At 39.3% G+C, this 143,119-nt stretch overlaps 4 protein-coding genes and 4 non-coding genes across 12 annotated transcripts; 6 read left to right on the top strand and 2 right to left on the bottom strand.

Annotated features, from left to right (window-relative positions):
* Window positions 1-55,847: 55,847 nt before the first annotated feature.
* TRNAD-GUC (transfer RNA aspartic acid (anticodon GUC)) lies at window positions 55,848-55,919 on the top strand. The gene has a single exon. It is a non-coding gene; the product is annotated as a tRNA-Asp (tRNA).
* Window positions 55,920-56,070: 151 nt separating this feature from the next.
* Window positions 56,071-56,142, bottom strand: TRNAD-GUC (transfer RNA aspartic acid (anticodon GUC)). Its single transcript has one exon. It is a non-coding gene; the product is annotated as a tRNA-Asp (tRNA).
* Window positions 56,143-56,425: 283 nt separating this feature from the next.
* Window positions 56,426-56,497, top strand: TRNAW-CCA (transfer RNA tryptophan (anticodon CCA)). Its single transcript has one exon. It is a non-coding gene; the product is annotated as a tRNA-Trp (tRNA).
* Window positions 56,498-64,841: 8,344 nt separating this feature from the next.
* On the top strand, window positions 64,842-84,946 carry TMPO (thymopoietin). 3 transcript variants are annotated; one of them, XM_088532930.1, is made up of 9 exons: window positions 64,845-65,142; window positions 73,527-73,653; window positions 75,062-75,220; window positions 76,330-76,430; window positions 79,722-79,841; window positions 79,944-80,039; window positions 80,519-80,629; window positions 81,881-81,975; window positions 83,152-84,946. In XM_088532930.1, the coding sequence occupies exons 1-9, from the start codon at window positions 64,897-64,899 to the stop codon at window positions 83,441-83,443; spliced, it is 1,347 nt and encodes a 448-aa protein (XP_088389056.1). In that variant the 5' UTR covers window positions 64,845-64,896; the 3' UTR covers window positions 83,444-84,946. The 3 variants fall into 3 exon arrangements, with proteins under 3 accessions (XP_088389058.1, XP_088389057.1, XP_088389056.1); XM_088532931.1 differs by lacking the exons at window positions 79,722-79,841; window positions 79,944-80,039 and having other exon boundaries at window positions 64,844-65,142; XM_088532932.1 differs by lacking the exons at window positions 79,722-79,841; window positions 79,944-80,039; window positions 80,519-80,629 and having other exon boundaries at window positions 64,842-65,142.
* Window positions 84,947-88,965: 4,019 nt separating this feature from the next.
* Window positions 88,966-98,009, top strand: SLC25A3 (solute carrier family 25 member 3). Of its 2 annotated transcripts, XM_088532933.1 has the most exons (8): window positions 88,966-89,062; window positions 89,171-89,324; window positions 93,119-93,240; window positions 95,493-95,672; window positions 95,765-95,946; window positions 96,706-96,878; window positions 97,444-97,554; window positions 97,685-98,009. In XM_088532933.1, exons 2-8 carry the CDS (start codon window positions 89,177-89,179, stop codon window positions 97,843-97,845), a joined length of 1,077 nt encoding a protein of 358 aa, XP_088389059.1. In that variant the 5' UTR covers window positions 88,966-89,062; window positions 89,171-89,176; the 3' UTR covers window positions 97,846-98,009. The 2 variants fall into 2 exon arrangements, with proteins under 2 accessions (XP_088389059.1, XP_088389060.1); XM_088532934.1 differs by lacking the exons at window positions 88,966-89,062; window positions 89,171-89,324 and adding an exon at window positions 92,833-92,961.
* LOC148593005 (small nucleolar RNA SNORA53) lies at window positions 96,136-96,376 on the top strand. The gene has a single exon (XR_015913841.1). It is a non-coding gene; the product is annotated as a small nucleolar RNA SNORA53 (small nucleolar RNA).
* A 5,359-nt stretch (window positions 98,010-103,368) lies between the features above and the next one.
* On the bottom strand, window positions 103,369-109,964 carry IKBIP (IKBKB interacting protein). 2 transcript variants are annotated; one of them, XM_088532881.1, is made up of 4 exons: window positions 109,676-109,964; window positions 107,918-108,035; window positions 105,809-106,497; window positions 103,884-104,142 (listed from the first exon to the last, which is right to left on the bottom strand). In XM_088532881.1, the coding sequence occupies exons 1-4, from the start codon at window positions 109,867-109,869 to the stop codon at window positions 104,121-104,123; spliced, it is 1,023 nt and encodes a 340-aa protein (XP_088389007.1). In that variant the 5' UTR covers window positions 109,870-109,964; the 3' UTR covers window positions 103,884-104,120. The 2 variants fall into 2 exon arrangements, with proteins under 2 accessions (XP_010219483.2, XP_088389007.1); XM_010221181.2 differs by lacking the exon at window positions 105,809-106,497 and having other exon boundaries at window positions 103,369-104,142.
* A 1,553-nt stretch (window positions 109,965-111,517) lies between these two features.
* Window positions 111,518-142,876, top strand: APAF1 (apoptotic peptidase activating factor 1). The gene is made up of 27 exons (XM_088532916.1): window positions 111,518-111,607; window positions 113,326-113,467; window positions 113,734-113,923; window positions 115,204-115,401; window positions 116,392-116,575; window positions 117,921-118,033; window positions 118,527-118,658; window positions 119,069-119,307; window positions 120,670-120,837; window positions 121,469-121,600; window positions 122,983-123,096; window positions 123,726-123,904; window positions 124,966-125,092; window positions 127,080-127,205; window positions 127,882-128,013; window positions 129,820-129,945; window positions 131,037-131,198; window positions 131,446-131,574; window positions 132,238-132,363; window positions 132,666-132,785; window positions 134,933-135,058; window positions 135,401-135,526; window positions 137,465-137,584; window positions 137,915-138,040; window positions 139,096-139,221; window positions 140,036-140,182; window positions 142,666-142,876. Exons 2-27 carry the CDS (start codon window positions 113,330-113,332, stop codon window positions 142,807-142,809), a joined length of 3,750 nt encoding a protein of 1,249 aa, XP_088389042.1. The 5' UTR covers window positions 111,518-111,607; window positions 113,326-113,329; the 3' UTR covers window positions 142,810-142,876.
* The last annotated feature ends 243 nt before the right edge of the window (window positions 142,877-143,119 follow it).

Raw genomic sequence — 143,119 nt, 5'->3', positions numbered from 1 at the left:
GGATTCCTTATGAGAATGCTAATTCCATGGATTAACCAACAGAGCCATTTCTACATCTGAGTAATGAAAGTGGTGAGTGAGAACACTTACAAATTAAACATATTTCCTGAATCAGACTACTTGTGATTACAGTATAGATTACAGCAGTTTCTGGCTTCACTCACTATACCAAGGTAGAAATCTAATGTGAGGGTATCTGATTTAGAGTTATTTGGACCTATAATTGATTCCCTTCTATATAATGGAGGATTAATATATCAGAAGAAAATGAAAAGACTTTACTGGTGATGTAGGTCATTTGAAATATAATGCCTTTTCATTGCTGCCAAAGGTCTTATTCTTTACAAAAGCATGTATATTGTGAATTAGAGAAAGAAGAGGAGGTTTGTATTCACATCCAGACTTCTAACTGTTACTGTTTAAAAGGGCCACGGAGGTACCTGTAGGTACAACTCATTTTTTTTCTACCAGTGCAGTTAGTGGTTTATTCATCTTGGGGAGAGTTTTATTTGTTATTTTGCAGGCTGTCATGCACTGGAACTTTACCGGTTGCTATTCTGAGTGGAGTTTGATTTCCTGCTGTCTCTCTTCATCACCTCTCTCCTTTTGTAGATTTTCTTGCCTTTCTCCTGCTTGTATCTCCGAACAGTGGGCATGCTTTTCATTTTAAAAATTACTCCTACTGGGAGCTCACTTAACAGGATTGAGCATTTGTGATTTTCTTCTTCAGCGGGTGATTTTCCTCTGCTGCTTTTGAAGAAAGAGTTTAGGGCTAGCCACTATGTGCTGGTCATTTGCTGCTTCCGTCCAAAATGAACTTCTTCTATGCTCTTTTCCCAGCTGCCTCCTTCCACATCAGTTTCGAGAAGCGCCAGTGATTCTGGCAGGCCAGATATGGATATCTGTTTTACCTTTGAATTCTGACTCTTTGCCCTAGAGACTCCCCATTCAGGGCAGGTATGTGCTGGCGTTAAGGGTGCTAGTTCTGTGAAATAAAGGCTCCTGTGGGCATCATGATGTGACTAATTTTGCATTTTCTCACCGCAGCACCTGGGTGCTTCCAGTGCAAGGGAGCCAGCCTTGCACTGGCCTCCGGACAACCCCCTTGCTGGCACTGCTTGCCAGATGTTGCATATCAGCCCTGCAGTACAACTGAGCTTTGGTAAACTGGCTAAACATGCACTGCTGATCTTAAGAACATGTCTTGTCTCAACATATCTATGTCTTGTTCTATCTATTGGGTTACCCCTCAGTGTCATATTGGAGGCAACCACAGCCTGTCAAGGATGCTAGTATCCATGAATAACTTTCGTTCTGCTCCTGTGGTCCTTCCTTCACTCAGTGTGAAATCCAGCACCACCCCTAGTCAACGCTGGGTTGTTCTTCTCAGCTTAGCATGCTTACACAGCCTGGAACATTCAATGGGAAGCCTATATTGAGAGAAATATCATATCCTTGGAGCAGAGATCCTGTCCTTTCCCACCTTTACTTATTCTGCAGCAATATTATTTCTCTTCTATTTTTCTGAGGGAGGGGGCCATGTCCTTCAAAATTCAGAAATGTAGGTTTTCTTTTGGACCATTCTGAGTCAGCAACATCCTCCTGGGAATGAAAAGAATTCACAGGGAGTCCACAGTACAGGGAATAATGTGACTAGGCAGGTTTAAATGCTGATTATCTAGAACTCTGAACACTTGTGCCCAAAGCATGAACAGGAAATCAGAATCTCAGCAGCACTGTTGCAAGTGGAACACTTTAATTATCTTAAATATACTGTTGTACCTCTGTATTTCCATTATTTATGAAAAAAATATTCTCAAGAAAACTTTTCTAAAAATTAAGAAGGGTAAAATTGTATAATATAATTTAATTAAGAGATTAATGAGAAATTTCAAAGAATATTTTGTCCCTTTTGATCCTCACAGAATAATGAACCTTGTAATACCTTCATGACAAAAAAATAAGGAATTTTTATTGCCCCCATTTACACAAGCATAGGTGGAACAGCAAGCAAGGGTAAAGAGCTCTTCCACAGCTACAGAAAGGGGTGAATTTGCAAATTCCTCTACTTCTTGGACAGCATCTTTCCTAAATAATTTTCTTTATGGGCAGACAATTGTCAGCTGCATTACTCAGTATAGCACAATACTGTGGAAAGAAACAAACCAGGAACTGTGAATAACATGCACCTTGTCACCTTGAGGCCACATATTAAGGCAGCTCTTTAGGTTACCATTTGGTTTCTGAAAAGTGAAAATTAAGCTGGATGTTTCCACCAATTTTGTAGTAATATTACAAACCTCAGTGTGTAATTTAAAGGGATCTAGACCTGCATTCTGCTGATTTAGGAAGCAAAAGTATAATATTTTGTCTCTTGTGTGTCAACTACAGTATGAGTAATACTGGTGTAAGGGCATGAATGTTGAACTATGAATACGAACCTTCCAGTTGAAGGTCCCAGGACTGCAAAGCCAGTTGGGGGGTATTCACATCATCCAGGAGAAAGTAACAAACACGGAAGTATGAGTAATATTAGGGAGCGGGACCAGAAGGAAAACTTCTCCTTTTCATTGCATTCTCAGATGATCTGAAGTAGCCTCCACACAAAGGGATTTCTCCCTCATGCTCCACGGCTTGTGGGAGCAAGAAGCACATGTGAGGACATGCTAAGAAGCAGGAAGGAGGGGCTTTGGGCATATTTTGCCTGACATTTATTATTGAAATATAATGAGCCGGGCTCATCTTTGTTCCACCAATACAACCTTCCTTGGATTTGAGAATGTTGCAGAACTTTAACGGGAAGCTAAGCGTTGTGTTTTGTGCTTATTAAGATTTGTTGTTCCAAAGAACAACCTGTTGGAAATGATGATGAGAAAAGCTATAAAGCTCATTTTGAAATAAGAGAATTTTTTGCAAGCTAGACTAGATGTTACTACAAATATGAGTGGTTTCAAGATAATTAAACAAGTGCAACAGTTATGGAAATATAAAGAAAAGCCCAGAATGTACTAAAAAAGATGCATGTGTAGTAAGTAGAAAGGTGTTAAGGATTAAGAACACTTTGCCACTGAATTAAAGTTACAAAGGACAAGAAAAAGAATAGCTTAGCATACTTCAAGGCAAACCTAAAGATGGTGCCCATGATCACAGATGATATCACTCCTCAATGGAAATGAGATTTAGTGATAAGACGATTTTAGATATTTTTAATGGATCTGCACCAGGTTATTCTGATAAAATAAACATAGAAAAATTAGGTTGTCCTAATTTTTTCAGATGTTCTTCTGTCTTTATACAGAATAGCACCCCTTGTCCTACCTCAGATTGTTATTGCCTGTCAATGGCCACTGGCACTCAAAAAGCAGTGTGTTTCTTTTAAGTACTTTTTGTTCCCAGAGCACCTTGAACCTTAAAGAAATTGAAGCCTTTGTAAAGCTAATGGAAGTTGCAAGTGCTCATATCTATGAAGGGTTTCTAGTTTCTCTTACCTTCACTTTAAGTAGTCTTTAATAAAATATAATGTTGACTTATTCACTCTAACATGCATTTCCTGTGCATATACAGAACCTCTGTTCTGTTAGGCCTCATTTTCATCTTTTGTTTCCAATGTTTGTGATATAGCCCTTTATTTCTCTTTCAAAAAGCCGAAAGGCAAGAGCAAGACTTTCTGCAACAACGCAGAAGGGATAAAAGTGTTAAAAGCTATAAAACAGATTAAAAATAGAGTCACCTGATGTCTCTTCCACTCCTGGATTTATGCTGAAATATGGGGGCGAGTGCCAATGCATTTGTTGAATGCACAAAATCTATGAGACTGTCTGTCAGGTGGGAATCGTTCAGGAAGCCTGGAGCAAGGATACCCATAATTATGCCGTCAAAAATGATTGCAATAAGCGGCAGAATATTTCATTTGCCGTCGATGCTATGAAAAGCCTTTTGTAACATCTGTGTCAGCAGATTCTACGTCTCAAGAGCTGCCATTTTTCTGAAAGCAGGAGAGAACTCAGTGAAGATTTGTGATGTGCTTGCCAGATATTTTCAATGGTAAACCTCTCTGGTTTAATGAAGTTATAGGTGGCAGAGGACATTTCAGTTTTCTCCTGGGTTTAAGGCATTAATTGTTCCTCAGGGCCAGTGGTACTTTCACCTTCTCAGTTAACTGTCATTGTTAGTGATGACTGCCATTTATTACTTGTATTTTGGTACAGTATTAAGCTAAATACTTTGATCATCACCATGCTCCCTTCCTCCCGCCACTACTGTGCAGTGTTCCAGAATTAGCCCAGAGTAAGTTTCTGCTGCTTTGAGTTTCCAAGAGAGTGATGCCTACTGAGTTGCTTTAGCACAGCAGAGCATTCTTACATAGTCACCAGAAATAGCCAGAAAGTCCAGTTTTCAATAACATAATATTGGTTTTGATGCCAAAGAGTTTGTTGCTCCTTCTCTGTCTGATATTGTAAGGTACACTCCTACTTGCTCCCTGACCCTGAGGCCCACTGGCACAGTATTGCTCTCATCCACCTGCTAGATTCTTTTCTTTTTCATAACAAGGGGCTACATCCAACCTCCAGGGAGAATGTCCTCTACTCATGCTAACCCTCAGGCCATGTCTGAAACCTGAGAGGATGCTGGCACGGGCCAAAACCAGGGGCTTTGCTAAGCAGTACAGTATGGATGATCCCAAGCCAACAAACAGACCTGTGTCCTGGCCTGGTCTTTAAGCAACTTGAAGTGACAGCAACTTGAAAATCTGAACTTTTCATTTCAGTGGTGCTAAATCAAAGCATCCTATCTGATCTTAAAGAAGTTGAGAAACAGAGCTTACTGTTTGTATTTGGAGCAGTCATATCTCCTTTTAGCTAATTTATTTTTCTGCCTAGACAAACTATTCTGAGGTCAATACTATCTAATTCAACTAAATTGCGTCATAAAAAGTCTCTTATGTCAATTTGTAGTTACGAGGCAATTATCTTAATTTTGTGTTTGATGTGCCTGTTCCATCGATCAAGGTTTTGATCAATTGTGTCTATGCCTAAAAAGAAAAAAAAAAAATGAAGTCATGTGTTGCTGAAGCTTTTCCTCCTGGCTGTTTCATATGGTGCCTGCTCACTGGAGCTCTGAAAGCGATATGCGAAGCAAAAGATTCTGCTTGTCAGCCTGCTTCACAGATCCACTGAAAATAAACACATCAGACGCTGAGCTGAGCTAATGGAGCACTTGCTTCTGGTTGCTCATTTTTGTTTCGGGTTAATGTCATAGCCCTGCATGTACCATCTGGAGAGGGGAAAGAAAGATTTAATCAAAAATAAAAATAGCTGGTTTAGGTTTAAGCTTTCCTTTTGTGCTATGAAGTGCAGGAAAGGAAAATGAAAGGGTGTCATTTGCTGTGAGCACTGAATAGAATAAGAGCTGTGAATGCCAGCAAGTCTGATTCTCACCCATGAATCCAGAGCTTCATTTGTCTGGGGGAAAAACCTCTGCACACCTTTCCACTGAACCTCAGCGATGCTTCTGGGTATAAACAATAGATCATATTGTTGAGGAGGCTTATTGAGAAAGTTATGTCAATAATGATGGGGATTTTCTGCTGGCATTCCCAAGGATTTGTGAAGCATTTGCTGCCCTTAAATGTGCTGATAAGTTGCTGGCTGATTAGAATATTCTATCTGCAGTGAAATCAGGCTACAGTTTCTCTGACATGTCTCCCCTGTGTCTTAAAAATACCACCAGCACATCAACAGCTTATCACAAGAAGCTATATGAATTCAGAACATGATTCTTTTGCAATATCGCTCAGGTTAGGTGTCAGCATAGACTGAAAAAACAAGGCTCTAGCAAGAGGTGAACATAACAAGCATATCTCATAATCTTTCAGCATTGTAGCCCTCATTCTCTCATTCTCTCATTCCTACACTTTTTGCGTTTCCTCAGCCTTTCCTATCACTGTGTCTGCTTCTGACTGCAATCTCCTCAGGGCAAGTGTATCTTTGTGTCAGATACCCTCTAATACCCACTAATGGTACTGCATGAGCAGTGATGAGGGGGACCATTACAAGCAGCTACCAATAAAAATAACAGCAATAGTCTGAATGCCTTGATCAGGGTCCAGATGCTTAAAGCAGGAAATGAATCACCTGACTGCTCATCTGAATAATCCTGCTGGGGACCTGTGTGTTGAACAAGTCTAGTGCATCCACCAAAGCGATGCAGGAATCTCTGTCCATTCTGCTGAAAGTGTCTGAAGACAGAAGAGCTGTGAGTGGCTGCAGGAACAGCTCCTGGGTGGAAAGCTGTCATGCCTAAAATAACCAGCACCCTCTGGATTCGCCTGCTGGACATTGTGCTGGATGGGGCTGGCATGCTTGAAAACTTCAGTACTTTTTCTCTTAATAGATATGGAAAAGACAATGGAGGAAGGATGTATAAGCACACCCAGCCTGCACTTCTTGATGTAGTTTTCAGCGGCAAAGATAAAATACTTCCACTGCTGTAGCTCTGGTATAAGGAGCTAATGAGCTGCTTGCTAGTAAGGCATATATTCCATTTTAAAACAGCAAAGCTGTGGTTCTGGTAGAACTTTGCATCAGAATATGTAGCTGGTTAAGTGATGGGTTAGCATCTAGCAACTGAGCTTTCTTCTGTTGTCTTAACAGCAAATGTCTTCTTGTGCCAACCTAGTTAAAATACATTGAAAACACTCTTTTTAAGCACATATGTGTTTAAAAAATTTAATTCGCCATGTGTGTGCACAGAAAAACAGATTGTCACAACCAGATACCTATAGTTCCATTTTATCGGCTGTATCTTGTTGGAGATATTTATGCTTTACCTATTTGATGCAGTTTTGATACATCCAAATTCTCTGAAGCACGCTAAATCAACATAGTCTGGGGCAAAGGGGGGACGTGGGGGAAGAAGTCAAGTAGAGCAGATCATTAGACTCCTTTGGGGGAATAAAACTAAGAGGCTTCAACAGCACAACCCATTTAACATACCCAGCAAGCAGCTACCTCTGTGTCACACCATCGGCCCTGCTCTGTGACCTTGAGTGGAATTCAGGCTGTGCTCTGCACACTTTTCTTACCTTGCCTGAGGCCTAGGAACTTCTATCAGCAAATGGAATGGCCTGGATATAGATCAGGCTCCTAATGATCAAACTCTTCTTTTTGTTTTTAATGGAAAAGTCAGAATCATCTTTCAATTAATAGATTACCCCTACACCTGGAAAAAAAATCTTTTCTTTCTGTTTTTTTTTTCACCAAAAAGCAGAGGGCTAGGTCCACAGAAACACTGAATAACTGTTTCCAAAACTCAGGTCTTTTTGTCCCATTTCCTCTACTCTAGAAGGACTGCAGTCCTTACTTATTTTCAGCATTAACATTTTCTAGTCTGATCTCTGCACTCACCTCTGCTCCCTTTCAGACATGAGGGCAGCTGGGACCCCCAGACTAGGGCTGTGCTTTTCTGTTCCCAGCACTGGCAGCAGCTGCTGTTTGCAGAGGTACTTTTCTTACCACCACCAGTGTCTCCTTCCAAAGATTCAGCTGGAATATTGCCATCATTCACCAGTGCCAGAAGGGATTACTAATTGTGTTTCCAAACACCCGGAGGCCGCCCTCACCACCGGCTACATTTTGGACTAAGTTGGGTCTAGTTGGTTTTGGACTAACTCTTCTGCAGAAGGTCCACTTTGCACAGAATAGACACATACTTTTTGGGAATGAGAGAGGAAAGATGACACTTGACTTTCTGTCCTTGCGCTTTGCCTCTCCTTTGAAAGCAGAAAGATATGGTTTGAGGTCCCAGTTAATGCTGAAATGTTTCATAGTCAGAATTCAAGACCAACTTGGGAGCAAGCTACCAAGGACATCCTGCTGCTCAGTCACTTTAATGTGACTTACATAAAAGAGGAAGACTCTTGTCCCCTTGAGTAGCAAGGAGCCTGAATCTGATCACCCATATCCGACTTAGACATTTCCAACAACCATGTGTCTTAACAGTATTACTTTAGCTTTTTTTTTTTCCTTTTCTTTTTTTTTTTGAGGGGTGGGAAGGGAGGAGGAAGGGAGGGAGAAACAGAAAAAGACTAACTTGTCTTAAATTTCTGAAACAAAGGACTCGAGAACCCCATAAAAGGAATGCATTCCTGAAATGTCTGATAATCAAGTCCAAGAGAGGAACAGGTTTAAGACATATGTACTGTTTCTGTTAGTATCTTCTGTTGCCTCCCTCAGCCTTCAGCTCTCAGCAGAGCAGCTCCTCAGACTGAGGCAAGCAAATCTACGTGTGCTGTACAGGTAGTTTGGGTGCTGTAAGGTGACTAAAAGTGACCATCCCCAAGCCTCTACTTTCCGTAGTACTTCTAGAAACAGTGTTTTGAAAGCTTATCAATATTACACACATCTTCACAGTTTTCCACAACTTCAGTTGATAGTTTTATGTTCCCTGATTAGATGATATTCCTACACTGGCTGTTTTCCAGTGCGAAGACTAATGCTTTTTAATTCCAAAATTACTTTCCATGAGAATTCCTTTGTAATCTTTCAAAATGTCACTTGTTTCACCCACCAGTGTTGCTAGCTAAAACATGTCATCGGACATTTAAAGGAAAATCAAAAAGGAGGAAACCAAAACAAATTCATGCTGATGCATTTGCTGATTTTTTCGCCTCTATCGAAAGAAAAACTTTCTCACATTGGTGTACACAATTTTCATAATTCTGGATTTAATAAATCTCTATATGAAGAACAATATCTATTTTAACTCTATAAGAAAGGAATATTTATTTGGGGATTTATTCATAAACATAAAGAGATCAATATAAACTAGATCTAGGAGGTTTAAGAGGTCACACAGTCAGCTTTGAACAACCATTATATCTTAAATGCCAGATCAAATCCTAAACCAGGAGAGGGAGAATATCAGTTCTGGTCTAAATAAAGCTGAAATTCCAATAAAATATTTGTGAAGTTTTAGTGGCAAGAATCCCCTGAGATAAGCTTGTGCATGAGATCCTGTTTTAGTGAAAGATCTTGCAAAATAGCACAGAAAAAAAAAAGGGGGGGGGGGTAAGAAAGAAAGAAAGAAAGAACCCTGCTCCCTAAATCTCACACAGATCTCACCTGAGCCTCTTTCCTACAAGTGTCTCCCGTGTCAGTGTGAAAACCAGGTATGTGCCAGATTCTTTGGTTAGGATAGGGAGGGGAGTCGGTTTTTATGGGGATGAGGGTTGTCACATAACAGTGTCAGGATGTTTTCGTTGTGTCTGTGTGTGTGTGGTGGGGGGCAGTGCTTCATTTTACTTTTTCCAAAGGCATTACAAATGCGCTGTTTAATACCTGTTCCTTTAGGCCATCATTCCCGGCTCCTTGGGAAGGGCTGTGAGCCCTAGATTGAGTGTGCACTGCCCTCTAGTGACTGAGAAAAGTTCCCTAAAACCACGTTTGGAAGGACTGTGTTGGAACAACTTTCCCAATTGGAAATCATAGAGCATCCGTATAGATCTGGGTCTCCTGAACCTTGTTCGGTGTTTTGCCTACAAATGCCTCTTCTTTGCAAACACATGAGCAGGACTGAGCTCTAGCAAATTCAGCTGAGGTTTCTCAGCTCTTCTGCTCTTCTTGTAGTGAGACATGCTACACAAAATAGATTATTTCTGCTTCTTTAGGCTTTGGAGCTTCACTTGCAAGCCTGATTTCAGCCTGTGGTAGTGAGATTTCTGACTGCCAGTTATGCACAGTCTCACATAGATCATTTCTGAATGATCTCACATAGATCATTTCTCCTATGGCCATCACAAACTTGAACAGAAATAGAAAGTGACTTCGTAACTAGCCTGATTGCCACGCTTACAAGACTGGAAAGGTAGTTTTAAATAAATGTAGCCTTTACAGACAGATTGGGTGGTGACATTTGTGGGAAACTGAGGTCCTATTTCATGCAACCTAGGAACCTAGTCAAATTGAGCACTGAACTGCTCTTCCTGTCTCTAGAGCTAGGATGGAACCAGTCAACTCAAGGTGGAAGCTGGCAGTGAAGCTGCAGAAAGCAGCAACAGGTCTGAGGTCACTGTAATGAGTGTCCTCGCTTTTTACCCTCAATGCAGATTACTGAAACTCCTATTGCTACAGTGAGTAGACGCTGTGTGGGACAAGACCATGTAATCACAGCACAGCTTCCACAATGGTGATCATCTTAAAAAGCGTGGTGCGATAAATGCACAAATGCAGTATAAGAGCCCTGTCAGAGAGGGCCAGCTACCATTTTTCCTAGGGGCTAGAGATAAATCTTCTCAAGCCCAGACACTGGACTTTATCAGCTAATAATGCTAGCCTGTGAGTGGGGCGGAAAGTGTAGGAGGAAAATGGTGTGTGCATGGTCAGTCAGACAGCCAACAAGGACACAAAAGACTACTGTAGGTTCATGTGTGGGCAGAGGTTTCTCTTGCTGTTTACACACCCAAGCCATTGATTTGCTGTTGTCGGTCACTTTTTTCACCCCCTAAATTGTTATCTATTTCTTCTTGCAATTAAAATTATTTTTCTTTCAAACACAGAGTCACCACTTGCAATGGAAGAAGAGTTCTTTCTCTGGAGGCACCAAAGAAGATATTTGCTTTTCCCAGTGTCAGAATTAGGGGTCAAGCTGGGGGCAAATACTAACTTTTTGAGGCTGTTTGAGGTCAGCCCTAAATTGCTGTTCAAGGGGCTACCCTTGTCATTCAGCCAGGGTCATCCTTCTAGGGGACGCATTTCTACACTGGAGCACTCCAAAAGGCCTAATGGGCTGTAGAAAGATTGCCAATATCCAAGGACATCCGTGTACTGTGTTAGAAGCCATATGCTGTGTTTTTCTCCAGGCAACAGTTCACTGCCCCTTCACAGTCACTTGTGCTTAAGAAGTCTGCTCTCATGGGCTTCCTCTCTTGTCCACCCTTAACTTTCTGCCAAAGTTGTCCTCACTCTTGACTCCAAGCCATGACTTTTGCCCACCTGGTAAACCTGTGAAACTACTCCAGTTTTCAGGTGTATTTTCTGCCTGGTATCCACCTTCCAGTCAGATTCTCTTAATATTCCTTACCGACGAGAAATTCTATTCTGTGAAGCTCCAAATACACACCTTACTAGTTAGGATTGTCCTTTGTTTGTTCATAACAAATGTAACCACACCATATAAGTCTTAGGCAATCAACAACTTGTAGTTCTGGAATTAATCTGTCATTATCCATCAGAATGAGGCTCCGTATATGTAGCTGTCAAGTGCAATAATGCCTTTTGTATGGAGAGAAAAAAAAAGGCAATAAAAAATTTAATTCTCTGAAACTGCTAATGTTTTAACCACCAATTGCATGAGCTCTTCCAAACTTAAGTTCTCTATAACAATGCAATTTTCACTGCACAATACAAACAGACGCTTTGGGAGCAATTTATCCTGCTTTCTGGTTCGATGCAGTGTTCTGTAGCAGTCATCATCTCTTTAGTTCCCGTCACTCCCCCAGCATCCTTTCTGGGTTTTATTGCTAGCACACATTCACTCTCCTCAAGGTACTGATCCCTTCAAAGAGAGCAGGCTAGGGCGAGGTGCCATCCCACCCCCTCAGCCCTTCCTACAAGAATTTCACTCTGAGATTATAAGATTTCATTCACTTGCATTACCCTGTTATTCTCCTGTAATGCCAGTTGCATCTCATCAAAAAGTATTGCAAATTCCTCTTGCACAATAGCTAGCCAGTTAGTATTAATGCATGAACTATTGAATTTCTTCTCTTTCCACTCAGCTCCAGCACTGTTTGATACAAACTGAACTGTATTTCCCTTCCTAGCAATCCCCCCACCTCATGTTTCACAGCCTCCCCAGTCAGACTTTCGCCCTTTGCTCCTTCTTGCTGTATTCTCCCTCCTAAGGACTATTGCAGCCCAGGGACTACGATGGCTCCAGCGGGAGAGTGGTCACATGTGCTGCCTTGTAGCTGGCATGGAAGAGCTCCTGGTGCCTCCGGATGCAGCCTTCGGGAGGTCTGAGGACAGCCAAGCTACTGAATATTCTGTTCCTCAGTGCAGGGCAATGCTTAAAGCCGTGTGTTCTTTCTGAGGCTGAATATTCTGCATGATGCCTATGGGCTATTCCACCGAGGACAAAGCCATGCGAGTGCAGCAAGGCTGTCTGCATCCCCAGGAGGTCAGTCTCCAGTCCCAGGGGTCAGGCCCTCCCTTCCCTTAGACAGCAAATGGGTAGAAAGAGACCATCTTTCAGGCTGCAACAACCTTTTTCCATAGTGCCCCCACCCGCCAGAGCCCACATTCGGCAACATGGGGCTGTCACAGCTTCCCCCGGAGGCTGCAGCCACCAGCCTTCCACTCTGCTTCCAGCCTTTGTAGTTTCTGCTCAGGAGTCCATGGGAGAATTAGTGTCATTCCTAATACAGCACAGCCCAGGGCTATGCAGCTTCTTGCAATGTGATGCAAAATTATCAAAATACATTCAGCTCTAAGCCGCTTGTGGTTAGGAGGATCCCTTGAGCAACCAAGGAAAGAATGTTATACCTTACATGCCCCATAAGCAGCCAGCAGGGGAGCTAGTAGAGCGCCCCAGGGCAGCTGTGCAAAGGGGTATCAGGGACTAATCGTGAGAAGTGACGGGTGTTAGGAAATAGCCAGATGGTTGGACTGGCCCGAGAGCAAGTCTATGGGATTCGGAGAGCTCTCCCCTCCTCGCCTCCTCTCCAGGTCTGCTGCTGCCCATGCAAAAGCAAGTGGAGAGGCTGCCTTCCGTGCAGATGCACATCAAACCTGTGACAACTCAAATGTTGCAGTCTGCAGAGCCCAGAAGTCGTGGTGACATTTAGCCTGGACAGCACAAATGCAGCAAGAAAAGACATGAGAGATGACAACGTACTGTTTCCACACACAGCTTGGTTGCTGCTGAGGCAGAAAAAGGAGGAGGGTCTATTTGGCTTCCTAGGAGTCTGAGTCCTTCTAAGATCCCCAGGAAATAGGGGTTTGGAGTTTAAGGGTTTATTTTAGATTCCCATTCAAAATATTTCAGCATACAGGGAAAAAAAAAAATCGGAATTCAGTCATTTCCTTTGTCCTGGCTGTAAATTAGCTTTTCCTCAGTGGGAAGTCCTGGGCCTTATTATCTTGCTCTCCCTTCTTCTCTGTGGTCACTCCCAACTTCACAGTTTGCCTTTAGTTAACTTCACAGATATATTGAAGTCTTCTGTGAATGAACAACCAATGACAGGTAGTGACTACAGGGAAATCCTCCAAGGAGAAGAGCAAAGAGGTCACATTGGATTATCTAGATTATGGATTTGAGGCCATGGTGGATGAGCTATAGCAAGCAGTATGGTACCCCAGCCCGCTGTCAAATTGTTTTGTATTCTACAGCAGTTTTGCTTTTTGACGTTCTGGGTGAAGAGAAGCTCGTTAGTAAGGAAAGAAAACATCTTCATTTGGCACATGTGTTTGTAGTTCTTTCTAACTTCCCATGTCCCTGGCACTCTCTCCAGGTAGTTTTACTTTTGCAGTTGTTTTCTGTGGTTTCTGACTTGGAAGTACAGGAGAATTCCAAGAGTAAGGCCCCTAAGCCTTCTCAATGGAAAAATAGTATTGCTTTGTATCAATAAACACTGAGCACTGGGTTTCCTGAGCTCCACTGCTTCTTGACAGAAATGAGGCATAAGGTTTGAACTGGGAATTCATTTTTGCTGTTGGTCAATAATCTGGAACTGCTGCTTTGGGTGACTTCGTGTCTAGTCACTATCCTTTTCTGGGCATCAGATAATGGCAATATTAAAGCCACTTCAGAGGACACATGAATTGGAGTCATCTTCCAGCAAAGCAACCTGTTATGATTTCTGCTTTTGATTAAGTTTGTCCCATCTCCTCCCGAGGCACAGCAGCTGTCAGGATAGTCCAGGTAAGCATGTGTATTTCAGAACACTTTCAAAATTTGGCTGTTAACAGGCTAATCTCAAACTTAACTATCGATCTGTATGCTACTGCCCATCACAGGACTGAAGCTTTAAATAATGAACGTGCAACAAAACGCACGCTTCTCCTTGGGTATATGCAAAATAAATAGAGAAAATATCTGATATTTTCATGGCAATAGGACATATAAGAATACCACTCTGCAATAAGAAGACTACTGTTGGTTAAAAACATGCACTTTTTCTATAATGTTATCCTTGAGTCTGATAATTCCTTTTAAGAGAAAAATATGTCAAGTGAATTTGGATATGTTGGAAATTTGCATTTGAGCACCATTCTACATAAAAGTCCTTCCAAAGCCCTTGAATATAAATGAACCTAAGTTATTTCCATAACATGTTGAATCATTATGCCAATGAATGAAAAGCTCCTTGCTAATGCTGTCAATTTATGTTTCAGATTGTATAACAGAAGAGTAGTCATATTGCAGAAGTTTCCGAAACAGCAATACTCACGTACAGTGCTGTATATTAGTTGAGTTTAAAATGGATATTACTTATTCTTGTGCATTCTCTACAGCACATCACTGTAAATATTTCTGCACTGAAGAACTTCGGTTAACTGCTTTATGGTCATTCATGTAAGAGCCATAACAGAGATGATTCCTGATTTTTTCCTATCTAGAAGAACACTCCTATCATGAGGCTCATCAGAAAATATTCTGATTGTTTTTTTCAGAAACTACTTGTGACACATGCAGTATATTCCCTGATAAAAGAAGCCATAACATTGACATTAAAAATGATTTATCAATAGTGTTCCATATAATGCAGAGTTACATATGTTACCATTGCTAATGGTAGCATGCTCCTCTGCATTATTCTAAAACTAAAATTAGAAAAAAAATATATTTAAAATACACCCCTAGATGAAATCATCTACTTTCTGAATTACTAAACACAACGTTCTGTCCAATAGTGGCAAATCCAAATTTATTTTAGAGTCTCTAGGGCTATTCTGAAGCCAGAACTTCAGCTCTGGTAAATCAGCTTACTTGTAGGTCTGAGGGATGAAGAAAATGCAGGGAATTTTGTTTAAGCCTGCCAACACCAGACCAGATACACTATCTTGTCCTGCAACCTCAGCTCTGCTATACAGCTTAGGAAGGTGGGATTAGGACTTTGTGAGTGTTAGGACACTTGGGGAAATAGAAACTTCTAAATGTTTATTGATTACTTCACCTTAACCTTCCTTCCTGCAGATTCCATTTAAGTTCTTGATAAATTTCGTTCTCCATTAAATCTGGTTCTCTGCTGAGAAATCATTTCACTGCTGAGATTTATTTGACTGCCATTTACTTTGTTGTCCATTCACTTTATTTCATTGTTTTCCACTTTCTTTTTCCTATTAAATTTTCCAGATCATGCAGGTCAAATCATTTCAAAGACTCATTCCTGAGGCAAATAAGAAATCCTATGATCTGGGAAATCATCTAATCAGGACACTGAGAGCCATTCCAACTTATCATTTGGAATAAATGTCCTGCCAAACGATTAAGATAAACAGTACCTCCGCTTCTGGGATCCAGTAGCACAGTTCAAGTTGAGCACCTGTCCTATAGCATTTACCCATTTCTTATAATTGCCATAACAGGTTAGGTTACTCACTTTTTAAATAATCACTTCTGGGGTCCCAAGAAGACTTCTTGGGAAAGTGAGGAGGGAGAGGGGCTGAAGGTCAATGAATGCAGCAAGGACTCTGTAAGAACAGAGTTTTCCCGTACCTGCTTTGGAGACACCTGTCCATCAGCTAAAAGGAAAACTATTGACTTTTACTTCCGTATCTAGGGTCACCTATCTCAGTAACACTTCCTGCAGTGTTTGTCCACGATTCCCCTCTTTGCTGTAAAAGTAGAGCCCAATTGGAGGTCCCTCTTCACTTGCCCCCATTGCTATTCTCCAACTGTTGCATGACCTCCTGCAACAGGAGAAGCCCATCTCCAAATCTCTCTTCTCTCTTCAAGACAATGTGGAGGAACGAAGACTCCATCTAGCCTGTCATTTCAAAGGGGATATGAGGAAACCAGTCTGCTTTCATGAAGAGGAGTCCAGTAGCCAGTATATTGCAAAGAACAGTCTTCTTTAGTCTCAACACTCCTCTTTCTCAGCTTTGTATACCTGAACTTTTGACATAAGTTTACATTTATGGAAACAATCCTCTGTGGATCAGACAGGTTTTATGTGCATTTTAGCACTAGCATCAGCAATGTCGGGGACTGGCCTGGAACACAACTACTTCTGACAACTACTGTCACTGTGTTTTAATGACGTAAGGCTTTTAATACATATAGCATCTGCTTGAGCAAGGTTGAATGGACTTTTCTCTAGAAAAAAATTAGCATAGCTAAAAAGAGGAGGAACATCTGTGACATCAAATCTATGCATCACCTACTATTGCCTCTGGCAGGCTTTGAGAAAGGAAATGGAGTCATGGGCTTATTTTGATTTTCGAGCCAGCATCATGTTTTAGTCCCCAGGCTAGATCATGAGCAGAAAACCTGAATATCAAGTGTTATAAATCTTTTAAACCAGAATGAAATCATCCTGAGAAATAATTGGCTTTCCTGAATAAGGCTGAAAGGATTCAGTAGCAATTCTGATAGGGGAAAGAAAATGGTGAATTTGGGGAACCAAACTATGTTAAACTCCTGATTCCTTGAAAAACATAATTCTACAGCACCCTGGGGTCTGATTTTTTAAAACCATTTCAGTCCAATACTAAATTATCTAGATTAAGAAAAAGGGAATACAAACAAGATATGATCAAGAATAATAAGAAGAATATATCATATTCAGGATATTAATCTAGACAGGTTCTACAACTCAGCAATTTGTAAGTAACAAAATGGGTCCCATTCGCACTGAGCCTCTGACCTACAAAGAAGCTATAAAGACACCTTTGAGATTTGTCTGTTATCTTGGAGCTAATCCGCTAGCTTTATTCTTGAAGGTTGTTGAGGAACATGATACATATTGCATGATAAACACCACATAGTGGGTTTGCTAAGAAAGCTCTGTCTTAAAAATAAAATAGTGACATTTTAAACACCAAGGATTATCAACAGGTATAAAATAAGTTAGGATATCACTCTGTTGGGATTACTATAATGCCTCTAATCCAGCAATGAAAATTCAGGCGGATGAGTATGGTTGGGTAAAAAAAAGAGAGAGACGATTGACTCTAACAAAAAATCAAACTACCTCCCTTTCACATGCCATTCTACTTGAAGAATATTTAGTAGTCTAAAAATCCTAAAGTAGCCTCCCTCCCCGCAAAAAATCTTATAATATTTCTGACCTGGTCAGAGTTGGAATTACTAGAAATCTTATGAGAAAGCATTACATCTTATAAGAGACCTCAAGAGGTCTCTAGACTGATGTCTTGACTGAAGAGGTTCACAGAAATTTATGTGACTAGCCTTCTAAACACTTAATCAAATCAACCACCAAACCTTTGGAGATGTGCGTATTCTTATTTAAACAGGGCAAGACTTCTAATGGGCATACATATACCAAGGTAAAAAATGTCACAATTGATAATAATTGCCACTACTTTCAGTTATTGGGGAAAATTCCCCAGAATCAGATAATCAAATAACGGCAAATAATTTAAGCATCACACCAAACATTTTCAGTCTGTTCAAATGTAGTGTTGACACTTATCACAAGGCTACCATGGAGAAGACCACAGACACGTGTAGTGTCCCTGTTCTCAGTCTGGACTAAAGGACTTCAGACTGCTCTCATTGAGACCAGTGGCGAAGTTGTTACAGACTTGTGCAGATGCAGAATTTCAGACTGGGGGCTCTGTCTCTCACCCTTTACACACAACATACTGCTGTTTACGCACATACTCAATCTGCCCTGACTTTGTGCAATGAAGTCACACCAGGCATTAGACTGCTACTGGGCAGAATGCAAAATCCTCAGGTTTCTAAGGCAACAACATTCCCAAAGTCCAGCAAAAATATATATATATATATAGAGAGAGAGAGAGAGAGAGAGCGACAGAGAGACAGAGACAGAGAGAGAGAGAGAAAGAGAGAGTGTCTCCCTAAAACTGTTGTATTTGATTGGCGTTTCATTCAGAGCTGTTTCCTACCTTGTTTCCTGATTAATTTTTTTTTTTCCAATGGGAAGCTTGATAGGCCTAGGAACCCGGGGCAGGGCTCATCACAGTGACGATGGGAGTCCTTATGCTCTGCAGTGATTTCCCGCAGAAGCCAGAGCTCTGATTTCAGCCCGATTAGCATGCATTCCACCTGCCCCCGTTTTATTTGTAGAAGCAGTGTAGAAACAGAAAATGCACGGTGTCTCTGCTTGGGGAGAGAAGAGGGTGAGCTGTCCTGTGCATTCAAATTAGACAGCCTTCATAGACAGGAGCCCTGCTTGGGTGATAAAAAGCAGGGCATTTATCAATGTTCCTCTTTTCCATTGCCATTCAATTCCTTATGAAACCGGGCCTCAAAATGTCTGCTGGAAATTTCTTCCACTTATAGTTTACCTATGTTAAATAAAAGGAACTTTGGAATGAGCTAAACCATTTTCTTCTCTCATTGTTAATACTAACTTTGCTTTCCAATTGCTGAAACTGTCTGCAGCTTGCTGCTTCCCTTTCTGAATATGCAGTTCCAAGACCTCCTTCTTAACCAAAGATTCACCTGGGGACTGTCTCCTAGGAGATTTAGATGAAGATTTAAGCAGAACATCACATTTTAATCAGATTTATGCACTTCGCATACAAATAAATTGCCATGTAACAATGAAAGTCTTTAATAAGAAAATGTATTAATGTTAAAATGGAAAATACTAGCACAAGAGGCTGGCAGACATTTAGATCTTATTAAAAATTAAAGCAATCAACAAGTTCACAGTTATTCCAGAGTGGGAATCTGATTTAAATAGAGTTTTGATCTAATTCCACTGCACGCATTATCTGTAAAATAAGTCAGTGAGTAGCATATAGGTTATAGTGATGTAAGATAACCCTGTATGTAACACTTCAGCCATTTCAGTACAAAACAAACTAATTGGACCTAACCTACATTCACACATATATATGTGTATATATTTGCTATTATTTTTATTTCATTTTCTGGGCTTTATTTCACTTCCATTTTCTGTCTCATTTTACAAAAGTTTCTGTCAGTTAAATGCAAAAGTCCTACTGTTTGAAAAATTCATAAAATAGCATATTTCTATGAAAAAGGCTTTTAAAGAACTAGAGTTATTGTTAGCTTGAGAGTAATGAATTTACCATTACAGCTTTTTTTTTTTTACCTGCCTTTTTTGTTTGTTTGTTTGCTAGTTACTACAGCCAGATTAAAATGAGATTTGCTTGGAATTGTCTGCATTTCCCTCTGCAAAGCTGGCTCCCTAAACTGCCTGCTGCAATTGGAAACAAAACCCTTTCTGAACATGAATTCCAAATCTCCCAAATCACATTAGGAAGAAAGAATTTGGTATCAAAAGGCCAGGCTGCCACTATTTCTTCCTGATGACTCTCATTTAATAGCCATTAAAATGCAAATAGAACTATGATTTTCAGATCACAAAATTAACATTAACAGCTGGAATGATTGATTAAAGGTCGTGGCAACTGTATAACTTAATTTCTTATATAATTGTGTTCAGTTTTCTGCAGATTGTTTGGATTTGTGAATTAATTTTAGCTGTTGCTGAACAGTGACAGGTGCATTTATTGGTCTCTCGTTTTTGTTAATATCTTCCTGTGTGAACGATTCTCTTCTTTCCAGGAACCAGAAGAGTACCCAGAGGGGACACTCCAGAATTACTATCTTCATCTAGCAGATTTTGCAGCACATTAGCAGATCTCTCAGAAGTTTATTATTGACCCAGACAAGACCGAAATGACAATCCACATGTGGCTAACAAGTTGGTCCTCCAGGAGCTTTCTCGAGCACGTGTTTACAGAATAGAATAGAAATGGCACATAAGTTCCCAGGAGGGTTTGAGCTCACTTTGGTCTGATCTGAGCAGCTCCTCTTGGATCTGACTTGCTTTAATGGATGAAATACTCGCAGGTAGATCAACTTTCATATTCCTTTTGAGCCCAGTCATCAATAGGACAAGAAGGGCAGAAGGGAGAGATATCAGGTAGCAGCTGCCTGTAAAGTTCTTTAGATGCAGGAAAATGAAATCCATCTGTAATTCTTATTCTACAGTTAAGAGTTGGAGGCATTTTTCAAAAGCACTCAGAGCAGTATCAGCAAATACTCATCACCCACAACTGCAGCCAGAATTTCAGGATTCAGCCCAAGAGTCTGAGATCTTTTCAAATCTATCTACTTAATTCAGTGCTTAATTGGAAGCATGTCTAGAAATTGGATCCGAATGACAGGTGCTAAGCATTTCTCAAAACACGACTCCAGTAAGTACGACTTGAGGCCAGAGGGAGTCTAAGTAGCATAATAGCCATTCCCACATTTGCCTGCTAAGTCTTGCAATTTTGCTTCTATTGGGAGCTACAGTGAGACTACTGAAATATTTCAATGCTTGAAAAGAGTAGCAGTGCAAAACCAGAGAAAGACAAAGTGGTGCAAACAGAAAACAAGAGAGATATTTATTTTTTACTTCCCTTAACAGGGGGGAAATAGATCGCCTAGCAGGAAATAGATCTCATTTCAGAGAGATCTGTTTCTAAGTGAGAAATTCCCACCCGAAAAATTCCTTGCTTTTGGAAGAATCTAAGGTAACGGTAATGCCCTTGACATCTTAATGGTTCTTCTCTTGGAATCCTCCATTCCCTTCCTGGGGCAAACAATAGATTCAGAGGCTTTTGTTCTTCCCATTAAAGTTTGCTGCAGAGTATGGGAGAAAGGTTTATGGTGTAGAGTAGGAAAGAGATGGACCCTGGTGCCTACAGTTTTATGAAATAGGTGGCACCTTCCAATCTTGTGCTGGGGTTCTGGGTGTTATATTTTCGTAACAAGCTCACTCTTGCAGTCTGTCCTTTCAGGAGAAAAAAAAAAAAAAACAGATCTAGAAAGTGTGCACTATAGAAGTAAATGTTGCATTGTCTATTTCTAAACCCAGAAACTTAAGGAAGCTTTTCTACATGGAAGAAGACACACAGTAGTTTCTATTTTTTTATATTCCTGCAATCCTTCAAATATGATTGCCGAACTGTTAAAATCCAAGCTACTTCAGCACTGTCCAGAGGCTTAACAGCTTTAATTGCTGTTAAAATCAGGAAACACTGAGGTTTAAATTATCCAGTTCAGGCAAACCAGAACAAATAGGAGTTAGAATGGTTAGTTTTCTACAGGCAGGCAAAAAGACTGCCCAAAATGAAATTAGCCTTGAAGTTTTGTCATAGATAGCAGTATAATGAGTCTTTTTCTGTTTAAATGAACTGAATGTACTCACGGCAAAAGTCTCATCACAGAGCCACATAACAGTTCTCATATCCATTACCTACCTCCTGAGATGTCTCATGCATGAGGGAGGGCAGAGTATCCTTGACAGATTTTAGCTTTAGGTTTACAACAAGTACTCCTAAAAACCTGATCCGATGCCCTTGAAGTCCTCTGCCACTCAAATAGAGATGGCATGAAGCACATGACAAGAGCAGCCTCATACCCATCACCCACGCAGCATCACACCACTATGGAGGGCCTTGTCTGCAGTGAGGAGAAGGTGATGATTTTCAGGCTTGCTAAGTCTTGACTTCTACAGTAAACTTGCAAAAAGGAGCATCAATAAAGGTTGTAATGGACTTGACTACTCTGATGCCCCATCTTTCACATGTGCTATTCAACAGCTGTGAGATGCAATTCTTCTGCACTATTACAAAGTTGTGAGGGATAAACCAGCCCTCCTTCATGTAAAATTCAGATAATCAGTCACAGCTTTCAGAATTTCATTAACATAGGGAGAGTTTTGGCCTTTAAAAAATTAAATGATACTGTCCAACATGTTTTTCCTTGTGTAGCCGTCAGAAAATGTTTGTAAAGTAGCACTGGCTCTAAGCAAGATCAGTATAACATTACACTTTGTTTCTAAAATACTTTGTCAAAATCTCAGTGATTGTTATACAGGGAGCTATACAGCAACAGCTTTTAATTTTCACAATACTCAGAGAGTAAGAGTCAAGAGAGCACATTTATTCTTACGTGCGTAGAAATACTTGGTTAAAAGTACCTTTGTGAAAAATGCACTTGCCAGCTCAATATTTTGCAAAGACATAGAACAAAAGTAAACAAAAGACACTGAGATTACCTAAAAACATACCTGAAAGGGAATGATTCAGAACCACAGAAAAAAAAAAAAAAGCTAGAAAATCATTTTGTCCAGATATGAGATCAGTATTGGTTAATAGATAATTTTCTCAATGTGCAGAGCAACATTTGGCCTAGTACACACGTCAAATACAGTTTTAAGCATCATCCTCATTTGAAGAAAATGTCCCTTTGGCTTAATTAATTAAGCAAATGACTCCTCATTTGAATTAATTTTGAATTCTTCATTGTGAATAAAAATGGTTCCAAAATTACCATTTATATATGTAACTGAAAAACCTGAAGGACTGAAGCTGTTAGTAGAGCAGTCTTATGGGGCCAGAAATGTGGATGATTCAGACTCAAAAAGGGAAGCTTTTAATACTTTGATAGGAAATCCAGTAAGTTGTTGATATGGCCTGCTAACAACAGTGCTTTAGCTTCAGTCAAAATCTTGCTAGGACACACTAGTGCTGAGCCCTTGGCAAACCAGTTCCCTTCATTATGTAGGTGCTAAGTACTCGTCTTACTATTCATTGAGTCCTCCGAATGGCTTTATTTTTGCCAGCACCTGCTTGCTCTGAAATACATTTTTGCTTTTGTTTTGGCATCATATTCAGGACCTGTGGGTTTTTGTGTATGTGGAGGGAGGTTTTCATATGGCAGGCATTATGATCTTGATTCTTTCTTTAAGACTGCAGCTTGTGTTTGCCTGTGTTACGAGATTCTACAACTACTTGGCTAAATCAATAAATAAATACATTGATCCTTCCATGGATGGAAGCAACCCTGGCTTAAATGGAGCCATGCCATGTAATATAGGAGCATGCATTCTGCTAGCCAGTGCTCACTGGGACGGCTGGTGCTTTCCTTCAAACTGCTGGTAATCCTGAGTCTGCAGCTGGTTACAGAACTACTCTTACAAGTAGAGGAGCTACCTACAGGATTCTCTTCTGTCACTATTTGGCAGCTATATATATTTGGCTAATCTGTTACTATACTGAGCAATTCCTCCTAAAGAATTCCCGGTCTGCAGTTTTTTCCTCAAGTAATCCGATTCACTGTTTGAAATTTTATGTTCTAAAGCTTTTAATTGGACATACAGTATTCCTGGCATATTTTTATGCCCCGATCACAGACCATAACTTTTAGATTAACATTTCTGGTTCATCTCTCAATAAATAATCTTGGCAGTAATTTCAATGGCTGAAATTTCAGTTTTGAATAATTGCAGTAGCTGGAAGATTTAAAACACAGTCCGAAGTATTGAATAGTAGAAGTGTTAATATTTGTAGAAAAGTTTTAGGGATGTTTACTCAACCATATTAGTTATACAAAGCACCGAGAACAAAAAGCAATTGCTGGAGATAAGAGATTTCTATGCTAGCTGTAAGATATTTTCTTTTTTTTTTGAGCAGATCCCTCTGCAGAATGAATTTTAGAAGCGCAGCTACAGTATGACTGAATGCTTTGACATCACAAAAATGTGACTGGCGTGATTTCTGTCTTCTGTCTAAAATAAAGCACTTGCAGAAGTTAGAGAAACAAAAAGCTTTATGCAGCCTTATCTTGCGGAATATGTACTGGCAAATCAATGTTTTCAGACTAGCTCTTCTTTATAATTGGGGAAAAAGTGCGTGTGAGAGAGAGAAAGAGAGAGAATGAGAAATAGACAGGAAGAAGGAAATTCTGTAAATATTTATTCTAAAGCCAGGAGCCCCTCTGTTTCATTCTTATATTGTAACTTCTCTGAGGCCCAGGCTATCACTTCAGTTGTATGCTTTCATCGTATTTTGAACACCGACAGAATTTTAAATAATACTGTCACATAATCAGTTATTACTAAAATAATAACAAACAAAACTAAATTTGATTCATATGATTTGCCAGACTGACATTTTTGTTGAAGTAAATATTAATGCTGTCAGGCTTCACTTCCACTGATGTTCAAAACATTGATTTTCACCTTTGAATCCGGAGATATTCAGCAAACAAAAGAATAAAGAACATTTATGTTTGATTGTTATAATTTTCAGTGACATGGTTTATTTCCTAAGTCACTCAATCACAGAGCAGAAACATAATTAACGAATTAACGGCATGCTTGCAGCACCACTTTGTGAGCTATTCCAGTGTGGGGAAAAAGATAGATTTGGGGAAGAAATTTTTACCTATGGAAAAATGAAAAGGAGAGCCCACTTGCTCCCTTTTGTTCACTCATCTCTCCCCGGATTAACAAGAAGGCTGGTGGGACTAGCCATGCTGTAGTCAATCACCCTCCTAATTTGCTTCCAATTTTTAGAACAACAGGGCTTCTCCAGGTTGCTTAATAAAGACTGAGCTCCCCAAGGACCTCCTGTCTCACCCTGACGACTGGCAGGGGCCGGGAGCCACTGAAGCTCTTTGAAAAGAGGCAGCTGCCGGCATCACATAACCTGCCATGACCAGCTGGTCCCATTATGCAAACAAGAGTGTCCCTTGGCAAAGCAATCCGTTAGGCTACGCAGGGTATGGCTCTACTTCGGCTGCTAGCTTTGAAGGGAAAACAGAAATAAATTGCTCTGAAGAAAAACTTTGCAGCCTTATCTCTCTCCTGGGGGGGCTCTCGCACAAGCGCTGACAAGAAGCGTGCACGGGCGATGATCGCCCTTCGACCAGACCTGACAAACTCGGGACAGGGTGATACAAAGGCTACATTTTAGCAGGCCAATAAAACTGACCCCCCTTCTCAGTGCATACAATTTCCGCTGATTCTAAAACTAATGGAGACAAAAAAATGTAGCTTGAAAGGGGAACCTCAAAAATATATGAAAAGGAAAAGCAAGATGCAGTAGAGGTCAGGACTCACTGAACAAGCTTGTCCTTTCCTTGCCTACAATAATCTCATTTCTTAAAATGATATTTCCATTACAATCCCATAACACCACAACTGGGATTGCCAGAGCTGCGCTATATAGAGTTACCCATTCAGTTCTCAGCGGTTTCAGCAGATCTGTCTGCAAGTTCATCATCATGGTCATTTTACACAAAAAGACCAAGCTACCATCAAGAACCAAGACACAAATTCCTTAAAAGACTAGGATTAATAAATTGAAGTATTTGCCTCTCAATTTCTTGCCTCTGACAGCTTCTCAGACAGGCCAAAACTAGTAATGAAAAATAAAACTTGTTCTGGCATTTCAGTGTTATCAACATGCATTTTTACTTCTCATGGCCCTGATCAGGGAACGCGTTTTGTTTGTTTATATATTACAATGCATGTGTGACACCTCACAGAAAATAAAAATCAGAATTAAAAAGATCTACATCCCTGACTATGGGCTTTTGGGAGGCACTAGAGTATTACCCTATTGATTCTCCACAGGCAACAGTTCTCCTGTTGCCACTTAAATATCTAAAACAAGACTGCAATTCCGTATACTGAGTATGTCTAACACTGAGCTCTCCATAGACTGCATTCCCCTTGGTTAGTAAAATAAGCCCTTTTGCAGACTATTATGTTATGAAAATAACTAGCTTTATAACAAACACATTTCTCAGCTTACAGCAGTTGTACCCTTCTCTTTCATATGAGGAATAGTTCCTCATACACAAAGGAAAGGCTTCCCAAATACATGTACCTATTTGTTCTTTCTCCTCTTATCGTCATTCATAAGTCATAATATAACAGATGCTGTTTCCCACATCTCCAGACTGAGAGATGCTTTTCACTTTCACAACTATTTTTTAAATTCTAAAAATGCTGAAGCTAGTGATTTTAGACCTCCTACTTACTTCCAAAGTTGCTGAGGATGCTGAATCAATCTCTGCAATGGTCACCTTCTTCAAGTCTCTCCCATACATCAGTAAAACTAGTATACAGTCTTCTTATTCTGTTGCACCTGGAAATAAGGTGGAAATCAGACTGTCAGTAGAACATTTTCCAAAGTGCTGCTACGCAAGAATAAAAAATGATACAAAGCTGACTGGGTGTTTAAGAGAAGACGTGGTGGATTAAAAATTAAAGCATACTTTTAAAACTATTAACTGCTAATGGGTAGCACAGCTACGTATCGTGCCATTACTGAAGATGTTCTATGGTAAAATAAGATAGCACCCAGAGACCTTGTCTGCTCTGTAAAAGGAACGATAACCTAAAATTGTTGGTAAAAGCAGGGTAGCAACACTGAGTGAGGGGCCACCATCATTTTAGCTTTTGATTCTTTGGTGCTTTAGAGAAAACTGGTTGAGCCACCTTTTCTTTATAGTTCTGTCCAAAGGTTCTCTCCCATAAAAAAAACATACCTGAAGGCCAACTTTGCCAAATTTGGTGTGGAACAAAATAATGAAAGCAGGAGGAGGCAGAATAAAGCAGAGTTGAATGGAGAAGACTCTTGCAAAGCTGTTAAAAAATGGGGGAAAAGATTGTCTAGAAAACAGAGGTGCACAAAGCAACTTGTTTTCTAGTGAAATACAGAGTTTCTGCTGACAGAATAACCAACCCTGAAATATTCTGTCTTAGCCTATAAAATGTTTGGTCTTTGGTTTCCAAAAGATAAATATGTCCTCTCAGCTAAAAGTGTTCTAAGCAAGCCCTCTACTTTTTTGTTTCCCGTAGAGAAAATAAGCTTTTGATATGGCCCAAAATATTTGATATTTTCTCACGCTTAATTTCCAATGCAACTAAGCAAAAGAAAAGTTAACTTCCTTTTCCTTGAACCATTTCAATCTTTCTGCCCCTGATTTGTGGTGTATAAGGACTAGGATTTCCTGCAAAAAAAATGCCCCTGATCTTAGTGGGACCAGGGCTTTCACTGCTTTCTCCATAGGCTGTTTTGCCTTCCCCATCTCCTTGCAACACGGCCTTCTTGTCCCTCTCGCCGCTGTCACAAGGTGGGCAAGGGACATTTTCTGCTGTACTCTCATTGCCCAAAACCTCCCTCTTTGGAGGGCAGAATGTAGCAATCTCCGCAAACCAAGGTACATACACATGGAACAGGCACCAGGATACTCTGTCGTTCAACAGAAAATAATGAAGTCCCTCAAGTTACTTTGGTGTCATTAACAGTGGCCAAAATTTTATACAAAGACAGTCGTATGTGACAATTTCACTGCAATTTCAAATCAGATCACTTCTTCACAGCTGGCTGACTTTGCATTGTAACAAAAGTGGCCACCCCGAAGAACATTAATCTTGCTTTAAGTACTGTTTCACAACACGTGGACCACCTCTGTGTTTGGCCACAATATCTAGAGGTTGCCCCGAGAAAATAATATCTCTTAGAATATTTATCCTGAGACACTAATTGCTGATTTCCCGAAGTAGTTTGAATTTTTGAAACCAGCATTAGTAGTACTAGAAACATTTTTTAATTTCATAGGAAATTCAATGTCCATACTCCGGAGTTTTTCAGAACTAAGTAGGAATGCTCTCCAAATGTCATTCTGCTGTTATTTTAAATGGTGCTTCAGCCTGTCCTAAAGTCACTTCTAAGTTTCACTTGTTAAAGTATTGTTCTGCATTGTACTCTGTGTTTCCATCTTCTTGCTGAGAGTCAATTACATGCTCCTGCAAGAAGAGCATCTTAGAAATGCATTCTTTTGTAATGAGGTAAAATTACTGGGGCTTGCCTGCCTTATCAGAGGCAGTGGGGAAAATCCTACACTCTTTATTTCAGCCACATCCTGAAGACTTCATTTTGAGGTTTGCCAGAACATTAGACTGAATATAAAGTATTTCAGAATTACTCTTAACCTCAGACCACAACATGGTGAAAGTAGTTCAATGCCCACAAATAAGTTTGACGCTGAAAATGATCAACTCTTGAATGATTAGCTTCAAGCATACACCTAGTTCATTCAGCATAGAACTACTCATGGCTTGGAGAGAAATACAGAGAAATCTTGTACAATGGTTTGCATCCACATATGTGTGTGTGTGTGTGTGCGAATACGCAGTCCATCATGATTTAAAGAGCCAAAATAAAATGTTTTGATCCAAATATGCAGACCTTTGATGCTAAAAAAAAAAATGAGAGAGAGAGGAAAAAGTGTTACTTAAGTCTAGATAATCACTATTTGCGTGTTCCTCATACAAGTGTACAGAATGAATAATTCAAAGCTTCTGGGGGCAGATTTGCACACACAATTGAAGCTGCTTATTAGACCTATGGCTTGAACTCACTCATTTCAATAAAATCATACTCTCGGGAAAAAAAAATCAGGGCCCGTCTCTTTGACCAGGTCATGCACAGGGCTGTTGAGTGCTGTTGAGACTTACCCTTTCTGTATGCCTGACCTACTGCATCAGCAAAGAACCTGAGCTCTTGGTCATCAACAGATGCTTGCTAACAAGAACTCCTCTGTGACAAGACCCTGTAAAACCCATTTGGCTAGCGTGCTCAGGGTTTTAGAAACCTGTTTTAATTAAATGAATGCTTGTAATTATTTTTAATTATAATTAAATTCTTTCTTTAAATACTTGACTTAAATATATTCTCACAAATGCACATTTCTAAAGTTCCTTCTATAACAAATATTCACACTTGAATTGCTAACACCTGAGGGAATAGATTTTGTTAGAGAAATGGTCACCTTATACATGTATTTCCATGGTGCAAATGGTGTCACCATACTACTGCTAGGGCTGGATTTCATCATTTTCTCAGCAAGATATAGGCAATTCAAGACTAATTTATTTTCTGCACTGCTGCCTGGCTGTACCCTACTTTCATGTTGTAACAGTTTATATAGTTTTGTGGCATGCCATCATTCATGATCAAAAAGGATGGAAGTGCCAAGTTTGAAATGGCTTGATCAGACACATATTCACCTGCTGAATTTAGCTCCACACAGCAACAAAGCAAGTGGAGTCAGGTACTTCCCAGACACAAGCTTGTGTACAGCATGAACGTGTCTGTCAGTGTCAGCAAAGTAAAGCAGAAGAACACTGCAAGCTCTGATAGAGCTGTTCTCATGTTAGGGAACACATCATAAGATTAAACAGAGGATGCTTGAAAGTAGAAATGCTGCTTAGGTATAGTGCCACCCTTAACTTTCTTCCACAGTGATACCAGGCTTTCATTCTTCCTTTCTGTATGCTTGTATCTATTACACGAAATCTGCTAGAAGCATTTGCAATGATCCTGAACAGTAAAGCAGGGGATTCAAACGCTGTGCCACTATAGCAAAGCAGTTGAACTTTTCCCAACTAGAGGAATACTGAAGTTTATGCATGTAGATATCAAGACTTCTCAGGCTGGGTATTAAAAGCTTGTTGGTCAAAATCAGTGGTAGAGTAGAAAGTCTACCCATTCCTCAATGCCCTTAGCATCTATAAATATATTTCAAGAGACAACCTCTCTCTGATGCAGTTGTGTTTCCTCACGCCTGGAAAACAGTATATTAAACAGGCCAAGACAGGAAGGAATGTACAGGAAACATGATTCTCATAACTTATACGGAAAGCATAAACAAAGACTTGCAAATAATTTCTTGGAAATGGCAAGAAATAAATTTGCAAATAATTTCTTGGTTTTCTTGCCTAGCACATGGCATACCATACCTTAAGTATGTGCTGGTTAGGAATAGATAGCAAGAGCAAGTACAACAAGACGAGGCTTTTTGTATTACAGTGATATAACATATACTTGCATACAACAAAGTAAATAATATAGTTGGTGATTTCTAACGTTTTACTGTCTCACATTACCTGCTTCTTATGATCAGGTTTTGCATCTGAAATTGTTTTCTGAAGCTTTTTTTTTTTTTTTTTTTTTAAGAGTAAAAAAAAAAACCCAAAGCTTAGCAGATGAATGCCATGTTAGTTCCCTAAGCTTTCAGCATCTTCTTTTTGAGCCCTGCTGGGTCAGCTGTGATTTGCCAGGCAAGGCAGCCCGTGCGTGTTGTGCTTGTTTCCTAACTGAATCCAGGTGTGAGCACTTCCAGCACGAATACTGAGAGACGAGCGGAAAAAATTGCTTCCCGTGAATACCTGCACCTGTCACGGTGTTACTTGTCACTGCGTTTTCATTTTCTGAAAACGTTCAGGAAAACGTGTTTCGGTGAATATCCACTGCAGGCAAGTGTAAGGAAAGAGGCATGAATTCAGCTGCAGCAACTGCACTTCCAGTTTTATCCAGTGGGTCTGTAAGCCCTGGCACATGGCACCCTTGGGGTCCTGAATTTCAACACAAGTTTCACAGAGGAAACTCTGCAAAGTGCAGCAAAGGCTCTCAGATATTTTAACAGACAGGTGTCCAGAGACCTGAATTAAATGGATACTTCGCCCGAGTTATCTGAAATGTGAACAAAACATGGCTCTTTGCTACTCATTGTGGGCCTACCATAGAAAAGGATGGGCCTTTACTGGGAATTTCAGAGGTAAGACCAAAATTGAGTTTATAATGGAAAGCAAGTTTCGACCTTAGCTATGCAGAGCCAGTAGCCTCTCCATAATACAACTGTCAGTTCAATTTTTGTCAGAGTTATAAACACGGAATTGAAATAAGTGTTAGACCAGGATTTGGATGAAAGTTTTAATCAGACGAGCACCTGCACTCCAAGTCTTATTAAACCCTCGAGCTTGAAATTGCGTGTGAAACATTGCCACCCAGTGGCTGCTCATACAATTTCCAGCCTTACCACAAAAACATCTGTGCAAGAGAAAACTGTTGGGGATTATGGCATTCCTTTGCTCCCATTTTATGAAACCATAGCGGTCTCTACATTAGCACAGGAGTACTGGGCAGAAAGCTGAAATACTGAAGGTCTGCGGTTCTTTCAAGCTGCGTGTTCTTTAAATAAATGTTCATTTCTTATAGTAAGGTACGGCACCGGTATTTAGCTCTCAGACAAAAATTTCCACTCCTGGATCTGAGGTTGCCTCCCACAGGGAAGTTTGCAGAGGGGAATAAAAGCATCAAGAAGGGAAGGGTCAAGCCAAAGGCTGTGCTAACTTACATCCCTTCTCAGTGTTACACAGCTTGGGTCTTGAAATCAGAAATGAAACAGCAGCATCTTTCTAGCTGAATGTCACTGCTCACTCCCCTCATCCTATCCCACTAGTCCTCTGGTATTGTCTCCCTCTCAACTGTTCCACCACTGATGTTTCTCTCTCTTAGGGGATTGAAACTTTTAAAAACAGTACATGCTGCCTCTGGGGATTAAGCTTTTCTGTTTTGCCAAAGGGTATCTGCAGCACGGGCAGCAATATTGATCTTTCTTTTCCTGCCTTTTCACCCAGACTCGGCATTTGATCTCTGTCGCTGGTAGGTCCTCTGCCTCCCTCTCAAGCTATTCTGGGATTTTCAGGTGGCCACGGCGGTTAAAGTAGAGCTGCAGAAATTCAGCTTGGTGACTTAATTCCCACCAAGAACAATGACAGTTGTTAAAAAAAGCATCAGTAGCAATGCATCTTTGCAATCGTGGTGCTAATCCATAGGAAATTAGATCAGTAGTAGCTGTATTAACTGTTATTATGACTCAGTTCCTTTGAGTCATGGCCCATCTTAGACAAAAGTTCAGTCCAGTTGTGTTTATCTCCCAGGTCTATAAGTCACACGGTTCTACTTTTCTTCACATGACCACATTTGTCTCACCTCCACCAGGCTGCATAGATCCAATGTCAATACAAAATCCTGGTACAAAATCCAGGGTAAAAATTTGCTCTGTCCATGGGATAAGGATGAGCTGAATGTGACAACTGAGATAAAGGGCACACTTATTACGAAAGACAAAAGGATAGTACAAAAACGTAGCTTGTTTTGTTATAATAAAGGGAATTATAGGGTTGCAATACTCAGATAAGTAAAACAAAAGAAAGCTTTGCAGCAGTCCTGTACTCCCAAGCTCCTTCAAGTGTTTCTTTTTGGAGATTTGCCTCGTATAGCCAAGCTGAGGAGCAGTCTGGCTGTCATACTAAATGCATGGTATAATCAGTCAAAGGGACACTAAACAGCACGTAGTTCTGGGACTGATTCGTGCAGCACTACCCTGTCTTGGAAGTACACCTGACAGATCATTCAGCCACGCACCTGAGGAGTCACATTCACCAAGCAACTCCCCATTTCCTACTGCTGCCTTAAAGAAGAGGAATTTGGGAGTCTCACTGTAAATCTCCAGGACACCAGGGGATTACAGTATTTAAACAAACCATCAGAGCCTTCCTAGGCTCTGTGCTTTCTTTGCTTTGCTAATTGACTTTTACGTAACTCATTGTAGTAGCTGGCTGCAACAGGGAGCATGCACACTAATCCATCTGCAAGGTGACCCCGATGCTGTGCTATGCAGATTGGGATATCGATGTGCTGTTGTGGACTGCAAGACACGTCTGCTTCTGCCCCCCTGACTGTCATTTACAAAATACAAAGGGAAGACAGACGGAGAGTGTGAGAAGAGACCTTGATCCTACGGTATCTCTAGACTAATGCAGAGAACAATGAGGCAGGGATAACCATCATCACTTCGACATTATGGTGATTGGCTTCTTTGCAGAGTCCGTGATTGATCTGTGCTTTGAGGGACTTACTCAAATCAAAGCCCTAAACAGGCAAAGCTTTTGTGATTGCTAATTTTAAGGCAGGATTCAGTGCTTTTCAGCTACTGGACTTATCTCCCTGCTCTCCCTGCATAAGAATCTATATAATCAAAGTACCTTTGGGAACTGTGACTTATTTCACTGCAGTTACCAAGGCCCACAGAAAAGATCAACAGCTTTTTTTTTTTTTTAAAGTCCCCTAGACGTATTGTAAAGGCATCTGAAATGATGATCATTACAAATCCCTTTTCAGCAGGATTTACTTTGCTCTTAAAAAGGACAGGTGTGAAAGTTATTAGAAGTACATCAAAAATTTACCACTTAATACCTGTCTAGAAGTATGTTTGCCAATGATAACACCACAAAGTAAGAAAGAAAAAGTTTGGTGGGAATTAGGATTTGGAAGTTATTTCAGAAAGTTCAGGATCATTTTGGGAAAACCAATTTTTTGAGGAGAAGGCTGCATTAAAGCACTGTTTCAGCAACTGAACACTGTAAATCCAAAATGTAGGAAACCTTTCTTGCATGAAATAGTGTGTTTCAGTTTTAGAGATATCTTTTGAAGAGTCAGTCAAAGATTATAGGCTTTAGTTTCTCTGGGATCCCCAGGTAAGAGCCAAAGTGTGAACGAGTGCTTGTAAAGGATCAGCTTTCACCTGTGCAGAGCCCCTGCAGTATCAAGACTTTGGGGTCCCTGGCATCTTCAACACACCTTTGGAGTAGGTGTCCTTGCTTGTAGAGCATCCAGTGTGCTCTTATGCCTGCCAAAGACAAAGCAATAATAAAGGATTTGAGACTGTCACTCCATGTAAATCATTCCCACATATACTATGTCTCACCAAAACATTACTGCATATTCTCCTGTCCACAGATATAATAATAATAATATTAATCTGAATAGAGCTCTGTGTGCAGATTGTGGTGTTGAGTTTTCCTGATGGGATTGCTACAACAGTCATTTGAGCAGCCCAAACTTTGTAAACAACTTAGGGGGCTTTAAAAGCCAGAGAGATGTGAATTAATTGTCTGGAAAGTTCCTAAGTGGGTTTTTGAGTGCACATTTCCAAGCATGTGCACTTTTACAGAAAGCAGTGATTTTTGCTGAGAGCATTGAATGTTGCTGATTTACTGAAGTTGATACTGGCTAGCTGCCTGGTTGCAGTCCCAGACAGAATTATTTGCCTTCCAGGCTGCCCACATTAAGTCCTTCATCTCATCTCTATTTGCTTCAGACAGATTGCAAGAGGTGAGGAAGTAGAGGCAGGCTTTCTGAAAGGAGTCAAGCTACGGATGCTCTGGAGAACCGCTTGTTACACTCACCGGTCACCCCAGCTTTTACAGGCCCATTCCAGATCCCACATGAATGTATTCCAATTCTTGAAAAAAATGATGTAGAGGAGTAGGACTTTAAGTGGCATGCTCTGTGCCAGTCATACTACGTTCAGGTAGGAATGGCCCTGAGAGTTCAACAATATTTACAACTGCCAAAGATATTAAAGCTTCAGAACAAGAAGGTATTCCTGCACCCAGAACAGTGACCATATGAAGGTCCATGAGCACCTGATACCATCTTGCAGGGATGCAGCTTCATAGTCTGGAAAGGATTTTGTCCCACAGGTAACCTGGCAGCTCTTGCTAGCATTTATACCAGAGGCTTGGAAAGGGTCTGAAGGTCATTCAATACAGCTTCATGTTATAGAGAGACAGGTATTTATCCAGCCTGCCTTGAAAAACGTTGGTAGACAGTATAATGTCCCTAAATAGCTTGTTCCAGAACATTAACATCTTTATAGCTTCCATTTTTCCTGACATTTAACCAAAGTAGTGTTTGCTAAAACTTCAGCTGATATTTTCTTTGCTCTGTGCTGACAGACAGAGTGAGAGATCACAATAATATTTTAAATATCACAGGTTGAGAGGTTGTTATAACTTCCTCCCCTTGATAACATTTTACTCTTTTCTAAAGAAGACAAAGCCTCCTCTCCTTCTTTCATCACAAACAACATGTTTTTTTTTAAACATCTCCTACTATTCTCATAGATCTCTTTTTGGGATATGTCTTCTTTTGAAAGTATGATTCTCTGAACTGGATACAATCTTCCAAGTGATGTCACGCCAGCTCTGTAAAGAGTAAGTTCTCCTCGGTTTTACAATATTCCTGTTCATACATCCCAGAAGGAGGCTGTTTTTCTATGCAGCAGCATCTCACTGACTGACTTTTTCAGTTTGTGATCTGTTATAAGCCCCAGACACTGTTCCACAAGCTGCTCTCTTGTTGGGCCTTGGCCATTTTGTACTTGATTTCTCCCTGCTATTATCCTCTGCGTTTATTTCTACTAAATATCATCATTCTGATTTTAGATCTTTTAGTTTCTCCAACCAGGCTGGCTTCGGTCAGATACTAAGCCACCAGCTACAGCTGCAGACACTGTTTTCTCCCACAGAGACTTTGCTGGTAAGCAAGCATCCCAGCAAAGCAGTACCAAGATGCACTGGAGCTCTCCATTTTCCTGTCATGTTAACTTTAACAGCAAATAAAATCTTTTCTTTCTTCCACTGGTGATGTCCTCAGGTGCTTTGGTCTTTCAAATATTAGGATCTGTCTGCTGACAAAGGCTGGGTCCCCTGCATATTCACAGCTGAACTGATTCCTTATTACATAGTATCAGTTCATACACTAATGCAAGAGAACATCATAATCCAAGAAAGTCTTTTCAATCTAATGCTCTCCAACCACCTCTCTAAAGCACAATTTAGTGTACTCAAATGACAGAGCAGCGTGCTTTAAAAACACAGCTATAGTTAAGGATGGTAGATACCAAGTCAGAGTTAACTTAGGATGTCTTTAAAAAGAATATAAAACAATAGACGGATAAATTAAAAATAATGTCTAAGCCTGTGTTCAGCACATTTTTGGATCCTAGGAAAATGGAACTATCATTAATGAACAAAAAGAGAGAAAAGATACTCTAGAACTTTGTGGAAAGACAGAAACTAAACAACATAGTAACAGAAAGGAAGCAGACTAGATTAATGGCCCAGTGGCCAGGTGATGCTGCTTAACACAGATGCATAACCAGAAACCATATCATAGCAAATGACATGGACCTTTCTCTGTGCCCCAAAGGAATATTCTTTTCCTCCATTCCCTAGGAAGAGAGATACTCACTCATTTGGACACTCATTACAGATGAATCACGTTCCCTTGGAGCCAGAGATGTCTTTTTCCTCTTCTACTTCACCCCAATCTCCTTCTACTGTCTTAACAACTCAGGCATGTCCTGTAGCACTTCAGCCATATGGTTTGACCAAGTGGGTAAAGTATGAATTTTATTAAGACAACTTAAAAATGAAAAAACTTATATATGTTCCCATTCAGTTCTCATAAAACATATCACAAATTTTTTACAGTGTGTTACACTGACATGGCAGTGCCTGAAGATACTGCTCTGCTGCATACCAGCATTTAAGATCCTACAAATGATAAACTGTCTAGAACAGCTAAAAAGGTCCTTAGTATAAGCACTTTTTTCATTCTCAAAACTATCTCTGTTATTTGTAACTTCCTTCTATTCACTATCTGGGATAGACAGTAATGTATCCATATAGAATACTTTTCCTTCTGTTTTATACAGCATGGATTGGGGTTTGATTCTTTTTCACAAATTAAATTCATAAACTAAATAAACTAATAATAATAAACTATATCTTGTTCATAGACTAAAACAGGTGATGGCTATTGAAATCCCACTGCAGCCAAAGGAGAATATCTACTGGCATCAGCCAGACAAAAAAAGGACCCAGACACTTCTTGATAAGCATGCACTGCACACACACCATCACTTCTTTCTAGTTAGAACACATATTATGAATGGTATGAATTTTATTTTATGGATCAATCGTTATTAAAAATAATTACACCGCATTACACAGCAGCCACTTTCAAAAATGTCATTATCACAACTGCTGGATCCATCTAAAAAGGAATAACAGAGTGATTCATTTACATTACGAGAGAATAGGCTCCAAGTTTTGATTTCAAAAATCTATATTTTTGATTGAAAAATACAACAACTGCGTTAATGCACAGTGGCTTGTTACAAAACTGCCTCAGACAGTTTTAATGATATATCATTAGACCACCAAAGGATGACAAAAGCCTGGTCAGTGGTCAGCTCCAGCTGTCATTACCCACACAGGCAGTTCTCTGGGATCAGCAGCAGCAGGAAACATTTTCAAAAAAAAGTCTTGTGCAGACTCAGATACACGAGGGGCTCTGATTTGCAGTCAGAGAATGGAGAGTTTCATTATCTTTGCTCCACCACTTCGTTAGAGATCATTGCCCACGAAGAGGGGCAGTGGAACCAGATGTGCACCAGCTCTCAGCCTCTACAGCCTAGAGTCCGGTATAGCAGCTTAAACTATCCCTTTTATTCAAATAAAACGGTATAAGATGATATACAAGGCTATAAACCACGTCAGCTGGAAAGCCATAACATATTGCACCCTGAGTTACACTATGTCCACCTCTGCTGAGGGCACAACAGATCTTATTTGGAGCAGGCCAGGTAAACTGCTACTGGCAATGCTTCAAAAACATCTACAGCAGCTGCATCTGCCACAACATGAATACAGTTTTATACTTAAAACTCTTGTACAATCAGGTTCATAAACCATAGAAAGTCTAGAGCGTTGAAATAAGAGGAATCAGTTTAAAAGTGAAGTAAATCAGTGTAGCTTTTTCCTCATCCGTACAGGATTAGCAGCTAGTACAGTACAAAACACCATTTTTTTTCTGTGAAAACACACAGACTCAAAGCACGTGCAAGGGAACACTGCAGAAATTCAAAAGCTGTCTGGTTCTGATTTATAGGCCAAAATAAATTACAAAATACACAGAATTTGTGATACAGCGCTTGTGCCAGAGTTGTCAAATTTTATGCACTGCCTTCAGTGTAAATCAGCAAGATGTGAAGAAAGCCATTCTTGAACTTAGTGGGATATCAGATATACCTGAAGATGCAGCTAGGGCCAACAATGTGGCAAAGTAAGTGTGCTTTCTTTTGCAAATTTGATCAGATATTTCTTAAAAATGTGAATATTGACAGATATACTCTGCACAGCAATAATAGACTTCCAGAAACACCACAGTTCCCTTCATCTGAAAGAACATTGGTTTCATTGCAGTGGTTCTGTTCTCACATTTGCTTTTCTAATAACTGTGGTTTAGCCTTCTTGTCTTGAGAGAAGATTGCTCATAGATTACTCTTATTTTCTCTCAATATGAAATATTCAACACCTCACTGTGAAGAAGAAAGGTATACAGCCTGCTCTAGGAGCAACCTGTGCAGACAGAAACAAAATGGTTTACAAAATGTATGTCAGAAGAAGAAACCAAAACAATTCCAGAATTTAAATCAGTTTTGATTATGGGGGAAAATAGGTGTTTTTTGGGAGTCTGCTTAATGATAAATATCAAGGACTAGAAATGAAATAAGGCCAAAGGACTTGGTGGAACAGCCTTTGCACTTGCATAATGAGCAAAAAGATTCTGATTAATAGAAAAACCTTACTAATAAAGATCAAAGACAGAAAACATGAAAATGGTCATTTCCATGTAATACAAGGAATTGTAATAGAGAGAGATGGGTAAAGTAGAAAAAGAATTGAAATATGAAATAAAAGAAAATTCAATAAGGAAAAAAATATTCATGTTCCTGCATGCACACCAATATCAGAGAAAAATCTTGTCTTCTTTAAGGTAGTTTTATTTAGTAAAACCGAATCCTAGATGGAACTAGGCTGAGCAGAATTTTTTTTTCATGGTATTATTGTGCATATCCTTCCAGACAGATTAATAACTATTCCAATTTCTTCAGCAGCTGAGTTACAACTGTATAGAACTCTAAAGAAATTTTCCAGTTATTTTAAACTGAAAGGTGGAAGATTGGTGATCTCTTAGCAGAAGCAATCCGTATCAGAAACCTGGCTTCCAATTTCTGTCCACAATCCTCTGCTGCACAATCCAGCAGGAGCTCAGCATGCTGCTGAGGGTGCATCATGTCAGCAAAATTCATGGGCAACTATTCCATAATTATTTCTGCCCTACTGTGAAAATACCTATAGCCTCAGGATATTCGTTGTCTAAAGTATAAGCATATGGAGATGAGACGGTCAGACATTTGTAGCATAAGATGGCATAACGGAGTGCAAGGAAACAGTGAGATAGCAGTACTTGCAGAAATAAAAGTGGGCACTGCAAAGTTGATGTCCACTGTGGCTTGAGGCTTGCTGCAAAGGACTTCAAGCAGGATTGTGAAGTAGAAGCTAACCCAAATAAATACCTTTGGACAACAAATGACCTGATGTTGTATTGTCCCAGCAGATTTACCTCTATTATAAAGAGATGATGTATCAAAAGTAATACTTGTGTGCAGTGATGAAAACAGTCAAGAGTGTCTGGTAAGACACACACAATTACAATGAATTGAAACAAGATTCTATATTTTTTCTCCTGTTTGTTTTTGTCATATCCAGTGAAGACAGGATTTACTAAGTTCAGTTAACATGTTATCACATGGTTGTTCCCACCTTTGTGTCCTAGAGTTTGAAATTATGGCAGTTTATTATTCTTAATTTATATTAAGAAATATATAAAAATCATCCTAATTGTGCCAGACTTTCTACAAACATGAACACTTCTTGACCCAAGGGGGTAAATCAAAAATGGGAAAAAAATGCAGAAAGTTAAGTGTACATTAGCTAATACCTTCTACAAAAACCTAGGCTTTCTTGTCTACTCCCAGAAAAGCCCAGTATGCTTTTCATTATCTTCTGTCTATTTTGCTCTTTCTCCCTGTTTCCCAATTTGCCCTTTCATCCTTATGCATCCCTGATTAACACTGACATCTGACTTTCCCCAGATTCTCCTGGGGGTCCCCAGAGGAATACTGGGGATTCCCATCATTTGTGTATATTTTGTGTGCATCTGAGTGGAGACACTATTGCGCATGGTTCAAAACATATGCCCTGAATAGTAATCTTGCTCTTTCCCATAGTGTGTTTGCACTGGGCTTTCCTGTGTCATGTCACTGTAGTACATGGTCAGTATATCTGACGCAATGAGGAACAGTAGGTATGAATGTACTTTTTGTGTTTTTCCAGGCAGAAACACAACCCCAATTCCCACAACCACCCCGCCAGTCCAGGGCTTTGCCATGCAGCCCTTCTCGGCGTGCAGCAGCACTGCGCTCCAGTGTTAGGTCACTGAGTAGTGTTATTTTCCAGCACATGCAGGTGCCCCTGGTTTCTCCCTCGGCATCTGAATGGGCCTATTCATCCATGCAGCGCTGTCCTGGTCCGTGTTCAGCGTCTCAAAGCACCCATCCCCTCCACAGACCCCAGATAGGCCCAGGCCTCAAACAACGCCTGTATTTATCGCAGTTCCACACTGCCCACCCAGCTTTTGCTTCAGGATCATGAGCCCCCTAATTAGGTTTGATTAATGCATGTGAACAGCGCCCAACTTAAACGGCTCTGTCTTGGTCCATCTGGCTTCCTCTTCCAGCCTACCTCCTCTCACAAAACTCATCGGTTCGACACTTTATGGAAACCTCTCTGTAAAACCTGTCTGGAAACATCCACTGGGCTCAAAAGTTACCAGCCAAGACATGGCAAATTGCTTGAGGAAATTTAAGGCTAAAAGCCCCTGCTGCGAAACGGGGAATTTTTCAAGACGACCACAAGATGTCCTCCCTCTTCCAGCACAAGCCCTGCTACTACCGCACGGAAATGCTGCCCGTTTGAACACAGCAGCTGCGTAGGGACATGGAGCTCCCACCTTAGAGTCAGAGATGGGTTAATGTCGGCTTAATAGGTTTTGTATTCCCCACACACACATCGTGTGGTTACTCAGGAGATATGTGGGTAGATCTGCCCTCTGTGCAGGATCTGACACATTGCTCTTTATTTAAACTGTATGAACACTTGCTGGGACAAAAGAAGGATTTTATACTAAAAGTAACACAAGAATAAAAAACAAATAATGTACTTTTTGAACTAGCATTAATCATTAATTAGATTCAACAACTGTTTTGTTGTTTGTGGGCGATCTCTAGGTCACGCCACCACCACAACCTAACAGTGATAAATGACAAATAAATGAGAGATAAATGGGGTCCAGAACCTCCAACACCCTGCATACAAGCACCAAGACTTCACTGAGCCCAGCGGAAATCACTGCAGAGCCAGGAGGACAGGTTTCATGAAGCCATTGATCCATTCTATATTAATTGAAATTTCATTCTGTACTTAATAGGATCCCTAAAACCTGAAAGCCTCAAGGCCTAGCAAACACAACGCTGTATTCTAGCCAAGACTTACATCATTTTATTGTTTTAGAAAAAAGTATAAAGCTACAGGGGAGGGGAAAGACACTCATCCTGGTTGCCTTATACAAGTATTGCCCTTGCAGTATAATTATACCAGGGTAATCATGTTGGTAAATTTAGACATGTAGACGAGTGCTTCTGTAGCCTTTTTCAGTGTCTGTCCTCTTTTATATAACTGCTCGTTGTAAAACACTATTCAAACTGATGCTTTCTGCTTTCAGACTACAATGAATAGCAGGAGGTCAAGGTTCGGCTGCCAGGCAAATTAGAGATGACTGCGCTCCCTGGGCAAGAACTAAGAAAATCAGTTCAATAGCAAGCTTGCTTGGGGAACTGGGAGTCATTATTTCACAGCTTCTGACCCTAGATCTTTACAGCCACAGTTCAGGGAACCAAGGCGGATTCTCTGCACTTTGTCCAAAGGCAAATACAATGAGATGAAGTTGTAAGTCCTCAATGCAGCAACCAAGAGCTGGCAGGAATGGGATCGGAAATCTTACTCATATTTACCCCCAAATTCCTGAAAATGGCTTTTTCTGATGCAAGCATACTTAGACTCCTTTCACAAACCAATGTAATGGCAGCGTGAGATTTTTATCTGGCTAACATACTATGCTGCTGGCTTAACCTTTTCCCTTGGTGACTGCTGCTGGGTGTCACAGAGCCTATACGTTCATGTTTGAAACAGGTGGGGTTTAAGGATCCTCAAGCTTGTGAAGTTAGCTTATGAGATGTGAAGTTAATGCTGTATATATGCTTCTGCAGGCAGTGTTGTCTGAAGAAAAAATACTGAAAAATATATTTTTTCTCCCGAAGGAATGTATAAAAGCCCGTTCTCTATCTAGCAAATCACAGCAAAGAAATTATGAAATCATCATTTTCAGAAGTTCATACCCATCCCTGTGTTTTTACCTTTCTAAATGTCCACAGAGTTCCTTTACTCATATTGCCCAAGCCTTGCTAAACCAGCATTTGGGGTGGTGAGGAACTTAGGGCTAAAGATCAAGGATTTCCCCACTCCTGACTCCTGGCAGCCTTGAGATGAGCTACTTTAAAATGAGGAGCAGAGGAGCTAAGCCAGAAGGAGCCACACACCTGGCTGCAGGGCTGCACGATCTCAACTAGCCGCTGGTCCCTGGAGTTGTCAAACTGGCAGGTCCTCATGGATGCTTCCTCAGCTGTATTCAAGTTTTGCTAAAACATCTTCCTACAGAACATTTTGGTTGATGAGTCAGCACCTTCAGATGAAAAATTGTTCCACTGGAAAACAAACAACCAACTCCGTCTCTCAGAGACGTAGTTAATTGTAGCAGCAAGTGCTGACTTTGAAGCTTATATATAAACTCTATCTTAATAGCCAATCAAGCTCTGCTAAGAAGAAAGTATGATTTATAGAGCAACACAGACTGTGGCAGAGCTTGAGGCTGGAGATTAAGCCCAGTCTATTGTTGATATTACTGCATCCTGTGCCTTCCAGAGGGGATAACACCACAGAGCAGGGAGGGACCACTTTTCAGTTAAGTTGTTTTCTGTTCTTGTTAATTATCTCCCAAGTTGAGGTGTTTATACCCTGCACATGTATCTCCCTATAATAAAGGACATGTCACGCTGCATATGACACTACCAATGTGTCCACTGTAATAAGCTAAGGCAATGGGTTTTTTTTTTTCCAAAGAATGTCCCATTGTTTGCATTCACTTCACAAATGACATTATAAATGCTTTCCTCACACTGTTTTGCCCCCTAAAAGTGAACTCTAACATTCATAGCCATCTTCCTGTCCCATTTCCAATAAAATGGTTTCTTCCTACGCCTTCTCTGAGCAGCTTTCCTGCCCCATACTGTCATATGGGAACCACTGACTTAGAAACAGTTAAAATGACAGCTAGAAGGTTTAGCATGCTGGCTGGACATGGTGTGAATAATATTCTTACTGTCACGTGTATGAGATGGGAAAACTGCACAGTTCAAAAAGGACTTGGAATCAAATTATTTTAGGAAAAGTTTGTTCAAAAGACAAAGTGCAAGGTGAGTACAAATGTAATCTTGCTCTGCTCCTGTAATTCAAAAGGGACAGAAATATAAACAAAAGAGCATTACCCTTGTATACATGAATCCCCAGACATCAATAGTGGCTGTATAGTCTGGTCCTCATTTGCCTCCAGCTTTACACAACGCTGCTCAGAACAGCCGGCATAATCAGAACCCCTGCAGTCCTTGGCTCCAACAAACACCAGTTGTAACAGTGCATCAAACTGCACTGGCACCATATTGCCTCAGGAATTTTAGATTAGGCACATTTGCTCCTATGACTGGGAACACAAGGGCACTACTTCTGGGGCAGTGGTTGGAAGATGGATTTATAAACTCTGACCTATTTTATGGACTGTTCTGATCTTCCAGAGGAGAAGTTGACTGGCTACATATCCAAGTATGGATTTGGCATTTTCTGCTTCAATAATACGCTTTACCCCATTTCACTGCAAAATGCTACCCTACAAATTACATCCATTCAATCGTCCAACATATTTTTTATAAAATGTTGAAAGAAATGCAATTAAAACTTAGTTTGGCAATATTGTACTGGGTTTTCTTGATCAGATGCAACATCCATTGTCAATGTTATTCAATATGGTTAATATTTTGGAGCCTACAAACTACATACCTAAATCTCCATATTGCTGAGAGGAATTTCCAGATGGCTGAAGAGAAGGGATAGGCAACCAGGATAGAAGAATGGTGACAGTGGAGCCACAAGGTCCCAGAGCTCCTAGGTTCTCCTAACAGAGGCTAGGTTAGATGGTCAATGAAATCTTTCTGTAACCCAGTATTGCCCTACCCAGGACACTGAACCCGTGGCTGAGGGTCCAGCTCATCTGGCAGCACTGCCCCATAGCTGGGCACACGACCTAGCAGCAGAGCCTCTGCACTTGTATAGCTCAGCAGTGGCACACAGCTCAAAAATCACACGTGGACATCAGAATGCAGGATATTAATTGTGGGTTAGCAGCTTAAGTCAGTGTCAGTACTCCATAATAAGCAGCTTCTCAACTGAGGACTAGGTGAACTAACAGGAGGACTGGAGGACAGAAATTTCTGTCCCAATGCACAGTATTTCAGCCTACCACGGGAGCTGCACTGGTCTGAAGACTGGAGTAGTTACTTTGATGTCGTGCTTCCTTTAGTAAAAACACAAGCAAATTTGATAAGCATTAATTTATGCCCCCGTCATCCACAAATTGCTCACGAGACCAGCTTCTTCCAAACCCTGTAAGTTACGGTCATGCAGTCTGTGATGCTTAGGTGATATTTATACACAAAGCCCATTTGGCAATGTGCAGAATGGCCTATCTTATACTCATCTACATCAGTTCCTGCACCTGCTGCAATCACCAAGAAAAACTTTCCCTGAAAAACACTTCGAGCTCTCTGTTGCTATTTTTCCCTTTTTTTTTTCTTTTTTTTATTTTTATTATCCAGAACTTTTGTTTCTCTCTCATTCTCCCAGCTTGCAAATCTAACTACTGTATGCAAGTGTAACTACTGAAAATTCAACTATCCCTCTGCAACATTTTTGAAGCTATTAAAGCACGCAGAGATTTAAACAGAGGAAGAAAACCTGGTTCAGGAAATGGAAGGGCTGGTGGAAGTGCCATGTTTTTAAGGTCTCCCTAGAGAAAATATGTTGTGGATAACAACAAATGTTATGTGCTAGTTCTTTTAAAAATCCCCCTTATGTATCTTTGCCACTGCCAATCAATACACTCAAGTTTAATTAAATTCTTATTAAACCTTTCTACTTGCTCAAATCACATTAAAACCTAATTGGCAATGCTTCTTTTCTATATATTTTTATTTATCTTTTTTTCATTTTCCCCGGGCCATCTGGTTTACCTATAGAAACCCCATTCCCTTAATCTTACAAACAAGCAATCTTTTTTTTGTGCATCTCCAATTTTCCTGTTATTATGCACTTTTATCCTGTGGTGTTTTTATTTATCTCCAGCTACTTATATATCTTTTCCTTAGCACCAGCAATACACAGGCTTATTTCTTGACATATGTGTAATAACTCCAGAGAGTTTGCACATGCAGATGTGTATTCTGAAGCTTCAGTTATCTCTAACACCCTGCGAAAGGAATATATTCCTCCCTGGTTAAAGATCCATACAACCCTTCTGTTCCCCGCCAAACACACCAGCAAATTCTGAAATTCTGACTCACATGGGGATGGTGAAATTCTTAAAACATATCTGAATCCACTGGCCACTGATGAGTTAAAGACCTTTTCTCTTTCCTGACCAAATCCAAAAAGTAACTAAATATAAAACCTTAAGAATGTTTAAAATAGAAAGCAAGGACCTACAGTCCTGGAAATAGGTGGTGTTATTTTATGTCCTTTTTAAAAGGCTTCAGCATAGTTTGGTCAGTTAACATATCTTGATTACAAAGAGCTTTCCACCAAAGACCATTTGACAAACTGTAACTGATCATTCATTCATCTTCCAATAAACGTCAAGGCTAAATGAAGAGCTGTTTGTCTGTTCCACTAAGTAACAAAATCAAAATTGCCTAGTCTTGACTCTGAATGGAAATATTATTTAGTTGTCATGACATGAGAAAGATCCTGCAAGACCTCAGTCCCCCTCACACTTCAATCAGATGAATGTTTTGTTAAGGTGTTTTGGAATGTGATTGGAAACCCACTGTTACAATACAGGCAGATTCTCATATTTGACATTATAAACTGAACATGTGTTTGGATGTATAATGGCTGAACATGGATCAACTTCCCCATAATCTGACTTTCCATCATTTCCATCGTGTTTGCCAGTTATCCTGAAATCAGCCTTCATGCAAGCCAGATTAAGACAGAAGCAAAACTAAAAAGCCCCATTTCACAGTTATATTAGAATTGAGCACCTTTGGAAAGTGTTTGCTTTCTTTTCTTTTAAAAAGAAAATGTGTTTAGGAAAAAAAAGTATTCATTATTTATTCACAGTGTAATTTACAGTATTTTTATTTTACTAATAGTAATTAAATACTATCAGAAAATACAAAGAATTAATGTTAATAATTATACATAAATTTATTAAGCATTATGATTAGATGTGAGTCAATGTTTTGTGAAGTCTGTTAGAAAGTGAAAATTTTACCTACTTCAGCTCTTTCTTTTTCTCTGATTTTCCAATTCTATGATTCTAAGCAATCTAAACTTGTTTTCCTGCTCCAAAACATTCTCTCTGCTCTTCATCTCTTTTGCGGCTGCGTAAAGGCCTCGTTAGCATGTGCCTAATCTAGGAAGGTATTAACAGGCAGGTTCTCTCATCAGCACATATTGCTCTTGACAGCGCTTAGCTATAAATAGTCTAGCTCAGCTTTTAATCATATGATGGAGTTATGAATGACATTCCAGTCCTTATGCACAGCTTCAATCATTTTTGCCTTTCAAACAAGAGCCTTTGATTGAAATTTCTTACTCTTTCTTGACTCTGAAACAAACTTTACATAAGACTTTATAACTTATGGCTAACTGAATTGATTTTTGCTAGGTGAAAGCAATGCACTGCCCAAAAAGCATTAGGCATTGTCGAGAGTTAGAAAGTTTGGTAGGTGAAAAATACACACTTTAGAAATATGAATTTAAAAACTTGCTAAATAATGTGGCACTGTTGTATGAAAAATAAAATGCAGAAATACTGAAGTTCACAGTAAATGTTTTGGAATAACATGCTGACATGGGCATATATTACTTATTTGATGGTGTGTGTCTCAAAACTTACAGGAAAAAAATCACAGGTGTGCAGAATTATGTAAATAAGCCTTAAGAATTCCCAGCTGTTATGCTTAACTATACTAGTAAATGAATCATTCCATGACAGGCAAACATGTATTCTGTCCAGAGTTTTACAGATCATAATCAAAGTTAGTTCAGTTTTTTTTTTTTTTTTTTTTAAATACCCTGTCTTGAAGTACCTCTGAAAAAGCTGAAAGGTCAGAGTCGTTAGCCTAATAGGTTCATTAAAAAATATTTAATAACTCTGGATTGTTTGTAACATCAGGATTTTGAAGGATTAGTCAATTTGATGTTTTCAGCTGAAAAGTGACAGAATTACGAATTATTGTTGGTATATAGCACTGAAGTTGTGTTATTTTCAGATACAACAATTTCAAACCAGATTTTTCTGAAAACTTTTAAATATTTTACTCTGAGCATTTCCCTTTTCAATTTCCTAAATTATCTCAGAAAAGTTGTGCCACCCTGATTCATTTAAGTAGCAGGATCTACAATATTTCTTCCAATATGAGCAGTTATTCTACAGAAAAAATATGTCTTTTTCCTTGGTCTTATAACACGTTACTGTTAAAAGTACATCAATTTAAGAATGTTAGTATAGGCAATATGAAGCAGAGTTACTCTGACCAAAAAAAAAAAAAAAAAAGAAAGAAAAAGGCAGAACATTTCATTCATGGGGAAACCTATTCAGTAAATGAGGGCTTAGACAGCAGAGATAGGGGACTAGGATGCACTGATGATGTAACTTTAAATCTTTGGTTCCTCTCAATCAGTCTTACTGAGCAAAGAAATGGTAACTGCAGAGTTACCTAACTGTAGATGAATCCAAAAATCCAAAAATATGGGTCCTTCTGTGCACGTAAGCAGAGGAAATGATCTAACTTCCTCCTCATTTCCTGCTCCTCTTTATCTTTCCTTTTCTCTCTTCTCCACATTCTTTATTAGGAACATACGGACAAAAACTGGCATTTACTGCACATCTGTTTTAGCTCTGTCAAGAACTCATAGGATGCAAATGGCAACAACTGCCAATCACTCTAAGTTCAAAATAAATATTCTTCAACTAAAATACAGTAAACATTTTCCACTCAATATTTTTCTACTAAAACAGTTGTAACTCCTCTCCTTCCCAAACACAAAACAGCAAAATACTGCCCACAAATTGAGTCAGGAGAAGGCGGGAAAACAAGTGTTATTTTCATGAGCCCTTTTGACTCATACTGTTAGAATTACATTTTATAAGCTGCTTATATGTAAACTCAATTGGATTTAAGAGACTTATTTATGCCTTCTATTTTTAATACAACTATTAAAATAAAATACTAACCTCATTTCCTGGTTTCTAGCAATTTTTGAATTGCTTTTCTGGACTGTAGAGCATCTCTAAGTGCCACCAGAGGGAGCCAACGCAACTGCGATCTTGAAAGTCTCGTCTCTCCTAAGAAACTCAGGGAAAGATCATTAAAGGTTATCATGCTGCAGGATACTAATGAGAAACAGTGAAACAGTGACTGTAAAAAAAAAAAAAAAAAAAAAAAAAAAAACCACCAACAAAAAATGCTCTTTTCTTAGATGTTTCTTTCAGGAACAGATTATTTTGCATTGTACTGCAATTTAAGCGCCCATTATTTTAATTGTTTACTGTCATGATGATGCCTCCTTTCAGATATTGCCACTCTCGGATTCCTCAGAAGTGTCATCTCCAAGCCAGCTATTGCAGATCACCATCTCCCATCCTTGTCAGCTGTGTGAGAAACCTATAAAATGTCTAGTTTTCCCTGAACCTGACCCTAGTTAGCAATGCCTCTGATCTCTTTTTTTTTTTTCCCTCTTGTTGCTTTTACCTTGTATTTTAGTTGAACGAGTTGAACTTACTGATGGTCAGTCACTGTATTGCAGTGTATTGCAGATGCAGGATAGTGACACACTCTCATTTCAAGCAGCTGTGCTCTAAGCACATCGTTCTCAACAGTTCCTCTTTTGTGGTTTTGGCTGTTCAACTGATTTTAAATATTTATCTCTCATTTCAAAAATAAAGTGCTCTGTGATTCATTTCTGTGTCTTTTCTAAGTGTCAGGCTTTTACGGTTGAGGAGAATGGTTAACCATCCATCACATCTGAAGCAATCTCTGGTGAATGAACACGCTTGGCTTTCTCTCTCACAACTAACATTTGGAAATGCCAGTTGATTTTTGTAAAGGGAATTGTAGTGTTTTTTATTATAACATTTTCCTTCCAGCTGCTAAATCTAAAACCTACCACTCCCTTCTGTTGCTCATTCACCTCCCCAAAAAGGCCAGTCCCAGGACCCTCTCCTGACCCAGCTGAACAGGAGCAGCAATTTCCTCCAGCCTCCAGGTCACTCTTTTGCATCCTTGTAGCTCAAACAAGACCTGGAACATCTTTTTTTTTTTTTTTTTTTCCCCTTGTGTGAAAGAGCAAAGGCAAAAACAAAGAGAGAAAAAATAGCAAATATGGAGAAGAAAAGATTAAAGAAATGAAGGACCGCGAAGCGGAAAACTGTTTTTTTATAAGTCATGAGGTCTTCCAGGGTTTCTCCAGGTTTCCCTGGGCACATGGATTACTGGAAATCATTAGAGCACTTTATATGCCATGCGGCTCCTGTGTTCTAAGGACTGGAGAAAGGAGAAAACTAGCACCCTATTGATACATGATTTTGTCTAGGAAGGGTGCTATTCTCTTCCTCTTGCCAAACACACAAAGTAGCAGTAAATGAGGACAACTGAAGCAAGCGGAACCCACAGGGAAGCCAGTACTACAGTAAACTGCGAGTGCGCTGGCAGCTTTGATCTAGTGCTGGGTTGGTAAAACGAATGAGTTGTTAACTTTGTCCTTTGCAGAGGCTGCTCTTATTATTTTTAAGATTTCTTAACATTTATCATAATTTTGTTCAAAACATCAAGATGTGCAGTTCTTCTCTAACTGAACTCATAGAAATAAGATTGCTCGCATACTTTATATTCTTCATAAAAACCCTTATTAACTCAGATGCCATTAAGATGATTCCAAATTTTCATTTGTTATGCTTTCTGCTTAGGGCAAATGTCTTCCCAGACAAAATGTACCTTGGTGTTGAAGCCTGAGGTTTTTATATCAGGTTCACAGGGCTCCTTTCTTTCTAAATTACTGGGTTTTCTAAACTCTGGATTCTGTGAGTTGTCATTACATTTTTCAGTGGTACACAGCTGTCATTCTGAAACTTCTGGAAGCCTTCTCTAAATCAGCAAACCACATATACATTTCCCTTTATGCTTCCTGTGCAGATTCTGGTAGTGCTTTCAAGGCGAGGTCAGTTTACCTTATGTCTTCTACTGCATTCACTGACAAATATATAAACCTATTTTTTTACCAAGTGATTTTTCAGTATTTTAGTAGTGTAGCCTGTCAAATTTTCAGTGCTATTCAAAGTCTGTGGCATTAGTAAGTTCTGATATGGAAGCAAAGACTTTTTTGCAAGTCTCCTGACAGATCTTCTGCATATATTTCTAATTTCATATATTAAGCTGGCAAATATGTCATGAAGATGTTTTAATAATAATTCCTCTAGATGCTCATCTAAAACAAAGGTTTTAGACCTTCCAGTTTTCCTGTCTTAATTACCTGGCCTGCACTTCTGCATGGTGTCTATATGTACTGAGCAGCAAAATGCAGGAAAGAAGTTTCCAAAAATACGTTCCTAAGAGATATGTTCCCCATGTGTTCTCTCATCCACAGATATGTAAAACCGAGAAGTCCAAGTGTCTCTCCATCTTCTTCAAAGTGTCACTGAATTCTCCATGTGAAGCTTCTATTTCACGATATCATGTTTCAGGTATCTTGCTTTAGTCTATTACGCCTATTACTAGATATCTGTCTTTAGATATCTGTCTTTTTTTTCAGTCTTTGTATTGCATTGTTAGAGCCACAATTCCTTTATTATTACTTTTTGAGTAACGCGTGTTCACACCTAGAACAGATATGATGTGACAGTTGGACATGGTAGTAGCTATTATAGTCCTGTACGACAGTACTTAATTTTTTTTAAATATTATTTCTAGAATGTTCCTTATGAGACACTAAAATATTAGTCTATTTTTGAAGGAAATTACAAGTTTAAAGATCATAAGAAAAGCCCTATGTCGGACCAAGTCACACAAATAGTGTAATTCTTTGGATCCACCACAGACTTTCATCTTAATATCATAGGTAGAAAGTTAGGACTATTCCTGTAGTCATATGATAGGGAGAGTCTAGTATCCAGATCGGCATGACACAAGATACAGTAATATTAGTACCCCCTTATTCAGGTTTTACTTTTGCAGTGTCCTGATTTGTTCCTCAGAGCTTTGCTGCATAAAAGCTCTTTTGGTTAAACAGTTCAGTTTTCATACTGAAACTGTTTAACCTGTAAATCAAATTTGATGGATTCTGCACACATATTTGATCAACCTTATGCCCTTTCATTACTGAGTCCTACCCCTTGTTTTCTTAGCAGTCATCTCTCAATTTTTTGCTGTTTTAAAGTCAAAGCCAATTATGACAATCATCCAGCCTCCACTTTTTCATTGTTTAATTGAATTTTCCAGCTTTTCATGGCATGTCTTTAGCACATTTACTTAGCGATCCTTTTTGAGAGCCTAAGTGATCGGAATAGAGAATGTCTTTGGTAAGGTGTTTAGTGTTACTGGGAGTATCCATTAGCTATAAACCGTGTTATAAGAACATAAATGGCTAAATTCTTATTTCCACTCTTCCTTCAAAGTGTTGCTCACATAAATGAAAACACAGTTCCACATGGGCACTTTTTGTCTCTTTTATTTAATGATTCCTAGAAAATAAATTTTCAAGCACCAAGATTTGTCCAACAAGTTTTTAAAAGGCTCCATTTATTAGCGAGTTCACAGGACACAAAACAGAGAGGAAGCTGCCCAGCTGCTTGGCTGCATTTAGAACTGTACAAACTACTCTAGGCATGCTAATAGGGAAAATCCTTTAATTCCCTCCTCCCCATGGTATAACTGGCATTGGCATACAACATCCCTTCCCCTTTACTAGAATTTTTTCGTCACTTCACCTGATGATTTTGCGTCGGATGTCTGGTCACTCATTCCCTTTAGCAACATAAGTTAACTTTTCTAATAATTTCTAAATTATTCCAAAATCTCTCCTAAAAAAATGTAAATCTCATAATTGAATGTGCAATTGTCCAGCCAAAAAAATCTTACCAGAAAGCTCATTAAATCCTGTACTGTGATATTCACGGGGTGAGGGCACAGGCAGAAATGAAGTGGAAAACAAAGAGCTGACAACGTGGTGGATATGTGTGAATGGGCAGCAATAAGAGTGTAAAAAAGCAAATGAAGAGTAATCAGAATCTAATGCATTCAGTTCAAAGCAGCTCTTCTGGGTGAGAACTCCTAAAGACCATAAGTGAAGGGCTTGGTCTCTCATCTAGGGTTTATATTTTATAGTGATTTAGAAACACTGCCTTTTGTAACTATACAAGACCTTTTTTTCTTTTTTTCCATCGAACATAAAATTACAGTAAATGGGATGAAATTACTCATGTCATTATAAAAACTGGCAAGGAGATGAAGGCTTGTCTCACAAATTTTAGGCTGTCAGCAACTGCTGATCTGAGCAGTACTTTTATTTGCTGCAGGCTCCTTGGATCATTATGAGAACTACTGGTAAGAGAGAACTGCTGGTGCAAAGAGCTGCTCTAACTACATTTTGTCCTGCTCTACATAAGAAAAATAATCATGTTTGTGCAAAGCTTAATGCATTTCATAAAAGCATTGTTTTTGAGAGTGGTTGAATGAGCAGCTTGTACTAGACAATGTCCTGGTATAATGGGTCTGATTTAATTCAAAACACTATCACAAGGCCAAATTTTGAATGGCTATTTCAAATTATTGATAGTACAGAGTATCTTGATTTTGTACCAGTGTTAGCCAAGAATATGTTGCCTGGGATCCCACTGTGAGGATATTTTGGGCAGTCCAGCCTCCTGCCAGGGCTGTGCCCCCAGTTAGAAGGCAGCAGTGCTGCACTTGGCAATTTGTGCCTCAGACCTCTCAGACCTGCAAAAGGAGCCCAGTGTCACACTTGGGCCATGGGCCACGGCAGTGCTAGCTCTACGTGGCAGTATGGGCAGTTTGACAGTAAAGATCCTTGCTGGATCACCATGCTAGAGCTGGTGCCAGCAAGTCTGCTGGTGCTACAAAACTGTACCAGTGGCTGATGCACCAAAGGCCTGGGCTGCTGTTCAGAGGGACCTGGACAGGCTGGGGAGATGGGCAGCGAGGAACCTCATGAAGTTCAGCAAAGCCAAGGGCAGGGTCCTGCAGCTAGAGCAGAATAACCTCATGTACAGGTTGGGCTTAAGCTGCTGGAGAACAGCTCTGCAGAGGGACCTGAGTGTCTTAATGGACAACATATTGACCATGACATATTAACAACAAAGCAGTGTGCTCTCGTGGCCAATGGGATCCTGGCCTGCATCAGGAGGAGCGTTGCCAGCAGGTGGAGGGAGGGGATCCTGCCCCTCTGCTCAGCTCTGGTGAGGCCGCACCTAGAGTAGTGGGTGCAGTTCTGGGCTCCCCAGTACAAGAGGGATGTGGAGCTTCTAGAGAGGGTCCAGTGTAGAGCCACGAAGATGATTAAGGGACAGGAGCATCTCCCCTGTGAGGAGAAACAGAGAGATGGGCTTGTTTAGCCTGGAGAAGACTGAGAGGGGATCTTATCAGTGTGTACGAATCTCTTAAGGGCTGGTGTCAAGAGGATGGACTAGGTGATCTCCACGGGTCCCTTCCAACCTCAACCGTTCTGTGATTGTGTACGTGATTCTATGATATTTTCGAAAGTCTGGCTTCAGAAGTGCCTCCAAACTTAATAAGAAAATAAAGGTAGTCATCATCTTCCCATTTCAGCAGGACAGGCAGCTAACCCTTCTTTAGGGCTAATTAAGGATCATCATCACCAGTCGAGGTCGCAGTGGGTATTTTTAGTAGGTATTTAGTAGGTATTTTCTCTGCTACATAGGGAGTGGGACAAAGTTGTGCAAAGTGTGAGACCCAATACTGGCTGGCAGTCTTGGCTCAGAGTTGCCCTAGTTGGAAGGACTTGTGGCGGACGCGCTAGCTAAGGACATGCATGTAGTAATTATATGAGAGAAGAAACATGTGTGAGCCTAGTTCTGCTTCCCTCCACCATGTATTTTTTTTCAAGGATAGAATGTATTATGATTAACCATAGGTGTTCCTGTGATCAGCTTTTAATTTTAACTACCAGCACATATCTGCAGCAACTTAAGCTAATGGAACACAAGTGCTAGGCCATGGGCTGAACAAGACCATCAATACATGGCAAAAATCCTAGGACAGGCTGGAAGCACACAGGAGCAGAACAGCCTGGAATGGGCATGCAGGAGCAGTGGGTTGAGAGACGCCCAGGGACTGTTGATACCAACCTGCCATTCTGACAAAACACCATTAGCAATTAGTTAATACCTTTAAAACTGGTGGGGAGTGGGGGGAAGAAAATATAGGGAGAGACCATTTTGCTCTTGCAAACCTTGTGTCACTTGATTCTGGGGCTTTGCAGAGGACACACAGGGGACATCTGGGAAATGAACAGGTTCTGGTTGTCGACAGCTCTGCTTCTCTTCTTGCAAAATTCCTCCATTAGTACAGAGTAGCCACCACGCTTACATTCATCTTAGTGCTTCCCTCAAAAGGTGAAATGCAAACGAGATATTATAGAATTGATGTTTAGAATGATAAATATATTCACAACCTTGCTCAAGATCCCCATAGATTTGCTAAGAGTCCTGCTTGGGGCTAGATGACCTCTAGAGGTCCCTTCCAACCTTAAGCATTCTATGATTCTGTGACTACAATGGCCATCAGATCCCTTGTTCTTCTTCTACACTCTTCAGATCCTTGGCTTTGGCTGTGCAGAGTCCTCTTGTACTCAGGCCAAAGCACATGTTGCTTCAAGAATTTGTCCACACAGTGCCCTTTCCCCATATTTCCATTAGATCCACAACTCCGAGCTAGATCCACTTTTGCCCTCAGTGCTGAAAAACACACACACACAAAAGTGCTGTTACAAAAGGAGACAACCCCAGGAGAGAGGTCTGTGCAAAGCAAATTCTGAGGAAGGGCCAGCTGCGAAAAGCACCAACATCTGCAGAAGGCCAGACACACCTGGGCTGTGTGACCACAAGGATCAGGGAACAGAAAGAAGTAAGACATGACTGGCACAAAGGTCTAAACTAATTGATTTGAGTGCTACAAGATAGAGAATATTTGTTCCACCATGAAGCCTCCCAGCATTAAGCTAACCTCCAAGCATTTCTTGAATAAAATTTGAACCTGCACAGCAAGGTTAGACTGGCCAAGAAATGCTTCATCTACAGGTCACTGGTATTCAGACATTTATGTATGGATTGTTTCTTTTTCTTTAGCCATGCTCATCTGAAAAAGCTACTCCGGGGTCCCTTTGCCCAAAAAATGCCTGGCCGTGGCAGAGACCACCAAACAGGAACGCAGGCTGTTCTCATCACCCACTTATGTGTGGAGCCAAATCTTCATGTAACAAGCCGGTCGCTTAAATATAGATCCCCGTCTAATGTCACCGTGATGCAAACGCACAACCACGTTACCGCTGAGTGGGGCCGTCCGCTCAGTGCGTGTCCTTCAGCCTTTTGCTCTCAAATCCCCGAGTCACCGGTTTCCATTTCTCCCGTTCCCTTTTTGGGTAGGTAAGAAGCAGCTGCTCGGCTCCTGTCGCCCCCGGCACTGCTGACTCCAGCGCTTCTCAGGTTCCCGGGGGGAATTAAAAAAAGGGAAAAAGCCGCCGGGTCAACGCGCACCGCCGTGCGGCCCCGCCGCGCCCCTGCAGCGGCTCCTCGTTAGTATAGTGGTGAGTATCCCCGCCTGTCACGCGGGAGACCGGGGTTCGATTCCCCGACGGGGAGAGGCGCCCGCGCCTTTTTGCCGCGCACGCGGGCCGTTATTCCGCACACGCCAAAACCCCTAAGCGGCGTTGGCGCCATTTTCCTTCCCGCGCTTTTTATTCCGTGTGTGAGGGAGTAAAGTGATGGAAAAGAACAAAAGAATGCTTGCGGCCTCCCCGTCGGGGAATCGAACCCCGGTCTCCCGCGTGACAGGCGGGGATACTCACCACTATACTAACGAGGAACTGCCTGGCTAGGGGGTTTCCCGCCGGACAGTTATGCGCAGCCCGCACGCTCCGCCCTGGCGCGCACCGGCCGCAGAGGCGGGGGCAGGGTGAGCCCCGCGCAGCGGGAACGGGGCCGCGCGGGCGGGAGGCCCGCGCTGCCCGGGCGCGTTGACGAACTGCGGGGCGGGGGAGCGCGGCCGCGGGGCGAGGTGGCTGCGGCCGCGGGGCGAGGTGGCTACGGAGGCCCGCGGCGCCCCGGGAGGCGCGAGTTGTAGCGCTGAGGGCGCAGCTGCCCAGCAGGACCTCGTGGCGCAACGGTAGCGCGTCTGACTCCAGATCAGAAGGCTGCGTGTTCGAATCACGTCGGGGTCATCTACCTTTTTCTTGGTTTCCTCCCCTTTTTTTTTTTTTTTTAATTTCTTCCTTCCTCCTCCGCCTTAACCTCCATTAAGCCAGAGGAAACAGAAGGCGGGAACTGATTTTTTTTTTCTTTTCTTTTTAAAAAGAGGCCCGATTGCATTAAATAGGTAACATCTGGCTTTCAGGATTTATTCTCCCAGGATGCAGGGGCAACACTGGGTCTGCAGCAGCCAGAAAACACTTTCCTTGGCAGATGTCACTGCAACCACCCAACAACCTGCTCCGCACTGACCGGGTGAGGCCTGCGGGCAGGGCCACCGAGGCAGGACTGGGATCCTGGAACGCAAAAATCCCATTTTCCCATGTTCCCTCTTGCAAGGCTCAGCACATAGGCAACCATACTAAAAATGCTTGTTCCATTGTCTAAACATTCATTTTCATTATTGGATTTACTCCACCGAGAATAGTGAAGCACGTTTTAGAGACTGCACAGTTGGCTAACTTGGCTTGCCACAAGTGCTCAAAGTCAGATCTTCCAGCAGTTCACTGCAGAGCGCCTAGGTAGAAAGGGAAGAACGAAGGGAATAAACTTGTATGATTCATAGCTGATTTCTATTCAGGCTCCAAAGGCCTAAATTGCAAAAGTCTGTTCATGAATTTCTTAAAAATAACCCAAGAGAAGTTCAGGCTGCCCTAAGATGACTTCTGCACAATACATCTGGTGGAGTGGTGTGTATAAATGGTGTTATGTTGGCCATTTCAGTATCATAAAACTGATGTTCAGTGTTCAAAATACATGTATTTCATTATTTATTTCCATATACCATTCATCTGCTACTTACATAATAAACCCATCAGCAAGTCCTCAAGTCACAAGTGCTGCAGCTGAAAGTGAGTTGAAGGATGTAGCTAAACTGAGCTCACAGTGCACAATTATTAGCATGTCATCAACATAGTAACTGTGTATAACAGACTTTCTATATCATGTTTAAAAACTAAAAATGTGCCAGAGATCTTACATTTTTATTTTACAAACACCCCAAAACTACTATGCAAATATGTGGAAGTGATGAAAAAAAGCCAAAAGGAGTAGGAAGGTTTACATTCTAAAGAGGGACGAAGCAGAAAGTTTGGCTGGAAAACCCTATTTTCAGTACAGAAATTCACATGAAAAGCATGAAAGTAATGGCTGGGGAAGAAAGCAGTACAGGAAAAGAACAAGAGCTAAGAAAGGTTTTGTGTTAAAAATCCTGATGGCAAACAAAAACCTGATTTGGTGGGAATCGGGGAGCACCAGAAAAAATGTATTTCAGAGAACAATAGTTTCAAGCCATGTAATAGAAGAATGTTCTCAAAGTAGGCACAGACTTGAGAGCTGAAACCAAAAGGCCACAGAAAATACACTACATCGATCCACTTACAAGATAGCAAGCTCCAGAACCAGCACTTTAGTGACCCAGCTGGACTGGAAACTTTGAGCCTTAAAGTCATGAGGAGGGAAAGCGAAAAGTTTGCCTAGGGCCTTAATTTTACAGAAAGTGAGAAACAAGTCACAGAAAATACGTCTAAGTTTATAAGAATAATTTACTAGTGCTGTAAAACATGGCAGAGAATGAAGAGAACATAGAAGTCTTAGAGAACGCAGCCAGCACCATCATGAAAATGCATTTTTTCTGAAGATAAATGCCATTGTTTTTTACAGGCCGATACTTGTCCCACATATCTTTAGAACACCTCAAGTACATAAGCGCCTCCCGAGCTGCGCTATTCCACTGCTTTGCTATCCCGACTGCTCGGAAGGTAATACGTGTAGCTTGACCCTGATGTCTCCTTTGTTGCAACTTAAGGCCAGCACTCCTTGTGCTATTGCCAGTGGCTACGGAGAACAGTTTATTCCCTTCCTGTTTATAGCTACTTCTTACATATTTGGAATTCATTACGTCTATCCATTGCTTTCTCTCCTGGAGTAACACACCGTGTTTGCTAGGCCTCTGATCATTGGCATCACTTGCCTCTGGTGTCTTTCCAAATGCGTTGCATTTTGAAGTGCCCAGAGCTGGACCCGCTATTTCAGCGGCTCAGACTTTGCCAGTTCTGAATAGAACAGCAGAACCGCCTCACATGCCTTGTTGACTATAGTTAGTACATTTTTATTCTCGTAACAACATGATATTGTTACTGAGAGTCAACTTGTGATTCACCACGGCAGCCAGCACCTCTTGTGCAAGACTGATACCTGACCAGCTGCTCTCCATTTTATAGTTGTTCACTTCATTACTCCTCCTGTATTTTGCGCTTGACCCTACTTAATTTCATTCTACTTTTTCCAGATCACTTCCCAGTCTGTTAGAGTTATTTTAAATTCAAATTCTCTTCTCTAATATATTTGCAGCCCCACTAGCTTCATAAAAAATGCGCTCTATACCATCACCCAGGTTTTGCATGGAAATATTGCACAGAATAGAATGAGACCCCAAGTATCCCTATGGAGAATCCTGCTCTCCATATTTTTCCAGTTTGTTGCCAGTTTTTTAGTGAATTGTTGAAAGTTTCTGCAGAAACTATGTACCTACCACCTACTGGTTTAATCTATTCCCTGTTCTCCTGTCTTGCTTTTGAGAATATTCTGTGACATAATTTGAAAGACATTGGTACAGTCAGGGTATATTTATGACTCCTGTTCTTTCGTCACAGCCTACAGGGTCCTTAATCAAAGAAACAAATTGGCTTTTCATGATATTTTTATGAGCACACTGTTAATCATCTTACCTTCTAAGTGTTTACAAGTTCTTTGATTATTTCTAGCAACATTTTTTTCCCCAGGAATGAAGGATGAGCTCTGTTTTAAGGATGAGCATTTTAAATGTACCCTTTCTCCAGAATGTTCTCCATCCTTTCCAAGCTTCCTAAAACAATCACAAACAATGCTGCAGCTGCAGTGAATTTGCCAGTCTGAAAACATCTAATTTACCTGACTGCATTCTGACATGTTCTTGCCCTACAGTAGCCTGGGTTCTTTCCCTTTTAGGGCTAGCTGTGTGAAAGGCTATATTCCTATGAAATAATTTTTAAAATCCTGAATCTAAATCTGCATCAGTTAAGAAAGAATTAAAAAATTAAGCTATATAAATTAATCTAATTAAAACAGTCCATGTTTCTGGTGAAAATAACTATGCAGGTTCTTCATAAATGTTTCAAGAGAGAGAGAGATCTACTCCAGCAGAGTTCACCTAATGACACACAGAAGATCTGTTAAGAGTCGCTGTTTGCGCAGTGTGGTTTCACATTCTACCTAATCGAGTGTGACTGTAGGTTGTCACAAAACAGTTATCTCCTTGCTTTGCCCTGTCAATCCCTGCTTTTTCCATTCTCATTGGGTCTTGCAACTGTACAGCCGCAGCCATTGATCCGCATCCATCCCACGGATCTGGCTGCACAATTACAGGATCCAACAAAGGAAAGTGTCAAGAGTGCATGACTGGGCCGGGAGAGAAAGCAGGATCATCCCTTTCAACAACAACCCACAATTACCAGTAATTAGGCTTAAGTTTTTGTCAGTTACTCTCTGGAGGGAGATCCTACTCCCTCTAAATTGAAATAACCTAGTGATGTTTCAAAATTAAAGAACTAAATGAACCCTAGCTGTGTGCAAATCTTGAAATGTTTGAGCTCTTACAATAGTTGTTTCTCCCTCTTAATTTGCTATCTGTAAACCCTTTTTAATCTCAGGGGTATAGTGTTGAACTTAATCTATTGATATTTTTGAGGGACTCTTTTTTTTTTCTTTTTTTTGTTTTGTTTTTGGTAATGAGGTAGCTATCCACAAGAGGTTTAAAAATCTCACAGCTGAAATAATGGCTTATATATGGTAAATACAGTGTCTGCGCTATCGCTGCTAGTACATGATAAAAATACATATATGAGTATTTCTTGTTTGTAAATAACTGCATGGGAAACCATAAACTGTCAGTCTTTACTTCATTTCTCAGTATACTTAAAGCAGGAACTGATACCTGTTTTCAGTCTTCATTCATGTAAGTGTTTGTCTACCACAATATGAGAAGCACGAAACTTTAAGACTGTAATACCGTTCAGTTGTCTACATTTGTTCCCTGCATGGGAACATGTTCCCGGGCAGGACACCCACAGAGCTGCATTTCTCTGTCCTGAAAACAGGAGCAAACACCTCCCTGGTTCCCACCAAGCTTCACCACCCGGTGAGCACTAATGAGAGCGTGGCAGCCCGTCCTATCTGCCTGGCAAACACCATGTCCGACAGCAAATTCACCAACAAATGTAACTTTTTTCTTATTTTTTTTTCTTATTGCTTTGTCATTTAAACTTGAACTATGCTTAAAAAGACGCTTCTCATAAGGTAGAGTTATTAAACGGCCAGTGATACTGTCTCAGTCCTCCAAATTGATCTAGAATGTGGAAAAGCAATGAGTAATTCTGGAATTACTCTAGAGTTACTGTGCCTTCATGATCAGGAACTACTTCTTTTATTTATAGTAATTTGCTTTCCAATTTTTGTTGCCTTTCTGAAAGGGACTATTATTTTCATTGTCAAACTTGCTGTGTACCAAGACTGAATTAATATTTCATAAAGGGCTATTAAATTTCCTTTAGATGGGAACATTTCTGTATCAACTCCGTTTAAGACAAGAGCAGGTCTGGAGCACTTCATTGAATGTCTTTGTCATCAATGGATTTACCGTTTTCATAATTTTACCAGGTACTTTCAAGCAAAGATTAAACATGAATGTAAATTATAAAGGTATACTTCGTTACGATTACATGTTACCCCAAACCTATACTGAACTCAGGATACTCTTTAAACAGACCTACAAAATTAAAACTTACAGTGTAACATAAACAATGTCTCTCATTTTTATGTGTGTCACTAGACATTAAAAAATGTGAAGTTGGCAAAACTCTCAGCTGAAATCCTGTGATATTTTAGAAGGTATTCAGTCCTTTCATATCAAAAAAGTCTGCATGACTGAAAACCTCTTTCTCACACTCAGCAAAGCTAAAAAATTCCAGACATTTGGGAGGGTCCTACATAAGAAGTATTTTTGGCTTTTGCTTTCAGCATATTTCACATTTTTAGGCAAGCTTGAAGTAAATTTTCAGCCGCTGAAAATAGTCAAAGCCTTGCACTTCTAATTTTCCCTTTTCTCCTACACCTTTTTGTCATGTGCATTTATACTGACAGGTCATGCCTGACTACAGGTTTCTCAGGTAGAAGCAGGCGTTCCAGCCTTTGAAAATCAGATTTTGAGGTTAGGCATACACATTTAAGGCACCAAAATGTTTCACAAAGCAATAGTTTTGTATTTCAACCCTTTAGATGCAAGTCAGCTAAGCAGCATACAGGTTACTTAGAGTTTCTTTTCTTTTCTTTTTTTTTGAAAGAACATTAGAAAGATCTTTTGAGCTAGTTTATAATGAGAGAACATTTTTTCTCTCTGGCTGCTATCATATGCTAAAAAACATCAACAACAACAAACTGGCTTTCATTCAAAGGAAACAAGAAAAGGGGAGATACTCAAAGGTATTGAGATTTAATCGTGGAGATAGCTGCAGATATGCACTTTCCAGCGTTAATCCTAATGTAGGTACACATTTTGGCTACCTCTCCTACTACTTTTCCTGGCTTTACCTTCTCTGGAGAATACCTGTTGCTCTCAGAGCAAAAAAAAATAAAGTGTAGAGCTGGTTATAACAACTTTATACCATCCAGGGATAAAAGGCCATTTTTTTTTTTCTAAGAAATGTTATGGACCCTACTTCACAGAAATCTAATATTATTCCAATTCAGATCAGTAAAGTGTAATATAACGTAACTTTCCATGAGAAGGAAACAAGTGCTTATCACCCACTTAAGCTTAAGTCACTTTGGAAGCACCTAACAGTATGCCAGCAAGGGCCAGTGTCCATGCAAGCGAGGAACATCAATACACATTTAACAATATAACTAAGGAAATCATTCAAAAATAATACCTGTCTCTATGCTTGAGGAAATAACTTTCAAAACATAAAAGGAACATAAATATGAACTGTAAGTGATGTTAACCTGAGGCAGTGTTTCCATAATCAGTAATTATTTTGAACAATCAGCCAAAGCATATGATGCTGAGTTTCTGATGACTTTATTCTTCCAAAACAGCCTTGTCCTACTCTAAAAGGACAAAATACAGATCCAACATAAAACCAATTAAACCTTCTATTTATTTTGAACCAGTTTTACTGAGAGTGTAACTCTGTAGTCATTGCATCTTACTGCATTTTTTAATGTTAGGCTAAAAGCATTAAAAGCGGGCTCACCATCAAAATACTCAGATTGAAAGGTGTCAAGTAACCTGAAGATCAACATTTTCCATTCCTTCCTCTGCTGAGGGTCATTCATAATAAAAGTGAGCACCAACTGTATTGCATATTCTGAACTGTACAATGAATTGCCAACAGCAGCTGAACTCCACTAAGAAGCAGCAGCAGAAAAAAAAGGGCTTCTGGCCTGAAGTGCAGAATGATCTGTTGCCTGTGGGGTTGTTAAACCAACTGTTTGGATTGCACTTTCACTGCTAACTTTGGCAAAATTTCCCAGGTCCAGTTCCCCTTTACATTGCTTTAAAACATCTGTGACCCAAAATCAATGGAGATTTTTTGTTCTAGAATGGTGTGATAGTTGAAGAATCTCTACTGCCTCTCTGAAGCATGCTCTGTGTTAGTCTGCAACTGGATGCAAATACTCATAGCGGAGAAAAATCTGTTTTCTAAAAATAAACAAACATCTAACTTGTTCCATTTGGACTTAAAAAAAAGTCATAGTAGTCGAAATATATTGGCATAGTAGCATTTGTTCTGTGTACACTACTAATAGAATGAAAATGCTTCTACCCACAGTTCAGGCTCATTATCTAAGAAACTGAACAGATAAAGTACATAGAATAGTAAGAACTCAATTATTTCTTCGTTTTAGGTATATATTATTAAGAAGGTAAAAAATAACCATGGTGTACCATGACTTGTGCTACAAAGTAAATTAAATTCCCCAAGCTAATCACTTGTATCACTTGTACATCGCTTTCTTAAACTACACTAATTAACCATCAGCATCAGACTTTCTGTGGGTGGGTCCCTGCTTCTCTGCAAATTCCCTTCCACAAAAATGACCCCCAGCTTCATCTGTCCGAGACGCCAGCAACGGCTAGCGAAACCCGAACGACAACGATGGCTGCCGGTGAGTGAACGAACCAAAACCAGGGGAAGTTCTTTTTCCCTCAGTGGCAATTTAAGCCCGCTCTCCTTTGGGGACTTTAAGGAGTGGGCGCTACCACTACCCATGTGGTTTCACATCCCTATTTTATGGGCAAATTCAAACAAACTCACATTTCAGTTCTTCTGAGCCGCGATATTGCAAAACAGTTTGCACAAACGTAAGAGCTAAATTCTAACCCCCATAGCAAAGAATTTATCACAGGTTTGCAGCAGCATGCGCTCCCACGAGCGCTACGGAAAGGCAGCGAGTTTTGACTCGCCTGTCCTCGCCGTTTTGCAGCCTTACCGTTCCGTGCTACCGCCTCCTCAGCGGGCAGAGGCCCTGGTGACATTTCCTAGTCAGCTTCATGCAGCAGTTAGGCGCCTTTTGCGTTTTTCGGTGTGTTTGAAGGGATTCCAGCAGTTTTTTCAACATCATATCTCTCCCAAGCGCAGCGGTTTCACTGAGGGACTCGCTAGCGCTTTCCTGTCGTGTTTCCTCTCCCACATAGCGAAGCTAAGGGGTAACGGGGAACCCGTTAAAGTCGTTAGGGGTAAGAGGGAACCCGTCAGCACCGTTAGGGGCAAAGGGGAGCCCGCTAGCGTCGTCAGGGGTAACGGGGAGCCTGTTTGCCGAGGGAAAGCCGCTTGCGCGCCTCTCTGCAAGGCGGTCGCCGGGGCAAGCACGAGACCAGCGCCGTAAGCCGATCGCGCCGGGGCAGCCGCTGCCCGAGGCGCGGCCAGCGCCACCGGCGGCTCGCGGGCACCGCGCCATGTCGTCCTCGCCCTCCTCCCTGCCCCGTGCGGAGCCGGACCCCCTTTCCCCGGCCCCGCTGCTGCCCCGAGGAGGCGCTCGGGGGCGGGAGCGGAGATGGCAGCACCACCCCGCGCGGCTCCCGCCTGCGCCGAATTTAAACTGCGCTGCGCGTCCCCCCCGCGCAAAGCACTAACGCCGAGCGGGCCCGCGCGCGCGCCCCCTCTCTACGCGGCAGCCAATCGTGCGGCCGCTTCGTGCTCCTGCCCGCCAATCGGGGCGCGCCTTGTTGCCGGAGCGCTCGGCGCGGAGCGGGGCCGCTGCGCGGGCCAGGCGAGCGCTTCCCGCTCCTCCCGCCCGCGCTTTGTTGGCGCCGCTGCGGGCGGCCGCGACGATGCCCGAGTTCCTGGCGGACCCGTCGGTGCTGACCAAGGAGAGGCTGAAGAGCGAGCTCATCGCCAACAACGTGAGCCTGCCGGGCGGCGAGCAGCGCAAGGACGTCTACGTGCAGCTCTACCTGCAGCACCTCACGGCGCGCAACGCGCCCGCCGCCGCGCAGCCCGACTTCTCCAGCGACGAGGAGCGCGAGCCCACGCCCGTGGGCGGCCGCGGCCGCGCCGCCCCCGCCGCCGCCGCACGGGTGAGCGCGGCCGCCGCTTCCCTCCCTTTTCGCGCCGGGCCCGGCCCGCCCTCCCGCCGCTGCCGCCGCCTCTCGGGGGGGTCTGGGGGCGAAGCGGGGCCGCCCGTGGCACCGGGTTCCCTCCCTAGCGCGACCCGGCTGCAGCTTCTCCCCGGCGCCGCGTCCCCTCCCGCCCCGCGTGGCGGCTCCGGAGCCGGGCGGGAGGTCCCCGGGCGGGGGGCGCCCCCGGCTCCGTTGGGCCGAGGATCTCAGTGCTTAAAAGAGGGGCTGGAAGGACAAAAGTGCGAGGGGAGCCGGGCGGGAGGCTTCGCCTCCAGCGGTGGCAGAAGCCGCCCCCGAGCCTGCTCGGCTGCACTGGAGCAACCCCCGCGCCGTGTAGAAGCCTCCCCCGGACGGGAGCGGGAGGCCGTGGTGGAAGCGCTTGTTTTCTTGGGGTAGTGAAGCGGGTGCTCGGGTATAAAGAGTGTCTGCTTAATATAGTTGGCTCTCTCATGCCTCTGAGCACGTGTTTCATAGCAAATGCCTCTACTGCAAGGCTTCAGTTGGCTGGCTGTAACTTTCTCTGCTAGGCTTTCTACTAGCACATGTGCAAGGAAAAAAGGGGCAGCTCATGGCACTTACATTACTCGATTTAAAAAAGTTTGTGTATTTTTTAAAAATACACTGTAAACTTACACGTATTAAAAAGCAATCGCTTCATAATCCAGAGCTGTATACTGACTCATGCAAAACTTTGTACAGCTATGAGACTTATAATTCGTATTGAAAACTTTTCTTTGAAAGAAAAATCTTTGAAAGCTTATCTGTAAAGAGCATACAAAAGATCAGACTTTTTTTTAAAAAAAATCATGCCTCCGCTGTACTAATTTAGGAACTGTCCAGGTTTTAAGAAACTGAAAACTGTAACTAAAAGAGGAAGAGGTTTTAAGCCAAATTACTTGTGTCTTTTAAATATGTGCCTAATTCTAATGTTAGTGATATTCACTGGAGAAAACTTACTGTGGACTAGATACTGCTTTAACTCAGGGGTCAACCTGTTGCAATTTAAATGCTCTCAAGTAAAAGGGAAGGCTTGAATTTGAGCTTGTCTTGCCTTCTGAAGTCCCTGGACTTGGCTTTTCCCAAGTGCTTAATTATAGGTGACTTGTTATTGTTTATAGAATGGGTGGTACTCTTACACTTCTGTTGATAATGTCTGCAAGGCTCTGTGCTAGTTGTGCTAATGCTGGGTATCAGCCCTTGAGCAGTGCTCCTTTTTGCAAAACTGAGTATATTGTAGTAGCAGAGTTGGCTTTTGGTGGCTTTGGCTTCTCTTGTCTCCCTCTCTTGCCCGCCTCGAGCTCGACTGTAGGCAGCACAGGCCCTTCTGAACCTGCTTGTAGCGTGATTAGCTGTTGTACCTGTTAGTGCCTTCTGGCATAACAGCCCTTCTTGGACTTGCTAAAAGAGTAAAGCACAGGCCTCGGGAGTGGTGTGCCCCCAAAATGCTTGCAAGGTAGGGGTATGTGAAGGAGGCCTGGCATGCGCAGGAGTGTGGTTCTGGTATAGAGGCAAAATAAGGGAGTTGGGATGACTGGTTGCTCTCTCTTGTCTCTGTTTAAACCTTTGTAAGAGGTAAATAGGAATATATAGGGAAAGGAAAATGGGTTTTGCACTGCTCTGTGTGTGTGTTTTGTTGTTCTGTTTGTTTTTTGTACTTGTTTTATGGTGTTTTTTTTTTTTAAGATCAAAAAACAGTCTGCAGTGGGTACAAGTGAAAGTAAACTGCTTTGTAACTTGTATAGGCATAGTAGCATTGCTTTGTTTTTAGGCTAAGATGTGACTAACAAAAGTGCACTGCTTTATTAGCTTCATTTTTTTTCCGTATGCTACATTCATAACTGAAAAATGATAGTACTAGCTTGTGTATATTGAGAGGAAAATGCAACCAGCTGCCTCAATATTTTTAGGCGGTCAAATATTTAATCAAATATTTTTGGTGTTGACAACCCAAAATCTTCTGTGGGTTGCTTTTTTTTTTTTTTTTTTTTTTTTGTAAATTAATAGATCTGCTCTGTTCTGTAATTCCCATATCACTCTTAAATTTGAATGCTCTTTGAAAATTGCCAGAGTCTCTTGAAGATGACTCAATCAAGGCTAGTATTAACTTGTAAAAGCATTTGGAAGCGTGCTTGTGCGGTTTTCCATTTCAGATGGCTCTGGCCCACTGCTTTCTGCCACTCCTGGTGTCCCTTTGGACATAGCTTAATTCCGTGTGCTCGTTTAAAATCCCAGGAGAGAAGGATCAGCCCTCATTATTTGCGATGGGTGCCTGGTGCAGAGAAGGAGAGGTAGAAAAGGGTCACAACCGCTCTTGGGGCAGAGAGATGACTAAATTGTTTGCTCATCTGTGAGTAAAGAGCTGCACGAGACAGACTCCATCATTTCTTCGGGACTTCGTGCTCGTTCCTTAGCCGTGCCAGCCCAGGACCGTGGACACGGGGACAGGCGGGTGCTCCCGGGCCAGGCGAGGCCGGCGCCTCCCTCGGTCCCCGGCGGGAGCGGAGCGGAGCGAAGCGCCGCGTGCGGCGGCCGCTGCCGCCAGGGGGCGCCGCGGGGCCGGCCCCGCTCCCCGGGGGCAGCGGCGGCTCCAGCCGCGCCGGGGCCGGGGCCGGAGCGTCACGGGAGCCCTGGGCTGACCCGTGAGCGCCGAGGGAAGGAAGTGAGAGTTTGTCCCGTTCGCCTGTTTGCTCTTGCCTCTTCTTGAAGTGCTATATCCCTGTCAGCTTATTTCTCTTGTTTGAATGCGCTTGTGTTGCAGCACCTGAAAGGGAGCTAAGGCTCCCTTAACTGGGTCCCTTGATGCTAAAAGTTACTGTTTTGACATTGCTGCAATCATTGACATGACAAGTGTAGACAGTTTAAGGTGCACTCTGTTTCAATTCAGGGCATTTGATAATGCAATTACAGGCAGATTTTCCTCAAATGAAATTTGTGTAGCAGTGAGACAAAAGAAAAAAATCATTAACTTTTCTTCTTTTGCCATAAATGGGTGGGTCTTTTAAGTACTTCACTGTTCCAGCACAATTCTGTCAGTTCTGCATCCAGCCTATCATTCTCGAGACAAATGAAAACAATGTCCCAGTGATGAAAAGTTCTTGTATTGTGGTATGACTGCAAGTGTCATGCGTCCATAGTGGTGCTATTTGTGTTTAATTTCTATCTGTTTGGGCTAACAGTGACCTTCTAAGGTTATGTTCTGATGTAGTATGTACAGATGACTAATGTGCAGGTATGAGCAGATAAGACTTTAAAGGGGTTTTGATCCTGTTGAGATACTGGTTTCAGGTCCCCAAGTGTCATGCTTTGGAACCGCAGCCTCTTCAGTCAGTGTTTAGTATTTTTTAGTATTTTTGGCCACCCGAAATCCTTAAAAACAAACAAACAACAACAACAAAAAACTTCGAAATATTGGTATATCCTATCTATCCCCTCTGAAACTCAAACTTTGTTTTGCAGTATGATATAACATGCTAGTTGCTTTGTAGTATGAATTAACAAGAAATACAAAAGGTCTCCTCTTACATAAGAGGTACAGACTGATCAGCATGAGACAGTTGACAGCATTCTAAGTTATGTAACTTAAGGTAAAATTAAATGTTATTCCAAATATGTTTTTGAGAGTATTGAAGTATTTGAGATTGTCTTTTCAAATGTGGATGCTTTCCTATATGCTGACATGCTCAGATATGATATTAGTTGTCTCAATGACCAAAAAAAATTTCTAAGATTCTCACTGTTTCAACAGCATCTTCAAGGAGAGTAGTCTAATCCAGTCTTTTCAAATTCTGCTTGCTTAGTTGGCCCTTGTCCTGGTAATACTGCCTAGAGTGCCAGCTTCGTGAGTTCAGGATGAATAACTCAAAGGAAAATTATGGAAGGACACTTTTCCTCTTTAAAAGCATTGTTTTAAAGAATACACCAAAAAGAGCATCATTTTCATGCTGTTGCTCAAAATGCTTTCATATGATCCAGCTTATCAGTGCATTTCATATACTTTTTCAGGAAAGATTCTTCCAAAAGTAAGTGATATGTTGGACTTTTAGAGTCATGATTTGGAAGTGATCCATCAAGGTGGTCTCATTTCTCCTCTTGAAAGTGTCATTAAGACCCCTGGAATTGAAAGGGTTATTTGAAACTTTATAGAAGAGACATAACAACTAAAGATGACTTTTAAAATCAAACAGTAAAGTAAACAGGAAAAACTAGCCTCAGCTTTTTGTGGTCAGAGTAGTATAATAGTAGTGATATCTGTAGCTACTGTAACTGTATGATCTCAACCTCTTCACTGTTGGAGGAGGGAAGGTAATAGTAAAACTGGAGGCTTATGAAGATCGAGTGTGCAGAAGGTAAAACTGGATGCTAAGATAGGTGAGAGAATGTAAAACAAAGAATATAAAAAGTGTGTTACTCAATAAAGGAAGAGAATTGATTCAGTGTGAGCTGTGTGGTTGCCTCTTTTAATTATGGTCAGCTGTTTAAACAATGTGGAACGTAGTTTAACACCTTTGTGGAGTGAGGTGACTGAGTAATTCTTGTCTCAGGACAACTTTTGTGTGGCAGAACTTTTCGCTGCAATGTCAGACTTCCTGCAGTTCTAGATTCTTGAACTTGCAGTGCTCCTTATTAATGTGCTGGTATAATAGCAGTCATGTTCTAATAAAGCAGACCCAAATGTCCTGTTGTAGTAGTTTAGTCTAGCACTGCCTGTCAGCTGCTCAGCAAGGACACATGCACAAGCCAGATCTCCGTGTCAGCATTTGGTTGACTGAACCACAGCACCATCTGTTAGTTTGGTTCCTCGTTTTGCTTTTTGTTTTGAATTTTCACTGTTTCATCAAATTCTTTGGAAACAACTCTTCACCTCTCATAGATGCGCAGCATTCACAGAGCAGATACAGATACATTCACTTCACTGGATAAAATATAATTTGGGGTGGGTGGGAGAGGGACTGGAAATTATAAGTCAGGCACTCGGAGAACGTTAAAATGAATTTGGTAATTGAGGATGAAAAGTACTAGCATCTCTGAATTATGCTTTTTTTTAACGTTTATTTTGTCTGTTATGTAGCTTTTGTGATTAGCTTTTTTTCTAAGCATTTGAGGTCAGAAGGTTCAGCAGGCTTGATAAAGACAATTCCCCTGCTGAGAATTCTAGTGTTATGAGAGAGTAAAAAATGCAGGTGGAATACGGACCCTGTATTTCGAAGTATAAGTTTATTATTGATACTTAAGTCATGTAATTCCTTGTCCCTTTCCTTGCCATTATAGAAATACAGGTATTTGTTGACACTGTACAAACTAGAGATCTGAAGTGCTTTCTGTTGACACAATTTGTGCTTTCTTAGCCTGTCTTAGGCTCAGGGCTTCTTTACTCTTCCTCTGAATGAGGTTATTTGCTGCTAGTAATGCAGCTGCACCTGTTTAGGATTAAAGCCCTCAAATATCCTAACATAGGTGCTGTTCAACTGTTGGGTTTAGAATTTTTTTTTTTTTGTATGATGTTGCCTAGCTCTTCCATTTAATTCTTAATGGCTTCTTCAGTATGTTGCCTGAGTTCTGTTTGTGTTTAGAGTAGTGCTGAGCTAGTAAACATAGCAGAAAGTCTGTCCCAACTTGGTCTGTGGCTTTTAGATTCCCATTCAGCAGGCAGATCAAAGAGGAGAGGTGAAGAATGGCTTCTAGGTGTGGGTTCTCATGACTTGCATTTTCTCCTCCTCCTCAGTTAGTGAGAGGTGAAAGCTTTTTTTGCAGTGGAGCCATGTCAGCTCTCCATGTTTGTGGTGAGCTTCTTCTGTGGTTTTGGTTTCCTATTGCTTTAGAACTGAGAATGCTCCATGGGACGCCCGTGCTTATAATTCAGTTCAATATTGGCTTGAAAGATTGGGTTGTAGCTGTCCGAAACTAAACCTGACAGATGTTGCTGTGAAACTGCCACCTATGTGGTATGAACAGATCTTTCTGAAGTGTTAAGTATGCAGATTCTCTTTAATCTCCTGGTTTCCAGCAAATGTCAATGACTATGGGAATATGGAAAAAAAAATATGTTTATGCTGCTATTTCTGAGTGAGATTGCAAGATATTCAGATAGGGACTTACTGGTCTGGGGATAGTGTTGAGGAATATCTGTCAGCTTAGAGGATAAGTAATGAGCTATACCACTTTATTTGGCAAATGCCACCATTCACTACAATTTTAAATGCTCTGCACCACAATAAGCAATTGTGGTGCTCCTCTGCAGCACAGTAAGACAACTTTAGCTGCAGAAGTGATCCTTGTTCTGCATTGACTAGACCAAAAATGGTTGTTTTTGTCTTAATTTGCAAAGATTAATTTTAAACCAGGTCTCTAATGTGTTTCACAGTGTAGTCCTGTGGAGAAGCTGTGATGACACACTAAGTGAGGTAGTGCATTATAGTTTAAAGAGTCCCTACTATTATGCTAGTGTAGTTCCAGAGCTTCATGCTGTCATTACCACAACCAAGATATTAATTTCTTCTTTCTTTAAGCTACTAGACATTCAACCTGTGCTCCAGTGAGTGTTTAATTGCTTATTACTTGCACAGATGAAGTCATTTGCTTGAACTTCAAGGACGGCAGGTGTGCAAAAGTAGAAGGTCCCACAGGTAATCAATGGGTTAACGTGGGTTATCTTAAATCTGACCTATACATCCAAAAATAAGTACAGTGTAAAAGTCTTCTGTAGCTATGGGTTTATGGGTTGTTATGTATTAGATACCTGGTTTCAGTTTTTTCAAAAACTGATTAGCTTCCTGTGATAAAGCAATAGAATAGATGACTAGCAAATAAGACACTTTACTCATCATATCCTTTTCTTTCGACGACTTGGAGTCTGTTTCATTAACAAGTAGCATGAATTTCTACAGATTTTTTTGTTGCTTTTCAACAGCACATTTTAAAGTACATTGTACTGGGCTCTTCTCAGTCCAGAAGTTAAGGAAAATCTATTTTATTCGATCTATATAATAGCCACTTTTGAGAGCTTTGTATAATCCTTGTTTAACTTTAAAATATCAAGGATTCAAGATGAGACCAGCTTTACACTGTAATTAAATATTGACCTGTCACTGTAGCTAACTACTGTTGACTCATATTAGCCAGTCTTCTGGTGATCTTTTATTGCTTAAAAAAGAACCAGGTAAAAAATGTTAGAAGTGAGGGACTGTCACCTGTGTTTGAAACTGTAAGTATCTTCAGTAAGTAGCTTTTTTCCTACCAGCTTTTCTGGGCACCCAAGCTGAAGTGTAGTTAGATGTATGCCTTTGTATCCATTCATATCCTACGGCGGTGAGATACTGCTTTGAAATAAGTCATGTCTATATCAAAATTGTTCTTAGCTGTGAGCAAGCAGTTTGCTAAGCATATTCCTTCTGTCTTCTCATTCTCTTGCAGACCTTGGAGCTGTGAAATGTCTATTGAGTAGAAAAGGCTTCCGAAGTTGAGCAAATGTTATGATCATTCCGCTTGGATATAGCGGAAACTGCTAATTCAGGAATAGTATCTTGGCAGATCATGTTGATGACAATCTGTAGGTGATGGTGGTGCATTGCCAACTGTTCTGGTAGTGCTGCCAGTTGGGTTTAGGATCTGCAGAGCTACAGTAGCAGTGGCCTGAGCAGTCAGGCAGGATTGTGTGTAATTGAGGATGATTTTAGCTGTCTTTCCTGTATCCCATCTGTAGTTACGCAGAATCTTGCAAAGAGACAGTAGGGTAAGAGAGGGAACTGGGAACTCTGTGAGGATGTGGATACCATTAAATAGTATTAAATAGTGTAGGAGGAAGAAGTGTTGACCTACTAGGTTGTAGAAGAAGAAATGCAAATGGAACATATTTTATAATTTAGAGTAGTAATGGCAAGCCCTTCTGGTCTTTCAAAGAAGTGTTTACCTGGTGTCAAACTTGGCAGCTGTGGCAAGGGATTTGTCCTTACTGTCTTAGAGTACAGGCATGATTCTTTGTTTGGATTTCAGGTGTAGTCCAGAAAATTTCTAAAGAAATTTCCAAAGCCTTAGCTCTCCAACTGTAGGAAAGAAATCCTGTCATGTCACATTCTTAAAGTTTAAATTTAAACATAGGACAGGGTAAGACCTTTGGTACAAGGAGGCTTGTAATGGGTGTTTCATTTTAGAATTATGAAACGTGTGCACATTTGTTTATTAGAGCACAATATTGAAGTGCTTCACATGGGCTTTACCGCGGTATAGCAGGGGGAGAATGTAGTTTTCCTTCTGTTACGGTTAGGACTTTGATTCCTTGCTGTGATCTCGGAAGAGACGTATGTGTTCTGAATTAACTAGAATCAGGTTTTTTTCCTCCCATACAGAAAGCCACGAAGAAAACGGACAAACCCCGGCCAGAGGAGAGGGATAACCTCGATGTAACGGAGCTCAGCAATGAAGATCTTCAAGAGCAACTTATGAAATATGGGATAAATCCTGGCCCAATTGTAGGTAGGTCAACTGAACTAGCAATAGTGTATGTAGATATATTGTATGTGTATATTTTATGTTTTATATATCTCTAAACTTCAGCTCTGAGTACTCTGAGCTTCTCTGATAGGACTGCTTATTAAGCTTAGTACCAAAGCTGTGGCAATTTTGTTTTCCATTTATATATATATATATATTTTTCACTGGACTTCTTACATAGAAAAGACTTGAAGCAGTGCTGTGTAGGCAAGTTCAGTTTGTTCCTTTTGTGTTCTGTGCCAGCTGGACATGTCCCAACCTCTGTTCTGAAGTTGGGTAACTACTGAAGTTCAGTTCTGGAGTAATATGGCCTTCTGATACAGAGTTTGAGATCTGGGGCCTGAATACATTTCATCTAATAACATAATAGAATTGAGAAGATTGGGAAAATTCTTAGAGTGCTCCTTACTGCACTGTGCAGTAATGTTTTGCTTTCCTTAATCTTTACGACCCCTCAGTCTTGTGCCCCATCTTGTGTTGTAGCTAACGTCACCAGGTGAGCTAGGGAGAAGCCCTGTATCCAGCTTAGGCTCTCGTTTTAGGCACTCACCTTGTGATGTGGGATCAGAGCTCCTAATCTCTTAGATTTTATACTACATTTGTGCCTTGATTTCACAGTTCTTTGGCAGATGAAGGCTTCCTGTAGCATGCTGATCCTTTTGTGGAGTGTATTTCACATACTGAGCCAGGGGTGCAGTCTGGAGTATTATGATAGATTATCTAGAGTCAGACTTACAGGAACAGCTAACATGAAGTATTATTTGTAGGACTTCTCATTCTGCCAGCTTCTGCTGGATAGCATTTGAATAAGATGCCTGAAAATTTCAAACACCTATACCGTTTACTGGAAAGATCCCCAAATTTTGAGATCATTAGAAGTGAGTTCTTACAGGGTATAGTCTATCTTGTGAGATACTGCCACTTTCTTAAAAGGAGTTTCCTCTTGGAAGATTTCAAATACAGTTAAACTTCTTTGTAGCTAACAATTCAGATATCAGTGACTTCTGCAAAAGTTTGCCAGATTAGTCCTGACATGGAATTATGTGCTAGACTAGACTTAAGTGCCTTCTAGTCTTAAGTGTTCCATTAGCCCAAGTGGAGCAATGTAACAGCTAGTTGCTGTTCTGTTTTTGCTCACTTGCACAAACTCTGCTTGTTGGACTGAATTTGCTAATGTGGCAAAGGTCAAACTATGAGGGTGGGAGGGAGTAAAAAGTCAAAACGGGTAGATGTTAGGTAAGGGGGTAGAAAGTAATTCCAGGATTCCAGTGGAATCTGCCTGAAAACATAGCATATGTGCTGACTCTTGCAGATTCCAAAGATTTAGTAGTTAAGTCAGGAAGCCATGTCTTCAGTATGTAGCTTTAGTGTATATCCTTCCTCTTTGCAGCTACTACCAGGAAACTTTATGAGAAGAAGCTGTTGAAGCTGATGGAACATGGTCCAGAGCTGAAGTCTGCTGTGCCTCTCCCCACAGTCACCTCATCTGCTGAGAACACCAGGCAGAATGGAAATAACGATTCTGACCAGTACAGTGACAATGAGGAAGGTAAGGCTGAGGTGGAGCTCAAATGTGAGCTCCAAATGTTCCGTTATATCAACAGTAGTTGCAGCAGAAGAAATTCTAAAATCTAGAGGCACAGTCTGACACTAAAAATGAATAAAATTTATTTTGTGCAGGACTTAACTCTTTTATGCTATATTCTTTTTGGACTTGGTTTGAGATTGGGTGTTTTGGGGTTTGTGTATGGGGCGGGGGGAAGAGTATAGATTTGAAATGTAGATGTTTTTGTGTATGTCTGTCTTTTTTGTGTGTGTGTGTTTTGTCAAATACTTCCCTGGACATGGGACAGGAAAAGTTAAAGTAAGAATAGGAATTTCAGTACTTAATCTGCTTTTTATATTTGCGCTTGTCCGAAACTTTGTTTTGAATTTTTTTTTTACGCATGTTTAAAGTACTGAAAAGTTGGGGATAGAGGGAGAGTTTTTTTTGTAGGACAGCAGGTTCTATATACCTGTGTGCTTAAGAAGCGAAGAGTCCTTAATAACTAAAGTTTAAATCTCTTGGTGTAATGTATTAGAGTTTAAAAGGGTGTGATGGATAATACATCATCTTACTGGTAATATGACTGATGACCACTTGCTCTTCCTTTGATTCAAAAAGGAGTTTTATTTGAAAGTACCTATGTTGGAAGGAAATAAAGCTGAAAATCTTGATATGAGTTGGAAGCTTTCAGTCCCATTACCAAAATGAAACAGTATAATGGCCCTTTTAAAGTAAATTACAACTTCATAACAATTTCTAAATTTAACTTCCGAATTAGTCAAAACTTGTCAATGTGTGTGTTTTTATCAAAACTAGTATATTTAAGTATTTTATTTATTTATTTATTTTTAGATTATACAGAAGATTTATTCTTGCCTGTTCAGTGGAACTCACTTGTATTTCACTTTTTGTAAACATTTTTCCATAGCAAAGTAATGTTGGCTCTTAATGAATTCTATCAAAGTGTACAGGTTGGTTTACGTTAACACAACCACCAGTAATATTGTAGGTTACATGATTACATGAAAGCTTGGGGTAAAAAGACAAGCAGGTTCTTGAATTATTTTGGTGTCTTCAACTGTCAAAGTAATGGTGGTTTTCTTTGTTCCCAGATCCAAAGACTGAGCTGAGGCTTGAGAAGAGAGAACCACTAAAAGCCAAGACAAAAGCTCCAGTAGGGCTCAAACAGAGAAGAGTTGTTGAACACAACCAGGTATGTTTGTTGTAGTGGCTTTCTAGAATAGCTACTAACCGCAGCTATACTCACTAATCACCTTTTGATATAACCAAATTTGATTAAGTGGACTGTGCTCTTGGTAGCAAGTGTTTTTTAGAAAGCTTGCTTTAATAACAGCATGAAGAAAAAAGTGAACTAACTCTATAGCTACTTTTTGTCTAATGTTGCTTGTATGATAGCAGACCATTATTCTGAATGTTGAAAGCTGTGTGGTTTGCTAGCTTCTGCAGTAGCTCTTACTGGGAAACTCTAGGGAAACTTAACAGTTAAGTTTTGGAAACCTGGCAGCTTAAGTCAAGAGAATGGATGTCCTTGCTGTGTATCTGTAAACAAGTAAATTCAGCAAAAGTAACAGTTTCTCAAAGGAAGACTGGAAAAAAAAATAGGTGTCTCTCCCTTTCCCAACTGTGCCCTTCATCCCCAAGCATACTGGTAGCAGTGGTACTTGGAGCAGACTTTAAGTTGTTGAACAGTTTGCATGTAAAAAGCAATCTTTTCAAGTCTCACTCTTTGTCCTTAACTTAAATACAGTGTTATTAGTTCCCTTGTCCTCTTGAAGGAGGAATCTTGCAGAAGCACCTTAATTACTGGAAGTGCTGACTGAATATTGGAATTAGTTGATCTGTCCTTATGTGACAGTGTCACTAAATAGCCTATGGCCCAGTTAGATTACTGATATCGTTACAGTATTGTTCAGTCTGACCAATAAATTGTGAAATTGTGCTGCATTATGGGCTTGCCTAGAAAACATTTTAGAGGGTTTTAAAATCTGATCTGTTAATAGTTTGAGGCATTTCCACAACTTATCATACTACAAAGCAGTGACAAATAATGCTAGATCTTTCCTTCTTAGAGGGTATGTGTGTGCACAAGCATGCACATGCTATGAATGTCTCTTAAAGCTGGCAGCATCCTGCTCTGAGCTTGAGGAATAAAACAAAGTTATGGAAGATTTCTGTTCATTTTTAATTGGATTCTTAGGACTGCAAACTGAACTGATTTCACTTCTATCAAATGGTATGGTTCATAGAACATGGAATATATTCTTATTGAGCAACTTCCATGCAAGGTAGTCTTTATAATGGGCATCTGAACCTTAGGATATAGTCTAAGAATTGTGTTTTTCTAAATTGCCATTCATCTAGAAGCTCCTGTCAGCTTCAGTATGGTGGAGGTGTTTTAATTTGGCCATCAATAAATTAAGTTTCTTAATTCTTTGGAATATACCTAGATCATTACAGCTATTCCTTCTACCCGTGCTCCTCCCTGTGCCCCCTGTGGCATTTTGAAGTGGTCAGTGTTCAATCAGTGCAGTAGTCAATTTTTATTAACCAATTTTATTGTAATAACAGTGTTATTCTGTTTTCTCTTGCAACCTTTTACATGTAATTAGAACATGTAAGCTCTGAAACATTGCAAATGTAATACACAAGTGGTTAAAGGAGTATCAGTTTACTCTCAAATAAGATCTTTACAGAGTCAGATTCTTCAGGAACTCCCCAGTTTGCAAAACCAACCTGATTACTGTGCAGTTTTACAACTGCATAGACTCTAGGAAGCACAGAACTCATGTTTTCATGTAACAAATGCGCTAAAATAAATAGCTGTATATTTTGCTGAGATGAAAGGAGAAAGATGAGTGAAAGATAATTGTGCGTGTGTGTGTCTGAAGTTGGATATTAACGTGACACCTATATCTTGTCAGGTGACTACTTTTTTTTAGAGTTGCATCTACCCCCATTCACTGTGTGGTCCGGCTGAAAGGCTGTAAGGCTCTGACAAGCACTGGGGCTGAGTTTGTTGATACTGTGGTACGAGCAGACCAGCATGCTGCTTCTAGGCTCTTTACAGCATTATTCTTAGTCCAGACACGCAGAGCTGAAAGGATTCTGTCCATGTCACCTGATTCTTAACTATAGATTTGGCACTGATTAAGATTGGTGCTCTTTCTCTTAGGAGTGCAAATAGAAAGGCTTTAAACAGACTGTTGTGCAGGGACTTGGGATGCTGGACAGTTGTGTGAGTCTTATCAGTCAGGTAGCAAGAGGGCTGGATGAATGTGAGCTCAGCTGTTAGTGCATTAGTTGCCACCTCACAGTGAACTGGAAACGTTGGAGTGAAAACTGTATTTGAAGGTCCCTTCCAAATTGTTTGCATAGATATGGACTTAGAGAGCAAAACAATGAGGTTAAGGTCTCATGATGGATGGCACTGGGGAAAGAGGACAGCTAGACCACTTAAATGCTAAAAAGTCCTGCAATGTAGATGTACTTCCTCCTATGGAGACTTTGTAGAGTGCCATTCTAGATGTGCTATATTCCCATTTTCTTGTTTTTATGGCTACTTGGATAGCTGGGCCACTTTGAAATATAAATGAAATACAAATGTTGAAATGTTCTGTGGCGTACACCTGATGAAAGCATGGAACAGAAGTAGTAGATGATAGCTAAAGTAGGTCATTTCAGTGACCTGAAAGCAAAGCAAAACACTTGTGCTCCCTCTGCTGGGTAGGTAGTAGCTACCATATGGAACATGTATATGGAATCTTAAAAGTTGCTCACCTTCTGGTTTAGTCAGAGTAATTTGGAGATACAAGTAGGGAACTCAAAACAAGGCACTGTCAGATGCTTCATTCATTCACATTTCACAGTTTAACCTGTTTCAGACTGACCACTTGAAAACCCCCACAATGAAATGAAATTTATTTCCAGACAGAGTTAAGATTATACTTTTAAGACTAGAACATGTATGCAAGTTAAGTGTCTACTCCTTCCCCCCATCAAGCTGGCTGGAAATTAGGTCCTGTTGAAATGCAGTTGGTTGTGTCTAAACCATTCCTATCTCTACTTGTGAAAAGACACTCTTATCTGGATTGAGAATTGTGATGATGCTTTTAGCATGTGCTTATAGACTTATTTTTTTTGTCTGTAGACAGGTGATGTAATGTGACTGAAAGTTGACATGTACAGTACTCAAGAAAACAAGCTCTTCCACTCTGCTACTATGAGCAGATTGTCAGTTCTGTTTTTATGATAGTGCATTATATGCTCTTTTTTGAGGAAAATAATGCTTTCAAGATAAGTGTTGCGCTCAACAATACTGATCTAGTGGTCTATACATTACTGAATGTACTAGAATCCAAGGTGTTTTTTTGGATTGTAGACACACTGCTTCTGCAATATGCATGCTACTTGGCTTTTGGTTATGGGTATTGGATGTTGAGACTTGGCTTTCATGTGTTTGATAATGTGTTTGATGCTTGACTAGACCTATTCTCAAGATGGAGTTACTGAGACTGTCTGGACAAGTGGATCTTCCAAAAGTGGACCTCTGCAGGCATTTTCTAGGGAGTCTACAAGAGTGTCGAGAAGAACACCAAGGAAAAGGGTGATGAGAGGCTTATAATAGACCCTTCCCTCCTCCCCTCACTACTAGGTCCCAGTGGCAATTTTTTACTCAATTGTTTTCTTCTGTTTTTTAAACAAACAGGTGGACGCTATAGCACATTTGCCTGTAGATGATGCTGTAATATCAGAGAGTACTCCCATAGCTGAAACTGTACTGACGGCAAGCAACGAGACCCTAGTAAATATGCTTAGTAAATATACTTTAAGTATGCAAATGATATTCTCTTGTAGTTTATGTTTACTGACAGAATCATTCTGTTAAACAATTTCTTTAAAACACTCTTATATTCATTAGTGGGCACCTAGGTCCCATCGAGTGTCTTTTAAGGGTTGAGGAGAACTATTGTAAAAGCTTAGATCTTTTCATTTATTTATGTGCAGAATATCTGCTTTTAAGCTTGGTTTTCTTGTGAACTAAACAGTTTTTTGCATTTCTAAAGGGATTAAAAAACTACTTGGAATGCCAAGCAGTGTGCTTATTATGCTTATTTTGATACCTGTTGCATAACCTTTGTGAGTTAACTCCTAACATGCATATATTCAATGCACATAAAGGTATTATTGTTTGGTTCTTCTCCCTCCTTCCCCCCTCCCACCTCCCCTCCCCATCTTGTATTTTGGCTAATTCTGAGTTTGAAAAATTTTGAATCTCGGCAGGTTGTCAATAGGGTGTCCGGAAATTTCAAGCATGCAGCTCCTACACTATCAATCAGTGAGTTCTCAGACATGCCCAGAAGAACACCAAAGAAACCACTGATGACAGCTGAAGTAAATAAACTCTAAAACATAGATTGCTATTGCTTACTCTTTGTGAATGAGGCTCTCGTGTATGTGTTTACTGACCAGAAGAGAAGGGGTGGAGGGTGTCCTTGCCTGAGTGACATGCTAGTCAAACTGAACTATACTATCATATAACATAAATGGAGAATGTAAACTTATTTTATCTTCCTCTTCCAGATTTTATAACTTGCAAAGGGGAAAAAATCTTGCCTTTTTTTTTTTTTTTTTTTTAAAGCCAAGTATGTTTTGGAGTGTTGTGTCTGCTTGTGCTGCTCTCTTTTCCATACAGAATGTCACATTTGCTTTTAAATTGTTTTAGTAGCTCTGACAGCAGAACTGGGTTATATGGTTTTGCTCTTGTAAAACAGCCTATCCTGAAGAACTGTAATTTGTCTTAATTTAGGAAATCGAATAGCAGGACTATTTTACATGAAAAGCCTGAATTTAAAAAGCATGCAAGTAGGTTCCTGTCAGTTATTGAGAAAGTAGAATATTTCTTTAAGCTTTCGAAATGATTTTTTCCCCTAGAAAATTGTCAAAACCACTTACAAGTAATAAAAAATATATATTTGCAATACTGTAATATTTTGAAATTATGCAAAATCATTCTTGGTCTAATTTAGATGGAGTTCATTGTTTCACATAGTTATGAAAGATAGAAATCGCATTAACACTTGAGAAGGCTACTTTACTACCGGATCTTTCTGTTTTATAAAATGGGCTACTTCATTTAAAAAGCACCTGCAGTTCTGACTTAAATGTCAGAGAAAGTGCATGGGGAAAACCTGGTGTTCTGCTACTTCACGTTGCGTGAGTCTCTTCAGTTAGTGTTTTACTGCAGCATTGTTTCTTACAGCAAGAAGAGGCAGACTGCCATCAGTGTTTTTAATCATGTTGGTGCCACAAACAGTCCTGTGATGACAACACAGCCATGATGGTTAAGTTGTTTTGATCATCTAGATCACTGGCTGTCAGATGTGTTCATTATATATGCAAAAAACTCTTTTATCTTAAAGGAAACTGAGGAGAGTACTGAATGCATTATGATACCAAAAGCGACCAGGCAGATGCTAGTGGCAATAGTTAAACCCACTTTTAAAACCCATGAAACAAGCTTCTTAAATGTCACTGGGTGACCGTCATTTTTCCTTAAAAAATGCACCTGGTTGAGGTTACAGATAGCTATGCAGGAATGTATTGTTTTAAATTGCTTAGCCCTATAACTTCTTGTTTTTCTAGGTGCTGGAGACAACTCATACAGAAGAAAAACAAGTAGAGAGGGATATTCTTAAGGAATTGTTCCCTTATGAAGTATCAACACCTACAGGAATTAGGTATTACTGAGACTTATTGGGGTTGGGCGGAGGAATTATTTGTTAATAAGTTCTTGTAAACCTGTTTAGGCTAGGAAGGGCTCCTCTTAACTTACTTTCTAGTAATTTGAATGGGAAGAGGTTTTCTTCACAATATTTAAGTTTTTTTAATGTTAGACTAACTCTTGGATTAAGGAAACATCTTCCAGCATAGATTTCAGGTTCTTCAGAAGTCAAAGGTTTCTCAAGTACCTCTGTTTAATAGTCCTATGGCAGTTAAGGACTACTTAATGTCAGTAAGGGCAGCACTTAGGAAGGGCTGCTGTTCTTTACACCTTTGTACTTAAACATAAATGAAACAGCATTCACCTTCCAATCCCACGGGTAATTAAGCATTTTTCTACTGTAACTTTTTTCACAAAACCTTGACTTATCACTAGTAAGAACATATGAGGATAAAGTTTCCAACGGGATAGACAATGAGAAATCAAATCTCAGTCATTTCTGACATGCCAGTTGGCTTTTCATTTCAGTGTAATCTGCAATTCTGTAAGTATAAGAAAGTTTGGAACCAGCTTCTGTGTAGTATCTTCTCCCCACTTGGATTTTTCTCTTGTTTTCTCTTGTTTTGGATTTATCAGTAGGTAAATCTATGCCACTCTTGTATATGTGGCACTCTTTGTATGTGTCCTTTGCGCATAAGGACAAAGCAACTTAAAAGGAATTCTTAATACTTACCACTTTGTCTTTGAGTTTGCATATTGACTTAATTACTGGTAAGTGTTTTTAAGGGCTTAGGCTAATATAAACCAGCTTAGAAATCCCTGAATGACTAGGTATATAATGAGTAAAAATGCAGACAGATGAAAATACTTCTAGAGTTTATCTCCATTCATGATTCAGTGAATATGTGGACAGGATGAAGTAAGCTGGCACATAAGACTTCAAAGATGGTAGGGTTTGGGACATCTTTTGGATGTGGTGTGTTTGTTTTTTCTTTTCTGGGGGGAAGAAGAGTGAAAGGGGATGGTGGGCACTAAATCATTAACTTCAGCATGTATGCCATTACAACTGATAAGTTGTTATGAAATGTGTTTCATGTACTCCAGTTGCTGGGAGTGGCAGCACTAAAATTTTCCTATAAAGCTTAGCTTGCTCCCTTACATTTGCAATTAATTATATTTTTTTTATTAACAGTGCTAGCTGCCGTAGACCCATCAAAGGAGCTGCTAGCCGGCCTATAGAGCCCAGTGACTTCAGAATGGAGGAAAGTTTCTCTTCAAAGTATGTTCCAAAATATGGTACCACAACAGACATCAAGGCGGAGAAGCCACCAGTAAAAGAACGCTCCATTCCCCTGTGGATAAAAATTCTTCTCGCTGTTGTTGTTTCGCTCTTCTTGTTTTCAATCTACCAATCTATGGAAACAAATCAAGGAAATCCTTTCTCTAAATATCTGAATCCTCCCTCTGGGGAAGGTGCCAAATGAGTATCTTTCAGAAAGGCACGCCCGGTTCGATCTCCTATTTTTAATTGTACACAACTCTCCTGCCCTCTCATCGGCCCAAGGACTACCCCCAGATAATGTGATTGGAACCCAGTAAATTGAATAAATGAAGCAAGATAATATGAATGGACATCAGTAACTGGACTTTGGACTAGTAGGAGATCACTTTGCCATCAGAGTAACATTTTTTAGATCTTGAACTTTTTGTAGGCTTTATTTTTTTAATGTGGACATCCTTAAAAATTCATTCTTGAAAAATTGTATATTTGTTTTTGCAAAAACTTTGAAGCTGAGAAGGGCAAAATTGTAGTAAAATGTGAAGCTGTGTCCCTTTTTTAAGCTTTTTCTTTGTACAGAAAAGAGGTTGTACTTCTGTCTCTATAGATTATAGTGGAGGAGGATTTTAACACAGGTAATAAAGGGAAATACATTTTTGCAGTAACAGTATGACTGCATTTGATCTTTTAGCATGTAGGGAGAGTACAGTGATAACCTTTTCTGTAGATTACTGTAATTTTTTAGTAAATGTAACTGTAAACTTGTTTGCATTTCTGTGAAAGTCTTAGCATCATATTAGTAACTCTGTTTAAGCGTAACTTTTTTTTAGTGTATCACTTCATTTTAGTACTTATAGTGTAGGAGTTGAAAACTAATTGGCAACATGTCTTAGAGGAACTTATTTATTAGCAATATGTGTGGAAAATAAAATTTGCATCAAATATAATTTGCTACTAAAATACTTTTGGGGTCAAGGTGGTTTGAGTAACTCTAAATTCCAAATTTAGCAGTTTTTGTTTAAAAGCAAGGTATTTCCATCACAGCTTTATATTACTATCTTTAAATATTCATGTAGAGAGGTATTTCTCAAAGCGTGGAAATTCCATATGAAGTCTTATCCTTATATGAAGAGGGCATTGCTGCATTTTTTGCTACAGTTTCATCTTTTAAGGTGAGATTTACTACTCTTTCATGCAGTTGAATGTTTATCTCAGTGGAAGCATGCTGAAATACTCTACATTGTGTAATTAGTTGAATGAGCAGCTGACTTCACTACTACCAATGAAGAGTGATAAGCAACAACTTCACATGAATGTATACATTTTGATGTGCTTAGGTCTGTAGCATACAGATATTTGGTCTCATGGCTTAGTACAAAATTGCAATAATTCTCTTTTTACTCTTAAAGTGCTACTTATGAAAAGCTGAGGACTTTAGTTAATGTAGTCTATACCTTTTTGCTATAGGTAAAACATAAATGCTTAGACCGTAGCCATGGGGAAAAGCTTTTCTTTCTGTGAGCTTTGGGATAGAGTCGGTAACTGGTAGCAAAGCAGTAGTTTTTCTTTCTGTTAAGATTTTTTTCCTCTCTTAAACCTGTCTTTTGAGTAATCGAAGTAGCTAAAATTTGTGTCCATCCTATAGAAAACTGTAATGACATTCACTTTTGTTGTCAAAATGCAGAAAAATAAAAGTGATATCAGTGTGTGTGGGTTTTCCTTATTAAAATAAATGCTTTGCTGAAAAACAGTAAAAGCAAACAACTGTGGATCAGTGGTGTCTTTTTATGCTACTACTGGCTATTATGTTAATGTTAGACTTTGTTAATGTCTAACATAATGGAGGGAGAATCTGATAGTTTAACAGAACACAAAAAGAAGCAACTCGTACTTAAAGCTCATTGGGGGAAAATACAATACTCGCACCTTTAATGTATGTCCAGTCTCTTTTTTGAGTGGGGAAGAGAAGTCTTCATTAGATTTTTCTGTGCTTAAGACTTTATTTTCATCTTAATTTCCATTGCTATATTTATTAATATGTGTATTTTTCTTTTTTTTTTAGTTACATGAAATAATATTCCTGAAGGAAGTCATAGAAAGTATTTAGCATCTTAAAACAAAAATATTACACTGCAATTCAATGTCATCATTAATTTATGCACTGTTTTGGAGAGTATCCTACAGGAACTTCTCAACTTCAGTGTTACTTCATGCAAGGTAAAAACTTTTCCACATAACTGCTCAAGGAAATCTACATAAACTTCAGTTGTAGTTGGAAGATAGTGTAATTGCACGCACAGAGACAGAGAGATGCTTCTGCTTGAATCATTTAATGTTGGGAGATAGACCTGAGAGTAATGTCTTTCCCCTAACAGTGTGGCTTTATCAAGTGTCCTGAAGCGGCTCAAACTATTTTAGAAGCATAACACATGTAATAGTATTACTAGACGGTATTTTAAAGTGCTTGTGATTAAAAGCCTCCTAAATACTGCTTTCTTAATTGCACTGAAAAGCACTGCAGTTTTTGTGTCAAGATGATAAATCAATAGGAACTGGTACTTTCTTTTTTTTTTTTTAAGAAAAGTCTGACTTTCATTAGTTTTACCTTGAGCTTTAGATAGAGTTAGATTAAACTTCCAGAACCACGGACACACAGTAATTTTATTGTGCATCCAAGTTCCAGTTGTGATGAGGAAGAAAAGACTTCTCCCCTTGTAAATATTGCAAAAGTCCCTTTTTAGTGTAGTAGGTACAAAAAGAGTCAGAAAAGTAAAAAGCATTTGTAAATTTGGCACTGCTTTTTGTTACAGTGGGTCGATGCTGAGGACATTTCAGGTGCTAATTTGCCAAATTGAGTTGCAGCTTTCTACCAGTGGGTTTGTGCTTTTCTTCTTAAATTGTGTGCTACTCTTAGCATTTGTCTCAGTAAACTGATACCAGGCTGCGAGTCACTGAACTCTGTCATGTCCAAGGTTGAGACCTGGCTTGTCTGAGTGGAAAGGCTATGGGAGCTTAATTGTGCAGCCTTAGTTGAGGCATATCGACATATGCCTTTTCAATGACAAACTTCTAAAAGGAGGCTCTTCAATAAAGGGGGAAAAAAAAGTAATGATAAATGAGGTTTTATAAAAACAATTTGTCACTCTGGGTGACAAATACCACTTTGGGTGGTATTTTTGACTGGCTTTGATATAGTTGAAGTTCCATGTTTGGCTAAAGAGTTTCTAATGAATATATATATATATTTTGTATCTGATCAAAGAAGGTATGGGGGGGATATATGATGGTGTATGTGTTTTTTGGGGGGTGGTTTATTCTTTGCCTTTTTTTATATATCTTGAGGTTTAAACATTTGATGTTTCAGCATACTAGTCAGTCAGGAAGTGTAGCTTTAACTATATGCTTGGTTTTGGGATCAAAACTATTCTAAGTATAGATTTTTTTTTTGAAGGTCTCTAAAAAGCCAAATTGAACTAAATGTACCTGTGCGTGCATGTCTAAAACACTGCTATGCCCTTGACTTCTCTTTCTTGTTGGGGAGCATACCAGACTGCTTTTGCACCAGTGTGACAGCAGCAGGCTGTGGTAGATGCATGCATACACCATAGGTCTACAAGTCACTTCAGCTAGTAACATTGTCCAAAGGTGGCAAATATGTCTGTGTTATGTGTCTAATAATACCTGAAAGATGAACACCTCAGACTGTCCTGACTCTGAAAAGGTCAGTATAGGTGGGTTGTGATTAAAAAGTACTCATGTGGTTAAAAGTATTGATGCCTTTTCTGTATCTGGGGGGGAAATGTAGTAAGTGGGGAGGATGAAGGTTAGGAAAGAATATCTGGAGCACCAATGGTTTATGGTAGTCACTAGCAGGAATAGGAGAGGTTTCACTGCTTAGTGCTGTGGCTGTACTAGCATTGAATTTGGATGCCAGCAACAGAGCTGCTGCAGTCTGAGGTTTAGTGCGGGTGGTGAAGTCTGCCTAGAGTTCTGATCTGTTGTTGATTCTCTAGAATTGCAGCTTACTATCTTTGGTACTGATAAAACCAATGAATACGTAAATGATGCCTGCAACAGAAGAGCATGCAATTTATTGACTGTACAGTACTTGAGGGGGGAATTGGAAGGTGGCTGTAGTTTGCAATAATGGAAGCTTTAGAGCGACCAAGCTGACTGTTCTATGCTTCTAAGACTTGAAAAGTGACTAATGAGAGAGTAGTTTTGATTTACAATAATTTTATTTAGTCTCCGTGCAATACTTCCATTGCTGCAAAGATAAGTATGCGTTTGGCTTTTATCTAAAACTTTGCCACCAATAGCTGTTTGGATGCAACCAAATAAAGCAGAAAAAGTAATATCAAAAAAAAAAAAAAGACAGTTCTGGCCTGTCTTTATGGCTGTCAACAGCAATGAAGTGGTACTTCAACCTCTCAACTGGTTGCTAAATCAAACTATGCAAAGAATGCAAGTTTTAGCTGACCTTTTCCTACTTAACAGCTGGAGTCAGCAACTGTAGTTTACTCAAAATGGACTTAGCAGTGTCACAGGAGTCTAGGTTGGATATTGAGCTTGTGTCTCTTTCCCTGTGTGCGAGTCTACCTGTTAGAAAAGGCATAGTTTATGGCAATCAAGCCTAAGCATGGCTGCTGTTTTGAATGACATTTTACCTTTGATGAATCGGCACCTGGGTGTTTTTGTTCTTTTGGGTGGCTGTTGCCCTTGGAGCCTAGGCCATCTCTGGAGCTTTTGCAGCCTTGTCCTCCAGAGGTGAAACGTGGCTGTGGACGCAGGAACCATCGCGGCCTTTTGTGGCCTGCCTGGAGCTGGAGCTGGGGCACTGTGGTGAGAGACAGGAGCTCTTGCGTTGGCCTGCAGTTTCTGAATAGTGTTATTAGATGCTGGGAGGCAGAACCAGAATTCAGGATGATGCTGTTAAATTCCTTAAGGTCATCTGAAAACAGCACGATAGTCAACAGCCATTAACCTCGAACAACTGCAAAGACGGCATAAATCAGTCCTAGCCTGCGCTTGTCAGGAACAGATGATTGTGGCAGTACTCTGAGGGCTCTGGCTGTAAGGCGTGAAGCGAGGTGCGTCTGTGTTTGACATTGCCCGGTCCTCACACGCAGGGCAGACACCGCTGCCTTTTAGAAGTGTGTGCGCTAGTGGGCGAGCAGCCGGCACAGGACAACCAGCTCAGGCGCAGGGTTTGATGTAAGGCAGTGCCACTGTCCTAGCTCCTCTGGAAATATCACCAGCTTCTCGAGACCATGTTTGCGGGTATAAGATCCGAATGGGCAAAGTGCGGCGCTCTCTCTTTTAAGAGAGCAGAGCAGCGCCCCTGGCGCTCGCTCGAGGTCACGGGGCCCGCTCGAGGCGACCGTTGCAAGAGGTCTGGCCGTGCTCACCTTGGCCTCGAGCGCGGGTCGGGGGCAGAGTCAAAGCGCCCCGGTGACCTGGCTAATGGCACAGGGAGCAGAGCCGCCCTCGTGAGGGGAGTGCCGGGCAAAAAGTGCCGCAGAGACGGCGGGGGCAGCTCCGGCGTGTCCGCTCCCATCCTGGGGCTCGGGGCGCGGCAGCCGCCATGGCGCCCTGCCCCAGCGCGCCGTGCGCACGCGCCACCGGCGACTGGGCGGGGCGGTTTGTTGCCTGCCGCGGCGGCGCATGCGCGGCGCTGCCCGCGGGCGCCTCCACCAATGGGGCCGCGGTTTGTTGCCCGTTGGCCCCGCCCGCCGCGCGGCGAAGGACAAAGCGAGAGGCCGGGGGCGCCGTTCAGTCTCCGCGCGAGCTGCCCGAGCAGCCGCCAGCGCCGCCATCTTGGGAGGTGAGTTGGGAGCCGAGTTGGGAGCCGGGGCGGCCCCGGCGGGCCCTGCCCGCGGCGCCTCGCCCACCGCGCGGCTCCGCTCTGCGCTGCTCTTCTCGCCCGCCGCAGGTCGCCATGTTCTCCTCCATCGCTCCGCTTGCCCGCCTCAACCCCTTCTACGCGCCGCACCTGCAGCTCGCCCAGGACGGCGTGAGGAAGCGCCAGGAGCCCGCCGGGCCGCCCACCACGCGGCGCAGCTTGGCGGCCGCCTCTGCTGCCGAAGGTGAGGGGTGAGGAGGGGGTGCCGGTGCCCTTTGCCCTGCGCGGTGCCCGCTGCCCTGCGGCGGCTGGTGCCCGCTGTGCAGCAGGGAGGGCGGGCAGCGCTCGGCGGCATGGCACGAAACAGGACGGGACGGGACGGAACGGGACGCGGGCAGGCCGGGGAGGCGGCGCGGCCGGGCCTACGCGCGCCGCTTTGGAGGACAGGGAAGGGCACGGGTGGGGGAGGCGCTGGCGGCCGTTTCCGTCGCGGGCGGCACCAAGGACCCGGTGATGCCGGGGAAGGACGCGGAGAGGTCCTGGGAGCTGCGGGATCTTGGGTGGTTGAAGGTGAGGGAACGTTTTAGCCCGCTCTGCGGGGCCTGCAACCTTGGGATGGAAGCAGCGGGCCTGTAGTTCGTCCTCTTCCTGTGCAGAAGAGGCGGGTGCAAATCACTGAATTCTGGGTTTGCAAGGCCAGACCGCCTCTTTCCCATTTTTCTCTTTCCTCTTTCCCCCCCACACACCTTTTTTTTTTTTTTTTTTTTTCCTCCCGCTCCCCTCTCTCTTCTTGTTTCCCAGCTGGGCATCTGAACATCGTGAACATCTCTAGGCATTAGAGGAGCTTGCAGCTACCTTGCATTTTTTTTACCCTAGTTATTGGGGAATATATGCTGTGTAGCTATGATGTCTTAAGATATAATGATTTTTAGGTATAAGTGTGCTTCATGTATGTCTCCTGCCGTGACTTCCAGAGGTCAGACCTTGATGATACTCCCAAAAGCAGGAGTAGATGTTAAAATTCTTTTAACCTCTTAATAGGTTAGAAGTATCTACTTGAATATTTTTAAAGTAGAAAAATTCAAATAGAAGAATGCTGTCAACAAGCTACCTTTTATGAGGTTTCATGTTTAGAAGTATCTTGGTGGTCTAACACTAATATTTGTGTAATGCGTGCAGGAGACACAACTGGATATTCAGTTTTAATATGTTTTCAAGATGCTGTCCGGTATGCTAAATTACATGCAGTAGATGCACTTGCTCCTTAAAATCATTATGTTTAATTTTCATCCAGTTTTTAAGCAGATGCAGTCAGAAGTGAACTGAATTTATTTGTTTATGAAAGTTGTTTGTGCTGTATTTGTTATTTCACGTACCAGTTGGTTCTTCATTTTTCCATTGTCCTTTGAAGAGTTACCATACTTTAGAAGATAAGAGCTTACCCAAGGTCACACAAAGTCAGCATCAATTGCAGGTCCTTCTGAATTCAATTCAAGGCTTATACCATAATATGTCTCAAAGACAAAAGATATTTTATGATCAGTTCTTGGAAATTTTCTCTCTGTTTGTTGGATCCCAGGCAAAGATGTGAAATGTTCCTAGTTATAATGGGTTTTTTTGACTGTCTTAATGTGGTTTTGAGCTGTGTTTTTATTTGAGCTAGCTCCAGGGCATTCATTCTCAGTCAACTCTTAAAAGTCAACCTCAGCCAGGGTAATTTCCCTGCAGAGTTCCCTGCTCTAGCACTGGCTAGCCTGCTCTCCTTTCAGGTCATGTGTGTTGGAACTTGGCTGTGTTTGTCAGGATAGTTTTTTAGGAGACTTCTTTCTGAAATAAGAAGTCTGGGTACAACTGGCTTTTTTTTTTTTTTTTTTTTTTCTCCTCTCCATAATGCTATTCTCCTGTTACAGACACAGATACCTGTAATGAGCTTATGCCTAATAGATAATGTCTTTTTTTTAATTACTCTTTTTGAACATCTAACTGATAAAGCAATATCTAACTGATATTGCAATAAGGCAGATTTTTAAAGCCCTACTGTTCTGAGGCTGGAAGCTTCTACCAAGGCCTGACCCTATCAGCAGGGGAGGGTGACTTCCAATGGTAAGTTGTCTTGAAAAGGGAGTCAGAACAAGCCCTTCTTGATATTTAGGCAGCATGGCAAGTACCACAGTACTTGCATGTTTCAGGCCAAAGATGCAACTAGGCATAGCTGCCCAGTAATTGGAGCCCTATTTATATTAATTAATACTGTCTAATTTGAGATTTAATATTTCTTATTTTAGAATAAAGAAAAAAATAGTATTTTTATTGTCCTGGTGACTACCCTTTGGAAAAGAAGACTACGAATGCTCTTTCTTAGGAGGAAAGTAAAGGGTTGGATAAACCTGTAGTCTGTAGATGCTATTGAATTTGAATTTAACAGGAGGTTTTTGTGGATGTCCTTGAAAGAGTTTATTTCAGGAGCAAAAATATATGGTAAAGAAGCTCTGACTTGAATAGTTTTGTCAGTGTGTGTCTGTCTTAATTTTTCGTTAGGTCTGTCTGTCTTAATTTTTCATTAGGTCTTCTCTGGAGATGGTTCTCACTAGCTGTTGTAACATTTTATTGAGTATTCCATTTTACTGGAGTAACGCTCCTAGATCTAATATCAAAAGAACTTAAATTATCCCTTTCTACCCTAGAGAGTGTATTTTTTTTTTTCCATATGCTTTTTCATCATCCCTGGTTTGTTAAAAATGTTCGACAAAAAAATAGAAGTTGGAGTCTGCTGTTAGTTGAAGGTTACTTTTGGAACTTCATCACACAAACTGTACAAATCTGAGGTCTTGTATTTAGATGAAAAACTTTTTTAGATATTGCAGGATAACTGCTTTCTTAAGTCTTCTCGGTTTTCTTTGTCCTTTGACTCCTCTTTTGAGGAGAGGGACTATATTTGTAGCTCATATCTGTTATTCAGAGTTGTATAAGGCTTAACTTGAGGAGTCCTAAATATGTTTGCATCTTTTCCAGGTTTGTAATTATGTTCTTTTCAAGTCTGCTGCTAAAGAGCAGCTGTTACAGGAGCAGTAGCCAAGTTGCTATGCTGTATTTTGCTTGACATTTAAATTTTCAAATGATACAGGGAATTAAAAATTATCTATATAAAGACAAATCCAAACTTAATCTTGTAGATCTATATGGTCTTCATAATTAACTTTAGAATGTGAGATATTTTTAAGCCATACCATTGCATTCCATCAGGATGTAAGAGAGAACAGATATAGTTTTGGGAACAGAAGTTGCACTGATCATAAAATGTTTAACCAAATACACTTGACCGACAATTCTAGAGAAGCATTCTTCTTGCTGAATTCATTGGTATTTTTTTTTCTTTTTAAAAAAGGGGGTGGGTATTGCAACTTTGAGTCAGAATTTCTACTAGCAGCTTCTGGATTTAATTTCTGTGGTTTACAGACTTAAATCCAGATAATATGCGAGTGCTCTGTGAGCCAAAATTTGTCTGTTTTTTTTTTTTATAACTTTATTAAAAGAATAGATTCAGTTTCTTAGATGTAGGATCAGTCTTGTTAGTCCAAAATACACTAGAGCAAGTGAACGTGAGCATAATGATGTAGTTGAATAGTACAGCATGGGAGTACAGCATGGGGATCAGTTTAAAATCTTCTAAGAAGCTAGCATTCTGTCATCAACTTTTCTGGGTTTTGTTACTCTGTGCAGTTGATTATGCATATAAATGTTTTCTTTTTAATTAACTAGAATACAGCTGTGCATATGGCTCAGGCAGATTCTTTATCCTTTGTGGCTTTGGTGGGATTATTAGCTGTGGAACAACACATACAGCACTGGTTCCTCTAGACCTGGTTAAATGCAGAATACAGGTTTGTTCCGCATGTCAGTATGCGATGAAGTTGATAAAGCATGTTTAGTGTGATATAAATAATCTACTAATGAATTGGAGGCCTAAACTGGATGTTGTTGTCCAGCAGTGCATGGAGTTTATGTAAAAGCATGGTGTGTCTCTGTCTTTTGCTGCAGAATACAGTTGTGAATATGGCTCGCTCAAGTTTTATGCTCTCTGTGGCTTTGGTGGGGTCCTAAGTTGTGGCCTGACACACACAGCTGTCGTACCTCTGGATTTAGTGAAATGTCGTATGCAGGTTTGTATTAACTTCAACATTTCTTAATTTTTTTTTCTCTCTTTGTAGCCAGCCTGCCAAGAACTTAAAATAGGTGGTAAACTTTTTTTTTCCCTTTTTTTTTTTTTTAAATGTCAGGAAGGAAATAAACTTGGATGCTCTTTCTCTTAATCAGGTCTGCTGCAGTGAGACTAACGATATGCCACTTCACAGAGAGGCAGAGGCACATGGCATAATCTAGATGAATTTAACTACTTGTGCCTACATGTAAGGCGTGATAGTTTACTGTAGCTTACTAAAAAGCACACAGCACAATGCCGTTCTTCGGGCTGTCTAGGAATCTTCATGTGCTTTGGAAGGAAGTCGAATTTTGATGTTTCAAAGATCTCATGGGATTTATGTTTTTACCGTGGAGTAATGTGCATGTATAATGTGATCCATTAACACTGTGACCATCAGGGCATGGATTATGGATTGATACTTTCTAATGATTGCACCTCTGACAGAATGGATAGAACTTGGAATGCAATTGCTATGCCTGTCTAACAGCTTATATGGCAGTTGCTTCTAAGTAGCGGAATTGGTTTCTGACTGAACCCAAAGAGGTAAAGAAGTCTCCCTATGCTTAATTTGTGATACTGGTTTCACTATTAAAATCATCCAATCGACAGTCATGGATAAAAGTATATTCGTGGTTTTATTCGCTCAAATCAGTGGTTTGGTAATGGAGCAAATTAAAGCACGTTTCTATATGTCTAGAAGCTTAGTAGTTAATGGAGTCTCTACTGCATAAGGTGACACCAATTCTAAAAGTGTCAGTCTTACGCGACACTAAGAGAGAAGTACTGTTTACTTAGACTATTGACTATAGTGCTGGATATGATGCTAAAATTCTTCTTCTAGAAGATCTTGAGCATTCCTTACAACAGAGTACCTTTTTTTTTGGTTTGAGAAAAACCTGAAAGTCTGCCCTCAAGCTATAAGTTTTATAATGTCTTGGACAAAGTCAGGGTGCATCAGATAAAGGCAAATGATGTCTTCTACCACATTTGGATTCAGACCAAATAAAGGGTGTGAGAATTCCCTTCTATTAACCAATTACTCCAAAGTACTTGGGAGTTGAGCATCTGTTTGTTCCTGAAAGGGTAGTTTAAACGCACTGTTTTATTATAATTGACAACATATGTCCTAAATATCCAGGATAGGTAGCTTGACAATATAGGCTATAGGTGGGTTTTCTGGGAAGAAGGAGCTTGATTGCAGATAGGAGAGTATGTAGCACCACAAGCAGTTATCATCTGATTGCCAGCTCAGTTCATAGGTGGAAGGCCCGAGAGCCCTGCGGTGCTGCAGTTAAGGCTGGAAGCAGGGCCTCCTGCTCCCAAGGCTCCAGCTGCTTTGTGGGTATGTTCATCTTAGGTTACCTGCTCCTGGGTCTCTTGTGTAGTGAGAGTGACTCCACTTCTCTTTGGAGCACTTTGAGGAATGTACAACTGAAAGACCGCATGTGACTTCCATGTGTGACATTGCAAAACCTATCAGTGTTTCTCTTTACAGGTCCAGTAGGGAACCTGTCACTATTTCAAGATTCTCCAGAAAGAAGCATGTTGCCTTCCTTCTCCTGACATTTTAAAAAGAGGTCACCTCTTATGGTGATGGTTAGACATAGCTCTGATAGGAGCGTAGCCTCATTGTCAGTATGCAGTCGTCAATTACACATCTAGTCTTATGAAATTCCTTTTTTTTTTTTTTTTAATTGAGATTAATTCTCAATTTGCCTGTCATCACTGTGTGTGATGAGTAAAATACTAGTCATCACAGTTTGGCACACATGTCCTGTTGTTCCTCCTAAAGCTATGGAGTATACAGAAATATTTCACACTACTGTACAGGCAAAGTGAGTCAAGGCACATGTATAGAAGTCTCTGAGTACACTTTGATTTGCCTTTTTCCAGTCTGTCTTAATCTGGCAGTGTTTGGAGAGATCAGACTAGTAAGGGACAAATAACTGCTGATGAATAATAAAGTGAGTCTTCAGACTTGATGCATCGCAAAGTTAAGGTAGTTAAGCTCTTCTAGAGGAATATGCAGACTGTTAACAGTTTTGAAACTAGTAGGCAAACACAATAGTTGCATCAAGATTAGCCTTGTGGTGAAGATATTAGGGAGCTAAAGGAAACTAGGGATTTTTTTTTTTTAATTACATTTGAGGTGGGGGTGTGAGAAGAGAAATGATAAACTATGTCAAGCAGTTAACTGTCTGTTCTGTTTAGGTTGACCCACAAAAATACAAGAGCATCTTCAATGGATTTTCAGTGACAATCAAAGAAGATGGTGTTCGTGGTTTGGCTAAGGGATGGGCTCCAACATTTATTGGATATTCCATGCAAGGGCTCTGTAAATTTGGTTTCTATGAAGTTTTCAAAATCCTCTATGGCAACATGCTGGGAGAGGTAAGCCTTAAGCAAGATTATGTAAGACTGTTACTAAAATAAGCACAAAAGCACTGTTTGTTAATAAAAATGTGTGTTTGAACACATTTCAGGAAAATGCCTATTTGTGGCGTACATCGCTGTACTTAGCTGCATCTGCCAGTGCGGAGTTTTTTGCTGACATTGCTCTAGCTCCCATGGAAGCTGCTAAAGTTCGCATCCAGACGCAGCCTGGATATGCTAACACCCTGCGGCAAGCCGTACCAAAAATGTTTGGAGAAGAAGGCATCTGGGCGTTAGTATCTCTTGGATTTCTTTTATTGTCATTTATGTTTCTGGTGTTGAGTTTTTCCCTTAACAAAAAACAGTTGCTAAAACTAATAGGGGCTCTAGCTTACATTGATTTCTAATGCATTTTGGTATGTACAGTTCAAGATAACTAGCGCTTATGTCAAAGAATTTGTGTTGAACTGGTAGTTAATTTCACATGCTCCTTAGATCCATCTTTGTGAGTATCTCTGTGCTGAGTTCTGCTGGGTAACTTCAGTTCCTAGCAGTTCCAGTCAGAGATACTCAGCAACTTTTTTGGTTGTACAGTCAAAGATGCTTGAGTCATTGGCATGTGAGAGCAATATAACTGCATGTTAGCTTTCTGTTCTGATAGAAGTGGCTGTAAATCTACAGGCCATTGATCACTATCAGGACTTGGCTGGTGTGCAGACATATACATGTACAGTATTACTGCATTCTGTAATTTGAAAAGTGACTACAAACAGCTGCACAGTGTAGACATCAGGTAAATTCTAGTTTGTGCTGGTGGTCTTAGTTGGTACTGAGGAGTGAATAAAACTTGCATGTTTTTGTTCTGTAGTTTTTGGAATGCTTAGGCCTTAAAATCTCACAATCTAGGATTGTGTGTGTGTGTGTGTGTGTGCTTTTATTGTTTTTTTTTTTTTCTGATAGCAGCAATAAACTATGTTATCTTATTCAGGTTAGAAATATGCCCTTAAGTAATTGAGGAAAATGAAGTTGAGTTTGTCTTCTCTGTTTAAAGTTTCTATAAAGGTGTTGCTCCGCTCTGGATGAGGCAGATTCCATACACAATGATGAAATTTGCCTGCTTTGAACGTACTGTGGAAGCTCTCTACAAGTATGTGGTACCCAAGCCAAGAAGTGAATGTACAAAGGCAGAACAGCTGGTAGTCACATTTGTTGCAGGTTATATTGGTAAGAAACTTTTCAATTCTGCATTTTTGAATGGATTTCAGCTGTTAAAGTCTCACTCTTTTCAGAATATCAAATATATACATATAACTGTAATGGAAGAACCAGAGTGTAACTTAAAAATGCGTGGGGCAGTGGAACAGGTTCAGTCTGTAATCAGAATGAGAGCTTAGTTAATTGGGTCTTCAGCAGGGAGAAAGTCTTAATTTTTCCTGTGCTAGCATAAAGTTTGGAGACTATAGCACATGCCAAAAAAATAACTTGCCTCCTTGCTAGGCTGGAGCAAGTAGAGAACGGTGAGAAGGGAGGGAGTTGTGATTTCACCATAAAAAATCAAAATGAGTTTTATTTTAGAAGACAGGTGGTGAAAAAGCAGAGTCTGGGTGCTTTCGAGTAAACATCTCATGCTAGTAAGAACAGAACTGCTGTCTTTTGGGAGGCTTGACGTAGCTCCTGCACCACTTGCCAGTGGTCTGCGAAAGATGTGGTTTCAGTTGGTCATACTTTAAGCGAATAATTGCTGTGGAGACTAAAGCATTGCAAAACTAATAATGAATTATTCTTTCAGCTGGTGTGTTCTGTGCAATTGTTTCTCATCCTGCTGACTCTGTGGTGTCTGTATTGAACAAGGAAAAAGGCAGTTCTGCTTCACAGGTTCTTGTGAGGCTTGGATTCAGAGGTAAAAGAAATATTCATTCATGTATTTTGGGTTAAGCCAATGTGTAGGGGTTATGTATGTCTTTGGGGGGAGTAGAGGTGGATTTTTTTTCCTGGCCTCACACCCGTGGTTTATGATTTTTGTTCTGCAGGTGTATGGAAAGGTCTGTTTGCTCGTATCATTATGATTGGTACCCTGACTGCGCTACAGTGGTTCATCTATGATTCTGTGAAGGTGTATTTCAGACTTCCTCGTCCACCTCCCCCTGAAATGCCAGAATCTCTGAAGAAGAAGCTTGGTCTAACTGAATAAACAACTCATGGACTGACTTTGCTGGCTGTCCCAGTGATGAGTTTCATGAAACTTTTATATATTTGACTATGTAGAAAACAAACTATATGATGTAATTATTGGCTCATCCCTTCTGAGGGTTTAAATTCTACCACTGTCATTGCCTGAAATAAATGAGAACCGGAGTGCTTAGTGTCCGTTTACTACTGCATATATAAGCTTTGCTTCACATGAGTAAATACCTCAAAACAATTCCCAATAAAAAAATCTAAGTCATTTGCATGTAAAAAAGGCAACAAAAACAAATTTGCATTGTTTCTAGAGTAGAGCCAAGAATGTATCCTCCCCCATCCTGCAGAAACTAACTGCAGTCTTGCACTGTCCTAGAGTTCACAGTCGTCTTGCCTGTATAAATTGTTAGTGTAGAATAGCAGAGCTCTGGAATGAATGACTGCACTCTGACAGGGCAGCCTGGTCACAACAGCTGTATTACTAACACAGCTGAGAAACCTTATACCCATTACTGCCCTAGGGTGGCTATCCCCACATGAACCTTACTTAAGTGACTGATTTCTGCGCCAAAAGAAGTAATCCTTCCCTTCATATTGTGGAATTAAACAGTGGCTGCTACCTTAACAAAAGAAAAGTTGATGCTAATAAAAGTTCTCAAGGGTGCCTGACCGCTACAAGCTTGTTATTTATCGCAAAGTTAAAATGGCTTGCCTGGTCCTCCAGAGATTTTGGTAACAGCCTTTTCTCTTGTACTTGGTACTGTTGATTTTTGGCTGTTAGCTTAACTTTCATGCTGAGTTCCAGTTGAACCATTCCTGCAATGCAAGAAGCCATGTCCTTTTTTTAGACATTCATGCAAATAAATTTACATGCTTACAGATCTAAGAGGAGAAACTGAAGCACTGTTTTATTAACTTCAGGCAATGAGTGTGTCTTTTCCAATACTTTGTAGAGAGGTGAGCGTGCTTCCTTTGAGTTTTGCCTGTTCAAGAATCCGTAGTAGATATATTCTAAAAATTCAAAGCATACCTTAATGGTAAAGGAGGCATGCTCACTTCTTAAATGGGAGTGGAAGTGTCTTGTGCAAAACTGTTCAGACAGGCCCTTTTCAGCATTCTGAGCTGCTGGTGTTCAGCCTAACTTGGCCTCGCATAGACTGTGAGCACTTAATTCTTCAGTGTCTTCAGAGCCAGGAGGCCTGCAGCAGACTCCATCAGGATGGCATAAATGTGCTGACCACTCTACCTTACTAGTGCTGCTACTGTCTTACACAGTATTTAACTGCCCCCCACCCTGGCCAAAAAAAAAAAGTGACATAAGACCTGTAAAGTGGTTATGCCAGACACTAGCAAAATAAGCCTTAATTTGAAGTTCTACCTTTGAAAATGTGGAATCTATAGAAAAATACTGCTCAACGACTCTGAAACTACGTGTGCACTCCTATAGAGGTTGGTAACTACCACCTAAATAATTACATTATACAGCAAAGTCAAATTCCTTAAGTCTAAATAAAAATTTCTACAAGTATTTTGGTGTTGAATTAGATGTATCTTCACTGTGCCCATTGTGAGTGGGGAAGCTTTGAAGTTTTTTAGCAGATTTTTAGGATATTTGCTTTTAAGAGCTGGCAAAAAGCATTAACTGTGGCTTCATCTTGCAGCAAGACTGTTCATGTTAGGAACAGGTTTTTGAATTCAGTTTTAGCACATGGTTCAACTTGTTCTGCTCAAAAACAAATTACCATTGCATTGGTGCACTGAATAGAATAATTTCTTTCAAGGCATGTGTTAAGCCCTTGGGCTGGGTTTTGCTTGCTGGAAAGCATCTCAAGTTTCTTAAAATCCTGGGAAAGCTGAGTGTTTCTATCAACTTATAAGGCTGGCAGAGGATTGAGACAACTTCTCCGATATCTGTTATTCTGATTGTCAAATAATCCAGAGATAAGATAAATTTCTCAAAGCAAGAGAAATTTTTATCATTTTACAAGCAAAGCTACAGCAGTTTTTTTGTAGAATACTGTTGTTCACTTTTGGTGCAGCCATTTTAAGTATGTGCAATAAAACTTTCAAATTTGTTCCTGAAGCTGCCTTTTTAAAGATATTTTGGATTACTTTGCCTAGGAAAATACGAAAAAGACTGAGAGCGCGCTAGTTGGTGTTTTGTAACTGAGAAAGGCAAAATATATGTAGTCAGTATTTTGATTCAGTGGAAAACTTGGGAAGAGAATTGCCTTGCCACTATTAACTTCACTGATGTGTAGCCACAGACTTACTCTGATGTTTTAAGTGGAGGGATATATGACATCTAAAACTATATTGATTTAAAGGTTGCCTAATGGAATTTTAAGTAAGCTATCTTGAGTGGGAAAGTGATAGTATTAAATGGCGTTTAAAAGGCAATTTTCCTCACTGATGGCTATGTCCTTTATAATGTGTGTGATGTTTTCCCATACTAGGGAAAGTGAGGGAGTGAAAGTCTAGCTTCTGATTGCCTTGTGTTTTCAATGCAAGGAAAGTCCTACACTGAACAAGAGCAATGCATTTTGAACCAAATATAGCCTAGGTAACTCCAGGAGAGTCGCTACATTTGAAAGTGCTTTGTAAAATGTGCATTATGTATATGCTGCTTCTGTATATTGTTCTATCAAAGAGGAAACATCCTCTTTGCTATTACTGGAGCTGAGACCAGTTTTCTGGTTTTTAAACCATATCAGCTATATAAATTTGAATGATCACTCCATTCACACCCTGTGATTGTATCAGATTATCCTACAAATCAAGTATGCTAACAGTATTCGACATTGCAGATATTTGCTGACATGCTTGTTAAATATTCTAAAATGGACTATAATATTACAAAGAGTTGTAATTCATCTACATTTCTACATAGAAATGATGTAGTTCACAATGAAAACAATAAACATCCCGCTTTTTTATAGTGAATATGAGTACCTCTTGGATAGCTGAACTTAAATGGTTTTGTTACAAGTTACAGTGTTGCTAGCTCAGTGGCATGGGAAAAGATGTTGCCAGCAAAATCCTCTTGGCTACGCAGATGTTCCAGTGACTAAAAGTAGATTTTTAATATTTGTAATTCTTTCTTTTGCTGTTTGTTTCCCCTTTTTGAGTTGCTGACTGGAGCTCAAGCTCTATATCTACATATTAAATAAAAGCCAAAGGTGCCCTGAATGTCATTACTGGTTAGGCTGTAAGGGATGATAGGTCTTAAGTAGCATGGTTGTAAGGCTTTGGGGGTGTTTTCTTCTGCAGGTCCATCGGGGTTATGAAGCGAAAGGATCTAATCAAGTAGAACTGTGTTTATGTTTTCTCAGACCTGCTGTTGCTAAATCCTCACCAGGTGACACACATTTTTGATCAGTCTTCATTTGAAGATAACTATCGTCTTGATTGAACAGTTGTTAACACTGCCTCCTAGGACAAGGAATCTCCAGTAACTTTGGAAACACAGTAATTTAGGGCTCTTTTCTCTTGTTCCCCTATAAAGTGCTTTAGGATTTTTGTAATGTGTCTTTAACACTGCTTCCCTCCAAAGCTTCCTATAAGCAGAGTTTGATTCACAGAGACAGTCCAGAAGGTAAGATGGCCTCTTGCTTCCCATCAGTAAAAAGCACCCCCAGCTACAAACTTCTTCGGATGACTATCTACCTACATTTAGCTAATACGAAAATCTACACAAAAATGCTTTTTAATGATAGCTGTGTAATTATTTTAGTGAGAAAATATCACATTATCACAAACATATTATGGAGTATAAAACTGGAGGAGAATGAAAATAAATGCAAATAACAATTAGGGTAGAGTTCTCTTCTGATTGATAGCCAGTAGGCTAAGTGCTCTCCTTGCCTGGTTGGACTAGATGACCTCTAGAGGTCCCTTCCAACCTTAAGCATTCTATGATTCTAACTTTAGTGAAAACCAAAGATGGTGGATGCACCCAATATGTAACCCCCAAACTCTTATGAATGATATAGATATATATATTTATCTTCAAGTATGACATCCAATCCATGCTGCAATAGCAATATCACTGGTTGATTGTCCTGGATTTTTTTTTTCTCCTTCAGATACCTTCATTGTTTGTTTGTTTGTTTGTAGATACTTAAGTGTTGTGTGTGAAAGAGTAAAGGGACCTTGTCAAGGGACTAGCTGGCAGGCAGTATCTGTGAATACTTTCTGAAATGACTTGTCTTTTGACAGGTTGATCCTTGTGGGATGTCAGGTAGACTGGAAAAGGGTAAAAAAAAAAAAATGAGATGGGAACGGACCCATAGCAAAAAGAGAAAAGTTGGAGGAAAGAAGCAGAAACTGCAAGACAGAAAGCAAGCAATGTACAGAAGACCAGCCAGCAACATGAAGATGGCCAAAAGATGAAGAATAGTGAGGGAGGGGAAAAAATACAATTTCTATTTAATCCATAGTCCAATAGGCAAGACGTTCGGGTTTGACCAAATAAGCAATTGAGAAGTTATAAAAGCATTACTGTAGGCAAACACTTCTTGATACAATTTTGTTTATAAGGATTTTCTCAATTGCTATTTCTCTCCTAATTGTTTTTATAGTCATTGCTATTCTGATTTAATGCATTTCACCTTCTTTCCTCTGCTAAACTTACTACTGTGCCACTTCGGTTTATGCCCTCCCCCATTTTCAAGTGTGTATCTCAGATATCTTCATCTCTGCCACAGATTCCCCTTTCAAGGACTAACACTGAACTTAGTAATACCTCTGAGCACCTAGTTTTGCTGCTCCCTGTGGTATTTTATAGGCTAACTAACAAAGATTTAGTAATACTGTTGGGATTCCTGAGCAGATGGAGCAACACAGAGAGAAGGACATTAATAGTATTAGTAGGTCTTTCAGAAAATGCTCACCTATAAACACGATTCTGTTTCATAGACATAATGCTGCACAGTGATGTGATGAGAAGGCACAGAAATTCTTCACCATAAATCTTTCACAAATTATTCTAGCTGAATGCTGAACAAACCTTTTTAAAGAGCATCAACAGTATTTCTGGGGATCCCTGTATTTGCCTTTTTAAATACAGATTTTTACAAAAGGAAGCTAATCACAGAGTTAATGTACTGGGACAAATATTAAACTGCTAACGCAGTTTTATGAACTTGTGTTTAAGCTCCTTCCTTCAGAGTAGCAAATGGAAGCTGAAGATATGTCCATCTTGGGTCTTGCTTTATTTGTGAAAGCAAACTCTATAGTGAGGAACAACGTTTTATGTTTTTACACAGTTCTGTTGTATAAAACAAGGAATTTATTAAATATAGCACCTGTCTTCTGTCAGAAAGACGCACACCTGCAGAGACACATTCTTTGCTGACCTTGAGCAGCTTGATTGCTTCTCCTTTACATTGCTAAGAATTTTGCTGTGCTCTTCATGAGGAGAGGACAATCTTCTGCTTGGGTTGCAGTACGTTCTAAATGAAGCCTTTAAATACTGCCCTCCTCCTTCCTACTGTGTGTGACGAAGTTACCGTGCCTTAAACACTACTCAGGCAGTGCCATTTCACAGCCATCAATTCATGTCTGAAATCTTGGTTATTTCATCTTTCATGTCTTTGATTTCAGTTTGACCTCTTGTTAAATTTGTCACTTTTTCATTCAATAAAGCAATTTCTTTTTCCCATTGTAGTACATCCTCACCTAATCTTCCTATTCTCAGTGTTAGATCATTTAACAAAGGTTCCAAGATGGCAAAATCCTTCCTTAGATTGTACATCTTGGGTTTTAAATCATTTGCAAATGTAACTGTCTTCAGCACCTTTACTCTGTCACTTTCAAGATTCAAAAGCCTATCTGAATTTTTGTTAAAATCATTCCTTAATTCTGATAAGGCTGCCTTAATTTGCTCAATTCTTCTTGCATTATTGGATGCCAAGCTTTGTAGTTTTGCACTTCTGTCAATGCTACTGGAAAGCAGGTCACCTATGTTTTCTACTGTCTTTTTTTCACCTTTATCCACTTTATCTTCTAGTGTTTGTAAAGAATCTGTCAAAGCAGACATATCTGAAACCAGGCCTGAAATGCGCCTTATGTCAGTTTTTACTGTCACTATTTTCAAAGTTATATTTTTTGCTACAGAAGCTGTATTCTCTTCAATACTTGCAACTGCATGAAAAAGGCTTGTTAAATTCTTCTGCAGTTCTTCTTCTTTTTGAATTAAGCTGCTAGACCATGTTTTCATGGTATATATATCTTCCTGGAATTGCTTAACGTGAGAAATTAATTGACGACTTTCCAGCTGTTCCATTAAGTTCCAAGTCTTTTCACACTAGAGAGATACAAATAAAAATATTTGACAACTCGCATCAAAATTAAAGCCATAGTCTAATGAAATATTTTACTATTCTGAAATTTAAATTGAGAGGAAGCCCTGTTTTTAGGACATAACACTGTGAAAGTAAAAGACTCCCAAGGATTTTATAACATTTGCAAATTTAAGTTTAATAGTATCTTGAAACTGCACTACTAACTCTTTATTAGATTTCAGTAGAGTTCTAGGTAAATGAATACACCAAGAAGTAATTTAATTCAGACCTAACTAATTCACAAGGAATTCACACTATCTACTAAGCAATTTATTTTCCTGAAATCAAAAATGAGAAATCTGAAATTAACAGATTTAAATCTGTAGATGCTAATGTATGGCTGTCTTGAGATCCAAATTTCAATGTACACTGAAGACCTATTATGCAATATTTTTTTCTAGTGCAAGTAGGTCTGTGAAAAAACTTTTGTTTTTTTAAGACACCAGAAGTACACAACCGAACAGCTTCCAGTAACTTATTTTGCAGCTCTTATTTGACCAAAGTTTGAGAAATAGTATAAGGGGACACTCTTAACAGTTTCTTGTTCCTCCACTTTGGAATACAAAGCAATACCACATGTGTTGAGCAATACCCAGCAGAGCGCAGCCTGCAGAAGACAAGGTTAGAAGTTGTTTCTAACAGTACAGAGGATCTAATAAAGTGACTGATCACCAAGCACAAATGAAGCAATGGAAGAGCAATAACAGGCCGATCTGCTAGTAAGAACTTCAGTCCTTATGCGGTCTGAGTACTTCACTGCGTAACAAAATGACAGTGATTTTAGGGATTAAATTGTAGGAAGGGTGGTGTAATAAGGCCACTATATAGAGTCAAAAAAATGTAAGATAACACCAGCTGCTACATAAGGCCCTGCTTATAAATACAAGTTTCATGAAAGGGTTATCAGTAGGGCTATTTTTTGTTGTACCATACTGTTGTATCCAAGCTTCAGTATAAGCAGTTAGAAATGTACTTTGCAGTGCTTTCTTCTACATAATAAAATATAGAGATTCCAGCAACAATTCTGACACCTAAGAGTATATGCTGCAAACACAAACAAATATTACGGTGGGTAACACATTAAAAGGAATCTACAATACATATTATCTCTGCTTAGAGATAATTACTTATTTTTTTCATTGTGCTACAAGTCCATGGAATATAATAACAAAATACAATATAAAGAGTCAAGTAGAAAAAAATAATCTTAGTTTTATTCTTTTATCTAAATACTGTGCTTCAAAATCCATTTTAATAAAAAATGAACATTCCATGTTGCAAATAATACTTATCAAAAAATACTTCTTGCCTCCTCCAACTGTATCTGGCTCTCTATTCTCTTTACTATTAATTTTCATTCAAATCTGATCCATTAGCCATTGAAAAGAATTACAATATTCACCCATCCTTACTGTATGAAAGCGGTCACAGAAACATTGGCTATACTGATTAAAGTGTTTTTCCATCGATGAAAATCCTAAATCCGAACTAACATCTTATCCTCGCTCTGATCATTTTCTGAGTTAAGAGTCTTGGGTTGTTATTTCTTTAGTATTTAAAGATAACTTTACATCAGGTGCTACTTCCTCCACTCTCTTATTCTGCGCTTTCAATATGCCAGTATCATACCGTGCGCCTTCAAGAACCTCCTGCAGCTCCAGTGTGCGAGAGACAGTTTTCACCATATCCCTTTCCACAGCAGACAGCTGTGTTGTCAAGGCTTCTATCTTTTCCTCCATACTTAACAATTCCCTTGATAACCGAAGAATGGAGTGAATAGCATTTTCTATTGTTGGCAAATGGGTCTTGCACTCCTCAATTTTGGGTTCATAGTCTGTAAATTTCTGATTTAAGTTTGCATCTTTGGCTAACAAACTATTCTGCTCTTCTTCTAGTTTTCCAACTGTCTTTGCATGCAAATGCAACTGTTGTTCGATTCTAGAGAACTCATCATCCTCTTGCCTTTTCACAGTTCTAATATTTCTGGCTGTACTGTCTTCCAAATCTTTTAATCTTTCAGAAAGGGACTTAATTCTTTGATCGGCTTCGTTAATTTGGGAAGTAACTTCTGTATGTATGAACTTTGCTTCAGATTTTAATCCAGTAGTATTCATGGTTATTTCACCCAAGCTGCTTCTCCAGGCATCTGTAATATTTTGGAACTTCTCATTAATGCTCTGCATCTTTACAGAGAGAGTTTGTTCACTGTTCCGAATATCATTTATGATGTTACGAAGAGAAGACACTTCCTGCTCAAACCCAGTCACCACAGACTTGAAGGAGGTAGCTTCTTGTAGGATACTTTCAGAAGACTCAAGCTGCATTTGTAACACAAAACAATGTCCATGTCTACTTAATGAGATTAGCCTGGAAGACTACTTGCATTTATTTAACAGAAGGCAATGAAGATTTGCAAGACTCAGGCCCTTAGAAGCCACTTTGGTTCTTACAGACCTCCTATAATACTGTTTCCACAGTTGATATTTAAAATATTGTTGCTGAGTAATCTAGCATGCAAGAGTCATAGAAAAGAGTATATTTGTTGTTTTGTTATAGAACACCTGCCATTTTCTTTGTTGTCAAGCCCTTATTTTCCTCAGTGGGTTCTTTTTGATGTTTGTTTGTTTAGTAAAACACATCATACTGCAAAATGTTCCATGGAAACTAAGCAAAGTGTGCTATATAAATAGCCAAATTACATCATGTATAAATGAGAACATTATGAGATCATCATTAAAATAACATTACTGCTATAAGCCATGCTGTACTCCCATCATTATCTGTAAGATATATGAATACTTCTGCAGTCAACCTAAGTTTTTTATTTGCTAATGTGATACAGAAAAGAAAATAAAACAGCAAGGGGAAAAACATAGCTGCTGCTTCGGTATATCTCTCATATTTCTAAAACTGATCTATAATACAAAAATGCTTGTGAATTTTCTTCAAATCAGTATAAATTTGAATTATATGCAGAACAGTACTGGCAGAATTAGGTTTGTGCATAAATTATTTAAAATAGTGTAGTGTCTGCAAAAATTTCCTGGGATATAATGACTATAATGATTACAAACAACTATGTAACACCATCACATTGATAAAATTAACACAAATTTGTTTCCCAAGACAGCACAGAAATAATAATAATAATTATTATTATTTTTCATCATTAAGGACATAAGTTCAGCTTTAAATTGTATGGTAAAGCACTGTTTCTGATAGTCAGCAAGACTTTTGCCATTATTTTCATCAGGAGCACAATTTCCTCGTTAATCTCTTTCAGTAAGGCTGGTATTCCAATACAAACACACAGTTAATAAAGAAGAGTTTAAATAACTAATTCTAAGCAGCATAGCATCAACTTTCTTTTTTAGTTGTCCTACTTCAAATATAATACATTAGTGTTTTACACTATTTTTGTCTTCTGAGTATTTCACAGAGAAGTAGATAATCACATTTATTTTAAAGGTGCAGAGAACTGACAAAGAAAGGGAAAAAGACTCCATTATATTCAGTGGCATATCCATACACGAAACAGTAACACATCAGAAGTCAGACCTGATTTCACGTGCTATCTTTCACAAATGTTCCAGTGAAATACTCAGACAATGACTACCCACAGACAAATAGAACATTATAAATATTTATCTTGGAAAGTTAGTTACGTTTGACTAAATGACAATTAAATAACACACTGGCAAATGTTCACAGATTATCTAATAAGATGTTAATCATTACCTTTTCAGAAATTAAATTAACTTTATTTCCCATGTCCAAGAATTTTTCAGCTTCTTGCTGTAAAAAAATGTACTTTTTCTCCATATCAGCAAATTGATTTGACTGTTGAAAAAGGAGCCTGCAAATTGGAAATAATAAAAAAAGTAAATAGTAAATCATAGTATATTTGGCATATATAATAATAGGATCTGATTTCACAAATACCTGCATTCACAAAATTTGCTACATCAATATACGAGGGAAAACTATAGGGTTTAAATGAGACTTAATAGATTTATCAGTTTCCAATAAAAGCAGAAAAATAAGAAAACATTAGAAGGTGCCTCATTTTACATATTACATAGCATGCCCATCAAACTGAAAAAAAAAGTATTATGTAACTGTTGGAAATAAAATACAGTTAAATAAAATGTTGACTCTTGCAAGGCATCACAAAATCATGCAAAGGAACTTCATATTTAGAAAAGCTGGTTAGCTCTATTTTTGTTTAACTGTAACCATCCAAGAACCTATGGGTGTGTTGTAGGAAACCTTGAATAGCTGTTGTTCTGATGACACTAGTTTTGTGAACAAGTGAAGAAGTGGAGATCTCAATCCTGTACTTCATATATATGTTACATTTGCTTACTGTGACCTTGGCAGCTGGATTGTCAACATTTTGTCAAGTTACAAAGGAAATGAAACAGCTGAGCAAAAAAAAAAAAAAAAATTTGCTGAATGCTTATCAATTCCCAAATAAGGTAAATGAATGACTAGGTAGACCATCCAGGGACAGAATATGTAGATGTAGACTATCCAAAGATCCTCTCAGATGAGAACAAATGCATCTAGAACAGTACAGACAATTTTAAATACTCTATTTTTGCTTTTGTAATTTTACAGTTGGTTTTGTTTAATTGCATATCAATTAATATAAGTTTCAAAAGATTACAATACAGTCTGCATATACTAAGCTATGCAATAAAAGCTAAAAAGCTATCTATATAGATACAAAAATATATATATTTGTAAAACAGCTTAAGCACAGGCATTATTAATCATTTTATTTTATTCTGTTACAACATTCTGTTTCTCAAAAAATTACATAAAGAAATCCAGATAATACTAAAATAAACAGGATTTTTGCCTGAAATTGAAGACTAAAGTCAAGAATGTATTAAAACTGTTTTCTTTTCTTGCACTAGAATTCCGAGAATTTCATCATATTGTTTCTGCACGACACTCGTAGCTTCTGAAGGAACCAAAATACTGATGACACCTAGTGCCATCGCTAGGTACTGATGTCACACTGATGCGGATATTCTAGAACACCTTTTACAAGGATATTTGATGTTTATTTCAAGACTCTACTTGATGAGCAATCTGCCACATTACTGAGCAAAGTACTTACAGCTGTACTTCAATCCACTGATGGTTTGTTTCCTGCCCACTGAGCCTTGCACTTTTTGTCAGATTAATTTGCTCTTCACAGTTACATGTGGTCACCCAAGCAGGTATCTACAATTCATGAGCAAGGCATCTGCTAAGCTTTCAACAGGACAAAACAGATCAAGCTTCTATAACCCCTCACTGTATGACAGGATTTCCATGCTTCTTGTGATTATCACTGTTCTTTTCTTGATGCTTTCTAGCTATATGTCCCTGCTTTATATGTTCCCATGAAGAAAAGGCTTTTAACCCAAATGCTATATTCACACATTACTAATCATATTGTCCATGACGGAATCACAAAGGAATCTACTATAGAGGACTACCTACCAGCTCAGCACCAGGCAAATGACAAGAGAAATCAGGCTCAAGGCTGACCGTGAGTCTATCCAAGAGGAACTCCTATTATTGCTAGTCCTGGCATTTACCAGCTTCCCATGATTACTGTCCTTTTTGGCCTTTTGTGAATCCTCATTGGTCTTGGAAGAAGAAGTACCTCTTTTCCTCTGCTTAACCTCAGACATTTTGTGCCCTTAAGAAGTGGAGGCAAAAGAGAGAGATAGAAAAACAAACAAACAAAACATAACCCATTGAACAAAAATACCCTCCACAACTAATCACTTGCAAGTGCTCCTGGATATGAACTTCCCCCCTTTAGTTACACAAACACACCCCAAAAATGTTTCATTTAATGTTTACTATGTTTTCTAGCTGCATGATTCTTTGAAGGGTCACACTATTGAGAGTACGAAGGGTCATACTTTCTACTATCTAACACCTTTTATTTTGTGAAAACTTTCGTTTTTATACTATAAGACTACAGATTTCATATTCTCTTAATAGAGTGAACTGTCTAATTCTTCATGTAATTTCACCTTTCCAGAAGAGCTACCTGTAATGAAATAAGCTATTTTCAAGAATATTTAAAATCACAGTGATTCAAAGAAGTAATACTTTTTGCAGATGCTGCAGTTAACACCGTGATGATAATCAACATCACTATCCTATTTTACTTGTAGATTTTTTTAAAAAAATTTGGCCTACTGCACAATAAGAGGAAAAGTGTATTTTATTCTTAAATACGGGACTGCAGATCAAGATTTAATTTAGAAACAATTCTGTTTTAATGATTTTATTAAAAATAATAAAAAAGATAAATGAAGTAATATATCTGTATAAAAGAAAAGCTACCAATTCCCCTCTGTGAAAAGTAAGGCCCCAGTAGGTTCAGGCATTAAGCTAAGACCCTCCCCTTTCCACGACTATGGACGTGTGTATTTAAAATGAGGTGGAGGTACAGTGTGGATTTTTCAAGCATAAAAATCTTCCAACGAACAGCACTTTGTGGGGTTCTGGTTTAGAAGAGAGACAAAAACATGATGCTTCTTTCTGGCTCGCTTTGCAGCGCTGCAGCTCAGCTGGCATGTGAAAACATAAATATTCACGCTAGTCGAGACCTGTGCAACGGGCAGAATGGCACTGCTTAAAATCCAAGCCTGTCACGAGGGAATGAAGCTTGGAGGTGCTTGTGAGCAACACTACTACGAAGAGCCTTCTTTGTCTGAAGGATTAAATACACAAATAAACTCTCTCGTTTACACAAAAAGAAAAGAAAATGACAAAAGAGGCATCGTTAACTCTTTTAACAGTTCTTCTGTTTTAAGGCTCCCCTGCCCCCGCGGCCGCTTCCTCCCAGGGCTCCCCCAGCCGCGGAGCCCCGGGCTCGGGCAGCCTCTCCCCGCGCAGCCGGCGGCCGCGGCGCCGCCAGCACGAGGCCCGCCCGCCCCGCAGGGCCTACCTCTCTCTTGGCCGTTACGGGGCCGTTATCAGCCGTTGCCGCTCGCTCGCTCCCCCCGCAGGGCGCCACGTCAGGCGCGTGCCCGCCGCGCCCGGCGGCCTGGGCGGGCTTCGAGCCCGGGGCGCCTCTTTCCTCCTCCTCCTCCTTCTCCTCCTCCTCGGGAGCCCCGGAAGGAGGAAGTGCTGCCGGGGCGGCCCTTCCCGGCGCGGCGCAGCGGCTCCTGCTCGGAGCGGGGCGGCGGCGGCGGCTCCTCGCGGCCCCGCGCGCTGGCGGCCGCTAACCGGCCTCACGGGCACCGGGGCAGCTGCGCGGGGGCGCGGGGCCAGGCCCGCCGCCGCAGCGGAGGAGGAAGAAGAAGAGCACAAAGCCGGGCGGCAGCGGCGGAGTCGGTGGCGAGATAAATTTGTTTCGGTTTCTGTTGCGTTTCCCGGCTGGGAGCCCGGAACGCCTCGGCGGGACGCGAGGTAACGGCGGCTGCTGCTGTGGGCGCCCGGCGCGGCTGCTTCGGCCTTTCGTCGGGGCCCCTTCTCCTGCGTCCTCCCGGGCGCTGCCTAAAGGCGCCTCGGGGCTTTCCCCGACCGCGTAACTCGCAGTGAAAATAGAAAATACCCGGTGTTTGGCCAAAGAGGCGGCCGTGCACAGGCCTGCCCAAGGGTGCTGCATCCCCCTGCTCCCGAAGGAGGGGGAAGGAGGGAGCAGAGACACAGTGAGCGCTCGGGCACGTGCTCTCATAGCTGTTGTTTGTCATCACACGGGTATGTGGATGAAGAGACTATTTGGGCACTTTCTCTATCAGCCAGACAGTGCTGAGAGGCCTCCAGGTGACAGAAAATACCTGGTGCCCTTTCTTCTCTTTAAGCACGTTATTTTGCAGAATGTAGGAAAAACGCAGGCCTGTGCTCAGCTGCTGCCGAAGGAGGGTCGCCCATGGGGAGCTCGTGTCGTCTGCCAGGTGTCAACCCTCCCATCTGGCTTAACTTGTGCAGAGTTTCCTCTTGGGGCTGGGGAAAACACTGTTTTACCCTGCTCAGTTTGTTAAATGGGGAGCTCGTTTTCTCTTGTCGTTCCTGCCTAGTGCTGTCAACCACAGCCCACACTTCCTTCTCATTCCGCTCTCCCAATTACATGGCCTCAGGGCTTTAAAAAACTGAGGGATGCAGAGAGGGACAAAAAGTATATTTTACAGCAATACTGTTCTCTACGGCTATCTGAAAGGAGGTTGTAGTGGGGCAGGAGTCGATCTCTTCTCCAGAATAAGTACAGATAGAACAAGAGGAAATGGCCTCAAGTTGCACCAGAGGAAGTTCAGGTTAGACATTAGGAAGAATTTCTATAGGGAAAGAGGTTTCCAGACTGCCCAAGGAAGTGGTGGAATCACTGAGCCTGGTAATATTGAAGAAATGTGTATGAGGCGCTTAGAGACATGGTTTAGCAGGGTGGTGAAGGGCTTATGGTTGGACTTGATGATCTTGAAGGTCTTTTCCAACCAAAATGATTCTATGATCTGGCAAGGTCCTAGTGCAAGAAGTTGGTACAGACCAGGATTTTTAGTTCTGCAAAATGTATATAAAAATAATTTGAGGCAAACTTGGAAATGGACTCGTGCTAGTTCTTCCTTCTGCAAAAATTAGCAGTAGTACACTTTTTTAAATAAAACCACCTAATGAGCACTGTGAATCTAATTACTATAGAATTAAATAGTTTTGTTCTTGTTTTCTGTGTTCCTAAGAGGAACACTCAGAGAAATACTCTGTATGAAAGTATAATAATGTTCATCTGGGCTTTTTTAATTCAAACATAATAGCATATGACATCTAAATACATTTTTAAGAGCACTGTTCGTATACACAGAATCTGGTAAACTAGTACAATTTTAATATGCCATCCTACTATCCAGCCAGGCTGGATTAGTGAATCATAAACAGCATGATAGAATTCATAAAAAAATATTTTCCTAGTACTATTGTATCAAGATAGAAAGTGAAAAACAACTAAGTATTTCAGCTTCCTGCAGTTTGTGGTATGAGCTTGCCTGAAAAGTCAATGTATTTCCCCCTATATAATCGTTCTGCTGCTTTTTCTGCCTTTTTTAAAATTAAAATCTATAAGATATTTTAAAGATGTTTTCTCTGTACTTTTGTGTTTTGGTTCCAGCTTGATTCTTTTCTTTTCTGCACTGAAGAAACATGGATATGAAGAGTAGAAATTATCTACTTTTGAATCGTCAAGCATTGGAAAAAGACATCAAGACCTCATACATTGTGGATCATATGATTGCTGACGGAGTATTGACTTTAGAGGAGGAAGAGGAAGTAAAACAACAGGTGGAGTCATCTTTCACTGTTTTTCCTCTTCCTAAGCTGCCCTGTGTTTTAGCATTCTTTTTGTTCATGTTTGTTTCAGTGTGTATGATTCCCAGATTCAGCAGATTCTTCAAGCATGTGCTTAGTCTTCAGTTATTATTGCAGTTCACGAGTTAAGGGCTGCTGAAGTTGAGGCCTAATTCTAGATTAATAAACACAGGATGATAGATTAAATGCTCCATAAGGTGTTTTAGCTTTGTGTAATATTTTTTAAATGTTTCTTCTAGAATACTCAGAAGAAGCGAGCAGCTATGCTAATAAACATTATCCTTAAAAAAGATAATAATTCGTATAGATCTTTCTATAATGCACTACTTCATGAAGGGTACAGAGATCTCGCTGCACTACTTCAGGATGGCATCCCTGTCTTCTCTGCGGGTAATGGGAAGAGTTCTGTGGATGAAATGACTTCATATGGTCAGTATATCTATGGCAATCCTTGCGCTTGAACGTAAAGACCGGATGTACTACCTATTTTGATGAAAAAGGGGTAGTTGATGAATGAATTTGTTTTGATTTTGTATAGTCAGTATTGGCTTATTTCATGTGATTAATGTGGAATAGCAGGATGGTTGTGTCCTGTGCAGGTTATTTTGAAAATGTTCTTCCTTAGTAGTGCTTATTTAAAACAAACAAACAAACAACAACAACAACAAAAATAAACCTGAACTTCTTACATTTTATTTTCTAAATCTTAACATTTTTGTTGGAAGTGAAAGACTTCATATGTGTTTGAATTAAAGAAGCTGAATCTAACATAAAAAACTGCAGTCTCTGCAGTTCTGATATTCCTTTGAGTAATGTATAATATCTGACTCTCCAATAACCAACGGTTGAGCTAGGTAATAATAGACGGATCAGATCTTTTAGCTACTTCAAATAAACTCCTAAATTTTACATAAGCTTTCGTCACTGTCATCTTTGACTGGATGTGAAGTAAATTGTTAGTGTCATGGGACAAGCCTTCTTACTGCATTTGACAAAATGTCAGATAAATCTTCTAGTTTGACGACTCTGAATTTTGAAGAGTTTCAGGAAGTCATGGAATTTTGTTTGCTTGACTAATGTTCTCCAAAACTTACTAGTATAGTGTGGTCTTGCACCTATGGTCCATTTTGTGGCCAGTATTGGAATAATTATGTGTACATCGTCTATCTCTGCTATGCTTTATCTACTCTGTTGCAAAGCCTGTTGCATTAGCTTAGCCTGTGTCAGCTTTGACCACAACACTCTGCCATTAACCACAGGGTGAAAGCCCTACATAGCTTGGATTCTCTTCTGCTGCTTGCTGTGGAGCAGCAACTTCTGTCTGAAAAAGCAACTAGTGCTGTATTTACATTTGCCATCGGTTATACTGGAGCTCTAATTATCTGTTTGCTTTCAGGGATTGATGTAACTAGCTCTAGCTTGCAAAAGAATATAGTTCCTTTAGCTACTTTAGTTGGGACACCCCTGCAGGTAGGAAGCTTGTGCCTGCAAAGTAACTTGTTTCTGAAAAGCACTCTTTATTTTTCCCCCCAGTGCCTGGCATGGTTAGTTCAGTAGTTTTAAACCACTTGTATGGGGCACAATTTGGGGGAGGGAGCACAAAAGTTTTTTGTGTTTTGTTTTGCTTTTGTTTGAAGCAGCATTGTATTTATTCTTTATTTCTGTATGTTTCTTTTTTGTTTGTTTGTGATTTTGCTTTTTAACTTCAGTTAAGATGATCCTCAGCGAAGGAGGTGTGCCACAGAGACCAGTTGTGTTTGTTACTCGCCCAAAGCTGGTAGATGCCATTAAGCAGAAACTGTACTGTTTGGGAAGTGATCCAGGTTGGGTCACAGTTTATGGAATGGCAGGTTGTGGCAAGACAGTTCTAACAGCAGAAGCTTTAAGGGATCACCGACTCTTGGAAGGTACTTTTGGAAAAACGTCTGTGTTTTTTATAAAAATTACTACGCTTATGTGCATATGGGGCATATATAACTACGTATCTTATGTCACATTGAAAGTAATTTGAATTTGGACTTAGAAGTTCTTTAGGCAATCCTGAAATGTTTGTAACTTACAGCTCTCTTAACCTTTTTGTGTTCTAGCTCCACCAAATATTAATTTATGAGAAAAGACTGAATAGTTCTTCACTGTAGGGTCTGTGTTACTTTGTCGGAGTAGTTACTGCTTGGTCCTAAATAAATTTGAAATGTTAATTCTCTCTACTCTTTTTGAGCACTGTTTATTAAATCCTTCAACTCTTCACCATACTGTATGAATTAAAAAACTTGTAACTTTTGCATATATTTTAATGGTAGCAAGTTTGGGGGGAATGATTACTATATTATCACCTTAGTTTAAGGTCATTCATAAATGAAATTACTTACTGAATTTTTCTCTGTATAGGCCACATGAAGGGGAAAGTGGGATCAAGGCATTAGAAAACTTGATGGAGAGATAGAAACTGCAGCATTCCCTGCTGCAGTTGACTCTAAATACCATCTTGCTCACCGTTTTGGGATAATTTCAGATCCTAGACTTTGAACTCCTGCAGTAATACAAGGTCAAATGAGTGAGTGCTGAGTCAGACTAGCAGGAAAGGCGGATGCAGAAGGGTCAGGGGTCAGTCAGGAAGGCAGGTGGACAGGATGGACAGTATCAGTGGTCGTGTGAATTGTCTATGGTATTTGTTCTACATAGTCTCCTCCTCTGGAAATGAAAGGTAGTAGTCATGTAGACCCATCCTTCCATATAAACGGTAGAGTTGTAACTTGACTTATAATAGATTTTAAGAACAGTTTTCTCTTTTATTTTTTAATTGAATTGTTGGTTGCTGTTACAAGCTATTATTAAATATTTCTAATTCTGAATATATCTCATGATTAAAATTACTTTTTGTTTGTTTGTTTGTTCAGATTATTTTCCAAAAGGAGTTCACTGGATATCTGTTGGAAAACAGGACAAAGCAGGGCTCCTAATGAAACTCCAGAATCTCTGTAGTAGGTTAGAGCACGACAGTACCCTTTCACAAAGACCACCCCTTAACATTGAGGAGGCTAAAGATCGTCTTCGTTTGCTGATGCTACGCAAATACCCCAGGTGATGTCACTAAGAGGAAACACTATTCTTTAAGTAATAAATGATTGCAGAGTAACTTTGGTCTAATTGCCTAAGGGTCTGTATTGCGATTTCATGTCTCTTAAAAAAATTCTTGCTCTTGTACGTTTTCCTCTCCCTCTTTCTGTTTTACTGTAGATATTTAGGCAGTGTTGTTCAAGTTAAAGATAGCAATACTTTTACAGTTTTCCTTTCCTTGGGTAAACGTTACTGTTAGAATTTCCTGAATTACTGATTTGCATGTGATGAAAGAGTAAGGCGTATAGACAGGTGTACAAAAATGGGAGAGGGAAAGGTGTGCTCAAAGCAGGTGATGCATACTATAAGCAGTGTAACTCTGTCGGTTAAGTTTTGTGGGATCGATATTTCCAAGAAGTCAGTTGCTCTCAAATCTCAGGAAAAGTGAGTTACTCTAATGAAGTACAGTCCTGGTGGTTGCACAGCTTTCCTTCATGTTTGGACAATAGTTCTTGTTATTTGTTGAGGATGTCATAACTCTCTGGGAAAATTTGTATTAAACTAAACAAGCCTGTGCTTGAGTAACATACCTCAAGAATAAGTTTTCTATAGATGACCTTGAGTAGAAAAGTTTATCTCGTGCCCTTATCACAAAGCTGTGAAAAGTACATTTATTTTCTCATGAAGCCTTCTATGACGTATACAAAAAAAGCACTTTCAAATGAAGGTGTGGGTGTTCCTGAAGTTTATTCATGTTCAGTGGTTGCCTCCATTGCTGCAATTCTTGATTTTTTTTTTCTTTAAAATCAATAAAAATGAAGATGAAGAATTTGCATGTTTAATTCATGCTTAACATTAGTCCCTTCTGAGTAGAGGGGGGAATTGTGGGTTATTTTCTTGTAGGATATATCTCTGTGACATGTGAGCTATTCCAGAATTTAATGGCTGTGTACCCAAGTAGTAGCATGATATTCTGGTTGCTACATTATGCCATATTGCTTCTTGTGCATAAAAGTCACTTATCTAATCAGGTGCTTTATTGTTTTGTGTCAAAGAGCATTTATGCTGAGTAAATTCAGAGGAGCAAAGAAAGGTAAGCAGTTTGGAACTAATAGGTATTTGAGAAAATCTGAGTTGTAACTGTAGAAATGTCTTCCTTATAGGTAGAATTTTTGGAGCATTTTTGGAACTTGTATTGAGCTTTCTTGCAGTGTTTAAGTCTTATGCTGCCTTTTTTTTCTATTTATATGTAAAATATTTTAGATTATGCATTGCAAATACTGAAAATGTTCTTTCATTAGTGCTAAACTATTATATTTTATTTTAATAATATTTCATCTGAAATTTGCAATATTTCTTCTTACATTAGGTCTCTTTTGGTCTTGGATGATATTTGGGATTCCTGGGTGTTAAAAGCATTTGATAATCAGTGTCAGATTCTTATTACGAGCAGGGACAGGAGTGTAACAGATGCAGTGGCTGGTAAGGAGCAGCTTCATCTTTTGCATTATGGGTTGTGTGTGCATGTATGCAAATTGTCGATGTAAATTGTTTAAAGAATCTAATGGAAGCTTGTGCACAGGTGGCAAAGTTTTAGAATTCTGCTCCGTAAGACTTCATGTTCTTCAGGGCAATATATATGTTACCCTGCAAGTTCTCCATCTACTTTGAAGACTGCAGTGTTTCTCAATAGGGGACATTCAACTTTGTGGTACTGCTATTAGACTGATTGTCTTTATAGCGTGAAGTGTTCACTACTGTAACATGTCCATTATGCAGCTGTAGTTGTGCTACAACTGCAATCTCTAGTAAGATTGTGTCAGAATTTATTCTATAAATAATACTCAGCATATAAAATATTATGCAGAAAGCCATGAACCAGAACCTTTGCTGCAGATTTTGCTCTGAAAATATTTTGATTTTCCGTAGGAGTTCTTTAAATCCTTTTCATTGCTTTACATATTTTTATGTCTAGGCAATAAATATGAGGTTCATGTGGAAAGTGGATTAGCACATGAGAAGGGGCTGGAGGTCTTGTCCCTGTTTGTGAATAAGAAAATAACCGAACTGCCAGAACAAGCTGATTGCATTGTAAGGGAATGCAAAGGTATGATACTTACCACTTTTTATTGTACCACTTAGTGCTCAATGCTTTTTATTTTTTTTTTGCTTTACAGTTTCATCTTACAGATGGAATATTTTGTAATCTTGTACTGCTTAGATATAAGACAAGTATTTGTTGGATGGTCTTTTTATCCTGTGAAATAAATATAAATGTCTCATGTTATTTTCTGATTAGTTTTCTTCAACCTGTCTTTATATATATAAAAAAAGAATAAATTGAAAACTGTACAAATATCTATATAGATGGGAATTTTTCCCTGGCTGTTCTCTGGCACCTCAAAAATTTAATCAGTGAATCAGCCCAATGATCATTTTTAATTTAGACTGTTCTGTTTACATTGTTGGACTTTATTTTCTGATGACCTTTAACATTAATTTAATCTCTTCCTTCAGGTTCTCCTCTTGTGATATCCTTGATAGGTGCTTTATTACGAGACTTCCCTGGTCGTTGGGAATACTACCTCAAACAGCTGCAGAATAAGCAATTCAAAAGAATAAGAAAATCATCATCTTATGATTACGAAGCTCTTGATGAAGCAATGTCCATAAGTGTTGAACAACTGAATGAAAACATTAAGGACTATTACAAGGACCTTTCCATCCTCCCAAAAGACGTTAAAGTTCCTACTAAGGTAAAAATAGCAATGCAGAAATCTCAATAGTTCTTAATGAGATGTGTACAATAACTTTAAAGAAGTCATAGAATTTAGAGTTGTTGTTTCTCTTTAATGACCAGCTTAAAAGTAACTGGTGGAGTGCATCCACTACAGTATGATGACTTTTATTGTCAGTGATGGAACTAAAAAGTTGTAACTGAATGAATGTGTTCATAACGTTGCTTTAATGTGCATCTCAGTATACTCCTAAATTGGATTGTAACTGAGCTCTCTGAAGGCTAAAAGACTGCTGTGTAAAATATGACTTCTTTGAGAGAAAGATATGATCACCATAAACTAACACATTTAGATAAATGGAGATACAATTTGTAAGTGACAGCCTAGGACTTCAGTATTGCAGAGCTCTGTGGTTTTGTTTGTTTTTGTCAGTCTCTCATATATTGGGCATTTCCTAAACATTTTGGAAAGTTAAGTTTTATGTTTAATAGTCATTAACTCAGCTGTTACAATTCTGCTTACTTCTGAAGTGTTACTTTAGAAGGATAGAAAGTGTTTTTGAGGAGGAAACTCAGTCAAAGGATGCTTTAAGTTTCCTCCTCCTCCTTTTCTTAGAAGTCTAAGAGAAAGTCGAAATGAGAGGTAGGATCATGTTTGTGGACTATACATCTGCCTTGATTTTTGACAACCATATTCTGCCCAGAATGTTGGCTGGAAATTGCAGTGAAATAAAAATAGCTTTATAATGTATAGAACTGTGAAACATTCTGCTAAAGTAATTGTGCTTCCTCAAAACTTTGAGAAAAGCTTTTGCTAGTTAGATCATGAAAAAAATTCTTCCCGGCACCTTTCTGGTGGCCCTAGTGCTTACTTTTGAACACTGCAGAGCTTTCTCTAGTATCTGCTACAGTAGCTTAAAGTCTGATGTTTCTGTCACTGTTGTAATCTGGCTTGCTTTTACTGACTCTAAAACAAGTTCTTTTTTCCTGTTTAATCTCAAAGAATATGTCATTATCGTTGATGCCATTCTTTTGCATGCCTGCTGAGTTCCCTGACATCTTGCTACCTAGTCTTTCTGCCCTGTGCTATCTCATTTCCCGCTCCCATTTCTCAGAGTTCCAAATAAATGTTTGATTTAGATGCTAGTATTTACTGCTGGGAAATGCCAGACATTGGTGCAGTTTCGTATTACAAGCCTACCGTGACTGGCAACCTGTTTGTCATATAGTTTTGTATAAAGTTGTAAATCCATTGAATTTATTGCCATTCGTAATTATTTATGTTTCGTTGTCAGTTAATGAGTAGCCTCTTATGATATTCCTACAAGCCATTTTGCCTCTTAGTTTTGCTATCCTCTTTATCTTATTGAATATTTTTTAGGTTCTCTGTATTCTTTGGGATATGGAAACTGAAGAAGTTGAAGATATCTTACAGGAATTTGTTAACAAATCACTGTTGTTCTGTGATCGTAATGGGAAGTCGTTCCATTATTATTTACATGATCTTCAACTTGACTTTCTTACAGAGAAGAATCGCAATCAGCTTCAGGTAGAGTATTGGTTAATCTACCTGTTTTCAACTTTACTCTCTAAAACTGGACAAATTTCAGAAAAAAGGTAACTTTGTTAAATCATAATCCAAAGCAATTTTATAATACAGATCCAGCATGCAGTCAAAATTGCTATGAGTAATTAAAAGTGATATATTTTCAACTTGAGAATATGGGGTGATTTCCTGTTGGATCCACTTGCAGTTAAGAAACTCATCAGAGAGAAGGCTCTATAGCCATTATTCTCTGTCAAAGATATTTCAAGTGGAAGCTGGAATATTCCATTGGTGATTCCAAAAGGCATCAAGAATAAACTAGAAAAGGCAATTTGTCATTTAATACCAGAAGTGCTCTCTTCCCCACCACCTCTCCAATTTAGGGCAAGGCTTTCAAGAAGAGGCTTTGTATGTTGGGCCTAATAAAATATCATTTTTGGAGGAGAAGGTAGAAAGATAAAATATAAAGGATAGGTACTTTCTTAGATCTTCGTATGTCTACATATGTAATGGCCATTTGTTGACATTTTACAGCTGACAAATAATAGTAACAAAAGAAGTCCCGATAATACTGAAAAAGAGTCCATATCTTGTTATATTATTAATCGAACGTATGTTTTGATTCCTGTTGCAGGAACTACATAAAAACATAGTAAATCAGTACAAAAAATATTACAAGCTTAATATGCCTGTTCCATCTCAAGAGGATTGCATGTACTGGTATAACTTTCTAGCATATCATATGGCAGGTGCCAACATGCAGGAGGTGAGTTCTGGCTGGTGTCCTCAATTTCGTTTCTCTTGTCCTCTCCCCAGATCAACCTTCTGCTAGACTTTCATGCAGATACACCAGCATTCAACACACAGTCCATTGGGCCCTTGCTGATGATTACTATGTATTATACAAACAATTTTTTCTGCCCTTTTGTCTCTTGCCTTTTTTAATCAGTTTGTGAGAAGATCTGTCGCTCCGTATCATAATGATTTGTGCTGCTTGTCCTGCTAAGGAAGCTTTGGTAAGAAGTCTTCTGAAAGCAGATTTTGAATGGTAATAAAGATAATCTAGTTTCTGATTTCTTCAGAGAATTCTAATATAGTGGTGAATATGTTTACTTTTTAATCGGATTTTCCTGTTCTGTCGTATTCATTTGTGTGTAAAAGTTCATCCTCTATAACAGCTTTCAAGAGCCATCTAACAGGCTAATCTATTGTTCCCGGTGTCACTTTGTAGTCTTTAAAAATATGCTAGCAGTTTTTCCACCTTTTTTATTTTTTTTTGGTACTGAGCTAACAGAGAAGCACATGTTGCTTCAGTTATTTAACTGGAATTTACCTGAACTTAAAAATATTGCTTACCTGTTTTAATCAGGCTTACTTCATTAATTATCACAAAGTCTAATTTTAATGTATTGGAAAAGCATGTTTTTGTTATTAGTCTTTCTACTTGTAGTAAAACTGGTTTCTCAGAGTTTTTTGGCCTGTACACTTAAAGTCCCAGAGTTTATACTTGTTTATTTTTCATTATTTAGACATGACTGTTTTGAAAAAAGAAAACTATTAAAAGGTAAAAGGTTGTCTGTGTCTATGTTTAACTATGACAACTTTTTGATACTTGCCATATTTACTGTTTTTTTAGTTGGTGATATCACCAATAATCACAGATTCAAACTGTGATCAAATCTAAGCATTTTTTATTTTTATCCTAACAACCTTCTGTTAATATTTCTATTTGCTGCTAATTTTCTTTAAGCAGTTTTCTCTTTTTACGTTTAATGCAACTGTAACTCTCACTCTAATTCAGTCTCTGCTAGGAGGATCAACATTATAATTAGCAGAGTGATCTTTGTTAGGCCAGCCTGAAAGCTCTTCGAGTTGTATCTTGGGTTTTGTGTGCTACAGAATTGAAAAGTTGCATCCTTTTCCTTCCCCTTTTGCAAGTAGTTTTACCAACCATCAATACTTTACGTCAAGATAGTAAACTTAGACTTCTGTATACAAATCATGCAAGATGCAGAAAACAAGTTTTAAATGGAGACCGTTGAACTGAAGCATATTCAATATCTAATGTATTTCCTGTACTTTCCTTTCTTGTGAGGTAGATTCTGTTATGGAATTTGTACTTTGAACTGAATTTTGTATTTCTTGCAGGAACTCTGTGATCTTATGTTTTCTCTGGATTGGATTAAAGCTAAAACAGAGTTGGTAGGCCCTGCCCATCTGATTCACGAATATGTAGAATATAGTTCAGTCCTGGATCAAAAGGTATGATACTAAAAGGTAAATTATCAGTCAGTTCCACATATATTTTCCATCTTTAATTGCATTTTTGTGGTTTGTTTTCTTATATTTTTCTTATATATATATATATATATATATATATATATATATATATATATATATATATATAGAGTGAGAATATAGATGTATAGAAAGCTAGAGGCAGTATTGAGACTTTAGTGTGAAGAGAAGAATTAAGAAATTTAAAAAAATCATTTTCAGTCTTAGTTTCAGTTTTAATTTCTGTGTTTACCCAAGTAATGAACCATGAATCTCGATAACTAAGAATAACATCAATAATTAAGGTGGATTCATACAGTATTCTCTTTCTTGGCTAGTATAGAATTTTGTTGGCCACTTGAAATAGTCCTTCTGATATTTCACATTGACTGCTCATTGAGCACTGTTGCCAATGCATTTTTTTTTAAAAGGTAAGAATGATATGGTTTTCTGTACAGGATAAAGAAATAGTCCAGTCTATTGCATATACTTACTAAAAGAACAGAAACTCTACTTCTGTAAGGAAATTAGTTCTACAGAAATTAAAAAAAGAAAAGACATCAGGATAAAATTTCTGGTTTTCTATTACTAAACACTATCTGCTCTGGACACAGAATAGCATAGTACGTGAGAACTTCCAGGAATTTCTGTCTTTAAATGGGCACCTTCTTGGACGACAACCATTTCCTGACATAATACAGCTGGGTCTTTGTCAACTGGAGACATCAAAGGTCTATCAACAAGCAAAGCTACTTGCTCAACAAGAAGCAGGCATACTTTATTTGGAGTGGATGTAAGTAATGCAATCCATCTGCTGATCACTTAATTCAGGAAGGAATTTAGTCTGCAATTAACTACCATGTACAGCTAATATAAGGCCATTTTTAAGGTCTGCTGTATTCTTCACGGGCTAAAGAGATTAAAGAATTTTGAAGAAACAGAGCAGAGACTTGGATATTTTTGTCTCCTGTCCTAAAAAATGGTTTATAGGATAGCTGGATGAATAATTTCCTCTCTTGGTTAGTAAAATTACTTAGTAATTTTACCTTTTATAATAGGTCTTTTGTTTTTGATCAGTCAGCATTTTGCAGTGGAAAAACTGCTTAGATTTTAAAGCTTAGCTACTTTTTTCAAGAGGTTTTACTCATTATTTAAACACTAAGTCTGAAAATTGAAAGTGGTGATGATGAAAATATAAAGCACTTGGATTCATATTGTCTCTAGAAGAAAATGGTACTTGCAACAATACATTCATCACCAGAATGGATTTTATTACAATGGCAGCCTTTTGTCATAACGTCTGTCTAACCAGGACGATTTCAGTTGCTATTAAAGTCTTTGTTAAAGTTGGCTAGCATCAACCAAAGTGTATTAGATTCTGTACTCAATCTCTACTTGAAGTGCAATGGTAAACATAGCTTTTCTTTAAATACCTGGCAATGAGAATTGAATCATTCCTATAAAATCAAGTAAATCTGATCAGAGCTACACAGATGTTTTTGAACAAATATGAAGGGGAATCTGCAGGGGAACAAGAAGTCTTGGGAAGAAATATGTATTTGGAAACAGCATATAGCAGATCCTGAAAAAGTTGTTAGGAAGCTCATGTCCTGGGAAGGGGGCAACAATCCACATATGAAGCAGGTGTTTATTTTCCATGCAGTTATATTTCTTGATACCTAAGCTTTAGGTATTGAAGGGTTAATACTAGAGTGAACGTAGTATTTCTTTTTCATGTATTATTTCTACATGAGGGCAGAGAGTTTTGTTTGTTTAAGCCTGCTGCTTCAGACATATGAAAAAAAGGGTGCTCATTTTGTCCTGTATCTGACTTATTGACTATTTTATCCTTAGAAATAAGAAGTCCATGAAAAACCTCTCCCGTCTGGTAGTTCGTCCACACAGAGATGCAGTGTACCATGCATGCTTTTCTCAGGATAGACAAAGAATAGCATCGTGTGGAGCTGATAAAACACTACAGGTAAAAATCTTTGCAACAGGGAAATGAAAAGCTGTTATTTTGATTAAAAAATGTTATTAGTCCATTTTCCTCTTCTGAACAAAAAACAATGGGTTTATCATTATATACGCATTCAGTTGCATGTTTGAAAAAATAAGCAGTCGTCTTGTTTAGACACTAAACTTGAATGATTTCATGGTTTATATCTTAACTTCCATAATGCATAAATGAGTTGAAATCCTTTTTAATGATATGGAGAAGCTCACTGCCTAGGAAACACACCCCGACGTATTTCATGTTTGTTTGCAACAAACATCTGCAGCTCTCAGATTTTCTGTAGAGCTGAGAAATATTACGATCTTTTAGTTTACATGAGATATCATCTGCTTTCATGAAATGGGCGAAATGTCTTATGCAAAAGGAGAGAATTAGGGGAGAAAAATGAGTCCCTGAAGCGGAGGGCTTATTAGGCTGAGAACAGGTGCAAAATGCTGAGAAAGCCGATAAGGGGAGACAGAGAGGAGAGTGACTAATGCCAATTTGCCAGCAGTCTGCCTGGAGGGGAGCCAGCCAGCTCTCAAGGAAACTAGCAGTCAGCCAGCCAGTAAACTGGTCACGTAGCCATATCCCAGACAGCAAAGGTAAGGGTAAAGAGCAACCTTTCTGCAAGCCTTTGGTATTGTTTTGGATGCTTGACGAGTTGAATACTAATGTTAAAGTGCTAGTGGTGTTCAGTTGCTGTTCATTTGGCTAGTTCATGTATCGTTATTGTGCTTTATTTATTTATTTATTTACTTATTTGCTGGCTTGTACTGTGCTCTGATCACGACATCCAGTTCAGGAGATACCTGGTGGATGTGCTAGTTTTATGCTGTGCTGAAATTACTGTGCTGGGCTTCTGTACTTGATGACCTTTTTAAGACTGCAGATTGCTTATTTTTCCCTTTGTTTTCTACCAAAGCAGATTCTGTAGATTGTGATTGTGTTTAAACTAAACATTTATTGAAGGAGAAAAAATTAACAGTAAGGGGAAAAATAACAGTAGCCATATATTCATTGTTTAACTTTGAGCTTAATTATGTTTTTCATGATAGTGGCATGGAAATAAACTAGGGCTTTTTCGGTCCCTATGGCTGTTTTGCTGTTTCTGTGAAGCCAAAAATCATGATCACTAGATTAAGAACAGACATCCTGCAGATTTCCTGTTATGTGTCAACCATTTAATTGTCATTAACATTCCTCTTTAATGAAGAGTAAAGAAAATAAGATAAAGTAAAAAATAGGTACCTCACAATTTTAGTATCCCAAATGCTGCTGTTAGGATCTCCTTTTGATTGTTTGAATAATTTTAAGAATGGGTAACCTTGAGAAAGAATGTGAGACCTGAATTCTTCCTTGTTGTATAGTTAAACCCCAGAATTGGCAAATTAATTAGTGTAATTTTTTTTTTCTACCCAAATGCCCCTTTCCTCCTACAGCTAGTTCAGGACTGTATCATCTTGTCTGAGTAAGCATTTTAATTACTTGTCTCTTGCTTTTTGTTCCCAAATCAACATGTGCTGCTGAGTTTCTTATTTTGAGCTTAAAAAAAAAAAAAAAAGTTTATATATTTTTAATTTGAAATTAGTACCTTTAAAAATAGCTTTGATTTTTAAAAAGGGTTCGGCATGCAAAGTCTTTTTCTGCTTTCATTCTTCAGGCCTAAATCCATGCCCTTTGTCAATATCTTTTAAGCTGACAGATGCTGTACAAGACGCTATTAGTAAAATCTATTTTCAACAACTCATTTCCCCAAGAATTTGTTATCTTTACAAAATTGATTTTTTTTCTTCTTAAATTTTCATGTTACTATTCATGAGATTATAAATGCTTTCAGAGTAAAACCACCTTTATATAGAAAGGCTTGTGTAAGAGAGCTGTCTGAGAGAAAAAGAATTTATTTTTGTGTCGCATGTTTTAGAACTGTATTAAGTTGCAAGATTTTACTATTCTTGTGTTGTTTCTGTAGGTGTTCAAGGCAGAAAGTGGAGAGAGACTTCTGGAGATACAGGCACATGACGATGAGATATTTTGTTGCGCGTTCTCTGCAGATGGTGCCTTTGTAGCAACTTGTTCAGCTGATAAAAAAGTGAAGGTAAGGAAATGGAGTGCAGGCAATTTCCAGAGTATAATTACGACTTGAATTTTAACCAACTTGGGCAGTTCTTTAGCTTGTGTTGCTGGTTTTTGTTGTTGTTGTTGTTGCCTTTTTTTTTTTTTTTTTTTTTTTTAGCTCTGCTAAAACTCAGATGGATAATTCACTATTTAATGATAATTCATACACTATGGGTTATGATTCTGTGGGGTTAACAGAGGGAAAAAATGCTCAACATGACTGAACTCATACAGTTCTATGTTATGTTTATAACATATTCTGAATTTCTCTTCTCTTTTTTATTTTTTAATGTTGGATTTTCTTTGGTAATTTGTAATTCCTCAGTATTAAAGCAATATCTTAATGAAACTGTATTCTTTCTCAAATTGTCATCAGAAGTAAGAACTTTCCCCTCTCTTCCTCTCCATTTTTCAAACATTCTACTGTGAAGATTTGTAAAATTAGCAATAACCTCACATGGAATGTTGACAAGAATAAGTTATTTTAAATTTAAAAAAAAATCAAAATATAAAGCTAAATATACTTATTTTTTGTTTGCTTCCAAAAAAAATCGAGATGTGATTAAAAGTATTTATCACAACAGAGCTTAAAGATTTTTTTTAAATAAAGCACACTAAAAATATTTAATTTTTTTTCATCCTCCAATTCCATCTAGGTCTGGAATTCAAGAACGGGTCAATGTATGCGTGTGTATGAGGAACACACAGAACAGGTCAATTGCTGCCAATTTAATAACAGAAGTGGTCAGCATCTTTTAGCCACCTGCTCAAATGACACTTTCATCAAAGTAAGTGAAAACAATTGCGACTGTTCTCCTACTGCTTCTAATAACAGGATAACTACTGATGGATACGCAAATGTATTTTTAACATTTGTAAAGTAAGTTTTTTAAGTCTCTCTGCTAGAGGTGGGAAAGCTGAAGAGTATTGAAGGCAACTCTGAAAACAGATTTCAACAAGGCAGAATGGGGGAAGTAGTTATATCTAGCAAAAGAAAATGATCCAGACCTCTTGGCAGAGCATAAAGTTGAGGGCATTGAAAAGACTTGTAGAGAGTGGGATAGGAATAGTAGAATGCGGAAATGGAACATATGATTAAAAGCAGTGTGAGAAAATGGAGGCAGAAATTTAGGATTGCAGACATTCATAATGTGAAGCAAATGGTTGCTGAAAAATTTAAAAAACCCCTCTATATTATGGAAGTGACAGGCAGCTATGTTTTTTGATTAAGTTGTTTGGGAATAACAAAGAGAAGGTGAAAGCCATCAAAAAGCAGTAGTCAAAGCCAGAGCTGTACCAGGCTAACAGTCTGGCACTGTTCGGATTGCAAGGAGGCATATTTACCTTGAAGGAGCAGAAAATGGCCAACCGTAGCCTGCCTCTGAGGGAAGGGGTACAAGAATAAACAACTGAGACTGTGCTGAATGAGGCTGCAATCTCATAATACAGCAAAGCATATGACTAGTTAATTGGCACTGAAAATGGTGATTCTGCTGCCCTGGTTGGACATTTCTGCCACTGAAGCGGTGCATCTCCTGATCTTTTCCTGCAGTGATACAGCAAGGAGCTAATCTGTCAAAAAAGAAAAGAATCTTTTTGCTGGGGATTTTATTTAGTTGCCCGTTCTGTCTCATTGCCTTGTTCCAGTGCAAGAGAACTGTTGGGAATACACAGCAAGGAGTAGGCTTGGTGGTGGGCAGGATCTGTCTCTGGCTCAGCCGCAGCAGGGAATCTCATCTGAGGAATTCTGGCTAGAGTCTGTGTCTGTGTAAGCTGGAGTTATAATAGGAGCTGACGTCAAGTGGGAAAGAAGAATCTTAGTTTGTGCTGACTCCTGCAAATTCCAGCAGATGCATTTGCTGTTTGAGACCAACACTTTGGAATAGGTAAATTTAGAAGGGAGCTGTTCAAAATGACCACTTTTATATTGCCAGTTCGGTTAAGATTTTAGATAGTGTTTGATATTTTCATGAGTAATGTGTATAAGAACAGAAGTATGCACTCCCTCTAGAAAAATGAAAGCAGATGTTTTTTCTTTGAGTCTCAGCTAAGCAAACAAAGCTGTAAATTATTTTTGTGCTGAAGAAAGCAAGGAAATTTGAAAACTGAGAAAAAGGGTGCGTGAGGGTAGGGCTGGAAAGGCAGGGGGTTGCAAGGGATGCTCTGTTCAGTTTGTGAGTAAGAGATATGTGCAATGTTCGGGGTTCTAACACTAACTTCACAGATTTCAGTTTAAGTATTAAGTGTAAGCTACATAATTCTTAGTTACAAAACTGAAAGAGAAAGGGGAGGCACTTCTTAGAGAAAAACTGAGTAACTTTATGCTGTTCAACTTTGTGCTGTGCTTGTAATCACTAAGAAAGGTGCACAGAAATCTTAACTAGCTCTGCTGTTTTTGTGAAATTTAGCAGGTGGGAGTTAGTTATGGGGGAGTCTGTTGCATGACATGAAGTCTATGAGCATGTGGCCAAAACCTCTTAGGTTTTGGATGCCAGTGCATGATTTCAAGAAGAACATAAAAATTGGGTGCTTTTTTTTTTTTTTTTTAGTAATTAATGAATTTAATGATATTTGTATGTTTATTTTTCATACAGCTTTGGGATTTGAACAGACAATATTGTAGAAATACGATGTTTGGTCATGTCAATTCTGTGAATCATTGCAAATTTTCACCAAATGATGAATATGTTGCTAGCTGCTCAACAGATGGAACAGTAAAGGTATGCAGGAAAAATAAATAAGCTTCTTGTGTTCATGATTTTTAAATCAGCTTATATAAGATGCAAAATATACCTAAGGAAGCTTTGTATCTATTTATCAGCCTTAATGAATTAAATCTTGAAATATCACAGTAAAACAGTTAAGGCAAGAGACTTTGAAATGGCCTGTCCAACAGAAAGAAAATTGTCTGCAGCTTAAAAAAAAAATAAAAAGAAAGAAAAGAAATCACAGATAGCCTCATTTCCAGTCTTTTTACTTTTCACCATCTCTTTCTTTTTTGTGTTCCTTAAGAGAATGGGGGGAGGCATTTTGTTTTCAAACTTGTAGAAGATACAAGTGCCTAACGGTTTTTTTTTAATATTAATTGGAAATGTCATCTCTGAAGGTGATTCATCAGTAAGTACGCTATTTTTTTTAGTAAGCTCCCTTAATGTCCAGGCTAGAAGAGCATTTTGGGGACATGTTATCTTTTGCTCAATATGCAAATATTATTTTCATTTCAGTAGCTGGTGTAATTGTTTGCAATGGAACTCTACTATTTCAAAATAACAATTCTTAAAGCATTCTTATTGATTTGCTAAATCAAGAATAAAAGGCTGCTGTAGCTGTTGTCACTAAGAAAGAAAAATGAGATGCAGGTAATGGAAATAATCAGTAGATACTTTTTTTCAGTTATCTTAATGAGATTAGGATAGAAAGCCAAATGTTTACCAGATTTCTCATTATGAGTAGACTTAATAAGAGTGGCAGAGCAGATAAATAGTAAAAAACAAGTTATTTTAAAGTAGAGGATGAGACAGAATTCCAGCTACAATTCTATTATGCAGGCAAAGGGTTCCACCATAGAGTAATCTTAACTTTTTTTCCCAAGACTTCTAAGTGTGTGAATATTTAATACTATTTCTTGACTTGGGCAGCAGGAAAGTAGCGAGGCTTTCCTGCCTGCATTTTTCTTTCCCATCCAGCTTCCCTAAAAGTGTCTGGGAGATTAACCCTCTGCCATAGTATTCCATATCCATATGGAAGCCAGTAAAAAGGCTTTTCATATGCTTCATTTATCTATTTTATTTATTTATTTATTTTCTTGAAGCTTTGGGAAGTGTGCTCTGCAAATGAACTTAAAACCATTGAGATAAAAGATTTCTTCAGAACTGCAGATGAGCAACCAGATGATGTGGAGATCTTAGTTAAGTGTTGCTCTTGGTCACGAAATAGTGCCACAGTTTTGGTGGTAGCCAAAAATAAGCTCCTGGTAAGTACCTCACGTTAATGATTTCCGAGAGATAGTATATTATATCCAAGTAGAAATTATGAATGAAGATAATATTCTAGGCTATTAAGTTTCAGATGCATGGTTATAAGTGTACTTTAAGTGAAAATACGTGGACAATGAACTTGCTAATAGCTTCTAAATTAAGGAAATGCATGCTGTGGGGAATTTAAGCTGTTTGTCTATAATAAAGCCCTTCAGACTGGGTACTATTATTATATGTTCACAGCTCTTTGATGTTAAAACAAGTGATCTATTAAAGCAAGTCGTCGTAAGTCATCACAGTATGATCCAATATTGTGACTTCTGCCCTGGTGATGAGTTAGTAGCAGTTGCTTTATCTCACTGCTCTGTAGAGGTAAGTGATTGTCTTTGCTAAGGCAAGCAGAACTTGCCTTACCAGGCAAGGCTAGTTGTAATTTACAGTAGACTGTATTTGTTTTAGGAGGTTCTTTTTGCTGATATACACAAAAAATGTAGTTGCTTTGACAGAATTCAGGTTTGCATAAAGAAGACTAGGCTTCTTTTTAAGGTTTGCTTTTTTTTAAAAAAAAAAAAAAAAAAAAAAAAAAAAGGCGGGGGTGGGGGGGGCAAACAAATCCCCTCTTGTCCTGTATAGCAGTACAGGATGTGTAAATCCACCAAAGCAGAAAACAGTGCCTGGAATATCTTAATCTAGCGATGTTAGTCCTAAAGCCTGTATCTTATTTTCTGAAACCTGCTTGGTCTTTGAACTTTTATACCATGGTTTTGGGGTTTTTTTCCTTCTTTTTTGTTTTCCCTCCCACTCCTACCTCCTTCTTTTAGATTTTATATCAGGTAAAAAGGCTTTTTTTTTCCTGGCCAAAAGACATACTGAATAGGAGCAGTAGAAGATGACTTGTTATATATCTGATTTCAGGATGACAAGCAAGAAAACAGTAGAGGAAATAGTAGCTAGGTAGCCTTCCTCTAGGTTTTGCAGTCTTCTCCCTACAAGTATAATCTACATTTGGGTTCTTCTTTCATATTTTTGTTTTAGTTATGGAATATTAAATCATTATCAAAAGTAGCAGATTGCAGGGGACACATGAGCTGGGTTCATTGTGTGACATTTTCTCCAGATGGATCTTTATTTGTCACATCCTCTGATGATCAGACAATACGGGTAAGCTGATATTTCTATTCTTTTAAAATTGTATGTGTGTGTATGTGTATATTTATGTGCACATATGTATATGTGTGTATACATGTGTATATGTTACCTATTTTGGTATGAGAAGAGAGCTCTTAGACCTGGATTTTAACTTTTAAAGACGCCACGTCATTTTTTAGAGTATATCTCTGTAATTTTAATTTTACTCTTATTCAGTAAGTTTTATATCTGGTCTTTTGTTAAAACTTATGAAATGCTGTTTTTTGTGTTTTTTGTTTTTTGTTTTTTTTTTTTTGCCCCCTCTTTTTTGACAGATTTGGGAAACAAACAAGGTGTGCAAGTCTTCTGATGCTGTGCTGAAAAGTGAACTTGATGTGGTATTCCACAATGATAAAGTGATGATTTTAGCAATTTACAATCAGCAGCATTTACAAGTAAGTTAAATTTCTCAATTTAATAAAGGATTTGCATGCATCTGCAAATCACAATAGTTGGAAGGGACAACACTGCAAGAGCTTTCTTGTTCATGGCTTTCAACAGTTGAATGTCTAGCAGCTGACTTGATGGATGGTAGCACTTTTGTGTCAACAGCTAGGAACTCTGCCTAATTTAATAAACAAAAAAATGATGTTTTGAGGGGAGCATTCCACACTGGTGAAAGAATTGCACCTGGATGTGGAGAAGCAAAACTGTTTTTTCTTGAGGAACGGGCACACTGTGGGCCCTGTAAATGTGCTTATTTGTGTCCAGCAAAACCTGTACAGCAAACACAGAGCAAGCGCTGCACGGCATGTGTACCAAATGGGTCAGACTGTGTAAAGTGTGTGTAGTATGTGTAATAGCCAAAGGAATGATCTCAAACTGGGGGAGAGAAAGGTGCAAATTTGGGTCTCCCCATAGCCATAGGACACTGTGGGACTTTTTATGTCCTAGAAAAAAACACTAGTAGTGGTTACACTGTTGTTACTCTTTCTTCTCCTCCTCCCCATAAAATACCAAATGCACAAGTATCCAAAATATATTCTTCCATTCCATGATAGCAAATGCACACACCTTTTTATACATATTGTTATCTTTTTAAGCCCTAATACATTAAACAATTGCCAAATTGTTGTTTTTTTCTTTGAGGTGAAGGCAATAAACCTTGCTCAGTTTATGCTTGTGCTTGACTCTAGCAGTTGTTTATGCAAACTGGTTATGTGTTTAAACAGCCCATCAAATGGGCAGCATCATACTTGTAGACTTTAGGTTACAGGTAGCTGTCTCAAGAGTTTAGCCCAAAACAGTGACTGAGTAGGAATAAATCTTTGTTTTTCTTGAATCCAGGGAGGTCCTATTGCAGAATGTGTAGTAAGAGAGTGTTGGAATAGATTCTGCTGTGCTGCTCCATGCAGATAATCTGTTTGGATACGGTCACATCCTTTCACCTGCTTTGGCCAGAGATTAATGTCAGCTATGTAATCCTGACTAATCAGCATGGCCAGTGTCAATATTTCTTGTCTTAGGCATTCTTAGTATTTCCTAGGCAGCTACTAAAATGTGACCTTCTTTTCTAGAAACTCTTTTTCTTTGTTTTTAAATGTGCTTTCTGCTTATCCCTTCCTAACTGTTTTCTGTCCTTCCTCTTATTTGTTTTGCCAGCAAGTTAGTTATTTCTTACTGTACCTAAGAAGCCTGTAAAACTAATTTAAGTAAAATGAACCATGAACTTGGTCATTTGAATAGTGGAGAGTATGAATGTGGAGCGAGGTGGAAACAGCCACAGAATCTGCAGTGGAGCTTTGGCAATAAAAGGATTATTTGCTGATAAAATTCATAGGAAGCAGTAAATGTTGAAATGATAATTTATGTGAACATTTCAAAGAATATGTCAGAAAAGAGAAGCTGCATCTGTTCTCTTATTACATCTATTAAAAAGTAGTTTCTATTTCATTTCTTTTTTTTGCCATTTGTTATTTGTGATCTGTCTTGGTCGGGACACGAGTCACCTTTTGATGCCTAGTGCAGCATGTTCACTTTTAAATGCTTCAAACTGGTATCTTTTTAAACTTTTTGGTAAATCATTATGTTTTAAAGGTTTTTTGTTAATGTTTTTCCCCCTCTGCCTTGCCTGGAGAAGTGATTTGAGAGTGCTAGTGGGCCGAGACCTGCATTGTGCATGCTAATGAGTTTATAGTCGTGCTTAGAAGAGGCGCTTAAAGTATTTTACACCCCATTTGTCATGAGCAGTAAAATTTGAGAGAATAAATCTAGGCTTGGAGCTGACTGTATGGGTTTTAGAATTTTATTTGCAAGTTGGAAGTAGGATGTTGAATGTGTTTTCTATGCTCAAATAATCTTTTTAAAGCCTTCTGTTGCTCAGTTCCTTCCGCAAACTCGTACCGTTCAGAGCACGGTCTACAGAGATGATAATTACATTGGCCTCTAAACTGGTGATTTACAGAAGTAACTGGTTTGGGTCACTCAGGATGAGAAGATGGACAACGTATTCTTTTCAACATTTTAGGCTCTATAAGGTAGTTGTGCTTAGGTTTAAATTTAAAAATATATTATTAACTCATATCTGGTCCTTGTTTTGCAGCTTATTAATGGAAATAACGACAGCATTATTATGCAGACAGATGCTCAGGAATGCCCTATTTGCTGCTGTTGCTTAAGTGAAGATCTTAAATTTGCCGCATTTGGACAGGAGAATGGAACAATAAAGGTATTAAATCCTAAATTTGGCCTATAAAAAGGTACATTTCTTGATGCTGCTATTAAAATACAAAAGTTATGTGAATGACTTCCTACAAGGACGTTCTTCAGTATAATACATTGAAGTTTTTACATGTTGCCCAAATGACAGTAAATTAGAGGTACTGCTGATCATGTAATTCCACATTTCATTTTATCAAAGGCTAAGCTAATAAAAATGTTCTTGTTTTTCCAACTTGCTGGTCAAGAATCTTGGATTTACAATCTTTTGTTAGATAAAAGAGATAGCACGTGCTTTTTTTTCTGTTTTCTCAAGTATGTAAAATGAATTATTGCATTCCTCATTGTACAGGTACTACAGTTGTCGGATGGGAAAGTTTTGAAAACCTTGGACGCCTACCGGGCATCTGTGCAGCATTGCCAGTTTACCTCTGACTGTCAGACTCTTATTTCAAGTGCTCATGATTCAGTAATACAGGTTTGGGAGATAGTTAAAATCATTATATTTTAATTTATGGTGATGTAGTCATTTTATTTTTTTATACTCTAGGTGATGTAAGCTCAATAAGTAACTGCTGTGTTTTATTTTGATTTGTTTCCAACTTCATGTACATTTTGAATGGTGCCTCTTTACATTTTTGTAGTGTAGCTTGGTATTTTTGATTCTCTTGCTACTCTACGCTTGGATTGCTGATTTAACTTGCAAAGGAGACTCTAGCAAGCCATTACTTGTCATCATGGAATAATAAATGAAATACATATGATGCACAGGCAATTCTAACTCATGGTCTGATACTTATAACTTAGGAATTGCAAACTCTAAAATACTGATTTCATTACAAGAAAAAAATAAATGTTTGTGATCAATATGTTATGTGGAGATTTAGGATTTTTTTTTTCCTTCAGATTTGTTGTGGTGTTGGTAGGGACATATTATCAATACATCTAAAAACCCTACAATTTGGAAATAGGGTTAAGGGAGAGAAGTAACTGTGCTTCTTCTTTGGATGGGCAAAACCAAGGAGCAGCAAGTTAGAGTGCTAGGTGGGAGCCAAGCCACTGTAAAAACTAGTTTTTGTGTACTTAGGTATTAATGCATCTTACACAAATTCTACTTTTAAACTTTTATTTAAGTGAATAATAGAAAACCACCAACTTGAGGTGGGTGAAGAGAAACATTAGTGTTCAAACAAGACAGCAGTTTTCCTAATATTGTAAGAGAAGGGTTTGGGATCTGGCACAAGATGTCCTTGGGCTGGTTTGCACTGCTGAAAGGAATAATGGTAAGAGGAAAAGAAAAAATCTGGCCTCTGAGCAGGCCGGTATGTCTATCTAGTACAGTACTGAATATAGATTCTAGCTTGAAAGAGAATGGCTTCACTAATGTAGTATCAAATTAACACCTTCTGCCCTTCAGCATTGTCGACGGATTCCAAAGAAACATTCTGCTGTGTCTGTATTAGCATTTAAATTCTAGTTTAGATCAAGAATATACTTTTGAAGAGCATGTCTTTGTTGGTTATGTTTACTGGTGCCTTAGTGTGTGCTGCCCGTAGTCGTAGGCATGCAGACAAGATCCCTACCTACATGAGTTTGGGCTCCAACCCCTCATGGAGCGTCAGTCCACACAGCCCAATATAAGCAGGTCTCCAAACCACATGGTGGACTGTTGTCTTTGGCACCACTTTGCTCACCAAACCTGTGACACCCACTTGCTAATGTACATGTAGTCCATGCTGCAGCTAGTTGTGGTGCTAGTGCCTTGTTGTGCCTTTCCACTGAACATGGGGATTTGAAGATGGGGTGGGTTTGGGTGCTTTCTTTGTGGTTAGTGAGGCAGTGTATTTACAGCTCACCTGTTTTACTGGCTTTTGGATCCCTCCTTCAGATCTAGGGTAGTTTTTTTTAGGTACTCAGCCCCCCCTAGTGGGTATTGCCTTAGTTAAGCCTTGAAGATCTTCATGGAAACACCTCTGGTGTTTGTGCTTTGATGCAGGAGACATATTTTGGAAACCTGTTAGATCATCTATCTTCTTGGAAGTCTAATAGCTGCTCTAAACACTTGAATTTTCAGTAAGGAGTTACTGAAAATACAAAAGCACTAATCAAAATAATATTTCACTTAAAATATATTTTGACTATTTAAGGGAAAGCTGAACTAAGTATAGAAAGTATGAAATGAGTTTTAGTTCTCACACTTTGCAATATTGAGTGAATTAAAACAAATTCTTTTGTAGGCTAGTGATTAATTGCTACGATAAGCACATTGAATATAGTACCTTTTAATGAGCTGCAATTTACTGTAGAATTTTTATATATTGGTTAAAATCAGTCAGTTAATTCATTCTTCCTAAGTTACATCCACCATACTTTTTTTTTTTTTTTCTTTTTTAAAGTAGTCCATCTTTCCAAACAGGTATGGAGATGGCAGTTGAATGAGCGTGTGTTTCTAAGAGGGCACAAAGAAGCAGTCAAGGATTTTAGACTTCTGGATAATTCAAAACTTCTTTCTTGGTCATTTGATGGAACTGTTAAGGTAAATAAAAGATTTATGTTCACAAATCAGAAATATATTTTAATAGTTCTTTTTTTTAACCATTTGGTAGGCCCATTATGTTAACAAACAAATTGAATCACTCGATTGAATTATTCCTTAAGTTTAAGATGGAGAAACTTTTACAATTCAAATTTGCATTTTGCATTGTGTTTAAATTTCATATTCTTGTATTTTAGTCATGCAAATACAATATAAATTTTGATATATCCATATTTGGACTTTGTAGTTGAACTTTATCTTGTATACATAAGACATGGTCCTTTCCTTTTTAATATTGTTAACCTTTCTTTTTTCCCATATATTTTTTAGGTGTGGAATATCATGACTGGAAAAGCAGAAAAAGATTTTACTTGCCATGGAGATACAGTTCTTTCTTGCGCTGTTTCACCTGATGGCAGCAAGTTTTCATCTGCTTCTGCTGACAAAACTGCAAAGGTTGGTTATCTTGTGTACAAAGGTAAACATGATGCTTTGTCCTGAAATTGTGCTATATGTTTTTGTTATGAGGTAACCAGTGACTAACCAAATTATCTTAATGTATTTCTAATATTAAATTTCCTGTATTTTTTAACATGTTTCTAATGCTGTTAGAGATGGTCAGAATTGATCTTGAATATACCGCAAGGCTATCCTGGTTACTTCTGTACAAATGAAATGCACATTCAATGCACAATTGGTCCATGTAGAACTGTGTGTGTGTGTGTGTTATTTGTATTGATTTTATTTAGAGCCGAGTTTTCTAATTTGGAAACCTAAGTTAAAAAACAAACCAGAAAATTTGAAAGTGAAAGTTCCTAATTGTTCCTAATATCTGTTTCCAATTTCTTGTTCCTAATTTCTGACATGATTCCTGTTCATAAACAGAGTGAAAATATTGAAATTTATAATGCTCTGGGTGTATGTTATCATCATTTTTTAAAAATAATAATTAATTCAAGAATCCTGATTCTATGAACAATTTAATGAACTTTCTTCTAACTGAACCAGTTGTATCACATTCATAGAATCATAGAATGCTTAGGGTTGGAAGGGACCTCTAGAGATCATCTAGTCCAACCCCCCTGCACATGCAGGGTCACCTAGAGCACGTGGCACAGGACTGCGTCCAAGCGGGTTTTGAAAATCTCCAGAGAAGGAGACTCCACAACCTCTCTGGGCAGCCTGTTCCAGTGCTCTGTCACCCTCACTGTTAAGAAATTTTATGTCAAAATTGCAGCAAATGTTTTTCCCCTCAAAAATATATTTGTGGTTGGTTTGTAGCAAATGCATTTTTGTGATTCAGATGATAAAAAGAAAAAACATAAATGCTACAGTAAAACACGTATGAGCATATCGTCACACCCAGGGGTTTGTGTGTTTTATTTATACACACATACAAAATGCTTTATACATTTGAATATTAATGCTGTCTTTGAAAGAATGGATGAAAACTTGACTGTTTTTCAAGTGTCAGTTATCTTTTTCACTCTTCTGTGGTGTTTTCCATTTAGATATGGAGTTTTGAAAGCTCTTCTGTTCTACATGAGCTGAATGGTCATGAAGCCTGTGTGCGATGCTGTGCTTTCTCTTCTGATAACAAATTCCTAGCCACTGGAGACGACAAAGGCGAAATAAGGGTACTGCTTTAACCTTACACTTTACTTTATAATTCCATTGCTAGTTAGTTTACAGACTGACAAGATCTATTTGTTTGTGTTTCGTAGGTCTAATTCATTAGCAGGGTATTGAATAGCATTGGGAGGGAATTAACATGGAGTGGCTGTGTCTGGGAAGTAGACTTACCACAGACATGAAGGACACTTGGAAAATGTAGAAAAGCAAGAGCTGCTTAAAAAAAAGATAGTATGATGGAACTGGAACTGGAATAGAAGTACTTCAAACACCTAAAAGAACTATGCAAAATAAATGTTTGAAATCAAAACTTTCAAATAGCTTTTGAAGCTCATTTTTCCTGTTTTGGGGAGGCAGGAAGGATTTTGGATTATAGGTGAGAAACTATAGTTTCTTAAAATGTTTTAAATCCAGATTTTGGGCAGGAAAAAAAAAAGCCTTGCGTAATAAATATAAAGAAAAGGAAATGAAATGTCCCCACTAATCTATGCATTTTTCCCCTGATTCTTTGCCACATATTTACAGGCAGTAGGAGTTCGCAACCGTATTGATGGGCTAATGTTCCATGAATTTCGAGGAACTATGAATCACATTATTTACTGATAATTTTCCAGTGAATCACATGTGTGATTAAATTCACTGTAAATGGTACAGTTGTAAGAGCTTAGTACCTTTTCTGAATTATTTTGTCACTTCAGGTAGGATGATAATTTATGAAGTTTTTTTTTCTTTGATATGAAAAAACACATTTTGTTTTTTCCTGAGTTTTTTTTCTTTCTGTTAAGTTTAGTTATGTATATAACTTCTTCTCTTTGTTAGATTTGGGATACCTTAACAGGAGAATTACTTCACTACTTCTCCCCAGTTACTGTAGATGAAGGAGAACCAACCCATGGTGGCTGGGTAACAGACCTCTCATTTTCTCCTGACAGTAAGATGCTTGTGTCATCTGGAGGCTATCTTAAGGTAAACCTTAAAAATAACAAAATGTTGTAATGGAAGGGCATAATTAAAAAGGCAATGTTTGGATTATTTTAAAGGGAAACTGAACCACCTCAAACAAATATGAAGTGCTCTACTTGGCACAGGACTGCTTAATTTTCTCATCTGCCTTGCAGATTTTACTTTTTTTCTTAAATATGAAAGCCGCCTGAAAGTGTATTTTAAGAAGCCTTCAAATTCTTAGGATGGATTTTGCTTTTGAATTCTATGTGTTTTGTTGCTTACAAAGCTAAAGATTTTAATAGGAAAATTTTTCGCTAACATCTTTAATATTAAAGATAAGTTTTTTTCTATAGCTTTTCTATAAAGCTAATTTTAATATTAGTCATTTCTGTCTACTTTAAAGTCCACTTAGTACTGATAGTTATGGAGACAATTGTGGACAGTTGTGTCTTGCAAACTACTGAAGACTAATTGATTGCTAGTCAATGTTTGAGCCCTTGGACACACTATTAGATTAATTCTTTCAAGTTAGCTAGTAATTGCTAACAAGGAGTGTTGAATTTTCTAATTTAGCATTGAAAGTGCATAAATTTTCTTTCATTCTTTTCATTTTTAGAGAGATGTTTGTTTAGACCTGCCTTCTAGTTTTATTTCTTGGTTACAAAGTACAATATGATGCTTCAAAGAGTCAAATAATGCTTTAGATTGTTATGAATTTCTGGGACTGAAGAAATCTATCTCCATGCTCAAAGCAGGGCTAGTGATAGATTAGGTTGATCAGGACCTTGTCCAGTCAAGTTTTAAGTATGTCCAGCAGGGGCCTCACTGGGCTCTGAAAGAAGAGCCTGACTCTGTCATCTCTTAACACATTTGTTTTTTTGTTGTTGGGTTTTTTTTGGTAGATGAAGGCAGCAGTTAGATTCTCCCTAGCTGCTGCTTCTTCAGGCTAAACAAACCCAGTGCTTGTGCTGTCTTCTACAACATGCTCTAGGGCCTCATCTCACTGCCTCTGTGCTGGTGCCACTCCACTTTGTCAATGTGTTTTGTGTACTGGGGCCTGACTAAAGTTGAGGTAAATCACATTCACAGTTCTGCCCTTATCTACAGAGCTACCATTCTTGTCTCGGAGGGGCAGTCACACTGTTTAGCAAGACTTGCCTTTGATAAATCTGTTCCAGTTGTTCACAGTCCTCTTCTTGTCCTTCACCTGATTCACAGTGGCTTCCAGGAGTCTTTCTCCATACTATTGTTAGGAGCTATAGTAAAGATGACTGTAATCCCCAGCATCTACCTTGCCCTTTTTGCAAATGGGTGTGACATTTGCCTTTTCATAGTCACTGGGTCCTAATTCAATCATGACAACTTTTCATTCTAGACCTACAGATGGATATATATGATGTGCTGCTCCCACCCTCCCCCTTTTCAGGGGAAATACTAGTTAGTGATAGTCCAAAACACTTCATAAGTCTGGTTCTCTGAAAATTGGTTGGAGTTGGGTTTCAGTGTTACAGGAGAAGTAATCTTTAAATAGATGAGTCACCTTATTCATAAGTGAGTTGCATTCTGCTGCATGTGGTTGAGCTTGATGAGTGAGCAGTACCCACTGGCTCAGTACCTGATGGTTTTTCCTATCGACAGTAGTTCAAGAGCTGGTGAAGATGTTGATTTTTTGGGTCTCCATTGGATAACAGGTTCTCTGGGAGAGGTGTTTTTAATCAGAACGCTAGAGTCATTCAGTTGCAACACTGCATTATGCACGCAACTGTTATGGTTCATTTTTCATGAGATGAGGAAGCTACAAAGTAGTAATATATTGTGTGCTTCTATAGGCAATCTAAATTAATCTGTGTCAATACTTAGCTACTGCCATCAAATATTGCTAGAATAGATGGTAGACTACTTCTTGGAATATTGACTACAACAAAGTAACAGCTTTGGGTTGGATTGCATTTGATTTATGTAGTCCATTGTTTTTGTGAGAGTAATACATGTGTCTTAGTGTTAAAATATAACAACATAACCTCATTTTAAAAAAGTCTGTGCTGTTTCAACTGTGAAAGTTATTATCCTTTCGTGAATCCAGCTAACCTTTTAGTTTCAGTTATATTGTCTGGCAATTAGTTTCATGTATTCGTTGGGTTATATAAAAATACATCATCTTTTAAATTTTAGATGTGTTACAATTCACTTTTGGTCATATTTCCTGACAGTGATATGGGACGTTGCCTGAATTTAGTCTTACTGCTGTATTTAATATTTTGTATGTTTACTTTGTTCAAGAAGACTGAAGCTGTTCAGTTTTCTGGTCATCTGAAAGACTGGTACCTCTAGTAATTTGACCCTTTCTAAACCTTTTCTCTTTAAAATTGCTTGGGTTTTTCTGCTTTAATTCTTCTCCTTTGGGGAAAGAAATTGATTGGATTAACATGCTAGAGCTGTTTATATAATTCATTCTAGCCTTATTTTAACTAACTGAAAGTATATTTTATGTATGTGTTTTTTAGTGGTGGAATGTAACTACTGGAGAATCCTTACAAACCTTCTACACAAATGGAACAAACCTCAAGTCAATACATGTGTCCCCTAACTTCGACATTTATGTGACTGTTGATAACCTTGGTATTCTTTATGTATTACAAAAGATGTGATTAATGTGATGAATGTTGCAGAGATCAGGTAGCTTGCTCAATTTTTGAGCTAGAAACAAAATTCTGCTAACTTTTTCTGGCAGTCTTTAAGCTGTGAATTATATTTCAATATAATGTTTTCATGTATATTTATGTGTGTTTTCTCAAATGAATTTTCATTTAATCTTGTTTTTGATGAGCATTATTATCAATACTTAAATCTTGATTTGCATCCTAAGTGTGTTGCTTCCAACATTGTAAGGAAATTATATTAAGATTTATTCAAATTATGTGAAGTTAATAAACAGCAGTGGAGAAGCAATAGGAGTAT

Source organism: Tinamus guttatus, unplaced genomic scaffold, assembly GCF_059628265.1.
Source record: "Tinamus guttatus ecotype Peru unplaced genomic scaffold, ASM5962826v1 Tinamus_guttatus_pri_ptg000472l, whole genome shotgun sequence".
Lineage (NCBI taxonomy): Eukaryota > Metazoa > Chordata > Aves > Tinamiformes > Tinamidae > Tinamus > Tinamus guttatus.
This window is presented reverse-complemented; position numbering and strand designations above follow the sequence as displayed.

What these genes read in the sequence shown, in the direction of transcription:
- IKBIP (XM_010221181.2), bottom strand. Translation starts at nt 109,869, where the DNA reads ATGTCTGAGGTTAAGCAGAGGAAAAGAGGTACTTCTTCTTCCAAGACC. An exon ending in ATTTGCCTGGTGCTGAGCTG is followed by an intron (nt 108,036 to 109,675) that starts GTAGGTAGTCCT and finishes TCCAATTTGCAG; the next exon opens with GCTCCTTTTTCAACAGTCAA. An exon ending in TTAATTTAATTTCTGAAAAG is followed by an intron (nt 104,143 to 107,917) that starts GTAATGATTAAC and finishes GTATCTCTCTAG; the next exon opens with TGTGAAAAGACTTGGAACTT.
- TMPO (XM_088532930.1), top strand. Translation starts at nt 64,897, where the DNA reads ATGCCCGAGTTCCTGGCGGACCCGTCGGTGCTGACCAAGGAGAGGCTG. An exon ending in AAATCCTGGCCCAATTGTAG is followed by an intron (nt 73,654 to 75,061) that starts GTAGGTCAACTG and finishes TCCTCTTTGCAG; the next exon opens with CTACTACCAGGAAACTTTAT. An exon ending in GAAGAACACCAAGGAAAAGG is followed by an intron (nt 79,842 to 79,943) that starts GTGATGAGAGGC and finishes TTAAACAAACAG; the next exon opens with GTGGACGCTATAGCACATTT.
- APAF1 (XM_088532916.1), top strand. Translation starts at nt 113,330, where the DNA reads ATGGATATGAAGAGTAGAAATTATCTACTTTTGAATCGTCAAGCATTG. An exon ending in ATACTTTATTTGGAGTGGAT is followed by an intron (nt 123,905 to 124,965) that starts GTAAGTAATGCA and finishes TTTTATCCTTAG; the next exon opens with AAATAAGAAGTCCATGAAAA. An exon ending in CAGCTGATAAAAAAGTGAAG is followed by an intron (nt 127,206 to 127,881) that starts GTAAGGAAATGG and finishes AATTCCATCTAG; the next exon opens with GTCTGGAATTCAAGAACGGG.
- SLC25A3 (XM_088532933.1), top strand. Translation starts at nt 89,177, where the DNA reads ATGTTCTCCTCCATCGCTCCGCTTGCCCGCCTCAACCCCTTCTACGCG. An exon ending in GGCCGCCTCTGCTGCCGAAG is followed by an intron (nt 89,325 to 93,118) that starts GTGAGGGGTGAG and finishes CTTTTGCTGCAG; the next exon opens with AATACAGTTGTGAATATGGC. An exon ending in GGAGAAGAAGGCATCTGGGC is followed by an intron (nt 95,947 to 96,705) that starts GTTAGTATCTCT and finishes CTCTGTTTAAAG; the next exon opens with TTTCTATAAAGGTGTTGCTC.